At 37.8% G+C, this 112,500-nt stretch overlaps 1 protein-coding gene across 1 annotated transcript; it reads right to left on the minus strand.

The window, feature by feature from the left end:
- Positions 1–34,869: 34,869 nt before the first annotated feature.
- LOC149200728 (putative serine/threonine-protein kinase PBL7) lies at positions 34,870–105,144 on the minus strand. Its single transcript, XM_089402781.1, has 5 exons — positions 104,650–105,144; positions 101,803–102,005; positions 101,316–101,505; positions 36,431–36,822; positions 34,870–36,272 (listed from the first exon to the last, which is right to left on the minus strand). The coding sequence occupies exons 1-5, from the start codon at positions 104,780–104,782 to the stop codon at positions 35,643–35,645; spliced, it is 1,548 nt and encodes a 515-aa protein (XP_089258907.1). The 5' UTR covers positions 104,783–105,144; the 3' UTR covers positions 34,870–35,642.
- Positions 105,145–112,500: the final 7,356 nt, after the last annotated feature.

The following is a 112,500-nucleotide window of genomic DNA, read 5'->3' on the forward strand; positions in this document are numbered from 1 at the left end:
CTTTTCCGAACTAAGATTGACTATTTACGAAAAGAATACCTTAGTCAAACATGGCTAAGAGGTTCTCCTAAGTATTGTTTTCTGCCTCTTTAGACTCAAGAGACTATCTATAAAAAGGAACCTTTGGAGTTTTCTTTTGTCACCTTTTTTTCAAACTCTGTAAACATGAAAAGGATGTTGAGTTTTCACTTTTGTTGGACTCGTAAAAATATCAAACAAACATGGACTTGTCGATCATGACGAGACCGAATCACTCCTTCTTTGGGTTCGTTAAATATTCTCAAATGGATTCATTCGAAGGATAAACTTACAAATCAAGCATATGCTATCCTCCTCAAGCTTATAAAAAGTAAAGAGGTATTGAGCAGTAATGGTTGAGGAAATTGGGAAAATGGGATACTCCACTTGTTAATGGAAGTGAGTCGCTCTTGAACACGACACTCTTCCACTTCATCTTCGTGGCTGTTGGGTTGGGAAATCTGCTTGTCTTTTGGTTTATCATACCTTTTCAAAGCCTCTATTTTAGTTTTGGGTCAACGCTGCCAACTCCATTTCAGTGTCGCTAATGTGTTCAAGAGAAGTCATTAAGTCAATATATGCTACAATACTCTTTAAGCCTTCATTCCATGTATGCCTTTCCTTATCCAGTTCCATATCAACATCATTTTGATCATTTTTTCTCAAATCTCATACCCGTTTTGTGTCATTGATGGGGGATACATCAAGGCCCTCCTACGACGGGTCGTTTCCTGTCAACATCAACTCATTATCCAAGAATTTGACTTAGAAACAACCCTTCGGTACCTTGGTGCTTGCATCATCCATCAATTACAAGTTTCCTTTCTCTCGACGACATGTTTACATCATTGGCCTTCGACCAAAATATTTTGTGTGGTTTTCGACTTCAACTCATTCATTCACACCATACAGATTATACTAGAGTACCTTGAGAGCCATTAACATCATTGGTGGTTTCTCTCGTGTCTGTTAACGGCTTACATCATTGGCCTGTAATCAGATGGTGTCTACCATGTTCGACTTCAACTCATTAATTCACATGGTTAGACTCGTACATTGGTTAGTCATGTGAATGAGATAGAAGACCTTGAATCTAGTTTCATCCATCTGGGCTGTGATTTCAGGAGTAATACAAGATCACAATGTATGATGGCTATGATCATACAGACAATCATCCAGTCATGGGTCCACCATTAGTCATCTGTGGACATGTCTTTTGGTCATTGTACATGTAATGTTAGCTTATGTGCTGAGTATGGGTATGCCTCCCTCAACAAAGATATCATGATGTAAATGTATTGTAACAGATGATGATCTCATTGGTTGTTCTTGATCCTGACTTGTCACAAGGTAAAGCACTTTAGTCATCATTTGTCATTTCTGACTTTGCGCTTTAGGGGGCAATCTATTATAGGCCATTTTTTTGCATCTGGTCAATAGGCCTTCAAACGGGATCAATTCACATCCTTCAACATATTGTCATCATCCCTACACAAAGCCCTAAGCATGAATCTACTAAATCCCTGAGTTTCTGCTCTTGACTGTTGAGTTTCCAAGATTTTAAGGCCCAACACACCTTGGCCCTTTAGGGACCAGCGTTGACCACCAGGTTGACCCTCTCTTCACTGCGCTGATCACTAGTAGGTTGCTCAGTCTTTGGGGTGCGCTGATTATAGAAATTCGGGAAAAATAAAAAGAATCCCAAAGCTTCCTCTTCCAGAACCTTCCTGAGGTTGTTTCAACCATTTACCTTAGATAAGGGTCTTGAATCCTATCTGATCCTACCTTGGATTTTTCACCTCTTATCCCTTGAGATTATCCTCCAATATCAAGTGGATTTCAAGCCTAGATTGGTAAATGGATAAGAATTCATGAATTACCTCCCTCATCTATATATTTACAACTATCCATAGGCAAGGGGTTGACTTTTGGAGATTGATTCTACCCTCATGCTATTGCTTTGAGAGTCATTATTCCATGCATTAGGGTGACATAGAGGAATACTTTGTGGCAAGGAAAGGACAAGTCAACTTGGGGAGCTCTTTTACAAGATCAAATCCTATTTTTGGTTGTAACTCTCTCCATTTCTATTAATACAAGAGTATATTGTTTTCCTATATATGATGTTATGATTTCATATATTTCAATACCATGTTTATATATTGAATGAAGTGAGTGGATTATGCTACATATATGTTGTAGATCTTTGTCTTGTGTTGTTTGATTGTGTAGGTTCTAATTATAGCAATCAGAGTTAGGATTGAACATACAAGTCGAGGAAGGAGCGAAGCTTATGACAGATTCCAGGTAGGCTTCATCCCATCATTCAATCACTTTAAGAAAGACATTGTGCCATTTGATTTCTGTTGTTCCAGGTTAGTCCACCAGGCCTAGGGAAGACACTTTTGTTCACAGTCATAGATTCTGTATAACAACCTAATTTCTCTTAGCGTCATTTCTCATTGTTTCTACATGATAATAATTTCTCCCTGTTGATTTGTTATCTCTCTCATTGGATCATTTTTAGTGTTAAGGTTCCTTCATCTCTCTCCATACACACATCTTAGTCTTCCAAAAGTCACCTCAAGAGAGGCTCTACCATGATGTTGGGTCACTAAGGTACCTTCTATTAGAAGGTACCAAGTTCAGGCTTGTGTTAATATATAAATATTCTATGTGTGATTAGCTTCATATATGATTCAAATATTGTACATACATTTAGAGGTTGTCCCACGTCAATATGTGCAAGTGATATTTGGTAAGATATAGTATGTTAACTTAAGTTTCCAATTCACTTCTTATTTCCTATTCATTGTTCACAATCCAAGTGGCTTTCTCTCCTTCCCTCTCTCTAACATCCCTAGTCTTACATCTAGTTAAGGGATTTTCCCACTTAGGAAATAAATAACCCTAGATTATCCTTTGTTGTGTGCTTTCTCACCAAAGTGAAAAGGGAGTAAGCCCAATGCTTATTACTAGTTGTTTGCATTTCAATTGAAAATATATTTGCTAGGTTCCACTGCATTCCATTTCATGTACACTTTATTTCCTTGCAAATAGAGTAGATCACCCAAGGTTTATAGGACAACTAACCTTATCTAGATATCTATCATTTGTTAGTTGTTTTATAATTTCTATTTGTTGTTAAATACCCAATAGAACTCATTGTCTAAAATCAACCACTAACCCAAAGGATCACATTAAGAAACTCTTAATCTTAACTAACCTAGTGACCTTTTCCCATCACCCTAGTTTTTCCTATTTGTAACAAACATTGTGTGGTGAATCCACCTCCCTTTAGATCCACAGATCTTGGGCCTTCTCATTCATGGTAGTGTGGTGTCTCACTCCAACCATCATGCCATAGATGTATTTTCTTCTTCTTACCTCGATTATGTGTTGCACTTTAGATAAAGTGACACCTCACACTTGTATGGAATTAGGTTGGATTCAACAAATACAAAGATACTTAGTGAATCCTGTAGACTACATTGTTCACTAGATAGAGTAGTTTCCTCTCACTATACAATATCATACATAATAAATTTTCCTAAATTGAATCTCTTTAACAGACAAGGTGATTCCTTTAGTAGACAAAGTCATTTTTTTCTCCCCATTTGAACTCTTCACTAGACACATTAATTCATTCAACAAATGCTTTATGAAATATTTTCTCACTTTGGAGCTCCATTAGAGAATTTTGAGGTCTAAATTGGGCCTCCTAAGGAATATCATAAAATAATATTGGAAATAATAAAATAAGATTAGATTACATCATCAAATTTTAGAGGGAAAAAGAAAAAACTATTTTTTCAACTCGTATTTTAAACTTATCTCCCTATGGTTTTACTCAAATTTCGAGCAGGAAAACTCGTTGGATGTAGAAGTTAATTCCTCATCCAAGGAGCACCCATGTCGCATACTTTCGATGGACCTTGTTACATGAAAAAATGAGATATATATGAAAAAACGTGATTGCAATCATATTTTTTCATGTATTTCTCATTTTTCGTGTAACAGGGTCCATCAAAAGTATGTGACATGGGTACACCTTGGATGAGGAATTAAATTATGCATCCAACGAGTGATCCTGCTCGAAATTTGAGTAAAACCGCAGGGAGATAAGTTGAAAAAGTAGATTTTTTTTTTTTTTTTTTTTTTTTTTTACACCAAAAATGTTGAATCCCCCCATGGTTGACATCATCATATTGAATTCTATTCGTTCTTATAAAGTTGATTTTGGTTGTACATTTTTGTTTTGAGGCCCAATTTTAGACCTAAAAATTTCTCTAATGATTCTCTTTAGTGAACCAATTAAGTTTCCTCCTTAGTAGATGAAGTGAAACTTCAACCTTTCCCTAGCCACTTAATCAGTTTGTTTCCTATGGTATGTGTAATGGCTTAATCCTTTCAAGGACAAATAGTAAGAATTCGAAGATTTTCCCACTACTTGTTCTTACTCAAAGGGCCACATCAACTACTTTTCTTAAAACTCAAAAGTTACTAGTTTCCATCTTATAACTTAGATATTACAATTGAGTATCCATCCTAATAGTGTAATGATTAAAAATTTACATATTTATTATATAAAGTAGAGGTAAAGAGTGAATTCATGAAATAAATGAGATCACACATGTTGCAAGTATTCTTAAACAACATTTAAGACCATATGTGAAATACTGCATGCAATTATTACTTATGTATGTTTCAATATATATGAATTATGTGGAATGCCAAGCAAAGAGTGAATTTTCACCCAGACATAGGAAATCCCAACACAATTGCTATGAACTAACAATGGAAATGGGTACTTTCACAAGCATGCGAGCAAACAAATTCAACAACCTTTCACATAAAAACCACTCCCTAACCTACACATTATAAACAAGAGAACAAAAAACACATTATTAGAAGGAGAAATTGCAGTTATCAACTAGGAATTTGTTAACTTGCATGCTAAGAAAACATAGTCTCACTAGACAAGAGCCCTCAATCCACCCCGCCTGTTGAAAATGCAACAAGATGATGGAGCTTAGTGGAAAGAAGTCGGCTTCACTAAGTGGGCCCGCAGGTTATTTTTGGCGCAAAATCTATTTTTAGACTATGTCTATTTTTAGACATATGGATCATGGTCTATGAGTTGCAGGATGTTGTTTATGGATGATTGGTCATGTTGGGAAAAACAGATGGACTTCTATTTTTGGTTCACAACAGAGTGATCAGAGTCTATTTTTAGACTGACAGGCTAAAAATAGAAACAATCAAATATTATTATCCCTTAGTAATATTTGGACTCTAAACATTATCTTATTCTCTTGGAGCACTTCAGTTCGAGCTACCGATGTGGCACATGCAGCTGAAAAAATGAATCACGTGGTTTCTTATGTGTTATTTGAGCTATTGCATGGAGGACTTCAGTTAGAACTCATGCATGTGAGTTCTGTGGAGTTGGACATGGAGTTGATGGAGTTGTGTTCAGTTTGACTTAGTTGAACTAGTTGTATTTAGTCTAACTAAAGAATACACTAGTGATGAGTTGTGTGAATTGATTGTTAATTAATTCACTAATTATTAACTCATAAAGAAACTAAAGAATACATCAGTTAACTTAGTGCATGGACAGTTCAACAGAGACAGGTGTTAGAGGTAAGTGAAAGGGTGAGTTGTGACTATCAGTTGTGCATGAGATTTGCACATGCATGGATTGAGTAATGCCAATGAGGATTGTGCAGTGTGGGCCAATATCAAGGCAATTGTAGCCTATGATCACGAGTTTTTTCACTTTGCATTGTGCAGTGGAGGCAGGCAAAGCAGCGGAGGGGATTTGAACGTGTGACTTGTTCGGATCTGAGTTAGTTTTGTGTGTAACAGGAGGAGATATTACTGAGTACTTGTGAGGAGTATTGTACTATGTATTGTTTCATGTTCTCAATCATTATAATATACTGATAGTGTGGGGTTTTCAGCTGTATGCTTTCCCCGGGTTACATATTGTGTTAATGTGTGCATGCGATTGATGTTTCATTGTTTTTGATGCTGCTAAATTGATGATCAACGTAGAGGAGGTTATGTATTATGCATGTATTCCGCAATAGTGTATAATTGGGATAATCTCTGTGAATAAGTGTTTATTATTCAAAATTTCTATGTGGTATCAGAGCCGTTGATCATCAGATCTATTATTCAGAAAGTGTTTACATCTTATTTCTTCAGGCAAAGCTGTAATTGAGCCAGGTAGCCTCTGGATTCATCCTTCCTTTGGAAGGTGAGATATCCGTGAATGCCCATACAGTAAATCTCTGTATGAGAAATACTTTTTTCTCACGAATTTTAGATCAAAAGCGGTTGAGTTTTGAGCTGGTGGAATGGCGCTCAAGGATAAACTTAGAAACATCAACATTGAGAATGGAGATGCCACAGATTGTCCGCAGAAGAAGAAAAATAAGCAAGCTGTTGGATCTGCAGTGGGAGAGGCCTTAGCCTCGTAGTTTGACCTAGATTTTTTGCTGATCACATGCTTGGTATCAAGTGTGATGGGATTGGTATGGTTCTTGGACAGTGGTGTGTCTTATCACATGACAGGAGATCGAGATTTGTTTTCTAATCTGGATGAGAAAGATCTTGGAGTGCACATCGAGACGAGCGATGATGGTAGATACAATGCGATCGGTATCAGTACCATTTCCTTTGAGAGGGAGTCTGGTAAACCTTTCAGATTGAAGGATGTGATGCATGTTCCAGGATTGAAGAATAATCTTATCTCTGTGGCGATGTTAGAAGACAAGGGATATGATGTTGTCTTCAGCGAGGGAAAGGCTTTCCTGCACATCAAGACAACTGGAGAAACCCAGAAGATAGGGGTTTGAGTCAGGAACCTTTATCAGTTGCATGTAGATGCATGCAAAGCCTTGAGCAGCAAGGCAACTAATGGAGACTTGGTGGTTGAGAGGGAGGGTATATTACCTCTCAACATGTAGAGCCAGAAGAAGTCTCAGACGATTGTGGAGGAGCCACAATTGGTGCAGCAGCCTCAGGAGGTTGTGGAGCAACCACATCAAGGGAAGCTAAGAGGAGATCAAGTAGAGACATCTACTCATGCAGAGACCTCCAGTAGGGGGAAACTTCGAGCCAGGTGGGCAGAGGGATCGCATGCAACCATACCTCCAGGTAGGAGGTGGGGTGATATGGATTGATCGTCCCAAGGAGGAGGGGCATGATCCTTGAGGTACCCAACCTCTTGGATGAGACCTTGCTACGGGAGCCTCGATGTGGAGTAGCAGGAACTGACTGATTGGGTAGAGACAGATGCAGATGGAGCGGCAGAAAGAGCGACAGTGTAGGGAATCCCAGGACAGCGCATAACTAGCAGGTTGCAGCAATGCGAGAGGCACAAGTGTTTTGCACAGTGCTAGGTGGCACAGAGAAGTGTGCAATGGTGCAAGATGCATGGAGATGTTGCAATAGCATAGATGTCAGAGAGGGAGCACTTGTCAGCAGCAGGTAGAGCTTCAGCATCAGAGTATGTTCCTAGCCCAACAGAGTGGTCAGTTGGGAGTGTTTTTGTTCCAAGTGTTGTAGGAGCAAGTGGACCGGGCAAATGTGTTGCATGCAGAACATTTCAGAGTTGCAAGATAGGGGTTGCAGGTAATCCATATCTTGTTGAGAGGGAGTGTTGAAAATGCAACAAGATGATGGAGCTTAGTGGAAAGAAGTCACCTTCACTAAGTGGGCCCGCAGGCTATTTTTGGCGCAAAGTCTATTTTTAGACATATGGATCATGGTCTATGAGTTGCAGGATGCTGTTTATGGATGATTGGTCATGTTGGGAAAAATAGTTGGACTTCTATTTTTGGTTCACAGCAGAATGATCAGAGTCTATTTTTAGACTGCCAGGCTAAAAATAGAAAAAGTCAAATATTATTAGCCCTTAGTAATATTTGGACTCTAAACATTATCTTATTCTCTTAGAGCACCTCAGTTCGAGCTACGGATGTGGCACATGCAGCTGACAAAAGGAATCACATGGTTTCTTATGTGTTAGTTGAGCTATTGCATGGAGGACTTCAGTTAGAACTCATGCATGTGAGTTCTGTGGAGTTGGATGTGGAGTTGATGGAGTTGTGTTCAGTTTGACTTAGTTGAACTAGTTGTATTTAGTCTAACTAAAGAATACAATAGTGATGAGTTGTGTGAATTAATTGTTAATTAATTCACTAATTATTAAATCATAAAGAAACTAAAGAATACATCAGTTAACTCAGTGCATGGACAGTTCAACGGAGACAGGGGTTAGAGGTAAGTAAAAGGGTGAGTTGTGACTATCAGTTGTGCATGAGATTTGCACATGCATGGATTGAGTAATGCCAATGAGGATTGCGTGGTGTGGGCCAATATCAAGGAATTTGTAGCCTTTGATCACGTGATTTTTCACTTTGCATTGTGCAGTGGAGGCAGGCAAAGCAGCGGAGGAGATTTGAACCTGTGACTTGTTCGGATCTGAGCTAGTTTTGTGTGTAACAGGAGGAGATAGTATTGAGTACTTGTGAGGAGTATTGTAATATGTATTGTTACATGTTCTCAATCATTATAATGTACAGATAGTGTGGGGTTTTTAGCTGTATGCTTTCCCTGGGTTACATACTGTGTTAATGTGTGCATGCGATTGATGTTTCATTGTTTTTGATGCTGCTAAATTGATGATCAACGTAGAGGAGGTTATGTATTATGCATGTATTCCGCAATAGTGTATAATCGATATAATCTCTGTGAATAAGTGTTTATTATTCAAAATTTCTACACCGCCTATTTGCGAAAATAGTGTTGAAGAAAGTGTAACTAGGTTGGGTCTTCATAAATATGAAATATAATTTTGATTCTTGTATTTTGTAAAAGAAAGAAAAGTGATTACTATTATTATTATTGAGCTTGGGTTTCTTGCCCAAGAAATTTGTTTTATAGGTCAAGCACTAATTGAAAGTGCTTCTAGGATTGTCCTAGGTCAAGAAGTCAAATAGGGACATTGCATAATATGAAGACCCCATCGGGCATGTTGTAAATTGTAAAAATAATTATTTTTGTATTTTATTGAGCCTTCCAAGACCAAGTTGGCCTGCCAACCTATCAAGTCGGCTTAGAAGTTGGAATTCGTATCCCTAGAAGACCTATATATATGGAAGAGAATTCGACCTCAGTTGGACACATTCATTCCTCTCTCTCTCATGCAAAGGAAGAAGAAGAAAAGGGAAAGTGAAGAAGGCAGAAGAAGGAGAAGAAGTGTTTTGGGTTCCTCTCTCTCTCCCTTTCTCTCCACACGTGCAAAGAAGAGGGATGAAATTATGCATCTTTTCGATAGGGTTTCTACTTCCAGACTAGGGTTTCGTTGTGGAGGTTTGATCTGGTGAAAAATAGCTGAAGGAAGGGCCAACAAAGTCCCCTTCTAGATCCAGAAGACAAATTAGGTCAAGCGAGGCAATCAAAGGCTAACAAGAAGCAGTTCTAGTAGTGCGAAGTGGCTATTGCTGTCAAGGGGCCAAAGTTGCAAATATGCACTTAGGGCTGAAAATTTGTGGTTGGAGGTCGAAGTAGTGTTGCCGGAAGAGATTCTGCTGAGTTTAGAAAGCAGTTAAGCAAACACATTCTTAAGAAGATGATCTTGGTCTTGGAAGGGCTTCAGTGTTGGTCAAGGGTCTTGGTATTCGTCAATAAAGAATCTAGAAGAAGAGATTGAAGGGTTTTCCTCTCAAGTGGAGAGGTTTTACCCTGGCTTGGAGCCTACATCTTGTGTACTTGTATCTTGTTGATCTTCTTGTTTTGGTAGTTATTTGATGATTGAAGAACACACTATAATAATAATAAGAAGAATATAGTCCTAATATGTAAAAAGACATCACAAGAAATTATCATAGTTAGAAAAATCATTAATGTCATCTTGCCTTAGATTCTTAAACATGGTTTCAAAGCTATGGTTCACACAAGGCATGAAGAAGGTCAACTCTATTATGAAGAAGATTGAAGAAAAGTGTTCATAATTAGCAATTCTCATCAAGCAAAGTTTCAAGACAGTATGGAATAGTCTCTTCTCTCCCAAAGATCTCAAATCTTCAAAGAATGAAGGATTGTTCTCAACCCTCACATGAACATTTCAAGATGAAAATATATGGGTGATAGATAGTGGAGCTTCAAGACACGTGACTGGATATCACAAGCAACTCAAAACCCTATCCAAAGAGAAGTCCTCATACTCTGTGGAGCTTGGTGACAATAAGAGCTATCTGGTAAAAGGCATTGGATCTACATCAATTGAGTTGGAAGGAGGAGGAAAAATTCTATTAGCACCCTAATTTGCTCTCTTTTTTCCATTTTCCCCTTCCTAAATCATAACCATTTACCACTGTTTTACCTCTTTTATATACCTTCATCTTGCACCAGTCCAAGCACAGTGAAATATTTCGTATAAACTTTATTTTTCATAATTTTAATTTAACTTACCATTAATTAATCATTTATTACATGATTTCTTACTTTTAAGCACTCTTTTTAACTTATCGATATCTCCAATGTTTATTTGGTAGTTAGAGTACTTACTGTGACCACTAATCCTAGTGCAGGATCACATCTTTCACCGTTGCCAACACAACAAATCCTTGCAGCAGATCTGAACCTCCTTGATCACTGCCTCATTTTGAGCAGCTTCAACCACAATAGCAGGATCGATCCAAAGGCAGCCGAGATTGAATTTGTGAAGGACGAAAGCTGGAGATTAGCTACGGCCAGTTTTGCTAACCTTCTAATTTGGAAGGCCGAAAAGCTAAATTCTGCATTTGGTTATGTAATCGGTTGAATGATCTATTTTGGCCTTTGGCCAAAGATCTATATAATGTAGAATGTAAATAGGACTAAGGGGAAGTTTTTGATAGTAGAAGAGAACAGAGACACAGCCAGAGAGGCGGTAACAGGTTGTTGTATTTTGTTATCACCCGAATCTGGGCTGGATGATGTATTAATGTATGTACTTGCCTCAGTGAATTAATAAAGGGAGCTGAGCCTCATGTTTCACAAATTGCGTTTCTGTATTTGAGCTGATGAATTGATTAAGGGACTGAGTAGCGTTTTTATTTAAAGGGGAAACACGTTGGTTGGCTAGGGCCCAGCCAACCCAACATGTTTACCCCATTTCCCGTTTTCCTGTAATTTGTGTTTACATTGTCAAGTGTGATTTAATTTTAATCACATGCATTCCTATCAGAGTGAAAGTGGATCCGTTGTGTGAAGTAGATAAATTTCCCTTCATGCACTTGATTTCAGATTAGTTTTCCTCCACCTGGTCCTAGCAGGAGAAATAACCCTGCATGAGTGCACGTTGGTGTGATATCTCCTTTTTTGCAAGTTTGTTTGATTGGTTTTCCCCGCCTGGTCCAAGCAGGAGAAATGAACCTGCACCAGTGCACGTTGGTGTGATGCAGCAAGCCTTCTTAGTCTACTTCCCGCAATCTTATTTCTTTCATTAAATGCTCATGACGGGATGAATGTCTATTGATTGTTTCTGTATTCCTGCAATCTGTTAAGATCATAAACATTCACTTTTTATGTGTGCAATTCGATTTAATAGTATAATAGCACTTGCAATAATTAAGAACTCATTTTAAGAATTAAATGCTAAATGCAGGGAGCTCTGATCTGGTGCAAGAACTAGTTTCTTGCCACGAGATCTGAATGCTTTGAACCTGGAAAAGTTCAAGCCCTTGCAAGAAGTAAAAAGCCTTTAGTAAATACATCATTTATACCTTCTGCATAAATCTCTATTCTTGCACTAGTGCAAGCAGGCTGCGATGGTATAGGACAGATTAGTGCAAGAAGGAAATCTCTAAAGGAGTAGGTTTAAGGGCCCATCTGATGAGACTGCTAAGTGTCTCTGCTAAAGAAAAACACACACTCAATAGTTAAACAATAATTAGCTAGAGTGATTGCCCTTTATCTTTAATTCCCTCTTGAAAATGCATTCTTCCTTCTTCTAGTCTTACATTATTTTGATGGTTCAAGTTGCCTTTTTCTCTTTTTAATTAGATTTTGCAATCTTTCCTTTAAAGAAAGCAGGGATTTATATTAGGAAGATTCATACCATCTCCGGCATTGCCTGTACTTCATCTCTAAGTTTACGGATCCTTGGGTTGACAAATTAAGTGTTGAGGATTTTGCTTAAGTGTAATTCCTGCACTCAACATTTTGGCGCCGCTGTCGGGGAGGCGATTTGATTTGGTAAAAGTTTTCTGATTATACAATAAAGGTAATTTTTCCTTTATTTTTGCAGTATTGTTTGTAAAAGTTTGTTTAAAGGAATTTTAGTAGTGTTAATTGATTTCTGACATTATTTTTTATTAGAAGTTGTTTGTTATTTTTCTTTCTTTTTTGAAATGAATGCCTAGAAAAGGTAAGGGTTCGAAGCCCACTAAGGGTCAAAAGAATTCTGAAAACAATTCTCATATTGGGTGTCCTTCTGTAAGCAGGAAGCCCAATCCAATTCAAACCCATAACCCAGGAACAATCCACCTGGATTCTGGTGACAACAGCTCAAGTGCCTATTGAGAGAAATTCAAGTAAAAGGGAACAATGGCGGACCATGAAGATCATGTGGAAGGGACTGGTGAAAACCAGGTAAGTGGAGCAATCCACTTTTGTGTTTCCAATTGTGGACCCTGATACTGTGGCGCAAATGAAGAATATTCCACCATCAAATCTCCCTCATTTTCATGGTAAAATTCATGAAGATCCTGACTCTTTTCTATTCGAGTTTGATATTCTGTGTAGAAGTTATGATTATTCAACTGACGCTTGGAAGTTAAGATTATTTCCTGTTACTCTCAAGGACTCAGCTCTACGCTGGTTTATGGGGTTAGGAGGAAACACTATAACCTCTTGGGATCAAATGAAGAGAGTGTTTTTGTCTAAATATCAAGAATATTGCAAAACTCAGGACATGCAAGATGAGATTTTTACAATCATACAGGATGATGATGAAACTCTTGAAGATTACCTAGAAAGATTTCTGTATATTTTACAAAGGTTGAAACTTAAGTTTGATCCCAGTACTATTAGAACCTTGTTCTTAAGTGGACTTACTGATAATGCTAGAAATAATTTAAATATGTTAGGACAAGGTGATATTTCTCAGCACACTTTTGAAAATTTTTGTGAATTATGCAGGAAATTTTCAAGAAATCAGTATAGATCTGGTAGCGGAACTTGAAATAGAAATAGAAAAAATGAATCTACTGATGCTATGATTATTGGACTAGAAAATAAAATGGAAAACATGAAAATTGATATAATGAATAATGTTACCAAACAGTTGGACTCTTTAAAATTTTAGCAAAAACTTGTGAAGGAACAAGAGTCATTATGTATTTTCTGTCCTAAATGTAGAGACAAGCATCCTCCTAAAGAGTGTCCTCTTAATTTGAAAGAAACTAATAAGTGTGCTATTTTTGCAGAAGACCATGTCACAGAAAAATGTCCCTCTATACCAGGACTTAAAGCTGTATTTACAGGGGGACAACCTGAAGCTGAATACTTGTATGCTATGGGAGCAAGAAGTAATTGGCCTCAAGTAGGTGCAGGCATGGCTCTTGAATTTTCTCCACACTATTTTGGTTATAATTCACATGCATATTCTTATCCTAACACTAATCAACAGTGGCAGTATGGGAATCAATATCAGCATGGGCAACCTTCTCAACCATGGAAACAAGGTTGGAGAGGGCCAACTCATTCTCCATATTCCTACCAGCCACATATGCAATCATATCCATCTACACATACACCTTATTCAATGCCTTAACTTTCGAGTCAGTCTACTCCACCGTTGCCTTTACCTCCACCTTTTCGACCTCCTTAGTTGCCTGCTCAACCAATGCCCAATCCTAACAATAATAAAGCAGTGGAAATGATCTATGTAACAAACCCACCTTTACCATTCGAATACCAGTCTATTCTAGTTGGGGTTCATGATATTCAATTAAGATCGGGAAAGATTGTAACATCAGAAAATCAAAAGCAGCCTATAGTGATTGTTAAAAAGAAAGGAGAAGAGGCAACTCTTAACCATTCTCTGAAAGTTGTCACTAAGCAGCCCTTACCCTCTGAATCCTTTCCATCTTCTTCCAACTAGCCTCCCTTCCCAGAGAGGCTAGTAATGGAAAGAAGTGAGCCTAATTTTGAAACTAGCTTGGCATCAGAGCTTCAGAATCTTTTCATTAAGATACCTTTTCTTCAAGCCATCAAAGAGATCCCCATTTGTACCAAGATTATTAAGGAACTCTGTCTCAAGAAACCCGAGAGGAAGAGATTGGAACCCCAAACCATTCAATTTGTTGGTAGGGCAGTAGAGTTGATGACGGGATGTGTGTCTATGGAAAAATATATTGATCCCAGAAACCCTGTTGTCTCAGTTCAGATTGGTAATGTCCTTGTCTCTAATGTTATTATAGACCTGGGGGTAGCCATTAATGTCATGACTAAGCAAACCATGGATCAACTTTGGTTATCTCATCTTTGCCCTACTCCCACTGTGCTTGAATTAGTAGATAGATCTAAAATTAAGCTAGAAGGAGTATTGGATGATGTGATCATCTCATTAGATTCTTGGGAATATCCTGCTGATTTCATTGTGCTTCAGCCAAAGAACCCAATAGGAGGACATCCCTTGATCTTGGGTCGACCATGGCTTGCTACGGTCGATGCATATATTGGATGTCATTCCGGTGATATGTATATTTCGCATGGAGATTCTAGGAAGAAAGTTACCTTATACCCCCTGCCAGATCCATTTAGGACCTTCGAGATAATTTATGGTTTGATCAAAGCAGTGATGAGGAGACTCAGCCCATTTCCCTTATCCATCATTATACTGGGTCTTCACAAGAAGATGAGATTCAAGATTTCCTTAATAATCTAGACACTATGCCTAATTTTGAGCCATTGAGCAAGATTTTCAACCTAGATTTTCAAGATAATCATGATTCTCATTCTTCTGTACCCTACATTTTACCACTCCCTTGAGTACTCCTGAGCTTGATACTACTCTTGTTGAGATTAGCCCTGGTAAATCCTTGCATATTAGTTCATATTTGGACTCATCTCAGCAGGAGCAACTTATGAATTTGTTGCAAAACCATATTAGTGCCTTTGCTTGGGGCTATGAAGATATGAAGAGTATTCCTCCTGAAACTTGTACACATCATATCTATATTCAGGAAGAAACCCGACCTATCCGACAACCCCAAAGGCGAATGAATCCAGCTCTACAAGATATTATGAAGGAAGAAGTACAAAAACTCTTGGATGTCGGTTTTATCTATCCTATTTCCGACAGTCAGTGGGTCTCTCCATTAGTGCTAGTACCTAAGAAATATGGAAGATGGTGCATTTGTCTTGATTATAGAGAATTAAACAAAGCCACTCTCAAAGATTATTTCCCTCTCCCTTTCATTGACCAGGTGCTTGATACCCTTGCAGGAAAGAAATATTTTTCATTTTTGGATGGCTTGAGTGGCTATAACCAGATACAAATTGCACCTGAAGATCAGGATAAAACTACTTTTACATGTCCACGGGGTACATTTTCTTATAAAGTGCTTCCCTTTGGTTTATGTAATGCCCCGACTACCTTTCAAAGGGCAGTCCTGACCATTTTTGCTGATCTAGAATTTGTAGAAATTTATATGGATGACTTTTCTGTGTTTGGTGATTCTTTTCAGGAAGCATTCAAAAATCTGGAGAAAGTACTTCTTCGTTGTAAGGAAGCCCATCTTGCCTTGAGTGACAAGAAATGTATATTAATGTGAAAAGCGGGAGTGGTACTTGGCCATTTGATTTCTGGTAAAGGTATCTAGGTTGATCCAACAAAGATTGAAATCATTCTGCATCTTCCTGCACCCAAAACTCAAAGGGAAGTAAGAGGTTTTTTAGGACATGTTGGTTACTATAGAAGATTCATTGAAAATTTTTCTAAGATAGCTGCCCCTCTTTTCCAACTTCTAGCTAAGGATAGTGAATTTTCTTGGACCAAAGCTTGCCAACGATCTTTTGAAACATTGAAGGAAAAGTTAGTACATGCACCAATTTTGAGAGGTCCTAACTGGTCCCTGCCTTTTCACATTTCCTATGATGCTTCAGATTTGGCTATTGGCACAGCTTTAGGACAAGAGGAAAATAAGAAATCCTATGCTATTTATTATATTAGTAAGAATTTGTCTTCCGCTGAATTAAATTATACAGTTACAGAGAAAGAGTTTTTAGCTGTAATTTTTGCAATTAATAAGTTCAGGCACTATATTACAGGATATGAAGTATTTGTACATACTGATCATTCTGTGATTAAATATTTGATGAAAAAACCATTGACTAGCGGTAGAGTGACTAGGTGGTTACTATTGTTGCAGGAATTTAATATTACTATTGTTGATAGACCAGGAAAATCTAATGTTGTAGCAGATTTTCTTTCTAGATTAGATAATCCTGGTGAAGCAACTCTATGTTAATGATGATTTTTTGGATGAACATCTTTTTTCTATGTCAACATATTCTCCATGGTTTGCTGACATTGCTAATTACTTGGTTACTGGGAAAACACCGCCCCACTTGTCCGCTCATGAAAAGTGGAATATTATTCAAAAAAGTGCTGCATACTCCTGGATTCAAGGAGATCTCTTTTACACTGGTCCGGACCTTATTATCCTTAGGTGTGTAAGAGAGGAGGAAGTGTTTGACATATTGAAATACGCTCATGATGAACCTTGTGGAGGCCACATCGCTGATAAGCGAACTGCATATAAAGTATTACGTGCTGGTTACTTTTGGCCTTCCTTGTTTAAGGATGCCAAACAATATGTCAGGCGATGTGATAGCTGTCAACGAGTGGGCTAGCCTAATCAAACCAATGAAATGCCTTTATGCCCCCAAGTTCTGATTGAGCCGTTTGAAAAATGGGTTATTGATTTTATAGGGCCAATAAATCCAACGTCATTAAGTAAAAGCATATTTTGGTTTGTACAGATTTTGTTACAAAATGGGTAGAAGCTAATGTTGTTTCCTTTGCTACAGAAAAAGTTCTTGTTGATTTTCTTTTTACTGAAATCTTTACTAGATTTGGTGTGCCTAGAGAAATTGTTTCTGACGATGGTCCACAGTTTATTTCTAATCTAGTAGAGGGTGTGATGGAGCAATACAAGATCTGACACAGGAAATCCACGCCGTATCATCCACAAGCAAATGGCCAGGTGGAATACACAAACAAAGTGATCGAGTCCATTCTTACAAAGACAGTAAATATGCATCAGAAAGATTGGGCTGAAAGATTACTAGAAGCTTTGTGGGCATACAGAACCACTTGGAGAAATAGCACGGGACATACACCATATGAGCTGGTATATGGCAAGCAGGTTCTGTTACCAATTGAATTCCAGATCAAAACTTTCAGAATTGCAGTTCATTTAGGACTAAATGAGTTAGATGAATTTCATAGGGATATTGTTCAACAGAACATACTAATTCAGCAGCAATGCAAAAGGTGGCATGACAAGTCTATTCAGAAAAAGCAATTCCAACCAGGTGATTGGGTGCTCCTTTATGATTCTAGATTTAAATTTTTTTAAAGGGAAATTCCATACACGTTGGATGGGACCTTATGAAGTGATCCAAGTATTCGAGAATGGAGCAGTAAAAGTTAAAACTATTGATGGACAAAATTCAGTATTCTTGATAAATGAACACAGATTAAAGAAGTATTTTTAGCCACTTGCCAGGAAAGATTTTACACAGCAAGTCCAACAGCAATTCGGGACGATAGTGATGAATGGTAATACCAACCTTTTGAAAACATGAATTCTTCTTCTTCTTAAATAATAGCAATAATAATAATAATAATAATACAATTTTTTTTTTTTTAAGTAAAGAAAAACATTTTCCTGTAATTATGAAAATCAGTTCGCTGACATGATTGTAGAAGGATCAACCTGAAAACCAGCTTGCTGGTAGGAAGATCAAAAATTTCTAATAAAAAGAGAATGTTGCTTGATCTTTAGATATGCTAGTGACCACCAAGTAAAAGCAAGTTCAGCAAAACCAACCTTTATACAATTGGGGTAATTAGCATGGATATTTTTATTCAAGTAACACTTAATTTTCGCTACAATTATTTTTCTTGCACCAGTGCACGCAGACCTTCTAGAAAATTTTCTGCCTTTCTTCATATTCCACTTTTGTAATATTCCCTCAGTTTTCTTCTTCAATCCCAAAATGATTAACCTTCCCATATTCTTCTGAATTTACCCTGTCCGTTTTGTAAAAACCCCACTTTACCCTTGATTTTTTTTTCCCTATCCCACTTCTGTTTATCCCCTCTTGTGGTAATATTCCTGGAATATCTGTAATAGAATTCCTTCCCATTCTAAAATTTCCCTTTTCCCACTTCTTTGTTCCCTCATGAATTCATTGCAGGATCTCGCGCACAAAGAGCAAAAGGATATGCTCTGAAGCATCAAGAAAGGGCGAAGAAAATTTCCAGTATAAGTTGAGGAAGCCATGTTGGAAGTCCAGCCTATATTTTACTTAAATTCCCTGTTCTTTTTTTCAGATATTATGCTTGCACTAGTGCAAGCATGTCGTCCTATATAATAATGCAAGCATAATGGTACCAGCAGAATAGCATAGTTTAAGCGGTGCAAGCATGCACCTTATCAGAAACATAGTACAATTTGTTCTTTTCATAGCATACGTCATAGGAAAGTGGTCATCATGAAAGTTTATAAGAAGTCCTTTCACTTATTCGATGAGTACTTGTGCTATCATACTAACTAGGAGAAAATTATTTAAAGTACAAGGTGTTTTTAAGTTAAGAATCATGATAATTTTGTAATGAATGCTAAGTTTTTTTTGAATTATGAAGGAGTGCGGAAGTGTTTAACCGTTGCTTGGATATAATTACTCCTTTCCACCATAATCCTAGATGTCCTTCACTCGTAATGATTACCTCACCTAACCGTTAAAACGTTGCCGCAAGTACCAATTTAGCATGATCTCAAAGATGTCGCACATCCACTGCTATTTCAGTGGAATGAATGGGTGATAAGATGGAAGGGATGGTGGACAGTTGGATCCCTATCTATAAGAACCAATTTTCCTGGTGTTGCATGTAAATTCTTTACTATTCATAACTGTTAAGCAACGATGCCGCCTGTTCGAAGCGAACCTTCGTCTCTTAGTAGGGTAGAACAGACTGTTGAGTATCGCAATAGTCTTGCACTATTGAGAGACTCGAGCTTTCTTCAATTCTTGCAAAAGTTTGACGGGCACAACAATGAAGTGGCCTTACAGTTTGCTAGAAGTTTCAAAAATGGCCGAGTAAAAATTGGGCCTCTAAAATTTGAGGTTACGGAAAAGTTTATAGCAGCAGCAACAGGCTTGGAAAATACTGGTGAGCAGTGGTTTAAAAATCAGAAACTAGAAAGAAAGCGATGGCAGCATTTCGTCGTTGACAAGAAGATGAAGATAGATTGGAAGGAAGGAATTCTGCGCAGTGCCCTGCTGGGACAGTGGCGGGACCTCCTTTTCATCCTACAAAAATTCGTAACCTGTGAGGGAAGGTACTCTCGCACTTTTGTGTACCATTTTAGGATGTTGTAGCATTTCGAAGCCACTCGGCACATCTAATGGAGGATCAATTTCCCCCATTTTTTGCTTAAGATCTTGGAAAAAATGGCCAAGGGTGTGCGGGACGGACGGGCAGATTAGGCCAACAAGAAGTTATATCACCACGGCTTGATAAATATTTTGGTCCAGAAACAATTAGAAGTTAAAGGCATGACTTGGGAGGTGATGTTAAAATAGCTACATAAATACAGCTATTGGAAAGGAGACAGAGGACCCCGCCAACACAAGCAAGGGTCCGAGTAAGAATGTAAAGGGGAGTCCTTCTTGCACTAGTGAAAAAACGAAACGACCTGAAAAATCAATAGAAGAAAAGCCCCCATCTCCAAATAAGAAGACAACTAGTGCACCTGTTGAAGAGACTCCTTCTGCACCACCAGTATAGGCACAAACCCCCGAAGAAGACAACCTGTCAGTCCTTGCGGACACAGCAAAATTTGTAGAGGTCGAAGATGAAACTCTGTTGGCCAATTTCATTAAAAGGCCCCGGAAAAAGAATGAAGAATCTGGTGCAAGCAAAGAACCACAGTCCCCACAGGACATTGAATCCCCTTCTGCACCAGTGCAAGAAGAAGAATTTCTTAACATAACCATGAGGGATATTGAGGTCCCTGAGGAAGACACAGCCCCTATCGAGACAGAAGAAGAAGAATATTTGGTAGCTCGTGCTGCTCGGATAGTTGAACTAGAGATTCAAGCGCAAGAGGATAAAGAATAGAGTAAAGAAGAATTAATTGTGGAGATCCAAAAAAAGAAAGGAGAGGTTAGAGTTTGGAAGTACCGAGCTACGCGATGTTTCAAGCAACTTAAAAAGGTGACAAAGAAACTAAAGAACATCAGAAAGAAAATTTTTGAAACATTACAGGCTAATGTCAGTATGTCAGAGCAGGATTGAGCTGGAATGGTCAAAGTTTTGAAGGTTTTCTGCAAAGGTAAAGAGTTGTGTGAGGACACACAACAACTTAGGGATGGGAGGATGTTAGCCCCTTAATTTGCTCTCTTTTTACCATTTTCCCCTTCCTAAATCATAACCATTTACCGTTGTTTTACCTCTTTTATACACACTCATCTTGCACCAATCCAAGCACGGTGACATATTTCGTATAAACCTTATTTTTCATAATTTTAATTTAACTTAGCATTAATTAATCATTTATTACATGATTTCTTACTTTTAATCACTCTTTGTAACTTGTCGATATCTCCAATGTTTATTTGGTAGTTAGAGTACTTACCGTGACCGTTGATCCTAGTGCAGGATCAGATCTTGCACCGTTGCCAACACAGCAAATCCTTGCAGCAGATCCAAACCTCCTTGATCACCGCCTCATTTTGAGAAGCTTCAACCACGACAGCAAGATCGATCCAAAGGCAGCCAAGATCGAATCTGTGAAGGACGAAAGCTGGAGATTGAATACGGCCAGTTTTGCTAACTATCTAATTTGGAAGGCCGAAAAGCTAAATTCTGCGTTTGGTTATGTAATCGGTTGAATGATCTATTTTGGCCTTTGGCCAAAGATATATATAATGTAGAATGCAAACAGGACTAAGGGGAAATTTTTGATAGTAGAAGAGAACAAAGACATAGCCAAAGAAGCAGTAACAGGTTGTTGTATTTTTTTATCTCCTGAATTTGGGCTCGACGATGTATTAATGTATGTACTTTCCTCAGTGAATTAATAAAAGGGAGCTCCGCCTCATGTTTCACAAATTGTGTTTCTTTATTTGAGCTAATGAATTGATTAAGGTACTGAGCATCGTTTTTATTTAAAGGGGAAACACGCTGGTTGGTTAGGGCCCAACCAACCCAGCACGTTTACCCCATTTCCCGTTTTCTTGTAATTTGTGTTTACATTGTCAAGTGTGATTTAATTTTAAGCACATGCATTCCTGTCAGAGTGAAAGCAGATCCGTTGTGTGAAGTAGATAGATTTCCTTTCCTGCACTTGATTTCAGATTGGTTTTCATCCACCTGGTCCAAGCAGGAGAAATGAACCTGCAACAGTGCACGTTGGTGTGATGCAATGAGCCTTCTTAGTCTACTTCCTGCAATCTTCTTTCTTCCATTAAATGCTCATGACATGATGAATGTGTATTGATTGTTTCTTTATTCCTGCACTTTGTTAAGATCATAAACATTCACTTTTTATGTGTGCAATTCGATTTAATAGTATAATAGCACTTGCAATAATTAAGCACTCATTTTAAGAATTAAATGTTAAATGCAGGAAGCTCTAATCCGGTGCAAGAAATAGTTTCTTGCCACAGGATTTGAGTGCTTTGAACCTGGAAAAGTTCAAGCCCTTGCAAGAAGTAAAAAGCCTTTAGTAAAGACACCATTTATACCTTCTGCATAAATCTTTGTTCTTGCACTAGTGCAAGCAAACTGCGATAGTACAGGACAGATTAGTGCAAGAAGGAAATCTCTAAAGGTGCAGGTTTAAGGGCCCATCTGATGAGATTGCTAAGTGTCTCTGCTAAAGAAAAACACACACTCAGTAGTTAAACAATAATTAGCTAGAGTGATTGCCCTTTATCTTTAATTCCCTCTTGCAAATGCATTCTTCCTTGTTCTAGTCTTAGATTATTTTGATGGTTCAAGTTGCCTTTTTCTCTTTTTAATTTGATTCTGCAATCTTTCCTTTAAAGAAAGTAGAGATTTATATGAGGAAGATTCACACCATATCTGACATTGCGTGTGCTTCGTATCTAAGTTTGAGGATCCCCCGGGTTGACAAATTAAGTGTTGAGGAGTTTGCTTAAGTGTAATTCCTACACTCAACACATTCATCTAAACAACATTCTATATGTTTGAGGTTCGTGCAAAAATCTTATTTTTGTTTCATCATTAGAATAAAAAGGGAATATATTTTCTTTTATAGATGGTAAAGTAGTGGTTTGGGCTAAAGATTCTAGCATTGAAAAAGCTAGAACCATTGTAGTTTGAGAAGGAAGACTCTACAGACTCTCATCTCCTCTAAATCAAGCACTTGTCCATAGTGAGATAAGTCTGTGTGAACTTTAGCATAGAAGATTGGGACATCTTCATTACAAGGCCTTTCCAACTCTAAAATCCATTATAAATGGGATACCAAATCTCAAAGAAGACCATGCAGGAGTCTGCAAAGGCTGTGTTCTGGGAAAGAATGCAAAGAAACCATTTGAAAATAGTACATCTAGAGCTCAAGAGATTCTAGATCTCATCCACTCTGATGTATGTGGTCCCATGTCTAAATCACTTGGAGGTCATCTATATTATGTTACTTTCATTGATGATCATTCAAGGAAAACTTGGGTTTATTTACTTAAATCCAAGGACGAAGTATTCATAAAATTTCAAGAATTCAAGGTAGAGGTAGAAAATCTTACAGAAAGAAAGATAAAGATTCTAAGGTCAGACAATGGAGGCGAGTATACTTCCAAAGAACTCATTTCTTTCTATAAGGAGGTTGGGATTAAGAGGGAGCTTATAGTTCCATACAATCCCGAGCAGAATGGAGTAGCTGAATGAAAGAATAGAGCTATAGAATAAAGTGTCAAAGCTATGCTCCATGATCAAGAAATACTGAAATTCCTATGGGAAGAAGCAACGAAAAATCTAGTATACATTCAAAATAGAAGTCCTCATAGGTCCCTTGGTAATATAACTCTAGAATAAGTCTTCACTGCGAAGAAACCAAATATTGATCATCTCCAGATATTTGGGTGTCCTGTATATATTCACATTCCCAAGGACAAAAGAAAGAAGCTAGATCCCGCAAGTAAGAAAGGAATATTTGTTGGATATATAAACTCTTCCAAGGCTTATAGGATCTACATAAAAGAAGGACATCAAATAGAAGTAAGCAGAGATGTAATTTTTGATGAGAGCATTTCCTTCAAGAAATCTAAAGATCTCCCATCCGATTCTGATGAGGAGGATATTCCTATGTTTGAGGAAGAAGTTAATAAGGAAGAAGAAGTCTCTCATCATGAAGAAGAAGGTCCCAGTGAACCAATCTCTCTCCCTAAAATAAGAAAGAGACCTAACTGGTTAAATTCTACACTTCAAGAAGCAGAAGGTCACACCACAAGAGGAAGATTTAGGGAGAGCAAGAAACCGAAAATATACTCAGGATATGCAACATACATGTCGAAGCTCATTGAAGATGAACCTTCCACTTTTGAATAAGTGGCCAAACACCAAGAATGGAAGAATGCAATGAATGAGGAATACCAATCTATTATGAAGAATGGAGTATGGGAGATTGTCCCGAGGCTGGAAAACAAATCAATGGTGACCTCTAGGTGGTTGTAAAAGATCAAACATGATACAGATGGAAGCATAGATAAATTCAAGGCTAGATTAGTGGCTCGAGGCTTCTCTCAGGAAGAAGGTATTGACTATGAAGAGACCTTTTCTCCCACAACAAGGTATACCATGATCCAATCTCTGATATCTCTGGTAGCATCAATGGGATAGAAGGTACATCAAATGGATGTCAGGACAACGTTCTTGAATGGTACCATAGATGAAGAAGTCTGCATAGAGAAACCATTGGGATTCAAAGTAAAGGATATAGAAACTCATGTTTGCATATTGAAGAAGGAACTTTAGGGCCTCAAACAAGCTCCTAGGGCATGGTATACTAGAATGGATGCATACTTGCAAAGGTTGGGTTTCAGGAAAAGCACGACAGATCCCAATCTATACATCAAAGTAGAGAATGATGAACTTGTCATCCTTCTTCTATTAACTGGTAATGAAGAAAGAATTCAAGTGTAAGAATATGCTGGCAACAGAATTCGATCTGAAGGATCTAGGACTTATGCACTATTATTTGGGACTGGAAGTCTAGCAGGAAATGAATGAAATCTTCATGGGAAAAGGAATGTATGTGATAGAGCTATTGAAATTTTTTGATATGATGGAATGCAAACACATGATAACTCTGACGATCACAAACTTGAAAATGTTAAGGAATTTCGAATCTAGTCCAGTGGATCCTACTAAGTACAAACAACTGATTGGCTCCCTGATGTATCTGGTGAATACTCGACCATACATATGTTTTGCAATAAATGTTCTTAGTCAATTTCAAATGCAAACGAGACATGATCATTGGATAGATGCCAAACATATACTGAGATATCTGTAGGGAATTGTCCATTATTGCCTGAAGTATGAAAAAGGAAAAGATGTTCATCTTGAAGGATTTACAAATTCCGATTGGGGAGGCAGTGAGAAGGAAGGAAGAAACACTACATGAGGATGTTTTAGCTTGGGATCCTCCATGGTCTCTTGGATGAGCAGAAAGCAAGAGACAATGGCTTTGAGTAGTGCTGAGGCCGAGTACATTGCAGCTTGTGAAGTGAGCATGGAAGCGGTCTGGTCAAGGAAGATGTTATCTGATCTATTTGCAGGATCGTTGGATTTTACCATAATACATTGTGATAATACCAGTTGTATTAGACTATCTGAGGATCTGGTATTTCATGGAACGAAGCACATAAACAACAAGTACCACTACATTCGAAAGTTGGTACAATATGGTGTATTGAAAGCTGGAGTATATCCCCACCGATGATCAAACTGTTGATATTTTGACAAAATCTCTTGCCAATAAGAAGCTTGTGTATTTTAGAAACAAGCTTGTATTGGTTGACATATCTTCCCTAGTTGAGAGGAAGAGATAGACACATCATTCTTGTCTTCATTTTGGAAGAAAGAATGGAGGATTGAGTAATCATCTGACATCCGATACTCTTTGAGGATGTGGTAGGACATCCAAGATAAAAGTAGACAAGAGGACTGATATTATTTGGGCATTGGGGACCCAAGATAAGAATATTCCTAGAAGGTCATACTCGTTGAACACCCGGGTGGGTATGTACCTTGAGAGACAATGATGAAGGTGTTTATAATCATTGGTCTCACCAACATTGTGCTTTGATCTATTGAGAGATAGAGCTGCTAGTCAAGGCCTTGCTATGTGACAATGTTGGATATAATGATGTTATACAGACGGATTACTAGTCCAACTCTTCTTATGAGATCTCTTCAGTATTGAGAATAGCCATGTACCATTTATGAATACCTCCCTCGTTAAGAGGGAGTGTTGAAGAAAGTGTAACTAGGCTCGGTCTTCATAAATATAAAATATACTTTTGATTCTTGTATTTTGTAAAAGAAAGAAAAATGATTATTATTATTATTGAGCTTGGGTTTCTTACCCAATATTTTTTTTTTTTATAGGTCAAGCACTAATTGAAAGTGCTTCTAGGATTTTCCTAGGTCAAGAAGTCAAATAGGGACATTGTCATAATATGAAGACCCCATCGGGCATATTGTAAATTTTAAAAAGAATTATTTTTGTATTTTATCGAGCCTTCCAAGACCAAGTCAGCCTGCCAGCTTGTCAAGTCACCCTAGAAGCTGGAATTTGTACCCGTGGAAGACCTATATATAGAAGACGATTCGACCTTATTTGGACACATTCATTCCTCTCTCTCTCATGCGAAGGAAGAAGTAGAAAAGGGCAAGCGAAGAAGGCAGAAGAAGGAGAAGAAGTGTTTTGGGTTCCTCTCTCTCTCTTTCTCTCCACACATGTAAGAAGAGAGCTGAAATTCTACAACTTTTCGCTAGGGTTTCTGTTGTCGGGCTAGGGTTTCATTGTGGAGGTTCGATCTGGTGAAAAAGAGCTGAAGGAAGGGCCAAAAAAGTCCCCTTCTAGATCCAGAAGACAAATTAGGTCAAGCGAGGTAGATGGAGGCTAAGAAGAAGCAATTCTAGTCTACACGTGCGAATTAGTTACTGCTGTTGGGGGGGCGAAGTTGCAGATCTGCAGTTAGGGCCGAAAAGTTGTGGTTGGAGGTCGAAGTAGTGTTGCTGGAAGAGATTCTACTGGGTTTAGAAAGAATTGAAGCAAGCACATTCTTGAGAAGCTGATTTTGGTCTTGGAAGGGCTTCAATGTTTGTCAAGGGTCTTGGTATTTGTCAAAAAGAATCTATAAGAAGAGATTGAAGGGTTTTTCTCTCAAGAGGAGAGATTTTGCCCTGGCTTGGAGCCTACATCTTGTGTACTTGTATCTTGTTGATATTCTTGTTTTGGTAGATGTTTGATGATTGAAGAACACACTATAATAATAATAATACTAAGATAATTCTAATAAGTAAAAAGACATCACAAGCATTTATCATAGTTAGAAGAATCATTAATGTCATCTTGCCCTAGATTCTTCAACAAATAGAGCACCTCAAATTGACACATTTTGGTTCCAGCATTCACTTACATCCCTCCACAAATGCAATAAAGTATAAACAACAAAAGAAATCTTAACATGTCCTAAGCCCACATATTGGCATTATGCACTCAATGGGGATTTCTCTCACTCAAACTTGTGCATGATTGGTGAACCTAGTCTTCAATGCTTCGTCACAATAATGAGAAATGTTGATGAATTTAATGCTCCTTAGCATCATTGGAGTTCTCTCACAAATGGTAGTGTACCAAAGGAATCCTAGTTTTCAACAATTTCTTAATGCATATGAGTAAAATGAAGCATGGTACATATATCAAAAACACCAATAAGGGCATAGTTCAAGTGCATGATCAAATAATAAGGGTATACAACAAAAAGGGACATTGTAAAATGTGTGCAAAAAGGAATTTATATAAAAAATAAGGGTTGCATATGATTGGGGAGGTGTCAAACCTAGGGGTTCATTCGATTGAAAGATGCTCTTGCATAAAAAAATTATAAAGGTCTTGGTATCATATCTCATTGAATCCCATTGGGGTTACTAAGACATATTTCCATTAATGGGTACTACTATCTTTCATCCAAAAAATTGAGATACATGGGGAGAAATCTATAGGGGATTAGTAAGGTACTAGCATCATCACCTAGAATTCTTAATATTAACAACAATGAGGGACTATATTTCTCCAAGGAAAAAAATTAGGGATGTGTCGAATTCCCTCAATTCGTACTTGGTTAAGCAACATATGGAGATTATCAACGTACTTGTTTCTCAACTCTCCCCTCACCCCACCTACTAGAACTTGACTTGTAGCCCCTCTTGTCCTCTGCTATTCACTTGATCATTTTGTTTATTTTGATTATTTAAGTCAAGCTCACCTCACTCTTGATGGTCAACCTAAGAAAGCATAACATGCACATGAGCCTAATTCTTGTTGAGGGAAATATCCACTCTTGGAGTCTTGGTCTTAGACTCTTACTTGAAATTCAAAGGTCCACACAGATGTAACACATATGTATAGTATTTACACAAGGGATGCCCTTGAATCAAATCCAATGATCAAATTTAAACCCTTATTAACCCTCCTAATGCGTTCAAATCCATGTTAGAAGGGTAATTAAAAAAATATTCTTAAAAATAATGCTAGTTTGTTATTTTCTTATCACTTCTAAAGGACAACAAATATTATAAATTTACAATAAGGGACACATTTTAACAAGCCACTATTATTGCAACTTCAAAGTTATAGTTGTTCAATGGCCATTGTGCATTTTTGTCTTAAATGATGATGGATGTGAATGTTGATCAAGATTCATATTTCAATGCCCACTACTTGTCATTGACATCTAAATTCTCATTAGCTCTCATTTATTCATTGGATGTACCCTTCCAACACATTAAATCCATCACATAGCTCACACCCCATACTACTACAACCACATTAGAATATCTATAATTTTAAGCGTCACTTAATGAATGTTTAAATACCTTGTGTTCTTGAACCCACACTTGAATTCAATTATTATGAGCATTCTCTATCCTCATCTATTCAATGATTGACATGTCATTTATTTTCCATACTTCATGTGTCCAACTCCCACATTCTACCATAATGAGTAGATTTTCTTTGTTGCATATATAATTTTGTTAGTACCTATCTTTTGGGATAAAAGAGCATAAACTAAAGTAAAAATTTCTAGCATGTGTGTTCACGATTAAGGTTAGATATGAACCTAGGAACAATAGGTGCAATGGGAGCTCAGATACAATCCTAAGAAAATCTTGAAATTGCATTCACATGGGGGATTGGGATCATAACCAATAATGAGGTGGAAGCTCTAGCTCTTCTTCAAGGTCTCCAAATTATGAAGTACAATGGTGTTCAAATGTTTAACAATGTGAAGGAGTCTACATCAATTATCTAATTTTTGTCCCAACAAGAAATTCCAAATGGGAAAGCTTAAGTAGCAGATTAATTCGAAACTCCAAGAATTTGAAAATGTGGGATGCTTTCATATTCTCTATGGTGAAGACAAATATGTTGATCCAAAAGCAAATAAAGGGATGGAGCTACTTTGGGGGAAATTGTGATATAAATGGGGCATTGCCAATATACCAACTCCATATTCTTTCAAGCAAGAGGCAAAGCATGCATTCTTAAAGAGAAAAAAAAAATCATGCACCAACTCCACTCCCACACAATTATTGAAATGGAAAAAGCCCAAGTGTTTAAATATGGTATGTTAATGATAGATAGGGATGTGTGGGTTTATTACATATTCAATTATGTTCGGGAATGTTTTAAAGGGGATTCACTACATGATAAGAGATGGTTGGGGGGAGGTTCTAGAGGGTAAACCACATTAGATTTGAATCTCTAATGTCTGTCTTTGAAACCTATCTTTCTTCTAGTAAGCTTTATTGTCTTTGGAGGGAGAATGTCGTTTGGCAAGATTCTAGCACTGTCATCACCCATTTGAGCATTCCTCTCCATAGATAGATCCATTTGATAAAATATGATGTTTTAATGGCATGCTACCATTGTCAACAAATTTGTTTCATTCTATGTGACATGAGTGTGGTTAAGCAAGGATTGAAGTGTCACAAAGAGGTGGCCAAATTCCATTGCAATGTTATGAACTAGACCACTAAATGGAATCAATGGAAGGATGATTTTTCTAATCTAATGTACGGGGAGAATAGTGCCAAAGATAATTGTGTTATTGGTTTTTCCACTCATATCTTGGAGATTAAAGAATAAGAACACAAAGTAGATGCCTTCATGGGGATTTACAAACGCCAAAATGTGGAAATCACCATAAAGGTAAAGTCACTGCAATAACTCGGGGAAGAACAATGGTTCATTTTAGTGTACCCTTGGAAGTTAAGTTTCATCCCCACTCTCCTATATAATAATAACCCAATCTTTAAGTGGTTTAGCTATGACCTCAAAGGGTATTAATAGGATGCAATGTGTTCATAACTTGGATATAATGGATGATATAGGGGAGGAGTTCTTTTTAGCCAACACTGGAGAGGAATCGAGCACGCAAGAAGAGAACATGAAGGCATAACAATGAATACATGAACAAGCATGACATTTTAAGTTTTATTTCTTTCTATATTGCCATGTTATGTATTTATTACATCAATATGTAAGGCTATATACTTGACAAGTCTTTAGAAGTACCAATAGAAAATGACAAATATCATAGGAAACTAGAAAGATAATCCAAAATTTTATTACATAAATGTTTGTCTCAACTATGAATTTTTCTAATATAAATGATATCTATTGTTGTAAAAAAATAATTAGATATGAATAAGCACAAAATAGGACTTGCCAATATAACAAAGCCTCAAACTCTAATTTCAGTGATGAATGATTGTGATTCTATTATGCATCATCAATTCCTCACTTACTTGTTCCTCAAAGTGATCATTCCCCTTTTTTTATAATTATAGTGATATTTTTCTATCACACTTTCTCACTTTCTTCTTGATATTTCTAACAAAAACATCTTTCTGACAATACTTTTCCCTATCAAATATTTTGAGGATGCTTCCAAAACTATCCTTTCTTGTGTCTCATTCCAAGCCCAAGATCTATAATACATATTTTGTAGCATTGATTACTTGGACCAACATTTTTAATGCTTAGGTGGGATTTTCAAGCAAGCTATTGAGAATGTAATAGAATTCTTGTTATCTTCATATCTATGCATTAGGGATTATGATTTAACATCCATTCTAACAATTTTTTTTTGTATGGTTTGAGAGAGAGTGAACAATTCATATCCTTAATAAGATTAAATACTTATTGATTTCGATTTCACTTGTTTGTAGGATTTCACAAAGCTCCAAATCATAGACATTTTAACCTAATCAAAGAAACCGTGGTTGCAATAATCTTAGATTTACATATTCCTAGAATGCCATAAAGAAAATAAACTCTCTTCTTGTAGCTTCGAGTGTTTTGATAGAATTCTTAACTTTGGAAATTTCTCAAGATCTATTATAGTTCCTAATGGGCTCCATAACTAGCAATCCATGGTACTTAGGAGTTTAAAGGAAACTAACTCTTAAGGTTGAGCAGGCTTTGTGATATTCATGAGATACAAATTCAAGATGCAATTTTTCAGATACATATAACAATCCTCTCTCATATGTCCAAAAAGATGGTCATGTCTTTTATGTTGTGATTTGCAATAATTTGAAATCCTTCCAAAAAATTCCTTTACTTTTTGTAAAAAAGAAGATATTTGTATCCTATCAATTTTTACATTTAAAATTGCAAGATATTATTATTATTATTATTATTGAAATTATAATGTATTACATATTCGTCAATTAATTTGAACATTGCAAAAAATTAAAAATTAAAAAGAAAAATTAATTAATTGAAATTTTTCTTACATCTTTTTAATCATGGAATAATTGAGTAAAACCATTTATATAGAAATTAAGATTCCTCATTCAAGCAACACCTATGTAACACATATTCCCACAACCTATGTAATATATATCTATGTAATATATATCCTAGTATTTCTAGGTGAAAAAATTTCACACTTTAAAATTCCTCCAAAAGAGTCTTTAATTTTTTATTGCAATTTATTTATTTTATTCTATTAAAAGTTTACATTTTTTCCGTATGATATTATTAATTTTATTAAAATTACAATATTTATATAATGGTTTGAAAAAAAATACAATTTATTAATTAAAATTTAATTCTTCAAATTTGATCACAATTTTGGGCCCAATCAAATAACATGAAATACCTTTGGGCCTTGACACAACACTTATGGAAGACTTCTCACATTTAAATGGGAGTTGTTTTTTGTGGGATCTTTTGGAAGTTCAGAAGCTTTTATGGTGGGTTTTTCTAGTGTAATTTCTCTAAAATCTGGTAAGAATTTAGAGAAATCACAATCTTGTTGGGTAATCTTGTGCAATCAAAGTGTGCCAGGGTTTTTCCACACTGGATTCCAGCACCAGAGAGTCCAAAAAACCACAATAAAAACAACTCCATTTAAATGTAGAACCATGTCCAAAAAAGTCGTTGAAAGTAAGTGGTAGATTGGTACCTCCAATAAATGAACCGTACAGTACAATTTGGAGGTCTCCATTCCTCATTCTTATAAATTTACATCTTTACACCGATAGGCGATGATACAGATGAAATCTGACACCATTTGCTTATTTCCTTCCGACCCCTTGGATTTGTCTATTTTCTTTTCCATTGTTGTCCATATCCTTTTCCCCAACTTCCATCGAATCAGAGTATCAATTTGACATCCATAGGCAACCATGAACTACAATTCAAGCTGTTGGGATTGTCAAGCGTTTTCCGTAACTTCCTCCAATCCCCATCGAACCAAAGGATCAATTTGGAAGCCATAGGCAACCATGAACTACATACAATTCAAGCCAAGCTGTTATGGTTGTCCATTCTGCCATTAGTAACACCATTTCGAATGCCTCTAATATTCTCCCCTGCTTTAACGATTTCATGGCACAGCGTTACCCCAAGCTAATGCCCCCACCCCTGGGCAAGCATTCCCGCCGTAGGGTATCAAACAAAAATCTTGGGTACGAATGTTGTTAAGAGATATACATTTGGGAGAAAGTTGAAGGCCATGTCCAGTTTGAGCAAAGAAATGTATTATGCCTTGTACCAATTAGGCTTTCATATTTGAACCGTCAACATTAGTCATCCATCGCAATGTGATGAGAAATTCAAAAGGTAAGTGCTCAATGGTTTCGAACTCATATTGGATAATGTGTACAAGCAGCAACAATCAACAAATCATTGAAGGCCAATGAAGCAGGGGTTTTACCAGAAGACCATATGAATAATAAATATGTCCAAGGCAATCTGTTTGTCCCTAACTATTTTGTGATTTATCTATCAAATGTCTGACTTAGTGTTTGGTATTGTCGAAAAAGGCCATAGTGGGAGTTCGTTCTCTGTTCAATGGTCGCAGTACTTAGCATGAACATAACTATCAATAGTGGGATTACCAGCGCCTTTTGTACTTTTTTATGTCGATAGCAATTTGCTTCTATGGATCTCTCTCGGAAGAGGGTAATACATAAATCAAAAATCAATGAGTAAAGTAGCAAAATCATTGAATAAAATTTAGGCCCGAATATCAGATTCACCCTGTTAAGGGCACTCTTCTCTTGATTTTTGTATCACTTTCTATTCACTAAAAATTGCAAATCCTAGTTGAATTCTCATCGTTCCCTTACATGTCCAATAGTTGTTGATGTGTATAGATAAAGGATTTCCACGAGTGTTATATCCCATAATCCGAAAATGAATTCTGTCCAGATTCTATAATCATGTCTGAGTTGCTTTTTACCTTTCGATCCGTTGATTGCTGCCCAGCCTAGCCAAATTTCTGATTTAAAATCCACAATAAATTACGTCCCTGTAAAACGGTAAATATTTGCCAATATTTCATGGAAACATTTCGTTCAGTAGAATTTACATAGATGAAGGAATTTGCATATCCATGAGTGTTATTATATCCCATAATCCGGAAATGAATTTCTGTCCAGATTCCATAATCATATCTGAGTTGCTTTTTAGCATTCGAACCATTGATTGTTGCCCACCCTGGCCAGATTTCTGACTTTAAATCCACAATAAAGTTAATAAACTATTTCCCTATAAACAGTATATATTTGCCAATATTTCGTAGAAACTATTAGTTCAGTAAAATTTACGTAGATGAAGGAATTTACATATATCAAGGATAACATGCTCTTAACTGAAATTACCATTTGGCCTCACTATGAACAAGGCAGTCCAATTTGTTCATAAATTTCAAGATCACCTTAATGATCATTTTGACTATCTGCTCAAATTTAGAATAAACCCTGGAACAAGATGTTTGCATTCTAAGACGTTTATCCTCATCTAAAAGACACACTAGAAAGCAGAGATATTAGGGTGACAGAATTAATGTTTCCTTCAAGTTATAAGGGAGTCTATTGGCAAGGACAAACAGGCGTGATTCTAAGTGAGTCCTCGGCTAACACGGATATATACTTCATAATTTTTTGACTTGCAGTGTGCTACTTTTTAGCAGTGGTTTCCAACTGTTATTACACGAACTTTCTCTGTGAAACCTAAGGTTCTACCACCTCTACTTAATTGATTTGACTACCTTTGGCAAACTAAATAGAACCTTAATGCATCTTACAGATTAAATCCTGTCAATGCAAAGAATTACCAAATATTTCTCCTCTTTTTAGATTCTCTTTTGAAAGAGACATGTAGCCACATAAATTTCCCTCAGTTAAAGAAATGATGAATCTTATTCAATGACTTGAAAAAACAATTCTTCAGATTAAACTGCAACCATTAAATCGAACCTCTTTCAAAGTCACCAAAATTGCAGTTCATACATTAATTACTAGTCTGTTTCCAACCAAAAGATAAGGATCAATCACCTAAATTGAGACAGCATTTAAAAGGGTACCAAATCAATCTGCTCTCTAGAGGTACAAGTTGCTAGATGTAGTATTGTCTAATACACTAATCCATAACATAACATCACTGACTTGCCATCAAAATTTTGAAAAAAATTGCAAGATTCACTGTGGTGTTAGAATAAAGATTACTCTTGACAAGAAACTCAGAGAACATGCAATGCACTTGATACCCTACAATAAAACTTGTCAAAACCATCCAATTTCACCAGGTCCTACGACCACTATTTCTGATATATCATAAATACAAGCTTCTTGCTTCTTGAAGCAGTGCACCCAAAGACTTTGACCAAGTAAGTCAAACATATTATTTCACTGAAAATATTTAGAAAATGCGTTTCTACAATTGCTTAGAAGTGTACTGGATAGCAGGAGACCATATTGGAGAAACACAAAGCACATTACAAACTATTATAATATAACTTGAAATAATAAACGCTTGCTTCAATATACATGGTAACGTTCACTAGTTCCTACTGATCAAGTATAAGGACATATGACAATGAAACTGGGCCTCAACCAACAATTCTAGAAGGTTCCAAACAGTGAAGGTAACTCTGTCAGTACCAAAAATAAATATTAATTTTCTAAATTTGATGCTGCCTAAGCAATAAATGAATACAATATGCACATGATCAGTGCATTCTTACCTACCTCGCTGATGAAATTTCAACTGTTCAAAGATACACATCACATCCAAATCCTTGTACTCTCAATAGTTTTTAAGGAACACTCACTGGATCAACTTGCCTAGTTCTTTCCACTGGTCCACCAAACTTTTCTCCACTGTCTTCAAAACTGAGATGCTTTAATCTAGTTTATGAGCACAGGTAAACAGAGTCACGTGAAATGTTTCTCTGTTACAAGCCATGTATTTGGAGAGCTCTTCCTTGGATACTAAATTGCTAGGGAATTGAAGCATCCAAACAGGCAAAGCCTCTGCATATAATTCATGCTTCCACTGTAGTAGCTCTCTAGCATTATCCCAGCAATTTCCAAATACTAAAACCAAGACAGTTCTCTATTCATCAGCAAACAAGATGAAATCTGTTTCCGTAAGGTTCATGATCAATGAACCTGATTAATGCTATAAGAATCAAAGCATGACATCTAAAAAAGAGATCTGCAATGGAAATAACATAATTTTGACCATATGAATAATACTAAAAGCTGGTTATCCAATGCCCCCATCAAAACTACCCTGTTGACTTCCTTTTGTCTTCTCTCTCCAGTTTTCACCCCATTCTTTAGCTGCAGCAACAGCATGCTCACGGTCTCGACTGGAATTTTTCTGTCCTTTTGTTTTTCCCATGTGACCAGAGCTGTCCCTTTCAACTTGTCTCTCTAAATCGTCCATGCCAAGCTGCCTTCCTGACTCCCATCCTTGACTCTTTGTAACTTCAGATCCAGTGCCTGGGCGTTGCGATCCAGTTTCCTTGTGGTGAAAATTGGAAGAGTTTTGGGATAGTGACCGGGATCTGCCACGCATGTTCTCAGATTTGTTCTGATCCATTTCATCCTGGTCCTCTGTTCTGCCACTTGACTTCTCGTCTTTATCTCTAACAGGTTGGGGACCAATTCTACTGCTGTTAAGAGGAACCACTCCAGTCTCATATGTTTGAGAAGCTAAGTAAGACAAGGCAGTCACAACATCACCAATAAGAGGTCGAGTAGAAGCTTGTTCCTGGAGGCACATTGCAGCAACAGCAAGGGCCTGATACAAGCCCCGCATTGGGTAACGACCTTGTAGCAAAGGGTCAGCCATTTTAGGAAACTTCCTGCGATCCTTGAACATGGGTCGTGCCTGCAGTTTGTTACGTTAAGTAGAGATGAGAATGATATACCACAGAGAAGCCATTACATGTGACAGTTTCTAATATTTAAGTAACTTTCAGTCCATCCCTCAAATATTTTCATTGAAAAAACACTACAAAAGTTTTCCACCAAAGATTGAGGATTTACCCAAGCCACAAGATTTTGCTCTCCAGCATTCCTAGAATTATCGATGGCCTTTCTTCCTGTAATCAACTCCAAGAAAACCACACCAAAACTGTAGACATCAGACTTGAGAGTCAGCTGACCTGTCATAGCATACTCTGGTGCACAATAACCATATGTACCCATTACTCTTGTAGAGACGTGTGTGTTATCTCCAACTGGGCCAAGTTTTGCAAGCCCAAAATCAGATAACTTTGGATGAAACCCCTCATCAAGCAATATGTTAGAGGATTTAAAATCACGATAAATAACTGGTGGATTTGCTTTATCATGCAAATACTCCAGTCCTTTAGCAGCACCAGCTGCAACCTTCATTCTTGTGTTCCAATCCAAAGGTTCCTTATCAGGTGGAACATCTGCAAAATGAAAAATTAGACATTAATTTCTTTTTTTCTTAAATTTTCGGTTTCCTATACATAATCTCAGTGATTTTGTCTATCCGTTAAACAAAACTATGCAACTGAAATCAGACTGATGCACATGCATAACATCACTATAGCAGCAATAAATTTCTTATCAGTCTAATAAACACCTGAAAGTGATAGTTCTATGATTATTCAAATGCACCATTAATCAGGAAAGCACCATCAAAATTTGAGGGACTCAGGATTTATTTGGGTAGCCTTGTAATTGAAACAAGAAAAACAGATGAAAGGATAAACAATAAAGAACTTCCCTTCTATAAATTGCATGGTGAAACCAAGGTCAATAAATGTGGAAAAGGAGGTTAAAAAGCCATTTTCTAAAGAATGAAACAGAAATAGAAATATATAACATGATGACACATCTATGTTATTGAAACTTGTAAATTCTTAAAAGGGGTGCAAAATATTTTCATGGGATTTCTGCAGAAGATTGTAAAGGTTTGTAAATTCTTAAAAGGCATGAAAATATTTTTTATGGGATTTCTATAGAGATATTGTGAAGAGAATGTGCAGTTGTAATCCCCATTGTGGCATGCATATCAATACAATACCTCTAAGGTGTCTTGCCAGCATGAACAATTTTAAAAGTGGTAAGAGTACAAATACCACACTCATTATCTTCATACAGAACCTAGGGCACAATTACTATGAAAAAATGAGTCTTCATTGGGAAACAAAGTCACTGTTAATCAGTCGTAATCGCTCAAGGCTATTACCCTGGGCTTCAGTGAATATACCAAGGAATACCAATGACAAGAAATCTAGGCATATCAGCATCAGGACCAATTAGCTCAAGATCTGTAAGAATATCACCACATTAACCAAAAGTTCCAACAAAGTCTTATGAATAACATGATTTCCATATTCCCCCGGATCAGGTGATAGGGAGGCATGTCACCAGTGCTATTATAGCTGTCAGGTGGAGATAGGACAGGTAGCCATCATGCAAGAAAGTGTGATAGACAGTTGGATGTCATGTTCATTCCCGTATAGCCAGTTCAAGAGGAAGCCACTACCATCATGCAACTGGTATGTGAGAGGGCCCATGAACTATCATGGAAGTGAACGGCTTATAACCATGGTCAATGGCGCTTGGCTTTACTTAGAGCCATAATGACTCTCTAGCTCTTCACCTTCATCACTGCAACAACCAAAATCAGCATTTGGTGAATAAGAGTGCCAAGTATCAAGGATCTAGCAGACGAGCCCCACAGATTACTGGTTCAGAATCTGCTTGCATAGATTATGCTACCCCAGTGCTAATTTTTGGAGCATAAGGCCTCAAGCAGGATCACATGGACACATGCAATCCCTCCAAACGACTGAGGCATAGAAAGACCACCAAAGCCTCAAGACAGAAAGGAAAAGGCCACTTCCCAGCCTTAAATATGTTGGCTAGTGCCACATCAACTAAGCCAATAATATCATGCCACATCATCAACCCATGGGGTTTTCGGTCACAATGAGGGTGCACCATCTTTGACTGGGCATATCTCTCAAACCGTGAAGGCCCACAAAACGCTCCATTTATCAATAGAATCAACGTGACGAGGAGGATCCAATGGCAAGGATCTCCAAAGGCAAATTCAGTGTTTTGCTTCTCCAAAAACCTCCAACAAGTGCAGGTATGTCCATTATCCAGGGAACCCAAACCCTGGAGTTAGGGTTTCCAGCCACCCTTCCATTGGAGCTTCTAATCTAAAGTAATCCAAACAAATATTAAAAGCATTCATTAACGGACGTTGGCATCAATGACAACACCATTCAACGTCTTTAACATCATTCATTTCTCCCAATCTCTCATTTTTACATAGACTTCTATGGTTGGTCTACTTCATTACAATTTCATCCCATAATGTAGACGTTGATTATTACTTACAAGTAGGATTTATTTCTTCATACTCCCCCTTAACGATTACTTGTGATTTCTCTATTTTCAACTGTCCTTTGAGTTGGTCCCATCTTCATCTTCAATCTTCTGCACTCTTCTTCTTTGGTTTTCTGCTTTCATCCAAAGTCACTTGATTTGGGTTTGAGTTCTAAATCAACGACCTTTAAGTTTGACAAAAAATCGACAATGAAAATTTTGACAATAATATTTGGCATTAAATTTTACAAAATTTAAAATTTAAATATACATGTCATAAAATTTAATATACACATTAAAATCATACAACAAAAATAAAAATAACATGACAATCCCACACATATATTTAAAATTCAAGAATATATATATAATTTAATTAATTTATATTTAAATTAGAAAATCTATAAATTTCTTGAATACAAATTAAATTTAATTTTATATATATATATATATATAATTTATATAAATTTATTCCTTTGCGGGTACATGTGCAAATGGGAAAGTGGGATTAAGGCAGTGGTTCTGGAGTTGCATTCCAATTCCAACTACAACCACATTTTGATTTCCATTCCAGCAACATTGTGATTTCCGTTCCAGCCACATTCTGATTTATCTTCAGGTAAGAATGCTTTTCTGGCATGTAAGACTCCAGGAATCTTATGGAGTTCATCAAGACACTAGATTTTCTAACGTTGAGCCTTGCTTTTGCCAACGAAATTAAGGTCAAACCCAAATATACAAGAATAAACTCAGCAGGATATCCTCTATAATCATTGTAGCTCGATGAATACAACAGGACTAGAGCAAAAGAGTGTGCCAATGCCAAAAATATTCAAGCCTCCACCCATAAACTATAAATTTTAACAATATATTCTTACATTACCATACTTAAATTAATTTCAGCAAAAGCCCCCTTTGAAAGGAATGAAATTAGTGGCAAATTTAATTGTCAAAATATGAAACTGAGATTTGGCATAACATAAAGGATGAATGTGAAGGAATTAATTTGTTCTCTTGAAATTTGGTGAATTTCAAATTTCATGAGTAAAAGCAGCCAAACCCGGTGGCTCAGCTTTCATCTTCATTTATCTTCAACTTTCATTGTGTACTTACAAAACATATATAAAGTGTTTGTTGAATTTCATATAAAAAAAATGGTTCAACAACATATCTTTATACCTTTAACTCCCCCAACATCATTAACATTCATCAACTTGGGTTTTCTTTGGCTTATTCAGAGCCATACCCTTGGTTTTCTTAAATTACCTTTATAAACCTTAAGTGGTTACAACTTACCAAAAAACATACATTACATCAAGTGGTTTTAGATGACCACAAACCTTCTTCTCCCACAACAAGTGGTTATCTATGAAACTGGATTCGCTGAAAGGAGGCTACGTGTCTGAATCCCACAAATTGGACACGATTCGTTGGAGATTCGAATCCCAGAATGGGACACATCATGTCCTAACGGGACGCACTCGAATCTCGTACGTGTCCCGTTAGGACACAACGTGTCCCGATTTTGGGATTCGAATCCCCAAAAAATGAAACCCACGGGCATAAAAAAGCGTTGTTCTTTCATTCATTTACCATTTCTCTCTTTCAGTTTTGCATACATTGAGTTGTGGGCAAGGAGCTAAGGGTTTGGAGCAAGGAGCTAAGGGTGTGGAGCGTTCGGCAAAGAGATTCAAGCACCAGGTTAGTGCATTTCATCTCTATTTTTTTGCATTTCTATTACAGCAGTTTGTATATGATTTTTTTTTACAAATTTGTGCATGTTTTGTTTATTTTTTTTTACAATATTCATGGCTCAATCAAGAGCAACAATTAGGGGGCAAAGGAAAGGGAAGAATGTCTCCATTGGAGATGCCCCTCCTCCCCCAATATCATCAGAGTCTGCTGCAAGTAATGTTGAGGGAAGAGGAGGACCTAAAGACAACATTGAGAAATATCCCTTGTGGACATATGTCACAAGAGAGGATGGGACAAGCACCAAGGGGAAGGGAGGAGGCAATGTGCAATGGAGATGCAACTTTTGCCACATTTCTTTCAAAAGCACATATTACCGTGTGAAAGACCATTTGTTGGCTTTACCAGGTTGTGGAATTGGAGCTTATAAAGTTGTTCCTTTACAAAAGAGGAAAGAAATGGAAAAGGAGTTCATTGTTGGTATGGTAAATGTGGTTGCAAATCAAGAAAAACCAAGAATGAAGACCCCCTTCCATTTTTGAGGAAAAGCACCACCAAATTTCCATTTGAGAGTTCTATTGGGGGACAAGCAACAAAAAGAAGAGCAATTTCACAAGATTTTTCAAAAAGAGAAACGGGAAGAACTTGATCTCACCATTGCCTTCTTTTTCTATCAAAACTTCATATCATTTAATGTTGCACGCTCACCTCTATTTATTGAAATGTGCCAAGCTCTAACTCACGGGTCTCCATCATGGTATGTGCCTCCTGGTTCAGAGAAGCTTAAAACCACATTGTTGATGAAGGCAAAAAAAGAGGTACAAAAAATGTTTGAGCGTATTAAAGCATCATGGCCAACCTCTGGGGTTAGGATTGTTTTTGATGGATGGACAGATCCAACACGACACCCAGTCATCAACTTCATGGTGTCTTCCTTTAATGGTCCAGTTTTCTTGAAAGCAGTCGATACACTTGGAGAATTCAAGGATGCACAATTTATGGGTGAGTTATTTATTAAAGTTATTAAAGATGTAGGTGTTGATTCTCGTGTGCAAATCATTACAGATAATGCACCTATTTGCAAGGTTGTTGGCATGATTGTGGAAGTTAAATATCCACAAGTGTTTTGGACACCTTGCATTGTCCATTCATTGAACTTAGCACTGAAATCCATTGCTTCTAATGTGCTTTGGATTGGTAACATTATTGAGGATGCACGACATATCCGTAACTTTGTGCAAAATCATACAAATGCCCTCACTATCTACAAGGAATACAACAATCTATCATTGTTGAAGATTTTTGATACATGGTTTGCCTCTTCATTCATCATGTTGAAGAGGTTGAGGGAGGTCAAGAGTCAAGACCGCTCTTGGGACTATGGTTATTTCTGAGTTTTGGTCTTTTTGGAGAAAGATAGATCAAGTAGCCCCTAAAAGAGTAAAGGACACAGTGCTAGATGATGCTTGTTGGGAGAGGGTAGATCTAATTATTAAAATCATGGACCCTATCATTTCTTTGTTTTGATTTGCAGATATAAACAAACCCATCCTGGGAGAGATTTATGAGGGATGGGATTCCATGATTAAGTCTGTGAGGAGCATTATTCTACAGAGTGAGTGCCCCGAGTATGAGACATCACCAAAGGCCTTCTGTGGTACTATACAGGATATTCTTGTTAGCAGATGGGACAAGAATTGCACACCTTTACATTGTTTGGTTCACTCATTGAACCCAAAATACTACAGCCATGAGTGGCTAAATGGTGGACCTTCCCACAGATTCCCTCCTCACATGGATGGTGAAATCTCACAGGGGAGGAAAGATGCATTCAGGCAGGTTTTTCAGGATAGAGCATTGCTTGATGAGGTGGAGGATGCCTTTGCAAAGTTTTCCACTGACACTAGTCGATTTGCAAGATATGATGTGATTAGAGACAGGGGGCTAAGAAGCCCTATTCTTGGTGGGAAAATCATGGGGCAACAAGCCCTCCTCTTCAGCAGTTATCCATGAGGCTCCTCTCTCAGGTGACTTCATCCTCTTGTTGCGAGAGGAATTGGAGCACATATGGGAATTTGTATAGTGTGAAGAAAAGCAGGCTTGAGCAGTCCAGGGCATAGACAATGGTGTATGTGCACACCAATCTTCGTCTTATTTACAGGCAGAGGAAAGAGTGGTTGAGGGGAAAGACAAAGATGTGGGATGTCTTTCCTGATGATATGGGTCTGGACAATAGTGTTGAGTTGGCATTGGCCAACATGGATCTCAATGATCCAGTGCTAGAGCCTGTTAGATTTGATGACGGTGATATTTTTGAGGGGTCATCCTCCACACCAGCAGATGCAGAGGAGACTATGGATACAGGGGAGGAGGAGGATGCAGAGCATTGGTGACCATGATGATGAAGACATTGATGTTGATTATGATGATGACTATGAGGTTTGTTGACTCATGAGTCATGGGCTACCTATTGCCTTGAGGCTTGTATAGCTGTCGCTGTTTTATATTTTCTATTTCTATTTTCCATTGGCATTGCACTACCTATGTAACACATTTTGATTTGATGACTTAATGAGAAAACTACAATTGTCAGTGTCTTTATCTTACTATCTTGTAAGTTGTCTTTCATTTATGAATCATGATTTATGTGACATGTATTTGAATTTTGTATGTACTATGCATGCTATAATGTTACTAACTTACTTTGTAAACAGTAAAACTAACACCTAGATGAAGATCTATGTTTGAAATCAATGAATTTGTATCATTAATGAGAATTTGTGTAAGAAAGATCTAATTTTTAATATATATATATATAACGAATCTCGAATCCCCGTGTCAGGTGACTTAGGTGGTTATCAAGCACTACTTCCTCTCTCATGACAAGGGATTATTAAGCACGACTGCTTCTTTCAATGGGGGGTATACTTGCTGTGAAAATTCCTAATCCTCAAGGAACCCCTACTGCAGCAAATCTAAATCTACTTCACCTACTTGATTTTAAAATTTAATTACATTAATCAAGTTATTCTTCTGAATACTAAAGCAAATTACTTTTGTAGCCTACACTGCTTAAATTTGATTTGCATGAAACAACGAAACTGACCAAAGAACAAGATACATAGGAAACAATTTATTTTGGACAAAATAGTCCTCGGAAAAACCCAATGCGGGAAAACCGGTGCAACAGCTCTGAGGGTTTATTATTATGCAGGAGAAAATTCTGAATACAAATCTAGGATGCTTCAACTAGAAATCCTTTACAGAGAAAATACTGGACAAAAGACTGGTGAAATAATCTCACCCTGTCACTGGAGAATCAGTCACTGATCCTTAGCTCTGGGGAGGCTCTGCGTCACCTTCTGATGACCTCTAAGTCAAACTGCAACACCCTGGGCAGCTTCTACATCACCCCTCCGGGTATTACACTGCCTCTCTGCTCTGGATCTTCTGCTGGCTGAGAATTCGACTTTCTTGCCTCCAGTCTCACACCTTGGTTTCTGGCACTTGAACTTTGAATTCCCTCTGCAGAAACTCAACTTCCCCTCATTGACTGCGCTGCCTCTGCGTCAACACTTCATAGGCCAACGCCAGCCCTCCTCTAGGCGTCTTATGTCCTTTCTCGGCCTTGTATTCTCCGAAAAGTCCTTCTCCTGGAATCTCACTGCCCCTCTGCTGCAAGATCTCCCCAATTGATTTTCCTCCTGAGAACTTCTCACCTCAGAAAATCAATTTCCTCAATCTCTCTGTGTGTGTTTCTAAATGAACCCCAAGCCTCCTTCTTATACTTTTCTCGTTGAGACTTCAATGACCGAGATTAAGTCTCTAATCAATGACTAAGATTAAATCTTGACTTGATCCGCCTTCTAGATCATTCTCACCCATATTTTGATTGATACCCATTAATATTTTAATTTTCATAAGTTTAGACTTAAAAACCCCATTAAAAATATTAATTATTTTAATAAAATACAATCCGAATGGAATTTCACCAAATGGTTTCTGGGTTCTTTAGAACTCATTTGCCTTAGCCTCTCCACCAATTTTCATGGTTAGAGCACATCTGATGCTACCAAAAACTAACATCTTGTTCCCTTGGTTGTTGATATTCATTGTTGGGAAACCTTTTCTTGGCCTCTTGATTATAGGTTAAAATCCATTTTTCTTGCTATTTCTGAAGCCTTAAATCACTTGTGCCTTGAGTTAGCCTTATTAGGATGTGAATTGCCCTATCTCACTCACTGAGCCTTGTTCGTAGAAGAGTTGTCCTCTATAAGCCTATCTTGTCACTTTGTTCCTTGAACTTGACATATTCTTAGGTGGCCTATCTATAGGGAATCCTGCTAGTGGTGAAAGTCCACGAAGGGCAGAAGGCAGTGGTTGTGGTGATAGTGGGCCACACCTCATTGTTGTCCCTTGGTCTAGTTTTTTCCTTGTAGTTTACCCCTGCCCCCCTACAAGACTTGCTAGATTTTGAAGCAACAAGGCCCACTGTCATCTTGGCTGGAACCCCTCTCTTTAGGCCCAACCTCCTCTTAAAAGGCCAAGGAAGGATTCCCTTTCAATACCTCAAACAACCCATGTAAGACTAGTGACTTAAATGGGTTCAAAGATGAGGTGGAGGAATTTATTATGGGATTGTATTGTTGATTTCTATGTATAAATCGGCAACAAAAAACTAAAAGTAGCAAAACACTACACCAAACAACGTTAAATATGGTATATAAGACTTGAAATTGATATAGGAAAAATATACTAACCAGCTATGAAGTTATTTTTGAGTTTGGGTTGCTAGTTAGAGGAGTTATAGAGGAAATCAGCTTGCTGCCTTGTAACTACAAACTACTGAATATACAGTAAATAGCAAGGACAACAACCTATTTCGTTTAACAAACCACTCAATGAGTGCCAAAGCACTCCTAGATCACTGATCTAAGGATGCAAAGGTTGGGAGGTGTAACATGGATCTTTGGAGACCACTTCCAAAGTTTAAACTAAGACAGAAAATTAAAGTTTTTGAGTTTTCTGAATAAGATAATTGTTGGAAATTATTACCTTGTGCCCCAATAACTTGCCTCAACATCTGGGTTGTGAAACACACTCCTCTCTAAGTCAGTTTTGCACTTAATTAGGGAAGTGGGATTGGTTTGCAAGAGATATAGTCCCCAATTGTGACTCAAGGTACTCTCCACTTTTTGAATGCAACTAGGAGCAGCCCCTAGGGTGGCGTTCTCCAACCCTTCCAACCTTCAGTTTGAGTATGCGGTGAAATGCAAGCTCCCTTCCTAGTTGAAGGTCCCTGCTGGAATGGTTCAACCCTTGTTGGAACGACCCACTACAACAAAAAATCAAAGCAGGATTTCTCCCTAGTTTGCCTCCTCCACGTTGCTACATAGCTCCTCAATGGCTCAATCCTCTAGCTTTTGTGTGATCTTACTAATTGGAGAATATATTAGATTTAAAAATGATTACCAGAAAGGACCAAAAGAAAAGAGATAGTAAGAACCAACCCACAAATGTAAGAAAGTTTCACAAGTTTGCAAATGAGTTCTTATATTAATAACATTGATCTCACAAGACAACAACAACGTTTTCTAGAGGGGAGGTTGGCCTCTTATAAACAAATTCTAACCACTACTTAAACTCGTCCTCTACAAAATGATTTTTTACTAGTCATCCATAGGTCGGAGACTTATTGTTTTCTTAAAATATTACATTACAACATTTAGTTTGCTCACTAAGGGGTCAAATTAGTCCACAATGCCCACAAGTTGGTCCAACATTTTCTTTTCTTGTGGGCTGGAATAGTCAAAGATGAAGAATAGTACACTTTGGAAGCTCAATGTGGTCCCTAGTAATTCACTTTGGTTGGAAGATAACTCGACTTGGTCCATAGGATGACTTCTTAACTTTTCAACGGCTAGTTTATTGTCCCTTTCTTAACTTCCTTGGTCCACAATATCTCCAACATCCAGCTTGGCCCTTCCAAAAACTAGTTTGCTTGACTTTTCCTTAGTAGTAAATTCCACTTGGCCACCTATGCTCTAGATCTCCAACACCTTGATGAATTTTTCATTTTTGATCCCTGTGTTTGTTATAACCTACCCTAATCAAAAGTGGGTCTTGCTTTAGTTTTCCACATCCTGCCTAGCATTGCTACATCACCACTGCATGTCCACATCATCATGCCCTAATGGTGGTTCTCCAATGCTTTGAGGAATCTGAGGATTATGAGTTTTGGTCCTCTTCTTCGGTAGACCACTTCTGATGTAATGCATGTATAAATGTACCCAATGCTGACCCGATTTTGTCACTTGGAAACCTATAGTACATGTTTGACCACCTTTGACTAGTTGTAACTTGCCACTACATTCTCTATTTGATTTTTTTTTACATGGCATGTAATCTTTTCATCAAGCTAAACAATCTAAGACCAAGTTGGCCTTTTTACTTTCGGAACCACTAGCATTGGGAAATGTGAACCACCTCGAGAAACACAAAAAGTTGTTTGTGTGAGACTGCCACGTATGAGAATTGTCTAAGGGATACTGCACCAAATCTAAGGTCACATACAAACTCTACAGACACATATCCATGTGGTATGACATAGGTGTAGCTTGACGTGCGCTGAACTGGCCTATAGACCGATGATCACCATGACAAAAGCAAGCTCCCCTAGAACCATGAGTCCTTATATAAGTTTGCCAAGGCTTTCCAATCCTATCTGGAACAGAAGGAATCAAAGATGAACCCAAAAGGATCAGCCATGGTCCAATTAAACAAGTCTAGGACACACAATACAAGGCCTTGCATGGTTTTTACAAGGCTAGTAGCCTGTGACCTTAGACTAAATATGTTTTTACTATGGTAGTGAAATATATTGCAAAAATACGTGTATACCCCTGTTGACATAAGGGGTAATAGGAAACACAATGTGTAGAAAGTTAGAAACATCACATGCATCCCATACTTAAATCATGACATGTGAACATATCAGGAATTGTGGACACACTCTAAACAAGTAAACCTATAGAAAGTCTCCTATCTAGTTAAATATATGGAACCCTTTTGTGGCTAAAGAGAGTTGTATTCACTTGGCTAGTAGCAAAAATACGTGTATACCCCTGTTGACATAAGGGGTAATAGGAAACACAATGTGTAGAAAGTTAGAAACATCACATGCATCCCATACTTAAATCATGACATGTGAACATATCAGGAATTGTTGTTCCCTGACACACTCTAAACAAGTAAACCTATAGAAAGCCTCCTATCTAGTTAAATATATGGAACCCTTTTGTGGCTAAAGAGAGTTGTATTCACTTGGCTAGTAGCCAAGGAGGATACCTTCTCATGGAAAACCTTACAAAAAGAGGCCTACATCTGCCATCAAAATACAATGGATGCTTTGAAGATGAAGATGATTCATATCATATTATTTTGCACTATGAAGTTCCACAAGCAGTCTTGAATAGTTTGAACAATTTTAATAGAGTTCTAGCTAGCTATATTGCTTTGTATTTGAAACTCTTTGAATATTGTCAAAGTCCCTTTGGAAATTAGACTTAAGAAGATATGGGACATCTCTCTGAATTTCATTCTTTTCTTCGAATCAACAGCAAGAATAGGGATGTCTTTGAATATAGAACCTGGTCAACTAAACAAGTTTGGAATAAAATTAAAAGAGCAATATTAAAAAAACAAAAACCAAAATCAAAGAAGAACTCAATGATACTTGGTCAAGGGAGGAGATCAATCCCCTAAAACATGCAATCTCATCCCAAGCAAAGAAATTATTAAAGTAGAGAAAATAGGCAATAATATAGACTTTCTAATAGCCATGGATCCCTCCCTCAAGAGTATGGATCAAATATAATTTTGATGGAGCCTACAAAAACAATCCAGACTTCACTGGAGCATGCACACCTTCAAAAACCATAAGAGATGGGTCCTTGGAATCTATCATGAATTCCTCAGATCTAAAACAAATAGCCAACCAAAACACTCAAACTATAATTAGTAATATTAGAGAGCCATTAAAGCGAGGCTTCAAAAGAATAATATATGGAGGGGATTCTAAAATACTAATTGATTTTCTTAATGGAAAAAATCAAAATCACTCATGAGAAATAGCTAGTCATGTTACAAGGACCAATCTATCTCTTGCTAATCTCAAGATAGCAAATTTATCCATGTCTAGAGAAGTACTTCAAGGGAGATGAGTTGCTTACAAACAAGGCCATAAACTCCAAGATGTCCATAACTTTGTTTTTGAAAGACCCCATCAATGCAAAATTAAAATATTGGACAGATGTTGAAGTTGTACCCCCCTTAACACAATGAAGTCTCAAAATATCTCCTCTTAAACATATTTAAACCTTTATCTTTTGGATTTTAAAGGACCTTGACCTCTAATTTACCTAGCTATTGTCCCATTGACACTTTTTCATGTAAATAAGATAGCCATACAATCTCCAACATACAAATTGTACATATGACCTAGAGCCCCTACACAACACCCTAGAAACTAATTGTCAATTATGGGTGGTGTCATCTTCCACCACCTTTTTTCTTCTCAAACTAACTTGTATGCTCTCAACTATGGTCAACATGTTTCCACCAACCATCTCCTTGTTGTTGAGCTAATCAATAATCTGTATAGGTAGTCTCTTTTGATTTCTATTAATTGCTATGAATGATGCACAAATGTCAATTCAAAGAGGTCAAACATGAACCAGAGCATAATTGGTTGACGCTGCCTCATTTCCAAGCAATAACAATCATCAAATTTTTTCAACGCCCAACGTTTGTTTGACAACTTCGTGGAGCAACATGGCCCAAATTCTTAATCCAACACTCCTAGAAGGGGATCTTGTAATCATGTTTCCAATGAAATGGTTTTAGACTCTCATGAGCAACTACTAAATTTCTAAAGAGAGAATGGGGCACAAGAACAAGCACATGTTGATGTTATTAGCTCCAACAGGTGCTTCTGCATAGGCTAAGTGTCAAGCATGTAGAAGACGTCAAATTGCCTCTTTAGGTGCTTGCTTGAGAGAAGTGATTATTATGATTTATTTCCTAAGGTTAACTCAGGAAAAGTACATTATTTATTTAATTACTTAATGTTGACTATTAAGCCAAATTTCTAAGGAAAAATAATTAAATTATTTAAGTGACTTAGATCTAATCTCTATCGTCGATCTCAAGTTAGGCTTAAGATCTAATGCTATCCATTGATCACTTAGGAGCTTAGGATTAGGGATTTGACTTAATGAATTTATAAAATAAGACTAAGGGAGAGGTGAAAAACACATGATTGAGAGAGTGATTTTCTCAGAGTGAGAGACTCAAAGACTAAAGATAAGGGAAAGGTGTGCAATAAGGATTTTTCGGGAGCGAAATTCATGAAGGCCAAGTTTGTGGAGAGAGATGCCAAGACTTGGGGGAGAGAGGCTAAATTGTTGGAGCAAGTCCAAATTGTGGAGAAAGGTTGAGTTCCCAGCCAAGTTTCCCAATGCACAAGGATCGTACAGGTGAAGGCCAATTTTTACAAGAGTCGTCGAGATTTACCAAAGACGAATATTTTCCTGTGAGGCCTAATTTTCTAGTGAGCCAAAATCTAGGTTCAAAGTGTGTTGCATTTTATGTCTATTCTCTACGGGTCAAGGCCCTAATTTTCCAAATTTAATAAAGTGAATATTTCCTTGGGAAGGGATTTCTGCTTTTCTTGTAGTTGGTTTTCCTATTTTATTTCAACTACAATTTATTTATGAAAGTTAAAAACTAATGTACTTACAATTTACTTTTCAACAATTTTCATAATTTTATTGAGCAAATATTTTTGTGGATATAAAATAATTGTCGAGGCAAAATAAATCACACCTGGTATTAAAAGTCAGCATGTCATCAGATCACTAGAAACTTGAGGCGAAGATCAAACTGCCACAAGGATCAACAACAACAAACTATTATTATTCCCAACAATATATTTTTGGGGGGTTCTCAGTGTTTGATTTGCAGGTTTGCAAGGATGGTTGCAACAGGATTAAGATTTGAAGATCAATTGGAGGGTGCATCCAACTATAGTCCTTGAAAGGAGAAGATATCATAGGTGTTGATGGAGAATGGGATATGAGAGTTTGCAAATCAACAACTCATTCCTCCTATTGATGTTGCACAACTTGCTATTCTATTGTCGTAGTGACAAATGCCCTCCAAAATTTTGCTTACACTTGAATTTTGGAGCCTACTTATGATCTCGTGATCTGTCACCTCAAGTTGTTCATGGTCACTTCATGATTGGTTGATACTTTTCTTATGAGATTCTAACTGTCAAAGTCACTTCCTTACACATGCTTGGCTTTCAATCCATTTGCAAGTGCATCTCTTTCTTGCAAGCTCAGTGGTCAATGTTTACATCTACAAACAAGCATTGCGTAGTCCTTGGTAATAGGCATTGTGCAACTCATAGCCCTGGTGCAACCCTTATTGACAGTGCTTGTGACAATTGCACTGCGCAATCCATGCCAACAGTCAGTGCACAACATTGTTTGATGGTCTTTCTCACTCCTAATGGTAAATGTATCAACATTTCAGTGAGTCTCCTTAATTGTCGCTCTTCCGCACGTTTTTCTTTCGTAAGTGTTGCTTTCACTTTCGCAACTGTCATTTTTGCTTGCTTCTGCTTTGACAAGTGTCGCTTTTGCATTCTCTTTACTATAGCATGTGTTGCTTTCACTTTCTTTAGCTTTTGCAAGTATCATTTTCACCTTTTCTTACTGTCGCAGGTGTGTGAAAAATTTGTGACACGATTCCTACTGCAACAAACTAATGATATTTCTCCTATTTGTTAAATTACTTTAAACACATTACTTGCAGTTTTCTACAGCAAATATCAAAATACATACACTGCAGCCTACACAAAACAAAATACTGCAGAAACTAAATACTGCACTGGAGAGAAATAAACATACACACAATTACACTATTGTTTTTGGACAAACGTCCCTGGAAAAACCCAATGTGGGAAAATCGGTGTAGCAGTTGAGGGTTTTATTATTATGCAGTAGTAATCTGAGTACAAATCATTAGATGCCCAAACTGGCAATCTGATACAGAGAATAAACTGGCAAAGAGGTAGTGAGAAAAATCTCACACTATCACTAGCGATCCGAATCTGATACAAGCTCTAGATGGCTAGCCCCACGCTTCCTCTACGTCACAACCTCTAGGCATCACCTCCTCCTCTGATCTTCTGCTGGCTGGAAACTCGACCCTTTGGCCCTCCGGTCTCACACCCCGCCTTCCGGCACTAGATCTCGAATTCTCCTCAGCAGAATTTCAGACTCCCTCTAAAGCACCACGTTGCCTCTCTAAACCTCTCTCTGCCTTCTCTTCCTTGCACTCCCCGGATCTGGAAAAACTCTCCTCTGGTATACTATCCCTGCCCCTCTCTCACTGCTTCGACTTTACTAAATCACTTCTGGCAACTCACAACTGCTACTCAGGAAATCGACTTCCCAGCAAAATCGAACTGCACAAGTGTGTTCTCCAAGTTCCCATCGAACTCCTTATAATCTCTTGTTGGAGCACCAACGACCAAGATTAAAACATAATCAACGGCTAAGATTAACTGGGAGTTCATCCTCGTCTTCTTCTAGTAGATTCACACCATATTTAATTAAAACCGTTTAATTAACCAGATTTCCTAAGTTTAGACTTGGGGAACCATTTTAAAAAGTTAATTATTTTAATTAAATCATCTCTAAGTGGGATTTTCCCAAACGATTTATGGGTATTGGAGAATGTATGTGTCTTAGACTCTCTGCAAAATCTTGAGGCTAGAGCACATTCGATGCTACAGAAATCAACACTCCCTCTTAGTGAGGAATATGCTCTAGTGCTTCAACCCACTAAAGCATCACTCTATCTCTACACCATCTCCTATTGCGTTGTTGATGTCTGGTCGCTGCTTCCCACCAACCATTGTGCAACTCTGATTGTTGCATCTATGTTGTTGTTGGCCCTGCTGCCAACACTGCATCTACACTGCAACCTTCTCCATCTGTTGTTGCTGCAACTGCAACAACTACAACGGGAAAGCATCCAAAATAGTGAACCAACCGTGGTCAGTATGATGCATCCGTCGTTCGAGCTCTGACTGTTGCTAGCCTTTACGCTGTCACTGAAGCCTCTATGTTGTTGCTAACTCTGCATTGTGCCAACTACACTGTTGCCAATTCTGCTCTGCATTGCTCAGTCTCTGACCTGCTACTAGCTATTGCATTTGTCACTCTGGCATCTGACTGCACCAACTGCCACTAGTCCATCCTGCTACTGCATGTCTTAGGGTCCCGTAGCAAGGTATTTATTCATGAGGTGGACCTCCTCAAGAATCTTGCCGATCCTGTAGCTCTTTGGGGCTACAACTCCAGATCACCCCACCTCAGCTCGAGAGGCATCTCGACGATCATGGAAAACTCTTCCTCCAGTCTGGAGGACAGTTTGTCGATCTCAGCGAATGCAACTTGCTGATCCTGCTTCTCCTCTTTGTCCTTCTTTCCGAGAGGACACTGAGTGTTGTAGTGGCTTAGCTCACCATACCTGAAGCACTTGATCTTTGAAATTTCCTTCTTTCTTTTGCGCTGTTCTTGCTGCCCCTTTGACGCAAGGGCCACGTTCTCCTCTTCCTTCACTTGCTTTGTCCCACTGTTGCTACTGCCACTGATGGTGGCCTTCAACCTCACACCTCATCTCCTCTTATTGCAGATCAACCCACACATGTTCCCAATCTGGCAGTTTTTCTCTGCTCAGGATACTTTGGATGAAAACTTGCCAATCTTCAGAAAAGTTGTTTACTGCTAATCGTACAAACTTTGTAGGTTGGAGCGTTGATCCTACTAAAGCCAGCTAATCCCAAACATCCTGAAGCCTAGTAAGGAAAGGGTCTACACGCTCCCCTTTTTGCATCCTCGTGCATCTCAACTTCTCCTCAAGGTACATCTTCCGCTACTCGGAAGATCCTTCGTACAACGTAGCTAATGCCTCCCACATCTGTCAAGCAGTATCTTTGCCAACTATGTGGGATACCACATGATCTCGAACCCCGTCGAGAATGAACCTCTTAGCTCTCGCCATCTCCTTCTTGTACTTCTTGAGTGGATCTTCATCGACGGGTACAACTACCACACTATCGACATAAGTTTTGAGATCATGCTCATCTAGAAGGCATGAAATCCTAGCCTTCCAAATCATAGAGTTGGAAGCTCCGTCCAACCAATCTTGATCTCTCAAACCAGTTGATGCCATCTGTCCTGAAAAAAAGTCGAACTGATTCCTCTTCTCCTCTGTGCAGCTGCTGCCCAATTATTCGCACTCCCTTATGGAGTGAGAAATCCTACACACAACTATTGTTGCTCTGCTAGGAAAATTCAAACTTCTTGGCTAGAAGTCCTTTGAGAAAGGAATTCCCTCAGTGTATGCTCTTCTCTCCTTCTGACACTATTTTTCCAGCAACTACTACAAAATAACTACGTCCCAGCTGAAGATCTGCTTTGCAAGGAAAATATGTTGCTCCCTTCTGCCTCTGGAAAGCTTTGATCTGGAAAATCGAATTTCTCTGTCGACTCACTCAGAGAAATTGATCTTTCCTCAAAACTCGACCTCCTTGGCCCAAGGACTATGCTGCCTCTGGGGTTTCAAACTGCTGCCAAGGCAAAAATTTGAAGCTCCTCCTTCCTTTCTACTCTGAGCTCTCCAGCTTACGATCTGTGCTCCGATACCATGTGAAAAATCGGTGACCGGATTCCCATTCAGCACACTGATGATATTTCTCTTATTTGTTAAATTACTTTGAACAAATTACTTGCAGTTTTCTACAACAAATATCGAAATACATACACTGCAGCCTGCACAAAATAAAATACTGCGGAAACTAAATACTAAATTGGAGAGAAATAAACATACACACAATTACACTGTTGTTTTTGGACAAACATCCCCAGAAAAACCCAATGTGGCAAAATCGGTGCAACAACTGAGGGTTTTATTATTCTACAGTAGTAATCGAACTAAAAATCATTAGATGCCCAAACTGGAAATCTGATACAGATAATAAGCAAAGATGTAGTTAGAAAAATCTCACACTGTCACTAGCGATCTGAATCTGATCCAGGCTCTGGATGGCTAGCCCCACGCTGCCTCTGCGTCAACCTACGCTAATTTGTGTCACAACCTCTGGGCTCTGCGTCACCTCCTCCTCTAATCTTCTGCTGGTTGGAAACTCGACCCACTGGCCCTCTGGTCTCACACCCCGACTTCTGGCACTAGATCTCGACTTCTCCTCTGCAGAATTTCAGACTCCCTCTGAAGCACCGCGTTGCCTCTGCATGGCACTGCGCTACCTCTCTAAACCTCTCTCTGCGTTCTCTGCCTTGCACTCCCCGGATCTGGAAAAACTCTCCTCTAGTATACTATCCATGCCCCTTTCTCACTGCTTCGACTTTACTGAATCACTTCTGGCAACTCACAACTGCTACTCAGGAAATCGACTTCCCAACAAAATCGAAATGCACAAGTGTGTTCTCCAAGTTCCCATCGAACTCCTTATAATCTCTCGTTGGAGCACCAACGACCAAGATTAAAACATAATCAACGGCTAAGATTAACTGGGAGTTGATCCTCGCCTTCTTCTAGTAGATTCACACCAGATTTAGTTAATACCCTTTGATTAGCCATATTTCCTAAGTTTAGACTTGGGGAACCATTTAAAAAAGTTAATTATTTTAATAAAATCATATCTAAGTGGAATTTTCCCAAACGATTTCTGGGTATTGGAGAATGTATGTGTCTTAGCCTCTCTGCAAAATCTCGAGGCTAGAGCACATCCAATGCTGTAGAAAACAAGAAGGTGTCGATTTTAATTATTTGTACTCCTGCATGTGTTGCACCTTTGCGTACCACTAGAGGCAGCTCTAGTGCACTCTTTTGCATTAGATGATCATATAAATCATAAGAATATGAGCTAGACACTTTCCCACAGCTTAGCACACTTTTTGGTTGCAGTCAACACTTGTGTCGTAACTTGTATTCTGAGTGTCGCAAAGCTACGTTTCAACTACCACACTTAGAAATAAGTGTCTCTTTGTTGTCGTTTCAATGGATGCATGCTCATTATAGGTGTTAAGTGTCTCATTGTTGTGTGGTTGATTGTTTGAGTGTGTGATCATGTTCAAGTCATGTTCTGGTTTCATCGTTCGCTTCATTAATCCCACACTCAGTGAATTTCTGAAATTTTCCTCTCTTTGCACCTTGCCTAACCAACCACTCTTCAATGTACCTCCCTAAACTGCACATTGCACAGCCTCAGGCCCCAAACAGCTACTCTTACCTCCTAGAATTGCACATTGTGCGGTCACTGCCTCCAAGGACTGCGCATTGTGATATCACAATGCTCGGTCTCTACCTCTTGTCCCTGAAAACTACACAATTCTCAAGTCAGTCTTCCACTGTGCACTGCGCAGTCTCAATCAACAGTCAGGCCTTACTGCCTCTTTTATGGAAATTCCAAACTAGAATCCTATTGCAGCAACTAGAAATTATTCTCCTAATTGTTAATTTAATTTAACAATTTGTTTACTGTTTGCTACAACAAATATTGAATAAATCACACTGCAACCTACACAAATAAAACTGTGGAAGAATAAATGATGGAAGAAATGATAGCACACACATAAAATAACACAATTGGTTTTTGACCATTGTCCCCAGAAAAACCCAACTTGGGAAAACCGGTGCAGCAATTGAGGGTTTTATTATTAAGTAGCAGTGAAATAATCTGAGTACAACTAGATGCCGAAACTGGCAATCCTATAGAGAAAAACTAGTAACAAAAATCTAGTGAGGAATTTCCTCACTCCACAGGCAAATTGAAGCTCTGACCTCAGCTCAAATTGAGCTATCCAAATTGGCTCTGCGCAGCGACTGCGTCACCCTAACGCAGTCACTACTGCACTCAACTCGAACCAACTTATCCTCAAGCTGTTTGGTCTGCTGTTGTTTGGGAAAATGTCTATCCTGGCAACCTCGCCCAGCTTCTGGCACTAAAACTTTGTTTTTCCTCAATAGATTCGAAATTTCCTCTAGATGCTACTGCGGTGCTCTACGTTAGCCTCACTGTGGCTCACTTGCCTCTCTGCAAATGCACTCATCGAAACTGGAATCCTTCATCCAACTTCACTATCTTTGCCCCTCTCTCACTGCTTAGATCTCACTAGCTCTCTCTCCGGCAACTTACCACTGCTACTCAAGAAATCGATCTACTCATGAAATCAAACTGCTCAAGTGTCTTCTCCAAGTGCCCATCGAATTCTTCTTATAATCCTATGTTAAGACTCCAATGACCAAGATTAAATCTTAATCAATGGCTAGGATTAACTTGAAGTCAATTCGTGTGAGTTTTTAGATCATTCTACCTTGACTTAATTAATTTTGATTAATTAACCATATTCCCTAAGTTTAGACTTAACAAATATCTAAAAACTAGTTAATACCCTAATTAAGTCATTTCTAAGTGGAATTTCTAGAAACAATTTCTAGGTTTTGGAGCTCTTGTATTCTAGCCTCTCCACAAATTCCGTGGCTAGAACACATCCAATGCTACAAAAACTAACATCCTTGACCTGTGCAACTGCACAATCACTTGGGTCAGTCTTCCCTGAACTATGCATTGCACGATCACAGTGAACAAGCCTGCCTCACTACATCACTGTCTCCTTCAACTGCGTAATTTTGTCTTCCAATCCCTCAGCCACTGCGCATTACGCAGTCACAGTGATTAGACCTCCATCATTGCCTTCTGGAACTGTGGACTGCGCAATCCCTGAGCCTCCTCCTCAGTCCTGCACTTTGTCCTAGGTTCAATCAGTTAATTGCATGAAGAGTAAGATAGACTAGGAGATTTCAGGACTGACGTTGTCTTGTCATGAGTGGACTTCATCTGCAAGTGAACCATCCCAACATGGCAAGGTGATGCATAAGGGAAGTAATCATGGAGAGTTTACAAGAAGAAGTAAAAGAGGAACTGCCATGAAGACATGAAGAAATCTTGGCCCGTGATAGAATGGTGGCATCTCATGCTGACTCGGAAGGTTCTTATACTTATCCAAAATCTTAGGAGGATGAAGATGAAGAACAAGCAAAGATCTATCGTGAAGAATTCAAAGTCATAGCAGCAAGGAGAAGAGCTTGGCATTATGAAATGAAGCCTTATGTCACTATCACCAAGTCATGGATTCTCAAAGTGTTATTACAAGTCATATGTGTCAAAGTACTTTGCCACATCATTTGTGGAATTGTAATTATGTAATTTCCAAAAATAAATAGAAAATGCAAAACGTGTGGAAGCCCAAGGGTCCCACATGGATTATGAAGAGTCACTAGAAAGTCCTAGGGTCATTAAAAGCTCAAGGTCATATAGGAATTCGAAATGTCATAGAAGAAGCTCAAAAGTCATGAGAGAAGTCAAGAGTCACATGGGAGGTGGAGAGTCACCTCATTTGTTATAAATGCACCCTCATAGCTCAATAGAAAGGACTTGGGACTTTTCACCTTGGCTTTTCTAGCTTGGCATAGGAGAGAAGATCTTTCTTTGGAGGAGCAAGTAGTGACTTAATGTTCCACTAATGGGGCTCGTGTGGAAGCATTGTAAGTGTGTATCTTGGGACTTCACTTAATATATGAAGCTCTCAGAACCAGCACATTTTCATGCATATGTCATGAATGATTGTGAGACTATTTTTTCATTGTTTGCGGTGTATGTTTATGTTAACACATACTAATGAAAATGAACTATTTTGTTGGCCTTAGTATGCATCTTGTTGAATGCACATTGTTACTTGCTTTTATGATCATTGTTATCTTGTGAACTACTTTGCAGGTTAACTAACGATTCTTTCCATGCTCTTGTGTGTCTCTTTTAGGATAATACTATTACTTTTCTTCTAAAGGCTCACTCTCTTTTCCCTTCCGTGAAAGCACCTTATATACATTGAAATTGTATGTCTCACAGTGTCAACTTGCTTGATTCAAAGATTGTTTGCATAATCTCTTATGTTGGTAATTGCAGCCAAGGCAAATCCCTAAGGATAATGGCAACTAGCCTTATTTTTTGGTTGGGGCTCCTACTCCAAACAGTATGAAGTCCTTCATACCAGGGAAACCCCCTTGGTTGACAAATTTCCAACACCGTCAACACATCCATAACCAAAAGACTTTGAAAGCCAAAAAAAACATTCTCGATGGGTTGAAGGATTATGTATAAGATCCCTCATATTTCCAAAAAAAATATGCCAGGAAATCTAGGAGGCTCTCACTAAGTTATATCAAAGTGACAATGCAAACAAGAAAATGGTTTTGAAGAAGTTGAGAAACACCATGATGTCCAAATCTGATATGGTTGCTACATATATCACCAGGATCACACATATCCAAGATGAGTTGGCTACAATTGGGGAGCCTGTGACTAATGTAGAGTTGGTGAGGACAGACCTGAATGGCTTTTCCAAGCCATGGGCATCCATTGTCAAAGGGATCATAGCACGTGAGCACTTACCTAATTGGGAAAGGTTATGGGATTACTTCATGTAGGATGATATTTGAGAGGAGTCTCTTCATGGGAGCCACTCTAAGGGTCAAGATGAGAACCTTGCCCTTGCGATTCGACCAAGGAAAAATAAGTACAAGAAGGACATGGGAGGAAAGAGTACTTTAGGAGTTGGAGAGAAGAAGGACATGAGCAAAATCAAGTGCTTTGAATGTCACAAACTTGGCCACTATGCCAGCCAATGTTTGAACAAGAAGAAGGGCAAGGAGATGACTCAGATAGAAGCTTTAGCAAATACATAGGTAAGTGAATTTCCCAACAAAATCAAGAATGAACTCTAACTTGTATCTTGCCTTTCTTGCACCATATCCAAGGGTGTGTGGTTAGCGGATAGTGTTGCTTCTCGTCACATTATGGGATCACATGATTTATTCATCAGTATTTCAGAGGCAAACTCAGAGTTGCATGTCAAGCTTGGCAATAATGTCAGGCATGCAATAGAGGGGATTGGTACCATCTAGTTTCAACTAGAATCAGGGGAGCCTTTGGAGGTGATAGAGGTGTTGTTTGTTCTTAGATTGACCAAGAACCTTTTAGCAGTTTTAGTCATAGGGGGCAAGGGGTATGAGGTGTTCTTCAGAGATGGACAAGTATTTGTCATGCTGAGAGATTCCAATTCGAGCACAGGTTGAGCAATTGGGAGGAGACAAAGGAACCTATATATGCTGAGGGGCCAGCCAATACAAGCATTGGTTCATGATAAGTGACAACTTGTGCGAGTTTCAACATAGGAGGATGGCACATTTGCATCATAGGGATTTACCTATTTTACGAAAGACTGTCACTAATATTCCAGAGTTCAATGTGGAGTAGCAAGGTCTTTGCAAAGAATGTGCTTTGGGCAAGTATGACAAGGCTTCTTTCCTAAGTAGGGCTCCTAGGTCTGAAGGGTTGTTGGATCCAGTGTTGCGAAAATCGCGATAACATCAAAAAATCGCGACTTTTTCGAATTGTCGATAAACTCGCCTGATTACTAAACAACTTTTTTTCAAAAAAATCGGCGAAAAATCGTGATAACTTCAAAAAAGCGTAATTATTTCGAAATTATCGCGATTCGATGGGAAGTTATCTCCAGGGTGACAGACAGCGGCGTGGATTGAGATCTAAGGTGGAGAGGAACCTTGAAAGGCGTCTAATAGGGCAGAGGAGGAGGAAGCCTGGAAATTTTAGCATCCCAAGCAAGAGAATTTCGACTTTGGATCAAACTTCTTTGGTAAACCGTGGTTTCCATGTATGGGCACCAAATTTGGCCATTTTGTTTTGGTTTTTTTGTTTGTTTGTCAAAAATTCAATGTGTTGTGTAATGTATGTAATTTTTATTTTTATTTTTGTAACTTGCAATTATTATTGTACCATAGGTTCAACTTCAAAGTTCAAACTTCATCTTACATTAAAACTCAAGAGTTCAACCAAATTACAAACATGCCAAGGAAATTGGACCCTCTATGGGAATTTGGTGAACCTGATAGAGGGTTTGATAGATTGAACTTGTCTTGCAAGTTGTGTGGGCAACATATGTCAGGGGGGGTTATAGATTGAAGTATCATCTTGCACAAATCCCTAGACATGAAGTAGGGCCTTGCAACAATACAAATGCGAAAATCATCTGAAGAGCCATGAGGTCATTGGAAGAATTAGAGCAAAAGAGAGTGGCCAAAGCAGATCTGAAGAAGCAACTAGCAAGGAAGGTGTTAGGAGGTGAATATGGAAGTGGCACTGGTTCTACTTCAGCATCAATGTCTACAACCAACCCTGTAGCTGCCTCATCATTTTTTGCTCCTAGAACCATGCTTGGTTCACAACCATCTATCACTTCAATGTTTAAAAAAAATGAGAAATAACAAGCTGACAAGTTGTTAGGCAAGTTTCTCTTTTGGAGGGACATTCCTTTCAGCATTGCAAGGAATAATCCATTTTTCCAGCCTGTTGTTGATGTTGTTGCAACTGTTGGCCCAGGGTACGAAATCCCTTCTAATGATGACTTTAGAGGTCACATTCTTCAAGAGGAAAAGGTTGACTGCACCAAAAGACTGGAGGAGTTTAGGGCATCATGGGCACAAACAGAATGCACTGTGATGTCAGATGGTTGGACCGAACAAAAGGGGAGAACCCTTATAAACTTCTTGGTTAGTTGTCCCAAGGGGGCAATGTTTATGAAATCTGTTGATGCTTCTTGACATATCAAAGATGCAAAATTATTATGTGATTTGTTGGATGTGTTTCTTTTGAAGATGGATGCAGAACATATTGTCCAAGTCATAACAAACAATGCTGCAAATTATGTTGCTGCTGGCAGGATGCTAATGGAGAGGCATCCTACTTTATTTTGGACACCTTGTGATGCACATTGTATTGATTTGATGTTGGAGGACATAGGAAAAATTTCCTTTGTCAAAGATATTGTTGACTCATCAAAAAAGATTACAAAATTTATATATAATCATGCATCTATGCTTAGCTTGATGAGAAAATTCACCAAAAACAAGGAGTTGGTGCGCCCTGCCATTACACGGTTTGCCACAAGTTTCATATCTCTTCAATCCCTCTTGAATTCTATGTGGGATGTAAAGAGAATGTTTCTTTCAGAGGAGTGGCATGCTTTGACAATGAGCCACAAACCAGAGGGAGAGGCCATATGCAGATTAGTTTCATATCAAGAAGACTTCTGGGCAAGAGTCCAAGAGGTGTACACCGTTACTGAACCTTTGGTAAAGGTTCTTCGATTAGTTGATGGTGAGAAGCCCACAATGGGCTATTTGTATGAGGCCATGGACAGGGCCAAAGAATCCATTCAGGCCTACTATGATGATAAGGGAGATGATGGGTTTCAGAAACAACTCCTCCTATGGGAAGTGATTGATGAACAATGGAACAACACACTCCATCGTCCCATTAATGCTGCAGGGATCTACCTGAACCCCGCATTTTCTTACCCATATGGGTTCTTATTTGATGCTGAGATCATGGATGGATTCTTAACCTGTGTTCAGAGGATGGTGCGATCTCCAGCAGAACGTGCAGAAATCTCCAAAGAAATGGAGATATACAGGATGGCAAGTGGCACATTTGGCCTTGAGATCGCTATCACTGATAGGAAGACTACAACGGCAGGTATTTTCAAATTTCATTGTCTCTTCAAGTTCATAACTTCATACTTTGCTTTAACTTTCAAATTTCATTTTTTTCTTATGTTTATCTTATTTGTATTTTCGTTGTAGATGCACGGTGGACTCGCTATGGTGCCAAAGTACCCCATTTGCGAAAGCTTTCCATTCAAATCCTCAGCCAAACATGTAGCTCCTAAGGATGCGAGCGCAACTGGAGTGTATTTGAAAAAATATAAAACAAGAAACGCAACAGGTTAAACTTAAAACTTAAAATATTCCAAATTTCCAATTAATTTTTTGAATTCATTAAATAAATTTTTTTATAATTATTATTTTATAATCTTTGTACAGATTGGAGACCCAACGACTTAATGACATGGTCTACGTCTACTACAATCTTCGATTGTGGGTGAAGCAACTTGAAAGGATACCTGATATGGAGGCCATCTCATTGGATGGGATTGACACCATTGCTGCATGGAGGGTTGAGGCCGAGAGGCCTCTCATGAAGTCTGTCGATGATTGGTTAGAGCAGGAGGTAGTGGAAGGCATAGAGGGGGAGGAAGAGGAGGAGCAACAGGAGGAGGAGGTGACACCACCTAGCCAGGCTACCCTTGCCACCAATAGAAGATGTGGTCTACCTCTTGTAGCTCCTAATTTTTTAGCTTCTAGAGCACAGCAGAGTCCACTACCAACTCCACCGGCATCTACATCTAGAGGGAAAGGGAAAGCTATTGCATTTTTTCGCAAGAGGGGCAAAGGAAATTAGTAGTATTAGTTATTTGGTTCATTTCATTGTATATGACATTATGACTCATGATATGAGATACATTATTATATTTTTTGTTGATATTTTCAGGCTGAGTTGGGACTCAGGAGTCAGGACTTACTATTCAGGACATGATTCACTGTTATGTGTGATGTAGCACTAGAAATGATATTACACATCTTATGTATTAGTTCTCTTATCATATTTATGTGTCAATGTATTTATTTTATGTTGTATATGCTTTAGATATTAAAAAAATTGAAAAAAATGAATATTTTTGTATCTTACGATTTTTTCCCCTCATCAATTTACTCTCGATAACGATTTTCACAAAATTGGTTGGATCTAGGACATTTGGACGTGTGGGGTCTTATATTTGTGGGGTCCTTGAGTGGGTAAAACTATTATGTGACATTTATAGATGATTGTTCTAGAAGTACATGGATCTACTTCATGAACGTAAAGGATGACGTCTTTAGTTGATTTCGGGAGTTCAAATCTCTCATGGAAAACTAGTCAGGGAGGAAGGTCAGAGTCCTTAGATTCAACAATGGGGGTGAGTATACATCTAATGAGTTCAAGAAATTTGCAGAGAGGGAAGCATTAAGAAGAGTTGACGGTTCCTTACAACCCATAGCAGAATGGAATTGTTGAAAGGAAAAACAAGGCCATCTTCATGGTTGTTAAAGCCATGATTCATGATTAGAAACATCCTATGTTTCTATAGGGAGAAGCATGTAATACAACAATCTATTTTCAGAACAGGAGTCCTTGCAAGGTCTTGGGAATTAGGACTCTTGAGGAGGCGCTCACAGGAGTGAAGCCAAAGGTGGGACATTTTTGTATCTTAAGCTGTCCAATTGTATCCACGGAGAAGAGGACAAAGTTGGAGCCCTCATAATTGAAGGGAAATTTTGTTGGTTACAATGATACTTTTATGGCATACAGGGTGTTCATACCATCGTAGGGGAAGACTGTGGTGAGCAAGGATGTGAGATTCGAGGAAGACAAAGCCTTTAGGAAGTCACATGATACAGTACCAACAATGGCAGATGATCAAGAGCTAGAGGCTCTGAAGGTTGAGGAGAGGCCAACGACACCAGCAACAAGTACTTCGTCTTCAGGTCAAGAGGAGGAGAAAGAGGCACCTTCTACTTTTGCCACGAGGCAACCAAGATGGCTTGAGCAAACACTGAGAGATGCTCGGGAGCATGTGGAGGCTCCTAGGAGCACTTTTAGGGAGAGCATACCACTGAGATAGTTTCCTAGTTACATGGGCACTCATGAGTGACATTATTGACTCTAAGCCTAACAACTATAAGAAGGTAGCAAACCAACAATTTTGGAGGGATGCCATGGTGGAGTATGCCTCCATCATGAAGAATGATGTGTGGGATATTGTGTCGAGGGCAGAGGGGAAATCAGTGGTCAGTTCGAGATGGATCTTCAAGATCAAACATGCTACAAATGGCAGCATCAAAAAGTACAAAGGATAGGTTTGTGGTGAGAGGGTTCTTCTATAAGGAGGGAGTGGATTATGAGGAGACATTTGTTCCAATTGCCAAAACACTTCTATCAGGGTTGTTATATCTATTGCTTCAGAGTTAGGGTGGAGGATAGATTAGATGGATGTGAAAACAACTTTCCTCAGTGGGGTTATTGAGGAGGAGGCGTATATTAAGCAACCGCGGGGATTTTTGGTGCATGGGAGAGTCACATGTGTGCAAGTTGAAGAACGTGTTATATGGTCTCAAACAGGAACCTAGAGGATAGTACTCGATGATTGATGAATATCTACTAGCTATGGGCTTCACCAAGAGTGAAGCAGATCCCTACTTGTATTACATACTTGTTGGAGATCATCCACTCATTCTAGTACTTTATGTGGAAGACCTATTTCTTACAGGGTTGGAGAAGCTCATTGATATATGCAAGCGGGATCTTACAACAAAATTTGAGATAAAGGACATCAACATGATGCACTACTATTGGGATTGGAGGTGTGGTAGCAAACAGGTGAGATTTTCCTTGAATAGGGAAAGTATGCAGTTGAAATCCTGAAGAGATTCAAGATGGAGGATTGCATGCCTATGTCAACAATCATAACCACCAATTGTTGGAAACCACGATTTTCGTTAGACCAAAACCCGCAGGTGTTAATCAATAATCGAATCACCAGAGATAAGGATCCACGAGAGGTTATTAGTCCATGTCGTGAAACACACGAGGAGCGTTGGTTTATCCAATGTCCAACAATATCCCCCCCCCCCCCAATGCGAGTCGAATGTGTATTGAACTCATGACCTACACTCTGATACCACTTGTTGGGATTCACAATTGTTGTTAGACCAAAACCCGCAAGTATTAGTATCACCAAAGATAAGGATCCACGAGAGGCAGTTAGTCCATGTCGCAAAACACATGGGAAGTGTTGGTTTATCCAATGTCCAACACCAACTTGAGGAAGTTGAATGCTTCTAAGTTAGAGTTGGTGGATCCTACATTGTACAAGTGGCTGATAGGTTCTTTGATGTATATGGTCAACACTAGGCCAATTATTTTCTTCCCTATGAATACACTAAGTTAATTTATGGTGGAGCCAAGGAGGATTCATTGGGTGGAAGCAAAGCATGTGCTCAGGTATCTTTGACGTGCAGTGGATTATGAGTTGAGATATCTTAGCAGTGGTTAAGTGCAATTAGTGGGAAACATAGACTCAAATTGGGTTGTGAGTGTTCCATGTAGGAAAAGCACCTTGAGGTGTTGCTTCAACTTAGGATTGACAATGATTTCATAGTATAGCAAGAAGCAGAGTTCGATGGTGCTCAATTCAACAGAGGCCAAGTACATGGTTGCGAGCTTGGCGCGTTGTGAAGCCATTTGGCTTCACAAGATGTGCAAGATGTGCACATGGTTGTTTCGTCTTGAGTTGGATTCGACGGTGGTTCACTATGACAATCATAGTTACATTAAGCTCTCTAAGAATCCAATGTTTCAAGACAAGTCTAAGCGTATAAAGATCAAGTATCATGTCACCAGAGACAGAATTCTAGAGGGTAGCTGTAAAGCTTCAGTACATATCCACATATAAGCAAGTTGCAAATATTCTCACCAAGCCACTGGTGAAGGGGAAGTTTGTTTTCTACAAAGATAACTTGGGGGTGGTGTAGAATACCTTCTTCACTAGGAGAAAGATTTGATGTTATTAGCTCGAATAGGTGCTTTTGCATAGGCTAAGCGTCAAGCATGTTGAATATGTCAGATTGCCTCTTTTGGTGCTTCGTTGAGAGGAGTAAGTGATTATTATAATTTCTTTCCTTAGTTTAACTTAAGAAAAGTACATTAATTATTTAATCAATTAATGTTGACTATTAAGTCAAGTTTCTATGGATAAATAATTAAATTATTTAAGTGACTTCGATCTAAGCTCTATCGTTAATCTTAAGTGAGGCTTCGGATCTAATCCTAGCCATTGATCACTTAGGAGATTAGGGTTATGGATTTGGCTTAATGAAATTATAAAATAAGCCTAAGGGAGAGGCAAAAGACACACTATGACTAAGAGAGTGATTTTCTCAAGGATTTAAAGACTCAAAGAGAGAGGGAGGTTGAGTTTCTTGATGTGCAGGGTCGTACAGGTGGAGGCCAACTTTTACACTTGGAGCCAAGATTTTCCAAGGCCAAGTATTTTCCAAGGAGCCTGAATTACCAGAGGCTGGATTTCACTAGAGGCTAAATTTTCCAATGGGCCAAAATCCAAGTTCAAAGTGTTATGTATTTTTTTGTGTATTCTCAGTGGGTTAAGAGTCTCAAAGTCATCCCAACCTTATTCAAAGAACTAGTAACTTCGAAGACATGAACATAAACTACATGATCAATGACTGAACCTGTACTTGATGCAGGCTAGCTTTCTGATGGTGTTGAACTGCAATGTGGCTCAACCTGATGAATTATCTGTGATTGAAATGTATTTGTGGAATACATCAACATGTCTCCATTTTTCTGAGATGGTGCACAGTTGCTGCACTCATTAGTGGGATGTCCAATCCTATTCCATTTGGTTTCCTCATTCACTTTAAGAGAATTAGGACTATTGTTGTCATCTAAATTTGAAATCCATAAAATATATGCTTCGTGTCCACTGTTGCTGTTCAGTTGGTAACATCAACATGGCACTGCATCCTTTGTAAGCAGCTTATCTTCTTTAAAATTTTCCTCCCTTTTAGGGGGATACAGCCATGTCCATGCTTTTGCCTGGCTTCAGCTTTCCTTATACTTTAGTTTACAGTCTTGGGCTTATCATCAGTATCACTGGGTTTGTTTTACTTGATACTGGGTTTGTTTTTCTTGCCGCTAGCCCAGAAGTCATTCCATTTCCTTATTCGATCCTTTTGTTTTACCTTGTCCCACTCCTCTAATTTTGTAAGAGCCACTTTGTTCCAGTGTTGCAAATTGTTGATAGTTTCCTCTTGCTGCTTCTCCAGCTTCCTCCAAGATTCTACACGCTACATTTGCTACTGTTCTAACTTCCTACAAGATTCTACATACTCCTTCCAAAAATCTGAAGTATCATTTTTCTGTTGTGGAGGTCCACAATTCCTTGTTTTCTGCCCATCTAGGAACTGGGGGAAACTAGGTAGGGGAGTCTTTTGGTTTGTTGTCCTAGAGCTAGTCAGTTTAGGGGTATTAGATCGAATAGAAACAAGTTGAATAGGAACACCTGCATTATTCCCAAACTGGGTGAGAAACTGAGTTAACAGTTGTTGGTTTTGTTGCCCTTGAGTAGCCAAAACATGCATGGTCTTTTCCCTAGACTGTTTTTTCCAATCTTCCAATGAAAATTTCCTGAAGGTCCTAAGCTTATGACATCAACCCAATTACTCACAGGCCTGCAGGGTGAGCCAGCTCTGATACCACTGTAGCAGACTAGGGTAATTTTGCCCTAGCTTATTTCATGCAACTAAGTATATTTAGTCCACTTTCATTATAATGCACATTTGAACAATTTCAGTACAGAATGTAACTTAGTATCCACCATAAATTGTACAACACGTCATTAGTATTCAACCAAACGAAATACAATTTTTCACTGAGTGTAATATTCAGATAATTCCACCAGAACACATAGATTCCAATTATTTTTCATGTCTGGAATTCAACTAGATCTAATACTTCAACTATACTGTGCAATAAGACTTCACTAAGAAAAATAAGAAAGTAACTACAAAACAGAACCTCGTCAATGTTGCTACTAATCTGCCCAGGGCGATGACCAACTTTGAAGTGCAGACGTGTTGCTCAAACCCTGTCCTGCTTGTCAAAGTCTTCAGAACCAACTTTCACCTTCAAAGTAGGTTCCCACCAATCACCAGACCCTGCCTCAACCAACAGCATGGGACTTCAAGCTACTTCATCCAACTTATTTCCACCTTCAACGAGGGTTATTAGGCCTTTTGTTACTCCGTGGAGGCCCTAAATCAACCTTGGCTACTTTGAAAAGATCACAAATGGGAATTTCATTCCCCAAAAAGGTCTCTGAACCCTCAAAATATTTTGTCCATGCCCCGAATGAACTGCAGAATACTCATGCAAGGGGTTTTCCTTGGTTCCAGACTCCTCCATATGGATCAATATTTTTCTTCGGAGATATTTTTTCCTTCAATCGACCCTCACAGAACTCCGAAGTAGCCACAGAACCCACCCTTAGAGATATACAGGCTACCACAGTCCTTCAAACTTTGCTAATGTATTCAGAGGGTTTCCGGTGGCCAAACAAAGGAAACAAGATTAAAAACAAACAAACAAACAAACAAAACAAAAAACAAAAAAACAAAACAAAACAAAACAAAAAAGCCTCGCTACCTCTAGAAGGACGTCTTGTGCCAAAACAAGGAACTAAACAAAGTCTCTACCAACTTCACTTCCCTTCCACAGATTTTGCTGCCTTATTTAAATGAGTTCATGTGGCCAAAACCAGGGAAATAACAAGACAAGCTTCGTTGCCCTTCCAAAACAGTCGTTTTGTACCTGAGTAAAGAATTAGAGAGGGTTTCACTACCCTTCCAGAATTATATTTGTGTCAAACCAAGTGTTAAAATTTTGATGTTCTATGTTGTAACAATCACTTATTACAAAACTTCTTTATGCTACAATATTAGTTAAATAATTGTAGATAGAACATAAACCATAAACCATATGCACAATAGAACACAGCCAAGAACACAATGAGACATAAAGAATTTAGTTCCAATGACCAGGGAAAAACCCACAAGGGGAAAGCCCAACCAAATTCTTCTTCTATTAGATATCAATAGTTCAGCAAAGATACACTTTAATGTTGTGTTTGGTATTCAAAAAACCGCGCTGCGCAGCCCTAGCCAGCAATCGCAGCAAGAAGCACGCAGCTGCCCCTCAACGGCCTCCTGCTACTGAGGATTGAAGCATCATGGACGCGTCGGAGGACGAAGAGACTCTCTCAGAGCAACAGCAAGAAAATGAAGGAACAACAAAAGCTTTTGCCTCTCTCATTTCAACAATGGGTCCGGCAAAGAACAGACCATCAATCACAAAGTTTGTTAAAAGATTGGAAGACATCCCTAAAATCTCACTCCCTTCTGCCCGTTCCCGTAAAGCAACACTTTCTCTGGCGGAACGTGGATTAGTTGGGCAATTATTGGGTTATGGCCATTGCCCAAAACCATACAAAAATGGGTAGAAAGGAACTGGACTGCGTCAATAGAAGGAAAAATTTCAATCAGTATCTGTGAAAGAGGTTACTACACCTTTCACTTTGAAACCAAGGAGGACCGAGATCTGATATTTAGGAATGGCCCTTATTTTATGGATACAAGGGGATTGTATTTAAACAGATGGACGCTGGATTTCGATCCAGAAATGGATGTACCCAATGCCGTCTCCGTTTGAGTCAGACTGCCACACCTTCCCCTTCATTGTTGGGGAAATGATTTAGTCAAAGCCGTAGGAAATGCAGTTGGGAAATATATAGACAGGTGCGAGCCAAAGGAAAATATGCATGCATGCGCCAGAATCTGTGTAGAAGTGGATCTAGGGAAAGGGCTTCCAAAAGCCATCAAAATCAAAGTGGATCAATGGACGCACATACAACAGCTGGATTATGAACAAATTCCCTTCAAATGCAAGGTATGTCACAAATACGGTCATTTTGCTAATAGACGTACAAAAAAAAAAGAAAATGAAAATGAAAAGATTGAAGATTTGGAAAACAAATGGGAACAGGTCCACAAACAACCAAATATCTCTTCCTCGCAGCCTTCCATATCCTCTGATCTCCATCATCTATCACCAAAAGAAAACAATAATCCTCTTGCTAGTCTTAATCCCTTTAAGCCACTGGATCCTTCAGCCCCCCCATCCCCTGGACCAAGATCCAGATCCCCACACCATACCCCCAACCCCCCTTGATCCCCTCTGGTCTCAAACTCTCATACCCCTCCTCCCCCCTCAGTAAACAGAATCCTAACAAGAAAGCAGTCACAAGAAGCACTCCCAAATGTAGAATACCAAAAAAAAGCAGGAAGAAAGACAGAAAAAGAGCTGAGGGATGAAGCAGCAGCAAAGGAAATGTTAGGAACGCAGCAACCTATGGAAACCTTCTTAGGAAGAAGTATAGGAAACAACGAAAAAAACCAGCAAAGAGGGAAAGGAGCCATGCATCACCGAACAAGAAAATAATGATAGTAGTCTCCTGGAATTGTTGAGGAATGGGATCATCCGTCAAAGAAAATGCCACAAAAGATATTCTGGCAAATGAAAACCCAGGCATCCTTATGATTCAGGAGACAAACAAATAGCCAAGAAACTGAAAATATAAAAAAAAAAAACAGAAATTATGAAGGGGAAGCAATACAGGCAACAGGAGCGTCAGGAGGCATTTGCACAATATGGAAAAAAGGAACCTGGGAATTAATAAAACACAAAAAAGACCAGCACTAGATTCAAACGGATCTAATGCAAATCAGTGCAAAAGATAAATACAGTGTCATAAATATATACGCCCCAAACCACTACAAGGAAAAAGAGCAATGTTGGGCAACCACAAAAGAAGCACTAAAAGAAATAAAAGCTGGGAAAATAATAATAGGAGGAGATTTAAATTTGGTAAGAAGTATAGAAGAAAAGTTTGGAGGAACATATCACACAAACCCATCCAGGGATGCTCTAGAATAAATAATGGAACATCACAATTTAATAGACATCCCCCCAAACAACGGGAAATACACCTAGAGTAATAAAAGAGTGAGCAAAAGCAATATAAAAGAAAGGCTAGATAGAATCCTAATACAAGAAAATATAGTAGTAGTGTACAACTCCATCAAATCAAAAATTTTACAAACCACAACATCTGACCATAAACCGGTGGCAATAGTCATGGGTAAAATAGAAAACCAAGGACCACTCCCATTTAGATATAGCTCAATTTGGGACAGCAACACAAAAATCAGCGATTTAATTAAGAAAGCATGGGAGCCAAGAGTAATAGGATCACCACAGTATATTTGGGAAACAAAATTAAAAACTACAACCAAGTTAAAGGAGTGGGCAAGAGCAAACGAAATAAAAAAAATAAAATAAAATAAAAAATAAAAAAAGAGTTACAATAGAAAATGGACAGCATGCAAATTGAAAAAGAAAGCAAAGAAGAAGGCAAGCAAGATTATCTAAGAGAGAAGGAAATATACAGGGAAAACAGAAAAGAAGAAGAAGAGGCAAGACTGAAATCCAGAAGTTTATGGCTCAAGGCAGGGGATAAAAATACATCATTTTTCCACAATACAATGAAGATTAGAAGAGCAAGAAACCAAATAGAAAAATACAAGTTGAAAGCCAAGAGGTTAAAGGTGCGTAGGAGCTAAAAAAAACAACCCACCAGCATTTCAAAAACTTACTTTCAGCAAATGAAGAAATGGTTGAATATGAAGATTTCTTAAAGCACACAAAAAAATTATTAAAAAAACAACAAAATGCAGAAATGTGCAAAGAACCCACAAAAGACAAGGTAGTGGCAGCCATATGGAGCCTGCATCCGAACAAAGCCCCAGGGCCAGATGGTTTCACAATAGCATTCTACAGATTTCACTCGTACACAATTAGAAAGGATTTCATAAGAATGGTGAAGAATGTCTTCAAACAAAAAAAATAGGAGGCAACACAAAATCCTCCTACCTTGCTCTAGTCCCAAAGGAAACAAACCCCTCCACTTTCAACAGGTTTCGCCCAATCTCTCTTTGCAATTCATCTTACAAGATAATAACAAAAATAGTTACAAATAGAATCAAGGAAGTGCTTCCAATAATCATATCTGAAAATCAAGGAGGATTCGTGCCCAATAGGCAAATCATAGATAATGTAATTATTGTACAGGAAGTTGTACACTCTAGTATGCTAAGGCAAGAAAAACCTCATAATCAAATTAGATATGGCGAATGCATTTGATAGGGTCAGCCATCCATATCTAATGGTTGTTCTCCAGAAACTTGGTTTCTCAAGAGAAATAATGGAAGTCATTCAGGCATGTATTTCTACTCCATGGATTGTCCCCCTCATAAAGGGAAGGCCTAGTAAATTTTTTCAAAGCACAAGAGGCCTCAGGCAAGGATGTCCTCTCTCTCCCTTCCTATATATTATAATGGCGGAAACTTTAAGCAGGGCTCTGGAAAATCAAAGAAAGGAAAGAAATATCATAGGGATCAAAATAGCAAAAGGAGTAAAAACAATAAATCACTCTCTTTTTGCTAATGATACATTGCTGCTGGGAGGGGCATCAACAATAATAGCAAGGAGGTTCAAAAAAGTTCTGGACGAATTTTTACAGGTTTCAGGTGGGCTATTAAACAATACAAAATGCAAAATATATGGATGGAATGCCCCCCCCCCCCACCATAACCATGCAAAGGATCTCACAAATCTTAGATATCCCTGTACAGGAAAAATGGACACACTTCTTTTACCTAGGACTTCCAATCTCAAAAAAGAACATGAAGGCAGAAATATGGACTAAACAGATTGAAAAAGTGAAAAACAAAATACAAAGCTAGGGTATGATGTGGCTGAATATGGCAGGAAGGGTAATATTAATCAACGCACTCCTTGCAGCACTACCTATCTACCAATATGCAATAATCATGGCCCCAACAAGTGCCCACAAACAAATGGAGTTAATCTTAAGAAGCTTTCTGTGGCAGGGGGGCAAGCAAGAAAACAAAAAATTTAGCCTGGTCAGGTGGGAGCAAGTAGTACTACCTTATGAACAAGGAGGCCTATCAATACGGATACCTAGGCTCATGAATGCAGCCCTGGGAATGAAAATAGTATGGAGACTAATTACAGGAAAAGAGAGCTAGTGGAAAAAAACTCTCATCTCAAAATACATGGATGGCTCCAGGAAAAGACTGCTTAATGGAAATATCCCAATAAGAAAATGTACCCAAGCATGGAAGCTAGTAAAAAAACAATTCCTCTAATGAGTAGCTACATCTCTAAAATCCTAGGCAATAGAAAAACAATATCGATTTGGGAGGACTGAATCATGGGAAAAGAACCACTGCAGAATCATCCAGAAATTGAAGACATACAAGAGTGGATGAAGGGAAAAGGCTTCAACACTTTACACTCAATCTCTCTATGGAACCAAAAGGAGTGTCAAGACAGGAAAATCCCAACAAATCCTGCAAACCTGGAAGGGCAATGGAGCAAAATCAGACAGCTCCTAAAAGGGGCAGCACTAATTAACCATGATGAGGAAGATGATTACCTCTGGGATCCAAGCGGTGGACATTACACAGTTAGGTCTGGATATAAAATCCTTCAAGAACAATCAAATCAACAAGATTGGGATTTTTGGAAAATAGCATGGAAATCAAAAAGTCTGGCGAAGATCAAAATGTTCATTTGGACTCTATTAAAAGGGAGAATATTGACCAATGAAAACTTTAAAAAAAAGGCTTTCAAGGACCATCACGATGCCCATTATGCTTGCAGGCTGAAGAAAATATACAACATTTATTCCAAGAATGCACTTTTGCCAAAGAATGCTGGCAGCAGCTGATAAGCCCATCGGAAATAAGTATAAATTTTGAAAAGCCCTTGTCGGATTTTCTTCAAACTTTTGAGAAGGCCTACCCATACACGACAAATAAGAAATTCACAATTCAGAGAATATGGAAATGCATTCCAGTAATGCTATGTTGGCAAATTTGGTTGACACGAAACAAGTGCATTTTCAAAAATCAAAGTCCAAGAATAGGGAAGACCCTCTCAAAAACGTGGGGATTAACGTCTGAAATCCTCAACACCAAAGGAACAACACCAACAGGTTATAACACTCTCCAACAGGAAGAGCGAGATTGGCTTAGCAAAGCCATAATAAACAATAATGGGCAAAAAGGACAGAGGAAGATAAACACAGAAAATATATGGAAAATAAGAATGAGCGAAGAGGAACTTGCAAACTAGAGGAAAAATCAGAATAGATATTGTTTATATTTTGATGGGGCCTCAAAGCATAATCCGGGAAAGGCAAGGGTAGGGGAATAATCCTCGATCCTGATGGGAAAGAAAATGTCACATATGAATGGGGATTGGGACAAATCTCAAATAATAAGGCAGAAGCATACAGCCTATTGATGGGAACAAGAATAATAAAAAATCCTATAATAATAGGAGACTCAGCCATAATAATAGAGGCAATGGCATGAAACAAAAATCCAAGCAACGAGTTCATGAGCAAAATTTTTAGAAGAATTAGGAAGAACTTAGAAGATTCTGGCGATGTAATCTTCAGACGTGTCTTGAGAATACACAATCAACAGGCGGATTATTTTGCAAAACAAGCAGTAAAAAAATGAAGAGAATGTTCGTGAAAACCAGGAGGAATATCACAACTCTATTCCATAATAAGCAGCAAAAAACCACAAGTATGAAGCTCACCAAAATCAAGGGAAAAATCACAAGGATAAAAGAAATAAATCAAAAAACAATAGTCAAAAATCAACAAAGGACACATCACTGTAGTGAAAGGCAGAAAATCATGAGAAGGCAAGGGAAATATCATGAAACTTCAGAAATTCGCATGAACAACAACAAGCAGGACGATTGCAATCTTGGTCACAAGAACCAAGCTGCAATCTATCCCACCGAAGGCAAATCACGGGCTGCACTAAATCACTATAAGAATAGAGGAAGCATTAACAAAAATCGCAACAGCAATCTCAATGAAGAAATCTCCATATCCCATGTTAGCTTAGCGTTATCGTCATTTCAAAGCCCCTCCCTGCTTTCCCTATCAGTCCGCAGCGTTCTCTCCTCCTCTGTTCAGCGTGCAGAATTCCTCTTAGGCCCCCACCTTACTTCCTACCCAGCTCGCACTCCTCGCATGCCATTTCTCCCTCCAAACAACGATCCATCGCAGCGCAAAGGCCTTTTGAACACCCCCGCCCTCCATTTGCCCCTCCCTTCATCTCAGCCCTCCTCCCTGACTGTTATAACTAGATTTTGGTCATCTTTCATTTTTGTCATTCACAGGAACAGAGCTACAACAGGCAGGAAAGCACAAGATAAAAGGAAAGTGGTCAACATCAACAGAAGAAGAATTATCTCAGGCAATACAAAATCAAGGAAGCACAGCAAAACAAGGAGCATTGAGCAAAGCAAGAGAGAGAACAAGCAAACAAACAAAAAAAATGGAATTCAACCCCATTGAAAAGGCAGCAAGGAATGATGCATGTCCAACATGCAAAGCGAATAAATTCATGATCCATCGCCTGCAAGAGTCACTCAAGGATATCAGAAACGAAATGAGAATGGAGTATAGCTTCCAGAAAAGAAACATAGCAATTCAAAAAGAAGAAATCATGGCACTAAAAACCAAATGTAAACATCTTGAAGAAGCAGTGGCATATTACAAAAACAACACTATGAGCAATGAAGGAGAGAACTCGGTCAACTATGACAAGAAGAACCAGTCAACTCAGGAGCAATCAGTCTACAAACCATAAAAAAGTGTCAGAGAATCCATGATATGTAAATTTATTTTCCTAGTAGGCCAGTTTGTTAGGTAGTACTCAATAATACTTATAAAAATACATGAAATTTTGAACACAAGCTTAGGAGAAGGGACTGCGTTCCTTTCTCATGGCTTAATTGTTTATCATGCTACAGTCAATTGTAATAGGAGCTTGCTCCATCAAAGCTTTTGGTAATATATCAACTACCCGACCTTGTTAAAAAAAAATAGTTCAGCAAAGATACAAAGTACAATGAGAGATCAAGAGAATGAGAGAGTTCACCCAAATCTGAATAAGTTGTAGCATGAAGATCATTGGTAGTAGCAACTAAAGCAAACACATAATCAACCTTGACTCGCCAAGTTTCGCTCTTACTCTCCAAGTCTCTCTCTCTCTCACAATTTCCTTTAAGTCTCTCCAACTCTCTCTCAAGTTCGAATTCACAATGCACAAGTGAGATGAGATGGTATGTGACACATATATATAGGAGCAATGAATTCCTGACATAAAGGGGGAGCAATACGCGTGCCTTGAGGAGTTACATTTGCCATTTAGGGAAGAGTAACTCATGCCATTAAGGAGAGACAACTTGAATTCTAGTATGGAGAGGCAACACATGCCTTAGTTGAGAGGGTGAGAGGAATCTTTTATGGCATGCCTTTAATGAGTGTGTAAGAGAAATCTTCCATGCCATGCCTTGTAAGAGGAATCTTTTATGACATGCGTAAGAGGAATATTTTATGACATGTGTAAGAAGAATATTTTATGACGAGTCTTTTAATGGGAGTAAGAGAGTGTAAAAGCAATAATGAGAGTGTAAGAGAACATTATTGAGACCTATGATTGAGAGACTTGAATTTCTTTTTAATAATAATATAATAGTATCATAAGAATAATAATAATAATATTAACGATGATATTGATGATTAAGTCAAAATTGAACTATTAGGATTGATTGATGATCAAAAGGGATTTTTGACCAACAATACTTGATTACTAATTGATGTAAGGTGATTTACTAATTTTTTGGAAAGTCATACTTGAGACTTTCAATTTTTAGAAATTCATCTTTGAGCTGCCAAATTTTCAACACTCCCTCTCAGCTAGGGAGGAATTTCTTTCTACAACAAAAGATATATGCTTTCTTCGTTCATCTTTGTTCATCTTTGCTCTGTATCATCTGGAACAATGATGTCTCACTCTAATGAAGAAGAATCATCATAGGGGAACTCCAACTCCCACCCTATATCCACGGACAATAGGGGAGATTAATCTATCACCCTATATTCACTTGGGGGGATTGCTACTAGCCAACATATGACAAGGATCTCACACAACCAATTCTCATCTCTCCTTGGGGGGATCCACTTGTCAACACATGACAAGGATCTTGCACATCCAAGGTTCATCACTGCTTGGGGGGGTCCACTTGTCAACACATGACAAGGATCTCACACAACCTAGTTTCATTAAACGTCAAGTGGTGGAACACCTGCATCCTAGACAAGTCACACATACAAGTCTCACTACACCTATTGGCCAGATAGGTGCCTCTTCCCACGTCCCAGACTGTGGGTCGGATGCATACTGAGACCTACTCTTGTGGCACACGTTACACGAGGTCCCTCATCCTCAGGAGCTTTCCGGCATCATTACCTAATCCTGTGAGCTCTGGCAGGGGCGAAAGGCAGCTCAGTGTTCTTGATCAACTGTGACCGCTTCCCGGAAGGGTCATGTCCATAAGGCCAAGCTACTCTCTAAAAACCAATAACTTTCCTTTCGGTAAAGACTTGGTAAGAATGTTAGCTATCTAATCACCAATGGAGATGTGATGGAGCCTCATTGTTCCTCTTTGCACCATATCCTGGATAAAGTGATACTTGATCTCAATATGCTTGGACTTGTCATAAAACACAAGATTTTTTGCAAGACATATCCCACTCTTATTGTCACAATATATATAATTGTTGTATTTAGAAGTTGCTCAAATGGTTCCCCAAAAATATTTCTCAACCAAGATGCCTTACAACTAGACATGCTAGCAACAATGTACTCGGCTTCAGTTGTACCCAGTGCAACATACTTCTGCTTTCTGCTCATCCAAGAGATCATGGTAGATCCCAAGCTAAAGCAACACCTAGAAGTGCTCTTTCTATCAGCAGAGTTACCAACACAATCGGCATCATTATATCCATGTAGTCTTAAATCTCCAGCACTATATTTCAATCCAAGGTTGATGGTCTCATGCAGGTATCTCAACACATGCTTTACAGCAATCCAGTGTGCATGAGATTGTTTAATCATATATTGGCTCAGAATATTGACCGCAAAACATATGTCTAGTCTAGTGTTCACTAAGAACATCAGTTCCCCAATCAATTGTCAATATTCAGAAGGATTTTCCAAATCAAGACCTGTAGTTTCACCACATAACTTCTTGAAATTCATTTCCATTGGAGAATTCATGGACTTGAATTATGCCATACCTAACCATTCCAGTAACTTTACAACGTATTTTCCTTCAGAAAAGAAAATCTCACCAGGTCTTTTGCCATCCCTCTAGGCCCAGAAAGTAGTGCATCAAATGAATATCTTTCCTTTCAAACTCAAAATCTAACTCCCTCTTACATTGGAGGGTAAGAGGTTCTCCACCTATCAAGAATAAGTCATCAATATATAATACCAAAATCAAAGACATACCTTGTATTATCTTGAAGTAAATATTTGGATCAACATTACTTCTAGTAAAACCAAGCTTCATCAAGAAGCTATCAATGCGGCTATACCAAGCTCTTGGAGCTTGCTTCAAACCATAGAGGGATTTCTTCGGTCTACACACGAGTTTTCTAGTCATGTACTTCAAAGCCTTGTGGTTACTCCACAGATACTTCTTCCTTGAGAAAGCCATGCAGAAAAGTAGTCTTCACATTGGTTTGCAACTAGAGCCACAATGGATCGAATGGTTGTATAACAGGCAACCGATGCAAAGATCTCATCATAGTCTATTCCCTCTTTCTGAGAGAAACCTCTGGCCACAAATCTAGCTTTATATTTTTCAATATTGCCATCAGCACCATGTTTAATTTTATACAGCCATTTAGAAGACGCAACAAATTTACCTTGTGGTCTTAAAACCACTTCCCCTACATCATTATGAATGATGGGCTCATATTCTTCAGCCATTGCATCTTTCCACACTTGATCTTTCACTGCTTCTTCAAAAGTGCATGGTTAAGCATGAATAATGTTGCTCATGGCTACAACATATCCTTGGAACCGACATGGTTTCTTGTTTTCCCTAAAGGTTCCTCGAGGAGCAGCATGTCTATCAACATCCTGTAAAGTGTCATGAAGCCATAATTGTCTCTTTCTAGCACATGGACAAGGATCCAAGCAATCCATGGGATCCATGGGTTCATCAGCAAGATCAAGCTCAAGCTCGGGACCTTCTTGTGCATCCAAGGCATCATCTTGTCTTTCAACAATCACAAGAGGAGTGTCTATGGCTTATCAAAGAGTTGCATCTTCATCAAATGTTATATCTCTGCCAAACTCTATATTTCTTTGTCTAGGTACATATATTCTGTAAGCTTTAGAATTTTCATAATAACCAACAATCATAGCTTTCTCACCTAAAGCTTCCAGCTTGGTACTCTTTTCCTTTGGCACATGAAAGTAGACAGGACAGTCAAAGATCCTTAAGTGCCCATTTTGTTCTGGGTTATATGGTACGGTGGTCTTTTTCTTGATTCCATCTTCCTTGCAGAAGTCTTGAGCTCTTGTCCACTTCATGTCCACTCAAGTCATGGGATGGTTCGACATCTTCCTCACTCTTGATACAAAGGACTTGGTTCTCACATTCATCAAATGTACCTGTTGATCTCAAAACAAGAGCAATAGCAATAATAGTAAAGTAAATAAACATAATAAAGGTATACTTGGTGATGAGGTGGGTCTTTCTTTCTTTGAGAGTGGCTCCTTCATTATCGTTGCACCTGCTTCCTCTTGGAGTTTACTCTTCTTGCACTATTTTGCACCTTAACGATCTTCAGGATCTGTTTTTCTTGACCGCATCCTCATCAAGAAGTTAGTGAAAGAATCGTTCAATAGCTCATGCAGGAAGAATAACCAATGATCTATAAAGATAAATCTAAACAAGAGCAATTACACAAAGAAACAACATAAGACTTGAAAATACTTTTTTTTTTAATGGGGATTCAAGGAAGTTGTTAGCTCCCTCTTGATCTGGCCTCTATAAGTTACCACTATCCATCAGAGATATGTCATTAGCAGAAAAAATGCATCTTCTTGAACACCACTTGGCAAACTCCATCATAATCCACTCTAATCTCAGGCATTTTAGAAACCATCTTTCTCACATGAGATAATGCTTAATAGTGAAGATGAGTGAACTTTCGGTGCCACAGTTTATATTCATGATTACCAAAGAAACCGGATTCGTTGAAAACCCCCTGCGTGTCTCGAATCGGGCAAATCAGACACAATTTAGTGGGACATGTGTCCTTTGATCGTGTCCAATCATGTCCGGGGAACGATTCCATCATATCCCAATTCTGGGACACATGTCCCCTTGAATTGCATGCCACGTGGCCCATAAAGGCCAGTTTTGGGTCATTTCTCCCTCAGTTTTCTTTGTCTCTCATGTTGTGGGTGTGTGGCAGCAACTAGCAAAGGGTTTGGGAGAATTTTGGAGCAGTGTTGACCATGATGATGACAATGATGTTGATTTTGATGATGATGATTGATGACTCATAAGCTACCTTCTGCTATGAGGCTTGTTGTTGTTTTGTATTTGTTATTTCTATTTCCCATTGGCATTGCTACTACCTATGTAACACATTTTGATTTTGATGACTTAATAAGAAAACTATAGTTTGGATCATTGATGCATTTGTCACAATTGTACTTGTATGCAGAATGTTACTTTGTAAAACTTACAATAAATTTACAATGTAGAATCTAGATCTATGTTTGAATTTGTTGAAGAATCTAAGGCAATTAGAGTTGATTAGATTCTTCTTAGCACGATAACTATTTGCGAGGTGTTTTCAATTTTTCTTCTTATATCAATCTTCACTTATTATTATTAGTGTGTGTCTTCTTTAATTCATCAAATAGCTATGAAAACAAAGAGACAAGAACACAGGATATTGGCATCTTGCCAGGGCCAAAACCTCTCCCTCTTGGAGAGGAAACCCCGCACAAAATTCTTCTTATAGAGATTCGAATTGACGAATACCAAGAATGACCCTTGACTTACTGAGCCACTCCAAGACAAAGACACCAATCCTCTTCTTTGTAACAACTGAGATCAACATCATCACTGCGCCACCGATATCTTCATTACTTGATACAATGTCTTCATTGAGATCGTGATTATCATTGTCCAGAATACATGCCGAGATAGTGTCATGTGATCTTCATCGAGACTATGACTGTGCACTTCTTGCACCGAGATATTGTTGCTTCATTAATGACTGTGCACTCCTTGCACCGAGATACTACAGTGTTGCTTCGATATTGTATTGTAACCCGATACAGTGATCACCCGAGAAACACATAACCACTGTACTCATTCGAGATTTTGAGCCACTGTGTCATTCGAGAAACTACATGTATCTTTCTCCATCGAAAACCTGAATGATTGTGTCTCCATCTGAAATCTGTGTTACTTTACTTGCTTGAGATTTCAAAGAAGAATACGAGGATGTCACTGTGTTTATCACAGAGATTTCATAGTATGCCGAGGTTTTGTTCTCTTCCGCATTTACAGAGACCTGTCTAAAAATCAATGTTACCAGACTCGGAAATGGCAATAAATCGCCGAGGCAAAAGAGTGAAGAGTTTTAATCGGATCGGGAAAAAATCAGGAAAAAATCGGCAAATTCATTAAATAAAAATATACACATATATTGAATTAAAAAAACCATTTTTCATTAATATTGGGTAAAGGTATGTCCAAACAATGCATAATATCAATAGATGTCCAAAATATCATGAATAAATAAGTATCTCATATATGTTATGAGTCCACACATGATCCAAAGCACTGAGTCTTGAGTCCTTAGAAGCATATGCTTCTAAAAGTTTACAAAAAAGTTAAAAACTGCATACTAATCAGAAAAAAATCAGCAACTAAGAGTCTAAGACTCTTAAGAGTGAGAACTAGAAGCGATTCCTTCCACTCCTTCGCTTGCTTGACTCTCAAAGTTCTCCAAGTCATGAAGGCTGAAAAGAGGAGGCTCATCTAATTGAACCCATTCTGCCGCATTTGTAGCTTGCAAATCTAACTCTTCAAGGTCGATTGGTGAATGATCCATACCTGTCATTATCATGAGACATTGAAATGTGAATTAAAATTTCACTTTGAAGTTTGAACTTTAAACTTTTAAAGTACGAACTAGATTATGAAACCTTCAAATTCAAGCTCTCGAATCTCACCTTGTATTTGTTTGTTGCGAAGTCGTAGATTGTAATGGACAAATACAAGGTCATTCAAGCGTTTTTGTGTCAATCGGTTGCGCTTCTTAGAATGTATTTTCTCAAACATGCTCCAGTTGCATTCACAACCTGAAGCACTACATGCTTGGTTTAAGATTCAAATGGCAAATCTCTTCAAATCTGACGTATCACTACCAAAGTTTTGCCACCAAAGACCTAGCAAGTGGTAAGGGTTTGTGAGTAGAAGACTAGAAGTACCAAATTAGTAAATAGTAAAAACTTAAAAAGAAAAGAAAATTTAATAAAACATTTAACATACAAAATCAAGTTTAAACAAATTTAATGAATTGATGAAGCCTTCAAGCTGGGTACCTGGCAACATCTTTGACCTTTGTCTTATAGCACTGGTATAGGCAAACAATTTAGATGGTGCCCTATAATCTTGTAGTTGGGAAAAGACACGACTTTGTTGTTCTGGATCAGGGAAGCACCTTTCCAAGCATGTCATAAGTCCTCTGCCAACCTCCCCATCCTCATTAAATTTGCTCTTATCATAAAAATATTGTGGGTTTAAGAAGTACCCAGCAGCATGTAAGGGGGAATGCAATTGCCTATCCCAACGTGCATCTATAATGTCCCAAAGAGGCATATACTTTGTCTCATCATCCCCATATCTTCTTTTGATGGCCTCCTTTGCGAGATCCATCGCCTCATAAATGTAACCCATAGCGGGTTTGTCACGATCAACCATCCTGAAAGTTCAAGCATTCAAATTTAAAGAAATATGAAACATTGTAAATAAAAAGAAGCTTGAAATGAAATTTAAAAAATGAAAAAGTTAAAAGACTAAAAGTACCTGAGAACTCTAACAAGGGACTCTGTCACAGCAATAATCTCTTCAACATCTTTCCAGAAGCCATCATTAAACACATGTGCAGCAATTTCGATGCCTTCAGGGGTCTTGGAATGTTTAGATCACATCCACTCAGGTCCCAAGAACATCCTCTTCAGATTTATCTTTTGCTCAACCACAGATTGCAAAGATATGAAATTTGTTGCAAATCTAGTCACTGCAGGTCGAACAATTTCTTTACCTTCAGTGTATATTCTCATAGTGTTTAGGACAATAGTGTGGTTGTATAGGTATTTGGTTATGGATTTTGCCTTCTCCACAACCTCATGTATCCAATGAAGCTTACCAATGTCCTCAAGCATTAAATCTATGCAATGGGCAGCACAAGAGGTCCAAAAAATAGTGGGGTGCCTCATCTCAAAAAGTCTACCAGCAGCCATATAATTCGCTGCATTATCGGTGACAATTTGTACAACATTTTCTTCTCCCACTTCTTGAATGACTTCCTCCATCATTTCACAGATAAGTTGGGCAGTCTTAACCTTATCTGAAGCATCCACTGACTTGAGAAACATTGTGCCTGCGGGACAAGATACAAGGAAATTTATTAAAGTTCTATTCCTCTGATCTGTCCATCCATCACTCATGATGGTGCACTCTGTTTCTACCCATGATGAACGAAACTCAGCTAGCACAAGCATGACATCTTCAACACTCTCTAACAACATATATGTCCTAAGGCTCTCTGATGTAGGGGCTTTGAACCCTGTACCTGCAGCAGCAATTGCATCAATCATGGCTTGCCAGTAAGGACTTCTGGCACAGTGGAAAGGTATGTCAGAATAGTACCAAAAGTTAGCAATGACCTTCCTTGCCTGACTATGGATATTTTTTTTCCAACCAGTGCCATCCAAGGTAGGTTGGGAACCGGGTTTTGTGCGAGGAGCAAAAAAGGTGTTTATGTTTCCACCTCCAGTGTTGAAGGAAGGAGTTGAAGGACTAGCATGGCTTTGAGTTTGACTTGGCCTTGGAGGCATGTGTGGAAAACTTGGGAACGGCATTGAGGATTCAACAGATTGAGGTGACATGGGGCTAGTGGCAGAAAAAGTATCAACTCCAACATTTCCTATTTCAGCATTTTGCTTTGCTTTCTTGGCATTATGCTGCTCTAACATATCAAGGGCCAAGGCTGCTTGGTATTGGACATTCTCGTCAACGTTGCCGCAAATACCTATATCATGGCCAGGTATTTTTGCAAGGTGGAACTTGAATCTATAAATGCCTCCACTGCATTCCTTTTTGCAAAATTTACAAAGGAGCAAGGATTTTCCGGGAATCTTGTCACAATAAGCCCAAGCAAAGTCCCGCTCTCTCGGCATTGTTGTTGCTTTGAACTTGTGTTTAATTTGTGGCTTCTGTTAAGATTTGGAGTCTGGCTTCTATTTAATTTGTGGCTCCTGTGAAAGACAACAAAAAATCAAATTTAAAAATTATCCAAAAATTTAAAATATGCTAGAAATTTAAAAAATTAAATGAAGACAGATGTCAGTGAACATAATACATATAGAAATGTTGCCTTTCAAATTTCAATAAAACCAGAAAACATGCAGGCAGCAGAACCCTGGTTTTATTCAATGGAGCACAACAGAGCTCTGAGGTTGGTCATGACTCATAAGCTTTCAAAAGGGCCTAACACCCCAGATCTGAAACTATTATTCTAAGGATTATCACATCTGAAATTTAATAACAAAGGGCCTGAATTAAAAGATTGATGATGATCTATCTTGGCAGTGAGGGTTTTTAAAGTCTGGTGCAAGTCTTAATTTTTAAAGGATACCCTTCAGCTCAGGTACCTAATCCTCCAGCTGCATCCACATGTGCTTCTTGGACCAACTTCCAAGTTCCAATCACTTTTATTTTCTTATTTTTAATGGCACTCCCTTCTACTAGGGGCATTAGGAGGCATTGGGAATCTAAAACTGATTGAAGAATAAAACCAATTGAATTAAGAACCCCTCTTTTTCCTTTCTGCTGGACCAATGCCATCAATTTGGTCTGCCCCCAAAAGAAAACACAGGGATTGATGCTGCCAGTTCCTGCCATCAGGTAACGTCCAAAGAAAATTACAGCATATCCAAGTGTTGTTACCTTTGGGCAGCCATCTCTCTATCATAAGGCACATACAATTTTGGAAGAAATTAGACTAATCACCCATACCTCTAACTTTGACATATGGACAAAACACTCATATCTATAACTCTGACATCTATAGTTAGACCTATAACCCTTGCATATCCACCATTTACTAATTCCAACCACTCCATGTTACCAAATCACATAAAACGCTAAGCCGAGGCATCAAGCACCACACCTAATCAAAACAGAGGATTTAGTCAAAGTTGCCAATCCCTACAAAAAAAAAAGGAATGATTATCAGTAGCATAATCTACACAACAGACGAATGATTAACAGGAGAACTCGACCTGTACATCAGATTGCCTGGTGCGGTTATATAATGTTATCTGGAGATTTCTATTTATACATATTTTGCATTTTATGTAGACCTATGAATTATAAGCTTCGTAGTGTTTCGAAAGGTGCACAGGTCCAGAGTTTTCTGTTTTTGTTTTTGACGAGTAAGACGCGGTTCATGACAGGAGGCGTAACCAATCACAATGGCAATAAAAGGCTTGATATAGGAAACCCGAAACAGTCCTTTGAAGCTCGCTGAACAAAAGATAAGTGCTAAGTTGCTAACTGCTACCTCTTTGTTACGTCAAGGCTGGCCGCTGAAGGCTCACGCAGGCTCTGCGGCTTCGAATGCTGCTCTGTGGCGCTGCGGTGTCGAGTCTGTCGACTGAAGACTGCGGACTCGGGAGTCGGGACTGTGAATCACCAGAATATCCTTGCCGCAGAAACACCAGTTACGCATGCTCACTGCCTCAGCGCTATCAGTATCACCGAGAAACCAATGAAACAGCGCTATCAGTATCACTCTGCCTCAACGCTATCAGTATCACCGAGAAACCAATGAAACAGCGCATCAGTATCACCGTTAAACCGTTCACGACGCACGTTATAAACGCGTCAGTCACAAACCGGAACCCAAAACCCGATGCAAAATTGGCGGGACTCGCCAAAAAAACGCAGAGTCGCGTAAATCGCCAGAATCGCGAGTCAAACTCGCGTTGACCACGAGTCAAACTCGGTCAACGCGAGTTGACTCGCAGAGTTTCAAGTCGAACCTTTTTGCCGCCGAGCCGAGTCATACTCGCGATTAATCGCCAGAATCGGCGATCCCTGTTTCACTGCTAAAAATATTAGCTTTTGTGGTGACCCTAGCGAGGTATTTATAATTGTTATGTCTCTGCATATAAGCCGACATGTCAACTTTAATTGTTGTGTCTCCAAATATGAGCCGACGTGTCATATAAATATAGTTTGAAGCCAACATGACTGTCTTCTTCATTGTTTAGCTTCCAGATTTTTTCTTGTGCTTGTCTTGGAGGACCTTTTAGACTAGTATATATATTTACACATATTCTCAAGAAGAGCTATTTACATGTCTTTGACTCTTTGACTTTCCTAAACCTATGGAATGAGCAAGAAACTCATTCTTATAATTCACAAAAATAATATTTCTTTTTCTTGACAAGTACAAAGATCAAAATTACATTTGTAAATACCGAACATAGTTACACTCTATGTCAGAGGGTTCGCCGAATTTGAAGGTTCAGGTTCGAAATTCGGCGAACCTAAAAAAAAATTGAAATTCGTTCAGGTTCGCCGAACCTGAAATTCGAACCTGAACGGCAAACCTGAATGAATTCGAACCTAATCCGAACCCGAACCTGAAAGCAAACTTGAACGAACATTAACGCGAATTTGAATGATTTTTTTTGAGGTTCGACGGTTTTTTTTGAAGGAGAAGAGCGATGTGTATAGTTTTGGGGTAGTTTTGTTGGAGATCATTTATGGTAGACAACCCATAGATACAAAACTACGTGGAGAGGAACTGAACCTTATTCGATGGGCAAGCAATCTGATTATCAAATACCCATTATCCATGAATTTTATTACAAGAGATTATGATTGTAGTGCATCTTTTTCTGCAGACTCAAAATAATAGTTATCCCCGTTTTAATTATAGGTCACACCGTATGTGGAGATGGATGAAAATCGTGGCAAAATAACGGAAATCATTGACAAGAGGTTGGGTATAAGTTACGACATCAAATCCATCACCGGCATTGCCAAATTAGCGATTCGATGCATTCATTCGGAACCATCGGCTAGACCACACGTTAGTGAGGTCGTCGCAAAGCTCAAGGACGCTATCAAACTTGAGGAGCGTAAGACTTCTCTAATGTCGGAGATTGATATCGAGTATGAAGATTTATCCATAGTTTCCATCGGATCCAAAGATATGGAATCTGCTGAAAGCAGCAGCTCGAAGCTAACTCCAAGACCTCAAGAAGGACGATAAAGCTCAAACTTCGTGGCTATCGATATTTGTGGAATGGTAAACAAGTCGCGTCAAGTCAAATCGATAGACGCTGAAACCGGTTTACCTGAAGTTTTAATTGGTTGCTTTGAAATCTTATATATCTGTTAATGTTACAATGGTTTTCATTCAATGAATTTCACTATTTTGAAATCTTCAATAAATTTTATTAGTTTTTATTGCGTAACGCTTTACCAGCCATTTGCTTCATTAATAAGCCATCCACTACCCAGATTTTGGGATGTGGAAGGGTAACACTATCATTAAGATTAAATATTTTATCATTTAGTTTTGATAATAACCATATTTGTTGGTTAGAAAAATATCTGTCAATTTTTTTTATGTGATTTCTACTTAAAAATTTTGCTTAATTTATTATGCATCACAAAAACTTGAATACACAAAAATAAAAAATAAAAAATCATTCAATAAATTTCACTACTTAAAATCTGCAATAAACTTTATTAGTATTTATGGTATAATGCATTTATCTTGGGAGGCTTTACAAGCCATTTGCTTCATTAATAAGCCACGCACTACCCAGATTTTGGGTTGTGAAAGAATAACAATATCACTAAGATTAAATATTCCTGATAATAGGAGAATAATTAAATAAAATTAGTTGTATGGTTTATTTTGGGTGGTAAGGAAGAGTGATTCATATCATTTTTATCTAAGTTCAGTTCTCACTAAGTTATATAATGGCTTGAAGTAATATTATTAAAGATAAATAATTTTTTCAAAAATAAAGTATAGATAGGAGATGGTTGGGATGTCCGGTTAATAAAAAGTTGTAAGCCGTCCTCTCATTATTTTTTCATGGTTAAAGGACCTAATATATTAAAAATTTGCTTATATTTTTGCACAAATATTTATGATACATTAAAAAAAATATTGAAAATGGCATTTTTATATAAATTTTTATGATTATATTTCTAACCGTATAGAAATTTATGAAGAACTTATTTATTATCCTACATTTTAATGGCTAAGACATTATTTATTAAATGATGGTCATCTTATATCTCATATCTAGATGTTAGAATGATTACATTATTCATGTATGTTTACTAATAAGAATTTGTATTCATGTGTTTATGGATCAATTTTGAATTTTTTATTATTTTGTCATATATATATATTGAAAAATATGTATAGTTGAACCTAATGTCGAACCTCATTCGAACCTGATCAGAAAATTCGAATTCGAATCGAACTTAATCGTTGTCGAACTCGAACCGTGTGACATAGGTTACACTTTCTTCAACACTCCCTCTTAACTAGGGAGGTATTTATAATGGTACTTAGTCATTCTCAATCTGAAGAATTTCTCATAAGAAGAATCAGATTGGTAACCCATCTGTTATAGCATCATAGTAACCATCATTGTTTATAGCAAGGCCTTGACTAACAACTCTATCTCTCATTAGTTCATAGCAGAATGTTGGCCAGACCAATGATTTATAGACACCTTTATCATTGTCTCTCAAGGTACATACCCACCCAGTGATCTTCTAGGACTATTCTTATCTTGGGTTCCCAGCCCTCAAAGAATATTGGTCCTCTTGCCTACTCTTATCTTGGATGCCCTACACATCCTCAAAGAGCATCGGATGCCAAATGATTATCCAATCCTCCATTCTTTCTTCTCAGGTGAAGACAAGAATGTTGTGTCTACATTCCATTCATGGCCTTCACCTAGACTTACGGTTGTTAGTCCTGGTCTAGTGCATGACACATGAAATAGAAAAACACAATTGTCACTCCCTTTTAATCAGGGGTGATCTAATCCAAGCTCCCTCTTGATCAGGGACTTGTCAGAGCTCCCTTTTAGCTAGGGACTCTTCTATACATCAGCAACTTCTTCTTTGTGGGTCCTTCAGCTGCTTGATCAATTTTTCTCCTTGATGTCATGAAAATTAGTTGAGCTTCTTTCTTATAGGGCAACAACCATCGATCACTTTCCTCCTTAGTTTGTCATGTCATTCCTTTCTTCATGGAAAGTGGCCTTCTTCATATCTGGAAGCTAACTTCTTTCTCATCATGCTTCTTCCATTCATCACATGAATGCTAGTTGTACTTGTAAGTAGTACCTTCATGAACTTATCTAGATATTATTCAAGAAATCAAAATATATCGTTAAATCAAATCGTGCCTTACTAGGTGGCTCTTCATCATGACATCTTTTTGTAGGTATCAACGTCCTGCATTCATGTTGACACATCTCCCAAAGATATCCATTGTCAAGGGTCTACATTTTTTATTTTTTTCATCAGTCTTCATATCTTTCTGGGAGATTTTCTAGACAAGTTTTCTTGATCTTTTGGATGTTGATTGCCTTCATCAGGGTTGCATATCTCACGATCTCTTCCTTCCTTAGGTGCCTTTTAATCAGAGTTTCTTAGTTGTGATCAACCACCTCATACTTCATATGAGGACATATTATGTTGATTTCATCTAGTGTGTCTTATGTCTTCTTGCATCCTTTTAGAGAAGGAGGTCCTTTTTCTCTTGATCATGCTTCTCAAGATAGAAGTAATGATCTATGTTACCTGCAACCATATGACATGTCATTATAATATTAAACACAAACATACATACCTTATTTTTACCTTCAGGTCATCAAGGCTTCTTCCAACAACTTCCTTGATTGAAAAGATCTTCAATCTCTTGATCTGCTTCATGTCATCATATCATCATCTCATGGATTTCATAAGTTAAAGTTCTTGTTGAAACACTTGCTTCCTCTCTAGATTAGTGAACCCTACGATGAGGATTCCATCAGAGAATCTTCTAGTGAAGATTCTATCAGAGAATCTTGAGGATCTCAAAGATCCCTATCCAGCAGATGTTTCCCTTTTGATGCATGATGAGTCTTCTTCAAATGTTTGAGTTCTGTAAAATTGTTGCCTACAGCTTGCCTTCTTTCATAGAAACCTTAAGTTGTTGACAAAGGTATCTTACTTATCCTTGTGAATCTAGTCGCCCTCGTGATGATGTCACGAGATCTTGTTTCTAATACTTCCATAATGTTACACCACATCCTATAACATATTGTAGTCACATTCCATGCAGGATCTAGGAGACCAGAAAGAGACTTATAAAGAGAGGCTAACTTAAAGAATTCCACTCCCTCTTATCATGGAATCCATTCAGCTCCTTCCATCCTAACCAGTAGCATGAATTTTTTTCTCCTCTAATTGATATTGTCCTTTAAGGACCATCTTTTCTTCTTCCAGCTTCTTTTAAGTCTCCAATCTTATCTATGTGAGAGGACTTTAAAAGTTTCTTCTCATGAATTCAAAGGAGACCTATTTCAATGACTTCACCTATCTATAAGGATTGAGACTATCCTCCTTATGCAAGGACCAACATATCGATTTGTAAAACGAAGTCATTTAAATCAAAGATAGATCATGACCATGAAAGATACTTACTTGGCACATGAAGAGGAGATCCTTACCTTGATGCTTCTTTGAATGAGATTCTTGCTAGAGCATTATTGAAAACCTCGTACCAAGTCTCCTTGCACTATTCAAAACTGCTTCATCATCTTAACTTCTAAGGCACTTTGACTCCTTATCAGGTCTTTATGATTATTGATATATGGTACTGTATCGCTGACACATAAATAGACTGTGGAGTATTAGCAACAGTGTTTAGATACTGATCATCTCTTTATGGTAGTAAGACTTAACACTGCTTGCCCAAAATAGAGGAGCTAACACTTCTTTACCCCAAGTAGATTTATCCTAGTTTTTCTTAGCAACATTATCTCCAAACTGTTACTTTAACGAGGTCTTATGCAACACTTAGCATAAGGTGATGTCACCAGGACTACATGCTGCAAAACCAAAATATATTGCAAGTATGAGAAACTGAATTGTGCGAGATATTTGTATTGAAGAGGTTCTGTGATCTTGACACCACGAAGTGAGATTATAATGCCACCGATTTGAATTCTTCTTGAGGAGATCTGAGACTATTATTGTTCTTGCAATAGTGGCATCCCTAAATCATGTAGTAGTATAAAACATCACTATGAGCCCGAGACATAAAGCATCCCCGAGTACTGAGATCATGTAGCATTACTGTGTAGTATCACTTGTTATTACATCAAGCCATTCATCACTGGAAGCACTGAGACTATGAAGTACACCTAAGAATTGCAGAGCCAAGATTGCAGAGGATGGTCGATCTATGGTTTTGTAATATCATGGTTGCTTCAGCATTTGTGATATGACATCTCTTGAGTTTTGTAGTATGAACCCGAAACTGTGATTGCCATCAAGACTATGATATCCAAGGTTGTTCCTTGATATGAAGATGAGATACAGCACAATCTTTTCAAACTCATCTTTTGATTCGATTAGATGCAAACTTGATCCTTGAATGTCTCTTTTCTGCCCTTCCTTAGACTTTAGCACCTTACCTCTAATACCATGTTGAAGAATCTAGGGCAGTTAGAGTTGATTAGATTCTTCTTAGCACAATAACTATTTGTGAGGTGTTTTCAATTTTTCCTCTTATATCAATTTTCACTTATTATAATTTATTATTAGTGTGTGTCTTCCTTAACTTATCAAATAACTATCAAAACAAAGAGACAAGAACACAAGATGTTGGCATCTTGCCAGGGCCAAAACCTCTCCCTCTTGGAGAGGAAAACCCATACAAAATTCTTCTTATAGAGATTCCAATTGACGAATACCAAGACCATGACCCTTGACTTAATGAGCCACTCCAAGACCAAGACACCAATCCTCTTCTTCGTTACAACCTTAGTCACCAGGTTCGAGTTCGAGTTCGAGTTCGAGGACCATGAAATTCGAATAAAGTTCGGCAACTCAAATTTTGTCGATAAAATTCGACATATAGAAATTCGAAAAAAAAAATGTATATTAAAGATAGATATATCATATGCATATGAGAAATGGTATGGAGTGAATTTTATCATGATTATCCTTATAATCAGACTATTAAATGCTTAATATCAAATTTTATATCAGAATAGATCAATTTTTCAATAGCTGCACTCACCAATTGTTAGCTCAAAACCAAATATTAGACCTTTATGACTGCTGCAACCACAGTTTGTTAGCCCACATACACATGCCAATAACAGATCAGCCTTATAGAGAAATAACTAGCAGAGCTAGGGAATGAAAATTTGGAGATTTGACCACAAAAAAGTGATGTTTAATGCTTGATACTTGGTGACCAACCCTTGCAAGGTCTGAAAAACGCCGAATTTCCCTTGAAAAATGCCGAAAATGTTCGTTTTCCCTTGAAAAACGCCGAATTTCGAATTTAATGCTTCAAATTCGGCGTATCTGGTGACTAAGGTTACAACTGAGATCAACATCGTCACTATGCCACTAAGATCTTCATTACTTGATACAATGTCTTCATTCAGATCATGATTATCATTATCCAGAATACATGTAGAGACAGAGTGTCATGTGATCTCCATCGAGACTATGACTGTGCACTTCTTGCACTGAGATATTGTTGCTTCTTCAATGACTGTGCACTCCTTGCAACGAGATACTGTAGTGCTGCTTTGATACTGTATATACTGTAGCGCTGCTTTGATACTGTATTGTACCCCGAGACAGTGATCACCCGAGAAACACATAACCACTGTACTCACCTAAGATTCTGAGCCATTGTGTCATCCGAGAAACTACAGGTATCTTTCTCCATCGAAAACCTGAATGACTGTGTCTCCATCCGAAATTTCTGTGTTACTTTACTTGTTTGAGATTTCAAAGTATGTTGAGGTTTTGTTCTCTTCCGCAGTTACAAAGACTTGTCTGAAAATCTTAGCTTTTGTGGTGACCCCTACGGGGTATTTATAGTTGTTATGTCTCTGTAAATAAGCCGACATGTCACCTTGAATTGTTGTGTCTCCACATATGAGCCGACAGTGTCATATAAATATATTTTGAAGCTGACATGACTGCCTTCTTCATTGTTTAGCTTGCAGACTTTTTCTTGTGCTTGTCTTGGAGGGCCTTTTAGACTAGTATATATATTTACACATATGCTCAAGAAGAGATCTTTACATGTCTTTAACTCTTTGACTTTCCTAGACCTATGGAATGAGCAAGAAACTCATTCATAAAATTCACAAAAATATTTTTTTTCTTGACAAGTACAAAAATCAAATTACATTTGTAAATACCGAACCTAGTTACGGTTTCTTCAACAGAATTTGTATCATGAATGAGAATTTGTGTAAGAAATATCTAACTTTTAATATATATATATATAGTGTCCTGTTCCGAGTGGTCAACGTGCCAGTGTCGGATACTCGAATCCTCGTGTCCTGCTTGTCCCGTGTCTCTGTGTCAGGTGACTTAGACGATTACTTATCATGAATCAATGCATTTATAGGTATTCCATTGATTTTATAAATATCTTCAAATCTTGATCCCAAAGTGAAGGCATGCAATAATAATTATACATATTGACTTCATTGTCTGCAATAATACTAGATATAATCCATCTTTGATTGCTACAAATGAGGTTAGTTTAGAAAACTATCATTCCATATTTTGCAAAAGCCATGATCCTTACCTGCAACCCCTATTGTCAATAAACTTTAATATCAAAATTACCAAAACCCATAGGATTATGTCTTTTCTCATATAAAGTAAGAGAATCAAAATAATCTATCTTCAACATTCAATTTCTATCAATTATTCTGTCATAACCTTCTATGCATTATACTTCTTTTCAAGACAACACTTTCTTGCAAATGCATAAACAGAGGTAAAACTATTATTTATTTTTACATGCATCAACAAATACCAAAACCATAATTATCAAACACATGCAACACCTTAATTTTAAACCAGGTACACACAAAAATTCTTAATCCAGATAAAAAGAAACATAACCAGATCCCTTTATAGGATATGTAGAATTATCTCCAAGTATAATTTTCAGATTTGTCTCTCTCTCAACTAGACTTGAAAAAACTTCTTTATAACCAGTAAAGTGCCTTGAAGTACCACTATCAACCAACCAATCGTCACAAGAATCTGCAGGAGAGAAACTAGAAAGAGCAAAAACAATAAAGTAATTTGATTTTGGTTATGCTTTTAGTAGCAAATAAGACAACAAATAAGATCTTTTTATTTCAGCAACAAATAAGATTTCAGCAGCAAGGAAGGAGCAGCAAATAAGATTTCAGCAGTAAGAAAGAAGGGAAACAAGTGATATTTCAGTAGCAAATGAGAAGGGATATTTCAGCAAAAAAATGAGTTGCAAGTAGAAGGGATAGCAAGAGATATTTCAGCAGAAAATAAGCTACAATTGGAGCGGACAACAAAAGATATTCCAGCAGATAAAAAAAAAAAAAAAAAACTGGAAATGGAGCTTGTCTTCACCAAAGCTCTGATACCATGTTGAAATTCTGATGTTCTACGTAGTAACAATCACTTATTACAAAAATTCTTAAACTACAATATTAGTTAAGCAATTGTAGATAGAACATAAACCATATGCACAATAGAACACAGCGAAGAACACAATGAGACACAATTAGTTCCATTGACCAGGGAAAAATCCACAAGGGGAAAACCCAACCCGATTCTTCTTCTATTAGATATCAATAGTTCAGCAGAGATACAAAGTACAATGAGAGATCAAGAGAATGAGAAAGTTCACCCAAATCTGAATAAGTTGTAGCATGAAGATCATTGGTAGCAATGACTGAAGCAAACACATAATCAACCTTGGCTCACCAAGTTCTCTTACTCTCCAAGTCTCTCTCTCTCACAATCTCCTTCAAGTCTCTCCAACTCTCTCTCAAGTTCGAATTCACAATGCACAAGTAAGTGAGGTGAGATGATATGAGACACATATATATAGGGGAGCAATGAATTCTTGACACAAAGGGGGAGCAACACCTATGCCTTGAGGAGGAGTTACATTTGCCATTTAGGGAAGAGTAACTCATGCCATTAAGGAGAGACAATTCGAATTCTATTATGGAGAGGCAACACATGCCTTAGATGAGAGGGTGAGAGGAATCTTTTATGACATGCCTTTAATGAGTGTGTAAGAGAAATCTTGCATGCCATGCCTTGTAAGAGGAATCTTTTATTACATGTGTAAGAGGAATATTTTATGGCATGTGTAAGAGGAAAATTTATGACGAGTCTTTTAATGGGAGTAAGAGAGTGTAAGAGCATTAACGAGAATGTAAAAGGGATATGCCATGCCAATAATGAGAGTGTAAGAGAACATTATTGAGAGCTATGATTGAGAGACTTGAATTTATTTTTAATGATAATATAATAGTATCATAAGAATAATAATAATAATAATATTAATATTAATGATAATATTGATAATTAAGTCAAAATTGAACTATTAGGATTGATTGATGATCAGAAGGGATTTTCCATCAACAGTACTTGATTACCAATTGATGCAAGGTGATTTACTATTTTTTTGGAAAATCATACTTGAGACTTTCAATTTTTAGAAATTCATCCCTGAGCTGCCAAACTTTCAACACCAAGAACCCAAACCAGCAAGGAATTTCGCTACCCTCCCAAAATCCTTTCCTGTGCAAGAACAGAATGAAGGAAAAAATTAGAGATGTGTCAACTAGGGTGGAATCTTTCACCACCGAAATTGACAAGGAAAAAGGGGTCTTAAAACCCTCAAAGCCTAAGGCTAAAAAAGACATAGAGATGAGCCAATCCAATGATGTCTCAAATGAAATCAACCCTCTTGTATTTATAGATTTCCTTGAGGGGATTTTTCTCCTAAGTTGATTGAGTAAAGTTCACACCAAACACTAACTTTTTGGTTTCTTTGCCCACCTGCCCCAAAACTTGACGAAACATTGGGTATTTTGGGGTTTTCCCTTTATTAAGGACTATAGCCTACAGGGATCGATAGGTTACTTTGTCTCTTGCGCAATTAATTTCTTGGGAACATTACACTAACATTTTGAAGTCGAAAAAGAATGGAACCACGATAGTGATCAACTCAGACCACCACTGTATCTTCCAGCATGATATTGGCCAAGTCTCCAACAGTTTCTTATGTCTCTCCTTTAAGCAAAGGCTTAACAATGGCAATAGGATCATCAAATCCACAAGGTAAGGTAGCTACATGTGCCAATTACAGTCTACAGGTTTCAGTGGGTGCATTACACAGCACCCTGAATATGGTCAATCCAAGTTTGAGGCATTCTAACTCTCTGCTCTATAAGCATGCAATTGTTAAATGCAACCTCAATCTTTCAAAGATGTGGTCACACAAGGAGAAGGCCTTTCACACTTTCAACACAATCAGGAAAAGGCCCAACAAGGGTGGTTATTCTAGTACAGATATGATAATCCCAGAGCTAAACGTTAATTCAAAGGGTGTGATGGACCTTTGGAGGATTAAAAGGAAAATACTTTGACTTGCAGATTTAACAGCCTCTGGCATTCTTCAGATGATCTAGCTTTTTGCATACAAGAAATTTGAATTCAGGCTTTAAGATAAGATAGGATAAGATAATTTTATTAATGTCCAATGAATGACCATAAATAGTTCAATGAGACTGAAGGATACAACCAGTACGAGTCCAATGTGGGAGTACAAAAGCAACTCCTAGAAAATCCCAAAGCTAAATCTAGGATAAAATGAAATGAAGTAAAAAAGGATACAATAATAGGATGGCCTCATAAACATGTATATAACCAGATCATGTAGAAGGCTAAGTGAATAAGTCCAGGGCTAGATGTCGATAATGTCAAGAAACGTGTCATAGAAGGTGGCCCCTGGTTCTGGGGAAATTTTGGTCCCTTTTTGAGGTCTCAGTTTCCAAATTTGTTTGGATTTGGATTTGGAGGTTGTTGGGAACTCACTTAGTAGTTACATTTGTTCAGATACTGGGAATGTAGAAAAAGGAATCCTTTCTTATGCTGAATCATGTACAGACATGGATCTAAGTTAAAGGGTCAAAAAACATAGAGAGATCCTGAATGTAGGAATTCAGGAACGAACTCAGGTTCTATACCCTGAAAACACAGCATTCTGTTGCAGAGTTTTCTTTGAAGCTGGTCATCTAGTTGCACCTTATCCTTCAATGATCAAACAGCAAGCAGAAGAGAGCAGCTGAAAAAGGAATGACATCATCTCCCATCCAAGGTCAACAATTTTGTCTTGGGCTGGGTTTCAAGAAGCAAGGAGAAATAAGGAGAAGAAATACAAGTTTGCTCAGAAATCATCCAAAGAAAGATAACCCTTACGATAGCAAAAAGCCAGAAAATCAAGTTCATGAAAGGAAATTTCAATAAGATAAAAGAAGCCAGAGAAATTTGTTCATGCAGGGGAACTCAAGAGCAGAAAACAGCAGATAATTAGACAAGCAACTCCCTCTCGGAAGGGGACTCAAATGAAGCTGATTTGATAAGACAGAAAATCCAAAAACCTTCATAGTTGGTCAAGCCCTCAAGACAAACCTTGCATATTCAGTTGCAAAAAGGAAATCCAAAAAAATCCCCTGACCCCACTCAGGGTCAAGACCTGGTTTCACTTACATATATGATTTTGCTGTCCTTTCCACAAGACAGGTATAGCTGAAGCGGTCTGTATTGACTGTTTGTAATTAAGCCTTTATTCTTTTGAGCCAAAAACAAAATGAATATGTCAATCCTTTGCTTCCAAGTGTCCTCCATTTTCTTTAACTCTTGAATAGCAATAAAGACACGTGATAAATATTGATTAGCAAAGAAATACACCTACAGGTATATAAAATTACCTAACAGAGATATAAGAGAAACACCCATGTAGAAAATAATAAAGACAAGAATAAAAATCAAGAAAGGTGCCCTTTCTGCCCTACATTAGTAGGCCAATATATCAACAAAGGGAAAGATGCAAAGGAATTCAACTCACTAAAAAACAATCAGGCCTGCTTTGTTAATTGGGTCTACCTCGGGTGGTTGAAAGGATGAGTGTTACCCTCCCAGCCCAGGTTCAATTCCCGCAAGTGACATGTTGAGCTCTTAATGAACATATTAATGTAACAGTTCTGAGCCCTGTTGTTGACTTGGCATTGTGCCCAGAAGAACCTATGGTTTTCCCTAGGTACCATCCTCAGAATGAGGAGAAGTGCCCCGGGGTTTCCCCAGGATATGTAACCTGGAAGAAAAACAATCAGCTCTGCTCTATATAAATGGCAGTCACATTGGCAGATCGCATTCAAACCTTACCAAACAACTTAACAATCTATAAAAAAAAATCATCTTTGTATCAAGGTTAATATAGATGTAGATAAAACAACAAAATATAGTAAAATAAAAGGGCATACACAACAATACTTAGGAACAAGGAAATCATGGAGGTATTCCCCTCTTAAAAGCTGACCTAATCCCTCTAGTTGTGAATGATATAGAGAAGTTCTTCAAGGAAATGAAAAAGGGCAGAGTTATAATAATTGCATAATTGAATTGGAATTTGAAACAATCACTTCAGGTTAAATCAGGATAGATGAAGGATATTACAAGTTAGATGGAAGTTTGAACACTATAAATGCTAGATAAATAGAAACTTGAAAAACTAAACGGAGCTTAAAAATTGTGTATGAAAAAGAAGTCGTGGGAAAAATATGGGATCTGCCTTAAGTAGCTGACAGAAGAAAAGAAACAAAAGCATAAACAGATCATCATTCAAGATCTAAAATTGCAGTATTACTTACAGACATGGTACAAAGTTGATATAGAAATGGAAAAAAGATCAAGATGGACAAAGATTGATCAACTGTGGAGCCAAAAGGAAGACATGGCAAATAGTGCAGTTAGAAAATGCTTAGAAAGCAAATTATATGAGACAAACCATTCCTTTGCAGCCAATATTGTTAAGAAACTTAAGATAGAAGCCTTGTAAAATAATAGAAAAGAGCAAATACTAGTAGACTGAGAAGCTTGATAATAGAGTTAAAAATGCTACTAGTAAATCATGAGTATTAAAAGACTCTAACGGACCACTTTTGGTCTTGGTGGACACTAAAAGACTCCAATTCATTTCATTTTAGGTATTTGACAAGGCATAAGCCCATATTTCTTATCTAAATAGTAATCTAATGTCTTCAATATTCTATTTTAAAATGACATATTTGGTGAAGCGTATGGGTTCTATCTCTTTAAGAAAAGAAGCGAACCTCCTTTGGAACTGAGGCCCTGCTACAGATGGCTAGATGCAGAAAATCAGATAGTATGGAATTTATAAAGCAACAGATTTTCATGAGATCAAATAGCCTAAGAGAATTATTACAGAGAGAACTATTACCTAGCCTGATAGAACTATTACCCAGCTTGTACATCAAATTATTCAGTTAAATTTCCAAGTAAGCCAAAACTCAATCTTCAGAACCAATGATCATTTATTATTTTTTCAGTCTATGTTTCCCAAAGATGTAGGCATGCTTTTTGGTTTGTTGTTTCATCACCAGTTCAGAAACTCCCATCATCAGCAGGCAGGGATTCACAAGCACTAAAATTAAAATCTGACACATCTTACCTATGCTACCCCAAACAAATCAACCAGGGCATCACAATGGTCAATTGGACAATTTCCCAGTAAGCCATGGAATGAACTCTTCGATACTCAGAGACTTCCATGGCTTGCACATTATGCCTTAGCCCTCACTGCATTCAGGTAATACCTGAGAGAATAATTTAATCCCAGGCCAGCCTAGGACCAGATCCCAAAAGCTGCTAGGCTAAGGTGATCCGTGGTAGTACTGCTGCATTTAAATGATCCAATCAGCTAAAACTGCAATTAAACATAAAATAACAGTATGTTAAGAAAAAGTCCTGACAAGATGCTTCTCGGGACTATTAAGTATTGTCAAGTAACCACTACCCAGAGATGGGGTGCCATTTGACATATACATGCATGAAGTCTGGCCCCACTTAAGACAAACTCGTCACTTTACAAAGAGCTAAGCTAGCTCAACAGCCAAAATATATAGGGGAACATGCATTCATGCAGAGTTCCAAACCAGAGCTCAGAGACTTGGCTTACTGCTTTGGACAAATAACAGTATACTGGAAATGCCAATTTACAAATTGCATATAAAGGTTATATTGTTTTCCTTGTCTCATACCGTGTGAAGTTATTTCTGCTCTTGTTAACAAGTTTTACAGGGACAAATCCTTCTTTTTCACTCAAGGTATAAGTGAAACATATGGCACTTTATATTCCTATTTATATATACCCTTACACCTTCTACAATCAGAGCCCTACAGCCATCCTATTGAAATAACTGGAAAATGAACCCTCAAGGTGACCCAAAGCTATTCAATAGATGTTAGAACTCTTTAAAGAAACCTTGACCTGAATTTCAACTTTTAAATAACTGTACAAGGAAGTTATTAAGAAGTCAAATATCGGAGGAAAATAATTTGTGTAAATAAATAGCTTGGCAGGCTTAGTAAGCTAACCATGAAGATGATCTTCCAGGGAACCCAAAGGCATATACTCATAGACAAGAAGCCGCTGATCACCATCAGCACAGTAACCAATCAAGTTGACAAGATTAGGATGATGTAGAAGACTGAGCATAAGAACTTCTACAAGAAATTCCCTGTTTCCTTGAAGCCCATTTCTATCAAGTTGTTTAACAGCCACAACCTGTCAAAACAGTTAAAAACCAATGAAATCACAGACACTGCAGTAAGTAAAAGTTTAGATGCAAATTAAATAACAAGAGTGTGACCGTTTGTCTACGTCCCTAAAATCAGACCATCATAAGTCAAGTTCCCACAGGTGAAGGTCCAAGTTGCCAAAGGCAAAGAAACAATGGTACACAAAGCTCCCTTTGTGAACGAAGACCCAATAGCCCAAATGGCAGGTGTAGTGCCAATGGCAGGTTCCAAACTACGTGTGCAAGTGATTGTCTCCATAATAAAATATGCTACAATAACTTGCCTGGCCAGTGCTCTCTAAGCGCCCCTTGTAAACTCGTCCAAAGCCTCCTTCACCAAGGAGGCTTTCAGGTCTGAAGTTTCTGGTAGCTGCCGCAAGCTCCCGAAATGTAAAAGTCTGAGCAGAAATATTAGCAGAGGGGCCATTCTTGACAGATATGGATCCCTCTTTTTTATTATCAACTGAAGGCTTTGACTTTAGTTTTTCTGCAATAACCAAGAAACAAAAGATGTGTGACAATTTCATTCTATTACCAGAAATCTACATTTTTATTTAGCGAAAACTTAAAAACATAATACCAGTTGAGGAAAGATACATAACCTCTCTATCCAGTATGAACACCAGCTTAAATCATAAATTGAATAGCATACTAAACTACTATTAAAATAGAATAATAAACCTTGGCATCAAATGAGTAAACAAACCCCAGATGCCCCACTATATCTGCTGGATTGCATATTAACAAATAATATACAAAAGGTAGGTAGCCTAAAATTTAGCCCAAGGAGTTAGCTCAAGCAGTTGTTGCCAATGTTTTTGGCCATTTGACTAGTTCTGTGCCAACAGGTGCCTGTTTGAACCCCCCTGGGTAGGGCATACTAGTCTGTGCCAGCAGGTTTACTAGGAATGCTATCCACAAATGTGGAGAAGCATCCCTTGGATTTTCTATGACGTTTTGCTTGGAAATGTCAATTGGGTCTAGCTAGGTGGTTGAGAGGAGAAGTTATTACCTTCCCCACCCAAGTTCAAATCCCATTTATGATATTTTTCCCTTTGTGAACCAACTGGGGCTAGCAAAGCACCAAAATTCTCACTCTCGTTTTAGTTCTTGAGGGTAGGACAAGATTATTGAATTAAGGCTTCTGTGATCCATATCAAGTTTTTGAGATATTGTTTTCGGCAATAATCACATCAAAATTCATTTGTCGACGCATTTCAAACCAGCAAGTGTGGTTCATCGTCAAGACAAGATGTTTCCAAACATTGTTAGCCCAGGGGGTTAGCTCAAATGGTTGTCACTAATGTTCCTGAGCATTTGACTTTTCCATGTCAACAGTTATCTGCTTCGAATCCTCCCTGGTGAGGCACACTACTGTAGGTCAACTGGTTTACTAGGGATGCCATCCACAAATGTGGGCAAGCATCCCTTGGGTTTCCTCACACTCTTTTCCTTCAAAGAAAAAGGTACCCCTAACGTTGAAAAGAATCCTAAAATGTTGAAAATGTATCAGTTTGGTTGGAACTCCATATATTAAATATTTTGTCAACCACACCATTTCATTAGCCCAATCTAAGTTGTGCTTAGATGATCATTAATTCCAAATGACAAAATGCAAGTGATTAGAAATCAAAAGTTCACATTATTGCATTTAAATGGCTGAGAAATGAGTATCAACTATAAATCAAAGGTACAAAATTCACACGACTGCATTTAAATGGCTGAGAAACAAGTATCAAATATATATCCACGAAAGTGAACCCAAGGTTGCTATTTTAATTCACAAGAGAAAAAGCTTTAGTGATCATGCATCAATCATGTCCACGCAATTACAGGTTAAAAACATGCTGGAAAGTTAGACCTGGAAAGGTTAGCATCCTTGAAAGCCAAAAAAATGAATTTCTATACATAAATAATTTTCAACACAAATTTAGATAGAACGTCGCATCTCCATTCTATTGTATCAATTTCTCAGTCTAATATTTTTTCCAATTGTGTATTCCATTAATGTACGTGCAAAAATACATCATACAGTTTCACATTACCGGGTCACAGAAAGGGATGCGGACTTCCCCTCCCTACTTAAGTCACGTGGTTCATATTAGTGCTTGAATTCAGAGACAGTGAAATTCAGGAAAAAATCCTCCCACGTTAAAAATATGATAAAATTCAGCATTGGGTTTGGCAAAGAGAAAACATATGAAAATTAATGCCACGTTCATAGCAATTAAATTCGCAACCAAGATCAGATGAAAATTTTGATTGCGACTTCATCTCGAGATTCTAAAATAGGAAAATTATAAAAGATAAATATATTAAATGACAGATTAAAATTCTCTTTGTATTAGAATTTTTCGTATGGATCAGATTTGTGGCTGTCACATTCGAGAAGTCTGGCAAATTTAATGGCCGGTCCATGAGATTCGGCAAATTTTGAATTTTTTCAGAACAAACCACCGAATACGGTGACTAGGCTCCCGACATGGGCGATGAGAACCAACATACCCGAATTTGCACTTACTGTAGGAGATTCCAGCTCTTTCCTGAAAATGCCTTTCCTGGCATGACCCTGCTGTGTGGCTAAATCTGAACCGTGAGCCGTCATTTCAAAACTGTTATAATTTAGAAAAATCATCTATAATTGCTTATAAATAAGGTGTCCGGACATAATTTAAATCATTTCTCACAGAACAAAAATGTTGATGGCCAAAACTAAAACAGGAGCCAATGTTGTGAGATGCCATGGTAATCACTTAAAATCAAAACAAATTATCGGTCACTAAAAATGCCTATCCTGGCATGACCCTGCTGTGTGGCTAAATCAGAACCGTGAGCCGCCATTTCAAAACTGTTATAATTTAGCAAAAATCATATATAATTGCTTATAAATAAGAGGTGTCCAGACATAATTTAAATCATTTCTCACAGAACAAGAATGTTAATGACCAAAACTAAAACAGGAGCCAATGGTGTGGGATGCCAAGGTAATCACTTAAAATCAAAACAAATTATCGTTCAACAATCCGGGATATCCAACCAAACTTATGTTGGGGTTTCAAAGGAAATCTGGCACATTAAAGAATGAATTTAAAACAATTAAATTCGAAATATGTGTGTGAAATGAAATTGACCTGAAGAAATTCTGGAAAGGTGCGATCCCTTTCTGGCATGTACTTGTGTTTCTTTACTGCTACGCTCACTCTCAGAAGGGCCTGGGGAGTTCGAACCTGTCTTCCGAGATCGAAAGCACGGGAAGCAACCCATTGCAATATCCGATCCCAGAATACCTCGCCACAGGCGAAAAAACTTATCAAATCGAATTCAAAGCCACGATCAGCTCCGCTGCAATTAATATCATTGCAACAATTAACTAAATTTATCTCAATTGCTAAGATTCCGCCCTCTGGGCCTCGTTGTTGGTCGTTACACGGCCAAATTCGACGCCATCTGACACATATCGGATGGCCGATAATGAAATTGGAGGTAAATTGGTCATGGATCGGGCTAAACTGAATGATTTTGTGCTTGAGATCGAGGTCTCTGAAAATCCTGCATAGGGCGGTGTAGACCGAGCAGGAGGGGACGAGAAGTGCGTTATAGCTTTGAAATGACAATAAAATCATCGCACAGTGAAAGTAGGAATTGTTTATTTTGATTTGGAGTGGATAACAACAAGAAATTCACTGTTACAGTAAAAAAAAAATTACTGTTATTCACTCCAAATCAAATCAGAAGAAACCATTTCCATTACAAAAATTCATGGTAACAGTTACTTACGGAACCATATTTATATCCCCTGTAGTCTCTATGACAGCGATCTGATCTGAGGTTCATGTCCTTATTATGGTGATCCGAGGCTCATCCTTTCCCTGAAAGGTAAAGTTTCCGATTCTTTTGTTTTGGTAATTTTGTTGAGTAATAAACTAACTGGTTTGCGTTTTTGTGTTCCCATTTTTTTTTTGGTAGTTTTGTTATATAATATATATATATGTGTATATATATATTCAAATAATAATTTAAGTATATTTTTATTTTTAAATAATAATTTAAGTATATTTTTATTTTTAAATAATAATTTAAGTATATTTTTATTCTACAGTGAAAAAAATTTTTAGGTTTATATATTTTTAAAAAATATATCATAATTATTGTTATATTTTTTTATTAATAAAAATTTGGTAAAAAATGTTAATTTCACTCTATTAACATTTCTATACGAGCATATCCAGGATACTGATCGCTGCTTTCTTCACCAGGTTTTGATATTATTCTACTCTTTGTTGACTACCTGGTCTTTTTCTCCTCATCCCCAGAAGGATTACAGAGGCAGTTGGCTGCCTTAGCTCTATTCTGTGACCATGGATAGTTGACGGTCAACCTGGGTAAAACCAAGGTTATGATTTTCAATGGGGTGAAGAAAACTTCAGACCTTCATTTTCTATTCAGGGGAGGAGATTGAGATCCCCACCACGTATACTTACTTGGGGGTGCAATTTTCAGGCCCTTGCTTCAGTTTGAGATCAGCGCTCTAACCTCGGATCAACAAAGGATATGGATCCTTAGCCTTTCTCAAGAGGCAGTGCTTTCGACATCACTTCCAGGACATCTCGTCCAAGATGAGCCTCATGGACACCTTGCTTCGTCCCACTATTCTATATGGCTCAGAGATTTGGGGACTGTCTTTACTTGAGTCGGACTGGGCTTCAACTGAGAGAGTCCAAATTCTTCTTCTCCGCCGCATCATTAGGTGCAAACTGACAGTGTTGTAGCACATCATCCTTGCAGAGTTTGGAGCTCAGCCCTTTCAGCTTGAGATGATCTTCAGATTGGTTTCATTCTTACATCGTGTCCAGGGCTTGGCAAACTCAATAAAGAGTAGGGACTGTTATCCTTACTTGGCATATTTCTCTTCTGAGACTATTGTCCCTTTTGCCCCCTTAGGGCGAGCCAGATGTTGGTTTACAGGAGTTTCAAACCTCTTAGAGTCAGTGGGAATTTAGTTGGATCCTCTCCCTCCTTTTCGATATTCCTTAGACGCTCCTAGTCACCTTTTACCTACTAAACAAGAGCTAAACAAGATCATCAGGGAGGACATCTACAGGTATTTCATCCGAGTCCCCTGGGTCAATCCTCCAGGAGGGTTGCGCCCAAAGATGGCCTTCTATGCTGAGCACTTCTTGGAGTTGAGAGGCGGGCTCATTGTTCGACCCCAGTATACGTTTCACCACTGGATGCATGCTCTTCGCATTCCTCTAGGCCAGTTCAGAGTAGGTTCTCATAGACTTCAGGTAGAGACAAACCATCAGGTGGATAGACTAGACATACTCTGCCAGGTATGTCATTTACAGAAAGTGGAGAGCGAGGTGCACTTCATCCTTGGATGCCATGTCTACTACGAGATTAGAGGAAGGTTTCATTGCTTGTTCAGAGATTCTCGGACCCTCGCCAACTTTTTCAAGTACCCAATCAGAGATGTTTGGCCCTATATGTGCAGGAGGCTCTTAGGTTCCGAGTGTATATTCTTTAGCCTCCCATCAGACCAGACCCCACACAGAGGATCACAACAATTTTCAGGGTACTACCTTCAGACAAGGGCACCAAGAGATCGATTGATACTAGTACATATCCAGACTCCAAATCAGTGAGGATCCGTGGGACCTCAACCTGCTACACGAGATATCAACACCAGTTCCGTCTCAGATCCGTTCCTGGGAGACAGACTAGGTCCTCCAGCATTTAGCAGCGTGTGAACCACCCCAAGACACGATTTAGTGGACAGTTTGCACTTGCCATCGGCTCTTCATCGGGCCAACAGATATTGTTGAGTTTCTTCAGCGTTATTCATTCAGCCTCAGATGTTAGGAGAGATGGGTCTGATCCTCAAACCTATTAGGTATTGGATCTTCTCCACTAGAGCCAGATGTTGATTTACTTCATGCATTGTATCTTTTATAGGAGACTGTTTAGTTCTCCCGCTTTGTATATACATCAGTGTACTCAACAGCCCCTTTGACCTACTTTGTAATCATTAGCTGGACATAAATATAATTAACTTATGTTATCTTATCTTTATCTATTGATTGTTACTTTAATAATAAAAATTTTAACTTAAAATCATTAAAATTTCAAAAATATAAATAAATTAAAATGAAAATAATAAACTTCATAACCAATGAATTTGTTACTTCTTTATTAAATTTTAAAATGAATTTGTCACTTTTCATTGAATTTTTAAATAAATTTATTCTCATTTTAACTTTTTTAATTTGATAGGTTTAACTTGATATAATTTAAATTAATAATAATTTACAAGTTCATCTTTTCCCTGGAAAGGTAAAGTTTCCATAATTTTGTTACGAGTAATAACTCAACTTGCTTGTATCCCCTTTATCCTCCACAAGCCCATGACTTTTTATTTACAAAACAGGGAAATAACAGGGAAATGTAGGAAAATGTATATGTCATGTGACTTTTTATTTACAAAACAGGGAAATGTAGTAAAATGTATATGTCATTCTGTTATATATATATTATATTTTTAATTTTAAAGTGAGAATTTAATTTTTTTTTAGATTTATATATTTTTAAAATTTTAAAAAGAAAGTTTAAAAAAATATCATAATTATTGTTAGATTTTAGGTTTTTGTGATTCATAATTTAGTAAGTATGTTTTTAGGATTAATTACATCAATATTATTTGGTCTACGTTTTCCAATGTGGTTCATAATTATTGTTATATTTTTTATTAATAAAAATTTGGTTAAAAAGGATAATTTCACTTTATTAATTGCTAGTTTGAGAATAAAGATTTTAACTTAAAATCATTAAAATTTAAAAAATATAAATAAATTAAGGTGAAACTTTATTTTTATGAGAAAATAATATAATAAACTTCATAACAAATGAATTTGTCAATTTTCATTGTATTTTTAAATGAATTTATTCTCGTCTTAACTTTTTAATTTGATAGGTTTAAGGTTGATACAATTTAAATTAATAATAAATTACAATAACATTTTCAATTGTAATAATGGGAGTGTTTATATGCTGACTCACTCAAGAGTAAATAATTTTAATTATATGAGGCTTCCATGTTTTTGTAACAACTTGAAAGATTTGTTATGTAGAATTGAGGCTTCTGTGATCCATATCAAGTTTAAGAGAGATTTTTCGGCGTAAATCACATGAGATATCATTTGTCTACGCCTTTTGAACCAACCAGTGTGGTAAGGACAAGTTGAAGAAACAGATCCAGCTTTGAAGAAACAGATCCAGATTTGTTATGTGTAGCAATTTATAATCCCTACATTTTTTTGTTTTCTAGAATTTTGTGTGTAAAGTTAGCTTTGACACACAAAACAATTCTGTTATATAATTAAGCTTTCTTTAAAGGATAAGATGTATTAACCCTAAACAATGTTCACGTAAAATTAGAACCAACCCTAAGCAAAGTTGAGGTAAAGATCAAGATCACTGGTAAATGAAGTAAAATTAGAACCAACCCTAAGCAAAGTTGAGGTAAAGATCAAGATCGTTGGTAAATGACCTTAATATATGATTAAGGTTGATCATGAGCAAAAGTTTACTATTATCTAAGGTCAACCTTGAGCAAAAGTTTAATATTATCTTGAACCAACCTTAAATTGAGTTTAAGTAAAGATAGAGAGTAATCATGAAGAAAGCTTCAAATATACTAAGACCAACTTTCTTCAAAGTTCAAGTAAAACTAGAACCAATTATAAGTAGTGTTTTAATGTTTATGATCAACTTTAAGCAAAGTTTCAATAACATGGAGTTTAACACTAAGAAAAACTCATGTAAAATTAAGGTCCATCTTTAAGGTAAATTAATACCACAACAAGTAAACATATTATTGATCCTTCAAAACCGATCCTTCATTATGCCAATTAAAATAAATGTCTTGACAACAACAATGGGAAGGAAAGTTATCCATAAACTTACTTACATTCTTAGACCTCATATAAGATCTCCCAGTGTACCAAAATGCTTATTCAAAGCATTTCAATATCTCCTCGCCACAACTGCTTCGCACAAGTCTTCTTTCTTTCATAAACTCGGCTTTTGTTCTCCTTCTCACGCAACCCTTTTGTAATTGCGCTATATATATATATATATATATATATATATAGAGAGAGAGAGAGAGAGAGGAGTTGTTTGTGGACAAGGTTGAAAGGCGCATATATATAGATATAAGAGACATAAAATAGGGATTTATATGAGGATTTTGTGGATCTCAACGATAATCTAGTTCAAAATCCTTATGTATAAATATGTAGCTAAAATAGGATTATCTGGGGTGAGAGAGAAGAGAATCTAGAGGCTTGGAGAAGCTAAAATATGGCTTCAGTGCAAAAAGGGCCATGTATTATAAATCTAGCCAGAAGGGCTTATTTTAAATACGTTTTGTTTTATTAATTAATAGAAGGAAGGAAGCACCATGTTCAGGTCTTCTAAGTGGATTTGGTTCAGATCCACAAAATCATCATCTAAATCCCTATTCTAGGACTCATATATATATATATATATATATATATATATATATATATATAGATAGATATCTTAAATTGGAGGTAAATTGGTCATGAATCATGGCTAAAGTGAATGATTTTGTGTTGGAGATCAAGGTCGAGGTCTTTGTGTGAAAACCTACATAGTGTGGTGTAGACCGAGTAGGAGGGAATGAGAAGTGCGCTATAGCTTTGAAATGATAGATAAAACCTTTGGGCCTCATTGTTGGTCATTACACGGTCAAATTCGACACCATCTAACACATATCAGATAGTCGATAATGAAATTAGAGGTAAATTGGTCATGGATCAGGGCTAAACTAAATGATTTTGTGCTAAAGATCAAGGTTTGTGAAAATCATGCATAGGGCGGTGTAGACCAAGCAGGAGGGGACAAGAAGTGCTTTATAGCTTTGAAATCGCAGATAAAACCATCCCACGGTGAAAGTAGGAATCATTTATTTTGATTTGGAATGGATAACAACAAGAAATTTATTGTTTAAATAAACTATTTCCCACAACAAAAAAATTATTGTAACTGTTATCCACTCCAAATCACAATAAACTATTTCCATTACAAAAAAATCATGGTAACAGTTACCCACCGAACTATTTACATCCCTATAATCCCTATGACAACAATTTGAGGCCTACCCTTTCCCCAAATGGGTAAAGCTTCCAATCCATTTCCTTTTGGTAGTTTTGTTAGAAGAAAGAAAGAAGAAAGAAATTATTTTAACGTCCACGAGGTTAAAGATAGCCTATGGGACAGCTTGCTTCTTCATCTGCTTGATGTATTCGGCCCTTTTTCTGTGAAGCTTCGCAATAAATGCTCTTAGCTTCTCAACAAACCCCTCACTAAATAGATTATCCCAAGAGCTAGCTGCCAACATATATGCATAACTTTCCCTATTGTCTTTGAAGACCTCACATTCTAAAATGAAATGTTTTTATGTTTCCACTTTTCCGGAAGAACGAAAAATGCATACTCTTTCCTCCCACATTTCTTTTGGCATTTTCCAGCACCCTGTTTCACAATGGAGATGATGAGAATTAGTCCTTAACTGAGCAATAAGAATTTTGTCTCTCCAAGAGATATTGGCCTCTATGTATGCTTTTGGTTGATGACTATGATTGGGATTAAACACTTCAATATAGTGCTTTTTCTTTCTTCCTAGCTCCTTATCCCAAGTACGCTTGTGGAACTTATCCATAGCAAAAGGTTTTATCTCTTTGTTGTTTATGGGACACGCGTTCAAGCAAATACCCCATTTACTAAACCATTTGTTATTTTGTTGCGTCCAAGTTTTTTCCTGTTGCACAATCTGTCATTAAAGACAACCTTAGGCCACTTACCCTCTTCCATTTTCTCAATTTTTTTTTAAATACCTTATGACTCGCACCATAGCAATTGCTTCAATAGGGGCAACCCCTGTTTCACTTAACAAGCTAACATAAGGAACTGCATTTTAATCTTGAATTTGTTTGTAATCAAACGCTTCTGAATTTTCTCAATTTTTCTCCATTGCATGTCGGATGTATTGTTGGCCCATAGTTTACCACCATAGAGAATCACCAGAATCACTAGAAGCCCAAAAAGAGTTTTAGTGGTTTTCCAGTCCTATAGAGAATCACCAGAATCACTAGAATCCCAAAAAGAGTTTGAGTGGTTCTCTAGTCCCATAACTCGGCCTCTCTACACCTATTTTGAAAGCATAAAATGTTTTCCAACCCCAAAGTTATTTTCTTTCTACAACCATCCCAGCTTAGATTTTTGTTGAAGTCAATTCTGGGGTATTTGTAATCCACAACTTCTTCTAGAATGTTGCCTTCAAAGTAGAACTTATGCTGGTTATGTTTTCTTTTCTTAGAGAAAACCACTACTTTCGTTTTGTTGATATTGACTTGCATCCCCACACTTCTACAAAAATGCTCAAGGGATAGTAAGTGCTCTTGCAAACCAAGATCCGATTTAGCAATCAGAATAAGGTCATTTGCATACAAAATAAGCCTTATAACAAACTTGCCCAAATAGATACCATCACCCCCTTGCGAATTTAACCACTCCTCAAGCTTGTCGATATATAAACCAAAAAGGGTAGGAGATAGTGGGCAACCTTGCTTGACCCCAACATCGCTTCCAAAAGTTTCAGAAACACCTACTGAAGTTCTAATTTTGACTTTCACCTCTTCATACAGCCTATGCACAACTGCTCTCAAATGTTTAGGAACCGCAAGTTCCTTCATTCTGTGTCAAAGCTTATCCCTAGGAACCGAGTCAAACGCTTTTCTGAAATCAACAAAGCAACAAAATACTTCTTCCATTTTCTCCCAAACTTTTTCAATGATGTGCCTTAAAGTTATACAATGATCAACTATGGAATGTTTAGGTCAAAACTTGCTTGCCCTTTAGCACGTTTATCTCTTTCTTATGCCCACTTACTAATTTTATTT

This window comes from Pinus tabuliformis, chromosome 2_1, assembly GCF_031772625.1.
Source record: "Pinus tabuliformis cultivar Carrire ecotype Pingquan chromosome 2_1, CPIR1, whole genome shotgun sequence".
NCBI lineage: Eukaryota > Viridiplantae > Streptophyta > Pinopsida > Pinales > Pinaceae > Pinus > Pinus tabuliformis.

Bases quoted from the DNA above. Each gene is read 5' to 3' on its own strand.
- LOC149200728 (XM_089402781.1), bottom strand. From the start codon at position 104,782: ATGGGTTGCTTCCCGTGCTTTCGATCTCGGAAGACAGGTTCGAACTCC. The intron at 102,006-104,649 runs GTCAATTTCATT...TGGTTATTGCAG, and splicing joins CCTTTCCAGAATTTCTTCAG to AAAAACTAAAGTCAAAGCCT. The intron at 36,823-101,315 runs GTTAGCTTACTA...TTCATTTTGCAG, and splicing joins CCTGGAAGATCATCTTCATG to ATGTTCCACCTGATAAGGAA.